Source organism: Durio zibethinus, chromosome 26 (genome assembly GCF_047325235.1).
Source record: "Durio zibethinus cultivar Kanyao isolate XHJ-2024 chromosome 26, ASM4732523v1, whole genome shotgun sequence".
Lineage (NCBI taxonomy): Eukaryota > Viridiplantae > Streptophyta > Magnoliopsida > Malvales > Malvaceae > Durio > Durio zibethinus.
Window position 1 is genome coordinate 10,411,503 of NC_143187.1, and position 117,642 is coordinate 10,529,144.

The 117,642-nt window shown below is 34.2% G+C and overlaps 13 protein-coding genes and 5 pseudogenes across 48 annotated transcripts; 11 read left to right on the top strand and 7 right to left on the bottom strand.

Moving 5' to 3' along the window:
* Positions 1-1,769: 1,769 nt before the first annotated feature.
* Positions 1,770-6,359, bottom strand: SCPL31 (serine carboxypeptidase-like 31). Of its 2 annotated transcripts, none has more exons than XM_022860187.2 (10): positions 5,794-6,359; positions 5,141-5,248; positions 4,791-4,886; positions 4,399-4,491; positions 4,242-4,324; positions 3,818-4,153; positions 3,472-3,602; positions 3,225-3,320; positions 3,035-3,140; positions 1,770-2,246 (listed from the first exon to the last, which is right to left on the bottom strand). In XM_022860187.2, exons 1-10 carry the CDS (start codon positions 6,086-6,088, stop codon positions 2,100-2,102), a joined length of 1,491 nt encoding a protein of 496 aa, XP_022715922.2. In that variant the 5' UTR covers positions 6,089-6,359; the 3' UTR covers positions 1,770-2,099. The 2 variants fall into 2 exon arrangements, with proteins under 2 accessions (XP_022715922.2, XP_022715923.2); XM_022860188.2 differs by having other exon boundaries at positions 3,818-4,108; positions 5,794-6,208.
* Positions 6,360-13,338: 6,979 nt separating this feature from the next.
* Positions 13,339-14,530, top strand: LOC111275078 (caffeoylshikimate esterase pseudogene; annotated as a pseudogene). Its single transcript, XR_016334032.1, has one exon. The product of XR_016334032.1 is annotated as a caffeoylshikimate esterase pseudogene (transcript).
* A 434-nt stretch (positions 14,531-14,964) lies between these two features.
* On the bottom strand, positions 14,965-24,078 carry LOC111275077 (helicase-like transcription factor CHR28). 9 transcript variants are annotated; one of them, XM_089755192.1, is made up of 13 exons: positions 23,672-24,078; positions 23,057-23,132; positions 22,258-22,361; positions 21,523-21,936; positions 21,094-21,423; positions 19,962-20,033; positions 19,251-19,328; positions 18,259-19,168; positions 17,971-18,101; positions 17,591-17,809; positions 16,614-17,213; positions 16,297-16,506; positions 14,965-15,667 (listed from the first exon to the last, which is right to left on the bottom strand). In XM_089755192.1, the coding sequence occupies exons 1-13, from the start codon at positions 23,831-23,833 to the stop codon at positions 15,563-15,565; spliced, it is 3,411 nt and encodes a 1,136-aa protein (XP_089611318.1). In that variant the 5' UTR covers positions 23,834-24,078; the 3' UTR covers positions 14,965-15,562. The 9 variants fall into 9 exon arrangements, with proteins under 9 accessions (XP_089611318.1, XP_022715930.2, XP_022715929.2 ...); XM_022860195.2 differs by lacking the exon at positions 21,523-21,936; XM_022860194.2 differs by having other exon boundaries at positions 21,094-21,936.
* Positions 24,079-27,902: 3,824 nt separating this feature from the next.
* On the top strand, positions 27,903-31,363 carry LOC111275079 (protein GID8 homolog). Of its 3 annotated transcripts, none has more exons than XM_022860199.2 (7): positions 27,903-28,054; positions 28,204-28,294; positions 28,646-28,805; positions 28,893-28,999; positions 29,624-29,755; positions 29,892-30,048; positions 30,923-31,363. In XM_022860199.2, the coding sequence occupies exons 2-7, from the start codon at positions 28,238-28,240 to the stop codon at positions 31,042-31,044; spliced, it is 735 nt and encodes a 244-aa protein (XP_022715934.2). In that variant the 5' UTR covers positions 27,903-28,054; positions 28,204-28,237; the 3' UTR covers positions 31,045-31,363. The 3 variants fall into 3 exon arrangements, with proteins under 3 accessions (XP_022715934.2, XP_022715935.2, XP_022715933.2); XM_022860200.2 differs by having other exon boundaries at positions 27,904-28,054; positions 28,201-28,294; XM_022860198.2 differs by having other exon boundaries at positions 27,909-28,294.
* LOC149511335 (uncharacterized) lies at positions 31,297-32,572 on the bottom strand. Its single transcript, XM_089755411.1, has one exon. The coding sequence runs from the start codon at positions 32,058-32,060 to the stop codon at positions 31,764-31,766; it is 297 nt and encodes a 98-aa protein (XP_089611537.1). The 5' UTR covers positions 32,061-32,572; the 3' UTR covers positions 31,297-31,763.
* Positions 32,573-35,631: 3,059 nt separating this feature from the next.
* LOC111318762 (uncharacterized) lies at positions 35,632-37,298 on the top strand. Its single transcript, XM_022921633.2, has one exon. The coding sequence runs from the start codon at positions 36,047-36,049 to the stop codon at positions 37,178-37,180; it is 1,134 nt and encodes a 377-aa protein (XP_022777368.2). The 5' UTR covers positions 35,632-36,046; the 3' UTR covers positions 37,181-37,298.
* A 3,914-nt stretch (positions 37,299-41,212) lies between these two features.
* Positions 41,213-45,452, top strand: LOC111274249 (uncharacterized; annotated as a pseudogene). The gene is made up of 2 exons (XR_016334166.1): positions 41,213-41,990; positions 44,839-45,452. The product of XR_016334166.1 is annotated as an uncharacterized LOC111274249 (transcript).
* A 1,597-nt stretch (positions 45,453-47,049) lies between these two features.
* LOC149511336 (uncharacterized) lies at positions 47,050-48,398 on the bottom strand. Its single transcript, XM_089755550.1, has one exon. It carries the CDS (start codon positions 48,156-48,158, stop codon positions 47,247-47,249), a length of 912 nt encoding a protein of 303 aa, XP_089611676.1. The 5' UTR covers positions 48,159-48,398; the 3' UTR covers positions 47,050-47,246.
* A 3,545-nt stretch (positions 48,399-51,943) lies between these two features.
* LOC111275082 (protein STRUBBELIG-RECEPTOR FAMILY 3-like) lies at positions 51,944-62,437 on the top strand. Of its 2 annotated transcripts, none has more exons than XM_022860208.2 (16): positions 51,944-52,287; positions 52,808-52,937; positions 53,028-53,099; positions 53,513-53,578; positions 53,710-53,781; positions 53,878-53,949; positions 54,024-54,095; positions 54,212-54,277; positions 54,398-54,463; positions 54,565-54,929; positions 55,026-55,447; positions 55,679-55,950; positions 56,208-56,346; positions 61,291-61,427; positions 61,531-61,687; positions 62,031-62,437. In XM_022860208.2, exons 1-16 carry the CDS (start codon positions 52,197-52,199, stop codon positions 62,091-62,093), a joined length of 2,262 nt encoding a protein of 753 aa, XP_022715943.2. In that variant the 5' UTR covers positions 51,944-52,196; the 3' UTR covers positions 62,094-62,437. The 2 variants fall into 2 exon arrangements, with proteins under 2 accessions (XP_022715943.2, XP_022715944.2); XM_022860209.2 differs by having other exon boundaries at positions 52,287-52,402.
* On the bottom strand, positions 57,215-59,051 carry LOC149511337 (uncharacterized; annotated as a pseudogene).
* A 2,367-nt stretch (positions 62,438-64,804) lies between the features above and the next one.
* On the top strand, positions 64,805-72,666 carry LOC111275081 (Transducin/WD40 repeat-like superfamily protein). 9 transcript variants are annotated; one of them, XR_016333984.1, is made up of 19 exons: positions 64,805-65,148; positions 65,618-65,748; positions 65,923-66,040; positions 66,323-66,549; positions 66,637-66,739; positions 67,104-67,174; positions 67,695-67,769; positions 67,853-67,996; positions 68,139-68,301; positions 68,522-69,046; positions 69,217-69,273; positions 69,353-69,489; positions 69,653-70,339; positions 70,695-70,794; positions 70,866-70,978; positions 71,238-71,354; positions 71,435-71,503; positions 71,710-72,034; positions 72,293-72,666. XR_016333984.1 is itself a non-coding variant. In XM_089755083.1 (19 exons), exons 3-19 carry the CDS (start codon positions 65,608-65,610, stop codon positions 71,765-71,767), a joined length of 2,880 nt encoding a protein of 959 aa, XP_089611209.1. In that variant the 5' UTR covers positions 65,100-65,244; positions 65,347-65,406; positions 65,557-65,607; the 3' UTR covers positions 71,768-72,250. The 9 variants fall into 9 exon arrangements, 3 of the variants coding, with proteins under 3 accessions (XP_089611210.1, XP_022715938.1, XP_089611209.1); XR_016333981.1 differs by having other exon boundaries at positions 70,695-70,769; XR_016333982.1 differs by having other exon boundaries at positions 65,100-65,406; positions 65,557-65,748; positions 70,695-70,769.
* Positions 72,667-73,466: 800 nt separating this feature from the next.
* Positions 73,467-77,483, top strand: LOC111275083 (uncharacterized). Its single transcript, XM_022860213.2, has 5 exons — positions 73,467-74,220; positions 75,206-75,255; positions 75,351-75,428; positions 75,976-76,588; positions 76,741-77,483. The coding sequence occupies exons 1-5, from the start codon at positions 74,083-74,085 to the stop codon at positions 77,272-77,274; spliced, it is 1,413 nt and encodes a 470-aa protein (XP_022715948.1). The 5' UTR covers positions 73,467-74,082; the 3' UTR covers positions 77,275-77,483.
* A 3,940-nt stretch (positions 77,484-81,423) lies between these two features.
* LOC111275084 (uncharacterized) lies at positions 81,424-88,287 on the top strand. Of its 12 annotated transcripts, XR_016334216.1 has the most exons (16): positions 81,824-82,390; positions 83,429-83,524; positions 83,625-83,732; positions 83,987-84,019; positions 84,242-84,349; positions 84,597-84,680; positions 84,754-84,872; positions 85,520-85,621; positions 85,864-85,980; positions 86,064-86,129; positions 86,498-86,564; positions 86,767-86,820; positions 86,957-87,064; positions 87,145-87,683; positions 87,793-87,828; positions 87,969-88,287. XR_016334216.1 is itself a non-coding variant. In XM_022860216.2 (15 exons), exons 2-15 carry the CDS (start codon positions 83,465-83,467, stop codon positions 88,101-88,103), a joined length of 1,206 nt encoding a protein of 401 aa, XP_022715951.2. In that variant the 5' UTR covers positions 81,425-81,709; positions 83,429-83,464; the 3' UTR covers positions 88,104-88,287. The 12 variants fall into 12 exon arrangements, 8 of the variants coding, with proteins under 8 accessions (XP_022715951.2, XP_022715953.1, XP_022715949.2 ...); XR_016334215.1 differs by lacking the exon at positions 81,824-82,390 and adding an exon at positions 81,424-81,709 and having other exon boundaries at positions 87,145-87,828; XM_022860216.2 differs by lacking the exons at positions 81,824-82,390; positions 87,145-87,683 and adding an exon at positions 81,425-81,709 and having other exon boundaries at positions 86,948-87,064.
* Positions 88,288-89,396: 1,109 nt separating this feature from the next.
* LOC111274250 (secretory carrier-associated membrane protein-like) lies at positions 89,397-92,767 on the top strand (annotated as a pseudogene). Its single transcript, XR_016334014.1, has 12 exons — positions 89,397-89,464; positions 90,139-90,246; positions 90,326-90,388; positions 90,686-90,719; positions 90,953-91,074; positions 91,234-91,296; positions 91,390-91,483; positions 91,577-91,622; positions 91,730-91,797; positions 91,873-92,037; positions 92,110-92,192; positions 92,281-92,767. The product of XR_016334014.1 is annotated as a secretory carrier-associated membrane protein-like (transcript).
* Positions 92,768-93,320: 553 nt separating this feature from the next.
* LOC111275086 (secretory carrier-associated membrane protein 5-like) lies at positions 93,321-98,366 on the top strand. Its single transcript, XM_022860221.2, has 13 exons — positions 93,321-93,839; positions 94,644-94,706; positions 95,300-95,434; positions 95,529-95,591; positions 95,972-96,005; positions 96,195-96,317; positions 96,575-96,637; positions 96,729-96,822; positions 96,992-97,037; positions 97,135-97,202; positions 97,504-97,552; positions 97,738-97,803; positions 97,894-98,366. The coding sequence occupies exons 1-13, from the start codon at positions 93,780-93,782 to the stop codon at positions 97,978-97,980; spliced, it is 951 nt and encodes a 316-aa protein (XP_022715956.1). The 5' UTR covers positions 93,321-93,779; the 3' UTR covers positions 97,981-98,366.
* A 288-nt stretch (positions 98,367-98,654) lies between these two features.
* On the bottom strand, positions 98,655-100,086 carry LOC111275087 (uncharacterized). Its single transcript, XM_089755562.1, has 2 exons — positions 99,416-100,086; positions 98,655-99,042 (listed from the first exon to the last, which is right to left on the bottom strand). The coding sequence occupies exon 1, from the start codon at positions 99,906-99,908 to the stop codon at positions 99,420-99,422; it is 489 nt and encodes a 162-aa protein (XP_089611688.1). The 5' UTR covers positions 99,909-100,086; the 3' UTR covers positions 98,655-99,042; positions 99,416-99,419.
* A 3,721-nt stretch (positions 100,087-103,807) lies between these two features.
* On the top strand, positions 103,808-106,077 carry LOC111318763 (pentatricopeptide repeat-containing protein At5g66500, mitochondrial-like; annotated as a pseudogene). The gene is made up of 2 exons (XR_016334392.1): positions 103,808-103,944; positions 104,273-106,077. The product of XR_016334392.1 is annotated as a pentatricopeptide repeat-containing protein At5g66500, mitochondrial-like (transcript).
* A 733-nt stretch (positions 106,078-106,810) lies between these two features.
* LOC111275088 (3',5'-bisphosphate nucleotidase AHL-like) lies at positions 106,811-109,655 on the bottom strand. Its single transcript, XM_022860223.2, has 3 exons — positions 109,303-109,655; positions 107,725-108,412; positions 106,811-107,421 (listed from the first exon to the last, which is right to left on the bottom strand). Exons 1-3 carry the CDS (start codon positions 109,487-109,489, stop codon positions 107,118-107,120), a joined length of 1,179 nt encoding a protein of 392 aa, XP_022715958.2. The 5' UTR covers positions 109,490-109,655; the 3' UTR covers positions 106,811-107,117.
* Positions 109,656-117,642: the final 7,987 nt, after the last annotated feature.

Here is a 117,642-nt window from a genome sequence, read left to right on the forward strand (position 1 = left end):
ATTTTCAAATAGTACAAAATTTATAATTTTTTTCTCCATTTACATTCAGTTCTTTTATATATAATTATTATAGTATAATTAATTAATTATAATTTGTTATTGTATAATATCCATTAAAAAATTACATGGAATTCATATTTTTAAGTGATGAATTTTTATATAATTTTTTATTATAATTAATTAATTGTAATATTTTAATAAAGAGAATTATAGATAAATTTATAGCAGGAGAATGTTGTCGGTTTCCGGTTAGTATTGTGGTGGTTGAAATTTTGCTATTCGGTTCTAGATTTAGGCTATTTTAGTTTGATTTCAAGAAAGCTGATTAGGTGTTGAGATTCAGGGGGAAGCCAAGTATAATTTTCAACCAAAAATTTTGGCAAGACAGGTTTACTTTTTTTTTATTTTTTTATTTGAGTGTTTGGGTTCACTAAAGAACAGAGGGAAAAAAAGGCAACAATTATACACAAACAATTCGAGAGGCGAGAAAGAGGAGAAGAAGAAACTGGAGAGGGAATCACGAGTGGCGGCTAAAGATTGAGAATGGTGACTGTGTTTTATAAACAAAGTAGCCTTTGGTATAGAGAGAGTGAGAGGCGAGAAAGAGGAGAAGAAAAAACTGGAGAGCGAAAGTCTGGCATTTGACCTGATTGAGACTAGGGCTAGGTCCATCCCACAATTTGCTTAGGCCCAAGCATTGAGTTAATCAAGTCCAATATTCATCCCATATAGATTCAAGTTGGTATTTTTCTTTCCTTTTTTATTTGTGTTTCACTTATTCTTTTTTCATTTATTTGTTCTGTTATATTCATTAATTTATGGAAATTTTGTAAGTATTGGATACAATAACGTAAAAATTTTAGAAAAAGGAATTTCATAGAATAATTTTGTAAATTAAATTTTTATATAACTTGAATATATAATTCATAAAAATTTTTTTTTTAAATCCAACTTTCTTATTTCCTTTTTTTCTTCATGGAAGCTAAAATCACAAAAAACTGCGTAGGAAAATAGAAGACGGAAAAATGATGTATCACTTTATATGAAAGAAAACCCCGGAGACAGACATTGATGATTCGATTGCCTTCGTTAGAGACTTAATTGACAAAAAGAGGAAAGAGTTGCTCAAACATGCTCTGATTGATGGATTCAGTGATTTGCCTATAGCATCTAGGCGTCTTCACTTAACATGCATCAAGGTATTTCAGATGTTCTACAACAAATATGATTCCAACCCACAGATGCTTCATCAAGACATCCAGAAGGCAATCTATATTCCTTTATATGTTGGGGCATCGAAGCCATAGATGCCCCTTCCTTATGACTCTGGATCAAAGAAGGAATTTGCAGCAATAAATTCTCTACTTTGTTCATCCTTTCAAATATCAGAGCAAGAGAATTATGGGATACAAAGCGTTTGTGCCCATTTCAAGGCGTGAATATGCTAATTTGTTTCTTTCGCCTAAATCAGTTCTACTTGGTCAACATGTCCTTTCCATACTGCAGTCTAAAAGTCTGTTAACCAATTGAATTGGAAAGATAAACTTTGAGCCAAATTGCAATATAGTTATAATATGTGGGTGCTATTATCGTAGACTATTCAAAGCAAAAGACCAATTGTATACATCAACCTTGTTGTCATCTTTTATTTGCTAGTCCAAGCATTGAATGAACATCTTGACTGCTTTGTGGAATAAGCCAGCTGGAAGAAAATATATGGTGGTTTGACTGGGCAAACCAGCTCAATCGGACAAAAGAAACCCATCACATACACAAAAAAAGATGGTAATTTGACAGCAATTCCTTTTCAGTTTTTATGAGATAAGCACCATCTAGGACAAATAGGGACACCTTATTATTAATTAATCAGCAAAAAAAAAAAAAAAAAGAAATGCCTTGTAACTGGTCGCACAAAAATCAGAAATAGGAATTCCTCTCCATCTGCCTTATTATGTATGGTAGTCTAGCTCATTTCCTATGCATAAAGCTGAAAGGAATATTTTAGTTGGTGAAGACACACCTAGAACTTGTTATTTTTCTACTGTTACTGTTTTCTGATACCTACAGAGTACTAATTAAGACCCAAATCTTCTAACTCTCTATCGGGAGGAAGATGGGGATTCCCCAAGGAGAAAAGCTGAGAAGAAAGCAAGTGAACTGCTTGGTTTGAAGCAGGGCACTGCATGGCCAGCTCCTCTAAATGTTGCAAAGGTAAGTCCTTTGTACTCTTGAAACCAACCGCTGACCTGACCAAATGAATGGCAAAACTTGAAGTTAGTAAAAGATGTATGCTTGTGCTATGCATTGTTCACGACCAAAATGCAGGATCTCGGTTTTATAAAGATGTTAAGACTTCGAATCTTCCATACATAACCCACAAGATTTAAATGCAAAACTTGATAGAGGGATAGAGAGAGCTTTTTAAATGAGAAACAACAATCATGTACAATAAGCAAATCATATAATTTAGACATTCTTACTCACCATTCTAAAATGTTTAAGTAGACCCTTAAAGTATTAGTATTAATCAACTAAAACCATCACATGGTAGGGCTTGACTAATCAGTTCTTTAGGACAAGATGGCATGATTTCGAGACATAATTAGAGCTGAGAGTTTTTGTCAGTTAAGCTCATAATTCCAAGGTTCAGAACTTCAGATACATTGCTGAATGAACCACAATAAAGAAATCATGGCATTTCAGCTCCCGTTTGAAAAGAGAATGGAGTTGTTCTTTATCTCTTTTTTTTTTTTTTTTTTCCAATGACAAATGCAAAAGAAATAGAGTAATGGTACGATCACACTACTAATACGCCCCCCCCCCCCCCCCCTTTACCTACCTATCTCTCTGTCTCAGAGAAATACTAAGGGGAAGGAGCTTTTGCAGTGGAGAAATATATTAAAATGTTTTTAGTAAGTTTAAGTTGTAAGGTTAATAGAATCAGATTGAAAATAAAATATTAATCAGAGTCATTAATAGTGAAACAAGTTAAACCATGTGTTTTTATTTTCATCTTGACTGTCATCATCAATACCTGTTTGTCATGATACCATGGTCTCCATGCCTTAGTGATGGGCAATCCCAAAGCACTTATGCTGTATCGCGTTGACAGAACAGGAACTCTTCCATCCGTGTCTCCACTATACCACTCAGAAGCTATTACCATGAGACAGAAAAACAATCGACTACAATATCTAGAAAACTGTTTGAAGCATGTGACTTACCTGTAGACCCAAATTCTAACTCCTACTGCAATAAGCTTTTTGTATATGGGAAGTACCGACGGCTTTGAATCTGACCAATCATCAAATATCTTTTGACTGCGTCATACAAGGGAATCCCAATGTTCAGTTGGCATTAGAAAACCTCAATCCTAATATGCTTCTTCTCATCATTACAGGCTTATAAGAATGATGGTTGAAGAAAGAATTATAAGGAATCATATATAACAAGATATCAACAAGACATTACTTGCAGATGCTCCAGTTCCTGAGATGATAACCATCACTAACGTGGAGAGCTTTTTGAACATCCAGTCTATTGTAGAAAGCTTTTGCATAATCATCAAGGCAGGGATCAAAGCCACCCAAAATCCTTGGCATCTGGTAAGGAAAATCCATGAAACCACCGTATCATAACTTTGCCACACAAGTTAATGGAAGTACTATAACATGGAATGAAGGAAATCCTACACCCCCCCCCCCAAAAAAAAAAAAGAAAAAAGAAAGAGGACAAGAATTAAGTCATGAGAAATTCCTCTGACAATGATATTGTATTATAGGTCAATGTAAGTTACAGAAATGAAACATGTGATCACCATGTTGGATGTTCGCTTCATCATGACTTGCAATATTGATTTGGTATTTGAACCAGCACTATCACCAATACACACAGGGGTGTATAGGCTGTAGATATCAATCTTCTTATACTGTTTGAGTACTTCATCTACAGCTTGACTACAATCTTCATTGCTCCATGTATCATTGCTTTTAAAATCACAGCTTTCACTGATTATTTTGTGAGTTTCATCAGATACCACAGCATGGCTCCAAGCATAATCCGTCATACCTCTCCAGTCCTCAGCATCATATGTTTCAGGATTTCCCAACTGTTGACAAGAAAATTTCAGCACGTCAACCAAGCATGCAATGGTCTAGCAGAAAAAACAGGACCAGGTTTACTATCACGCGTTTACAAATAGCCTAAATAATTTATTTTTTATAATTCACAAATGATCATACCAAAATACCCTTGAGCTCAATATGAAGTGAAGGATCCTTGTTGTTGTCATAAATGAGCTCAGCCAACTCTGGCACATATTTTCCTGTGAAAAACAAGTCATCAATTGAGAATCACTCCGTCGAGATAAAGACAAAATAAATTATTAAAGAGGAATACCTGCATAGCTTTCTCCAGCAATATAAAAGGTCCGTGTTCTGTATGATGGAAACTTCAGGAACCAGTTATGCAGAAAAGTATAAGCATCATTTGCTGGTGTCCGTGGTAGAAAAAAACACTAATTAGTTACAAGAATAATTTTATGATAATCTGATAATGATCAGAAGCTCCTATAATAGAATTTTTACGTAGAAGCTACACATTTTTTTTAAAAAAAATTTGAATGAAATCCCATCTTTGACAGTGGTATGACAGAAATTAGGTCATATTTTAGCCACAATTTACCAATAGTATTGGACAGACTACTTGTCTAAAAAAAATAATTTAATTGGCAATACCATGTTAAGATACAGTCGCAGCAATTTACAAGTGTAATTTTGTGTTAAACTCACCGGTAAACTCATCTCCTAGATTATCATAATCAGTGGAAGTATTAGAGTACGAAAATCCAACTCCAATAGGAGATTCCAGGAATAACATATTGGCTTCTGCATCACCGAAGACATTAAAAAATTCTTAGTAATGGTATTGGAATATGGAGAGAGCAACATACAGAGGTTGAAAAGAGCAACCATAAAAGTATATTGATTTTATGTGATGCAATAACAGATATTTTAATAATGATAACAATGATGACGTCCGTGACAAGAACAATGAACAACCAAGATGAATAGATAAGAAGAACATACTTGCAACTTACATATGCAAGTTGCTAGAAAACTACAAATTCCGAACTTTATACCTTTATTCCATGAGAAGTTGTTAAATTTAATTCCACGCCCACCAGTGTCCACTATGAATGGACCAATCTCTTGCGTTGCTCCATATCCCACAGAAGAGCACCCAGGACCTGAAACATAAAGAACTTGTCAGCTTATTAGAGAACATAGAAAAAAAAAACATATTGAATTGTGGAATGAGGCTTATTTCCACAAGTGTAAATGAAAAAAAGAGCAATGACCTCCTCTAAGAGAGGACATGTGACAATGATCATGTATCATATACCCTAGGATATTATAGCAATTATTTTATATATATGGCCCGTGGTCTGTCTAACAACCAGGCAACACTTGAAATGAAGGAATCTGTGATAGCTTTCTCTTTTTCTCTCTTTATGCGATATGTGCGAATAAAAGGATGTAAAGATAGAAATGTATAGGGAGAGATCTTTTGGTCAAAAGATTGGAATCTGAAAAGGCCTGGGGTAGGTTTTAAAAACTATGTAACTTTTGATAACAAATGTATTTCGAACACCAGGATCAAATTTGTTTTGGCCAGCATCTTCCATTAATACAATCTACCCGGAGGTGAACAAGACTGCGGATGTAGAACAAGATGCAATAGCTCAAGACCAAATTTGATCACTTTCCAGATAATTTAATCCATTATTCTTACCTCCATTAAGCCACAGCACCAGTGGTTTTTCATCAGGGTAAGACATAGCCTCATAGAACCAATAAAAAAGTGCTCTTCCATTCTTTTCATTCACAGTAACATAGCCAGCATAATGGCGGAAGTCTACTGATGGCTGGCCAGGCAAGTTGGTAACGGGGTCATCATTCCCCAGGGAACTTATTCCCTTCCTGTTATACCTTCGCCAATGTCTATCACCAGTGATAGGATGCACTGATGATATAGTTGAAACAAAAGCCAAAGTAAGGAAAGCTACCCCTTTCAGTCCCAAATCCATGTTGATACAGACAAACAAGTCAGACTGATTTCAACAGAAGGATTGATGATTACCAAGAAAGATCACATATCTATTTATAATGCCTCGATATAGGGACAATTAACAAAAGTGCCAAGATACAGAAGAAAATGTCCTACGTGGCATCGAAATTTTTATATGATTGGCTACTTTATGGCAATCTGACATGGTTTTTAGACAGTTTCTAGAGTGTTCAAGGGACAGTGGAATCTCTGTGTTGGATCGGTGAATCATGGTAATATGAACTACGTCGATCATTATCCCCAATAATTTGTGCCAAACACATTCCACATGATCTTCTTATTTGTCAAAGCAACGATGACTATCAGTTCTAAGAAAATTTTGGATTCTGATTAAGATATACTTGATTTTCAAAAGTATATGGTCACTCATTGCAATAGTGCTATTGATCCATGATTCAACGAAACGAGACTAAATATACAGTCAACATTTGGTGACCATCATGTATACAAAATTTCTTGTCATGAAGTGAAAAGCAAAGCTCAGTTTGGGGGATATGATTTCTGGCTTAATTGTGATCAAGAATATTTGACTAACTACAGATAAATAAGGGAACATATATTAAAATAGAAATAAAGATAAACAAGGAAAGACATTAAAAGAGAAAATATGGACAGGGAAAGGTGATAAGATTTATTTTTATCAATATGGAATGATTTTCCAAGCAATTAAGAGAGTCAAAGTTGCCATTTATATTTTTCTTTTTTGAAGATTTATTCTTAATTAAGAAAACATTTTAAACGATAGCAAAGATCGGATACATTGTAACGTGCTTGTTTATATCATGGTTAACTTCCATTTTTTTTATGTTATCCACCAATTATTTAATCAAGTTGTGATTTCCGATATATAGCATCAAATTTATCTTTCACTTCATCAGTTTATTGGAACAAATGATCCTAAAACAAGTAGGAAAGGGCCTTTAGCAGATTTAAGGTTAACAAAATATTGGTTTTTAGTAGAAAAGCATATAAATATGGTAATTCATAAATCTATCTTCATTCAGTTAAAGTCTCCATGGTTATTGAGAAAAAGATAAAGCAAATTTTTTTTTTATTGAACCTCTAGATTCTTTTACACTTCTGTCGACAATAATGTTCAAAATGATGGGAGCTCAACTGTGTAAACTTTGAACATAAAAGTTTGACTGGGAAAGGTTATCCAGAAATTTGTTCATTTTGCCATGTTTGTCAATGTTTTTTTTTTGTTTTTAGAAAAAGTGTTTGAATCTAGAATTGACCTACATTAGTGAAACTGTATGTATTAAATAATTAGGCCCCTTTGTTTCATGAACAGATAAATAACTGATAATAAATGATCATTTTGGTAAGCTATGTGGAGAAATGCGACCAATAGATTCAAAAATATCACCTGACACTACGTACCTGGTGATCCATCTTTCTTTCATCTCAAACCAATCGAAAAGATGAAGAAAATCAGTTATGTTTCCACTACAACGCTCAATGAGGGAATGACTGACCAAAAGAGCCAAGACCAACCAAGGGACAATTGTTAACATATAACGCACTTACGGATTCTTAACTATGGTGCTGAATTAGTTAGCTTCTTTGACAAATAAAAAGATAATTAATTATAAAAGAATGAAGTAACAGATGGATTTTTTTTCAGTTCTGCGTATGCAACAGATAAATCAAGTCTAATTGCGCTTTGGATTGATCCTGTATTAAAGAGATACTAGTTAAGGTATTTATTTGTATATCGACCTGTCTGATTGTCCTAAAACTGCATTGCAAGTACTAACAAGTCACAACAACCTAATTGGAGTGCCCTGAATGCAATGTACTATCTGCCCAGTGTTAGTTAAATCATTTAAAGGTCGGAGAGACTGTTCCAAAGTCTACAATGGTCCACTTCTATGATTATACGAAGACTAAAACATCACATGGCAGTATCTTCATAAGAATTGACTGGCTTATTGCCAGTGAATTATCTTATCAAAAAGTAGCCAGTATATATGAAAAGACATTGTGGCATATATTCGGAACTAGTGGTTCTTCTTAAATACAGAAAAAAGCTAACTGTTTCTAAGAATCTCATCATCACAAAGTTGAAAGATGGAATTTTGTGGCGAACCTTGTGCATCGTGACCCTTGAATCTGATGAACTCCAGGTGGTGAAAGGTATGAAAGGAACATCAATTAGGTTGTTGAGCAATGACCTGGATCCTAACTTTATTTCGTTGAATAATGAGATGGAAGACATCTCATAGATATTCAGTGAATGATTTATTCATGTTATTACTTCATTTTCTATTTGATGTACATTTATCAGAGGCTAACTGACCATATATATCATCATCACAAGCATCAAAGATATTCCTAAATAAAGTTTACCTCAAGAGTTTTTGCACTCTTTCTGAAAGCATTAATGAAGATAAACAAATATAGCCTTTAGCATTGTAATGCTGATCAATCCCACTGTAATATGACAAATACTCTCTTTAGCTAGTTAATAAATATGAGAAAAATTAGTGTACATTCTTCTGCTTCACTTATTTTAATGATTATATGTAAAACACAGCTAAATATCCATCCAACATATGCATCATTCTGTTTTTGCACAAAGAAATGGCACCCAAAAAGCAAACTGCCACTTGTAATTCTGACTCATATGCTGCAACCTAACTTTTTTTGGCCTCCAAATGGATGGCCACCTAATCCCTTGATTTAATTCTTATTTTCATTCTCTTTGGTATTGAGCCACTGCCACTAATCAGAAATGAGGACAATGTCAAGAAAGAAAAGTGCAGATCTATGCTTAAGCTCATTATAGAAAACATATTATTTTATCTAATTTATGTGTGTGTATCATGCATAAGCGCAAACATTTATATGATGCTCCACACAGTTATCTGGCAAAAAAATCTGACCAATGAGGAAACAAATTAGCAGACATGAAAAATCAGTGTATCGTTTTTCACTGGAGATAAACATCTGAACTACAATAAGCTCGAGGTCTTTCTTTTTTTTTTATTTAATCTTTTGTACTTTAGCGGTTTTGGGATAATCAAGTCAATGGGCTGAGCAAGTTGAGATAAAACGCACTAACAAATTAAGAGGCAAAGTGCATATGCTTTGGCGCAACTTTTAAAGCAACTTCTCTACTACAAAATGTTGAAGTTGGGAAAATCAAGTTTGACAAGTCAATCTTTGGCTCCTGTAAAAACTAACCAGGGACTAAAAGCTAAAACTCAAAGGGGAGCTTCTGAAAAGAGCTGAAATGAGAAGCTGATAATCACCTTTAATAAAGTTTTAAAATGAGCAAAATATTATAAATTATTTCAAATAATCTCAATCTGACGGAACCTTTTAAAAGCTCCACTTCAGTACTACTCTTTACTACAGCTCTAGCCCAAGTCAAATGTGTTCTACAGGATTAATATCAAGTTTGCAAAGTGAAGTAGCCAACCTACTCAAATTCATGAGCCCTGCAGAACGGGAGAGTAGGAGAGGAATCGCATCCACATTTTTATTTATATCTACATTCTCAAGATTCAGAAGATAATACAAAAACATAACTGATAGCTAATCAGTCATACTCTTTTCATGTTTATGTATTTTGAAATTTGGTTATCAATGAGAATAATCAGCTAATGCCTCTTAAACATACAATAATTTTATTTTGCTATTGTTTCTAGCATCTAGTTTACTGTCATAATTCCCAATCAGTATTGTTGTCGGTAAGATAAAATTTCTAAATACTTCCCTCAACAGTCAACATCCCATATTGAAAAAGTCATGCATCCAGAAAGTTCATCTAAAATGTATATTATACCAAGAACCTTGAGAAAGATTGCAGAAGGTTGTTCATTCTAAGTAAAACCAAGTTTGAAGCGTTTCTTCTATCATCTAAAAGACAAATGCAGCCAGAAATTAGAAGAGTAAACATGCTTTGGTACTTTTTCAATGATAAATCAATTAAAATGCACTTTGAATAGAGCAGTACATAGTAAAACCTCCTCTTCATGCCTAAATGGTAAAACTGTGCCAAAAAAATACTCTCAACAAATTAGCATATAAAAGATATGTATGACATTTTCTTTGTTTTCTTATGATAAACTCAATAAAGAGGTAATTTCCGCCTTTCTAGCTTTGAAGGTAAATAAATAGGCTTGCTTTTCTTTATCTGATCATCACCACCTTCCTATTTTTAAATTTCAAGCAGCAGAACCAGCACCCATTTGCCCAACACTGCTGCGTTATTCCTTTTCCACATGATGCAAATGTACTAAATTACTAACAGTTTCTCACTTAAGGACAAAGATTTTATGATTCTATTATGTAGAAAAAGTGCTTAAGCCATTCATATAAAGTATTTTTTTACCTATGTTCCAGGGTGTACATATACAAGAGCCTACAAATGGTGGACGACATTGAAAATCAATGGTTTTCTGACTATTCCGACGCATGAGAAGACACGTTTGGCATGTGGAATATGTTACGTATAAAATTCCAATTGAACGAAAATCGTATTCTGATAAGCCTCATCTTGAATCATTCTCTCAAATAACATCTTTAGAACAGCTATTGTGTAATTGATAATATTTTTATTCTTTAGACACAATTGTATGACCATAAAGTTGATGCAAAAGGGACAATTTTCTTTATCTGTTCTCATTTTAGTGGGCACGAGCATTATCGATTTCATGATGACCTAAGAACTTCAGTGTACTTAGTGAGAAGCAGATTAGATTTGTGGCAAGCTGCTGTGTACAATGCATTGACAACCAGATGATAAGAGTACATTATCTTGAAATGAGTTTTTGGATGAACTTATCCCATAACTGTTTGAAAGGTATCTGAATTACTTTGTAAATGTTGACTGTTTGAAATGCTTCTCATCAATGTAACAGCATAATCATTTATTAAATTGAATCAAGCAGACTGAATCTAATTTGCTTCAATAATCAAATTATATGCTACATTTCCTAGAAACCTTTTTTGGCTTGCATAGGCCCCCATTCTTGACCTAGTTCAATTGACCATCTTCTGCATTTATCATTAAAAATTTTAAATGTTACTGGGGGGCCAATACATTAGCCCAATACCTATCTCTGATCTTGGAATATAAATTTCTTTTGTATTTCTCCTTTGTGCTTTTAAAGGTTTCTACTACCACTAACAAAAGAATAGAACTTTTGCAACGCTTATTTGACCTACCTAACATGGGAAGCAATTGTGGATAAACCAAAAGCTCACGGAATCCTTACAAGCTAGCTTTTGGCAATGTTCCTTGAGCATCCAGCCAAGAAAGTGAAAGTGTTGTTATGAAATTACTCAAATCTTTTATAGACTGCAATTACAGCCTAACAGGACCATAGCAAACTAAGGAAGTTATAAGAGTTTTCACTTTCGGTGTTACACTTTTTGTTTAACTACCTTCTCCATTTCCGTTTCTCTGTTTCCAGCTAACCCAACAAACAGAACAGTCAAAATGAAAAAACCTACTTAACCATTTTGTCTTCCTAGGACTGGCCTTGGTTGATTTTTTTTTGCAAAGATAATAATTTGAGAAAAAATTTTAATTTGTAAGACATGTTTTTTGGATGTTTGGGTTTTGAAGCTTTAGTTATAGAGATGCATTGCCTTAGGGCCACTGGCCATATTGAGCTTCTTAGAGGGCATGTTTTCACTATCTCTGATCCTGTTGGATATGAACATTCAAAATTATGTCTTCACTTCTTGTTTGCTTTCACACAACAAATAAATTGGATATATAAATGCCCTGTGAAGTATCTAAATTCATCATGCAATTATCCACTAACATGGAGCTAATTGATACTAAATTATCATTAAGGTCGAGTACTCTCACCATGAAGTTTAACACCAAATTATACCCCAATAAGTTCAACTGCATAACTGCAAGGAATATATCAAAGAAACTACAAATAGAACTAAACTATTTAAATACTTAACAGTCCAGCATCCCCTTGGTCAACTGTCCAAAAAATGAAATATTCAACAGTTTCTTACCACTCCTATGACAAAGAGAGTGAGAATCATTATAACTTTGTGCACAGGACTTGTCCTACTGGATGCTCATAAAGAGTACCGGTAACTAGATGAAATGTAGCAATGTTTTTTAAAAAAGGACAAAATGCAAGAGAAGCAAAATGAAAACTTACCAAAATCAAGAACATCATGAAGTGAAGAGAAAGAAGGAACGGCCAAGGAATGTTGACTAAAGTCATACTATCAAACTATATTTACATACTTCCTTTTCTAGGTTAATTCTTTGACAAGTTTAAGCAACTAAATAGAAGTTGAATCACCTACCAACTTTTTTTTTGTTGGTTTTTTGTTTAACTTTCCCTTTGGGGTTTATGTTGAAACTGCCTTCCCTAAGAAACAGAATCTTTTCTAACTGTATCATTTGAGCCAGTAGCAGATATCTAATTAACACCAACCCCACTAAGCTATATGTTTAGATATCCTAGCTTGAGTGCCTCATTTAATAAATTAAGCCAATCAAATGCAATTATTATCGAAGCCTATGAGACCACTGGATAATCTACACTGGTGAGTGTGATCTGCATAGAGATCCTTGGTTCCAGCATTAATGCTCTCCTCTTTAAGGGAAAGAAAACTAATCCACTAAGTGTAGTAGAAAGACTAAAAGAAGAGCTAGACGTCGAGGGTAGATCGATGGGTACATTTTCAAGGTCAAGGAAGGTTTGTTCTATCATGTTATAACTTCGAAGGACCAAGAAGGCTAATTAATACAATCAGAACCCCAAAGTCCAATGTTCAAGGTCCCCCACTCCCCCCTCTGATCTACAAACAATAATCATCAACTAGGCAAAAGCAAGATGCATTAAATTTTTAGGGTCGGGGGAGGTTGATGCATGATCCAGTTTTAGTATGGTATAAAATTCATGGGCATAAAAAGCACTTCAATCCAGCGCCAGCATATGGCATATAAGTAGGACGAAAACTTTTTCAAGGTTACACATTTGCTTTTCTAGCCATCAGGAAAGGTTACTTGCAACATGTAATCAAATGCCAATAATTCCTACCAATTATATTAAAGTTAGCGTTCTTAAAATGCAAAACAATAAGACGAGTGCTAATGGAACATTATTACTTGTGCAGAAAGAAAGCAGAGCCTTATAACGAAACGAAAAAAAAAATGAAGGAAATGACCAACTGACCAAAACTCCAAAACGAACAGAAGCAGCGAGCAAGACCCGAAATCAACAGAGAACAAGCCCGAGTCTTCTAGCCCAACTCAACCAACACCACAGCCCAATACAAGAGTCAGCCTCACCAAATCCAAATCCAGTAACCATTAAAAAGCAAACCACAAAGTCTCTACCAATCAAATAGCAGACCCCCCAAAATTTGATCATTCTCTCTTCCTCTCAGAAAATGATGGAAAAAGAAGAAAATGTTAACTATTGGGGAAGCTTCTCAGAGGAAGAGTACTACAAGCAGCAAGGAATCAAGGGATCAAAATCATTCTACACCTCACCAAGAGGCCTCTCTCTCTTCACAAGATCATGGCTTCCCATCTCTGGGAGTGCACGTGGCATCATCTTTGGAATCCACGGGTATGGCAATGACATGAGTTGGACTTTCCAGTCCACAACAATCTTCCTTGCTCAGAAAGGTTTTGCTTGCTTTGGTCTTGACCTTGAAGGCCATGGTAGATCTCAAGGCCTAAAATGTTATGTCCCAAATGTTGATTTAGTTGTACAAGATTGTCTCTCTTACTTCAATCTCATCAAGCAAGATCCTAACTTTGATGGGTTACCTTGTTTTCTTTATGGAGAATCAATGGGTGGTGCTATTTCTTTGTTGGTTCATTTTGCTGATCCAAATGGGTTCCAAGGAGCAGTTTTGGTAGCACCCATGTGCAAAATCTCAGATAAGGTAAGACCCAGATGGCCATTTCCTCAATTTCTCACCTTTATCTCAAAATTCATGCCCACTTTACCAATTGTACCAACTAAAGATCTTTTACACAAATCAGTCAAACTAGAAGAAAAGAAGATTGTAGGAAACAAGAATCCTTTAAGATACAGGGGAAAGCCAAGATTGGGAACGGTTGTTGAACTCCTGAGGGTAACTGAGTATTTGAGTCAAAAACTATGTGATGTGAGTATCCCATTCCTTGTAGTACATGGCAGCGCAGATGTTGTTACGGATCCTGAAGTGAGTAGGACTTTGTACAAGGAAGCATCAAGCCAAGACAAGACGATAAGGATCTATGAAGGAATGTGGCATTCGTTGTTGTTTGGTGAACCTGATGACAACATCGAAATTGTTCGTAGTGATATTTTGTCTTGGTTGAATGATAGATGTAACACAATTTCTGTCTGAATGGGTTTAAATTATGCTGTATGATTCAAAGCACATTAATAAAAAAAAAATTTAAAAATCATGATCCAGGGTTTGATTTTCTTGTTTATGATTGAGGATTGGAAATTCAATATACAGAATATTTGGACTTGAGAATTGGGACGGCAATTTTGGAAGGAAAAATCAGATTCAACGAGGGTCACCTGATTTCAAGTCCATTCATGTGTTTCCTGTACCGTTTTAACCATGTCATTTACGTCGTTTTAGATATTCTTTGTGGCTCAAGTGTGCAGCAAACAAAGCCCTTTTATTGAGGGCAGGCAAAGAAACACGATACCAAAGAAAAAATGTGTCGCATTTGTGTAGCGATTGATTCCTTACGTTTCTAATCCGTCTGGTGACTGCCAGTTAGGCTTTGGACTGGTCTCTATTTATTGTTCTCATTTGCGCATGGAATGAATCAACAAGCAGTTCAAATTTAATACTCCGTTCACTCTTCGCTCTGAGAAACACCAATACACATAAAAGTAGAAGGTTCCAATTAGCCTTGAAATTAATGAATGAATACACTACAGGGAAATAGTATACTCAAAATTACCGATGAAGCTACAAACTTTCAATTTCTGTATCTTTGGAAGAGAAAAGAATAAGAAAACAAAAATTGGAGACCTATCATTTACAACTCTAACTAACAGAATCACTCGTTCAACTCTATTATGTTACGTGTTATGGCGCAATTGCCTTAAACCCTATACAATGTCACAGGTGATTAGAGGTTGAGAACTATCAATGGCCAGATAAAAAACCAATAAAGAAAAATAACTTTCCTTTTGTGACCAAGAGTAAGGGGATCATGAGGATTCTTTCGTGACTATTCACAGAGTGTCTCAGTAGAGCCTTACTCGCTCTCATGTCCAAAAGAACCTATAATCGGTATTTGGGTTAGCAAAATGGCATCCGCTAGGCCGGGAACATGGATCAGGAAATGGTTCTAAACGAAGAAGCTGGGATCCAATCATTCCACCACCAACAAGATGCACCGACCTTGGCATGCAAGTCTAGCACTACCAATTTAAGAATGCAAATCTACCATTGTTATCTTAAAAGTGAAATGTCATGCCATAAACAAGTACTCCAAGTCTTCTACTGTGAGCCGCGTCTGACGACCACCAGTTTCATCTTCCCCAAACGCGGATGCAACCATCTCCCTCTTCTTTTGCTGTTAATTTAAAAAGTAAAAACAAAGTTAAATTAAAATTCAAGGATAAACAAAAAAAAAAAGCAAATATTTATTGCATGAGCTAATATTTCAGGCTAAACAATTAAAGTTCTGGGTCTGGGTGAAAGTAAGCACAGAATTCGTATTGGTGCCAAGAAACCATTTCAACAGGGACATTTAACCAAGCACAATTTAATTTTAACTTAATATTCCTGACAGCTACCAGGTAGAGAGGTATCCACTGGCTGGAGCAAATTCAGGCCAGGGCTTTGAAGAGCAAGCTCCTGCCTGCCCATAGGCCTGAACTTATGATAAACAAATTTAAAACAGTTATATTGAATTATAATTATGTTACTTAGCTAATGATGAAATAAGCATTCAGAACAGGCATAGCCCAGGTACAGGCTAAAAATTCTGTTTAGCGTATGGACTGCTTTATCTATGTCTATAACACTGACAATTAACTTGTCAGAACAGTAACACTATCAGATACATCCAAGTTTTTCTAGACAGCTAAAAACCCTATCCATCATCACATATTGTCTTCAGCTCAATAAAAATTACAGCATTAACTACAAAAGAGAAAAGGAAAAAGGTGTTGTGCCTGCATAGGTGGGGGAAAAGCTTACCTGAAGAGATAAAATACGATCTTCAACTGTATCTTTTACAGTTAATCGTAAAACACTTACAGGGCGAGTCTGCCCAATACGATGTGCTCTATCAATTGCCTGGTCCTCAGTTGTAGGGTTCCACCAAAGATCCAGCAGAAGAACATGGCATGCAGCAACCATGTTCAGCCCAAGACTGGCAGCTTTCAAAGACATAATCATAACGGATACCTACACACAAAGGAACCAATTTCACAAGTAAATAAGCGGAATCGCTAAACACCAGAATCTCACACTCCTTCATGACATAGAGGTCAAATAATAGATATCATTAAAACCTCTGGTAGGGTGTTGAAATCTTTCACTGCTTTATCTCTAGCAGCAACTGACATAGTCCCATCAAGTCTTCTGTATTGGATGGAAGAACTTTTAAGACAGGCTTCAAATAAATCCAGCATCCTTGTCCACTGGGAAAACACTATGGCTTTCTCTCCAGGTACCTTACAGGAATCATTCAAACTTTCACCCGTAACCACATTTTTTTCATCAGGAAAACCATTTGGTGAATCCCCAGAATGGAGATCTGATGAACCTTCTGGACAGCCACTAGTCCTTAATCTATGATCTTGAGGTTTAGCTAGTGATTGCAGGACCTCAAGGGCAGCCTTAATTTTGGAAGAATCATTCAAACTATCCTCAGAACAAGGCCCAATTACCTCTACAACTTTAGAACCAGGACAATCAGGGGAGCTATCCTGACCATGCGGCTCAGAGAGAAAACTGTTTAAAGCAGCATTTGAAAACACAGAAGATGCACTGAGTCGAACTTTGCAATTTGTAGTGGGACACTGGTTGTCATCACCAGTAAGATGTTCAGAGATGCATTGGTTGCAGAAAACATGACCACAGACAGCGACAACAGCATCTTCCGGTGGATCCTACAAAACATAAGCAAGGATGTTGGAACGGAAATTAAGCTTTAAAAAGTTCAAGGATAACTAGAGGAATAGCTAAAATAATTATGCCAAAAGAGATGATTATGGTAGTTAGCCATGCAAGGCAAAACATGCCTCCATGACAGCACAATATGATCCTTCCGCATACCCCAAGCTGAAGCATCTAAATATACCCAAACAAGTATTTCATCTATCCACATTGAGTGAATCATTATTTGATCACTCAAATCCTTTCAAAACCATATCAACAGGAAGAAATGTGCCTAGGCAAGTGAAATCATCAGAAATATTGCAAAAAGGAAGCAGTTCTTAAAGTAGAAGGAAAGCAACTAAAGAAACAAGCTGAAAAAGCTACATACATTGCAGATGCCACAAAGAGCCAAAGATGATAAACGACTCAGAAGAAATGTTCGCTTCTCCTGAGGAAGCTTATTGGCATTCTCAATCGATGATCTCCATGAAGAGTTTGAATCAAATCCCCTGACAAGAAGAGGATGATCACAGGCTTGGCGAAGGCGCAAAAGCATCAACAAGATATTCACATAGTTTTGTTTGACAGTCCCAGCAGCTGCATACTCCTGAAAAACATTTCAAAATTAGAAAAGAAAAAACAGAATGTACCATAGCATAGTAATATAACCACATAAACTACTATTACTATTAGGAATATCCTATAAAGCAACAAGAACTGTAGAAGATCTGCAATGAAAATTTAAATTTAATTAGACTAAAACCATACTTTAAACTGAGCACGTGAATCACTCTCCAATCTGGAATAGAAGTCACGTTCATCCTTTGTGAATTCCACCTTTTTCAATTGTATCACTTTAGGTGGCAAGTTTATAATTGGTTTCCCATCAAGAAAAGTACCTGAAATGATTGCGAGTGATTGCAGTTAGTTGCATGCAAATAACAACCTCAAGGAAATTCTACAACCAGTGATATATATTGGATTTAGCACATCACAGTAGAACCACATTTCACTGCAAGGCCATCCAAAATTAATTAAAAATTGCATACTTAGTACCTTTGGTGCGACGTAACATTATTGTCTGCAAGATAGCTTGCAATTTTGGATACCCTTTCGCTGGATTTTTAGTAATCGGAATCTTTATGGAAGAACAGAATGACTTGTAAGCGGCATATGGGTCATATCTCAGAAATCTGAAGTAGCTATAAAGGTCATCAATGGCATTTTGAATTGGAGTTCCAGACAAGCACCATCTACGTTTAGCACGAAGGCCCCAACAGGCCCTAGCAACTTGTGTTCTATGGTTCTTTATGCTTTGGGCCTCATCCAGAACAATTCTAAACCATGCAACTTTTGCAAGAGGTCGAGAAGCAGAATCAAGAAGCAATTCATCCAATTGCTTCTTGTGCTTCACTCCTTTTTTATTAGAACTAGGAGGGTATTTCCTTTTCCTGCTTAGTGGAAAATCGAGAGATGAAGCATGTTCACCTTCCAACTTCCCTTTCTCATCATTTTCTCCACGAACAGGAGGCTGCTTGGGGACCTCCATGCTAACAATTGAATATGTAGTAAGGACAACATCATACTTTGCTAACTCAAAAGGATCCTTTGTTCTGTTGCTTCCATGGTATACTAGAACGGAGAGATTAGCTTTGCTCGTCACCTTATTGTGTAGCTCCTCTGCCCATTGCCTCAATACACTTGTGGGACATACAATGAGAGTTCCACCAGCTGGCCTTCCCTTTGCTTGCCCTGATGGAGAAGAGCTTTTCTTTGGAGCACCATTTGACATAACTTGACTGTTATCAGATTCTTGCTTCATCCCTTCATCATCATCATCATCCTCATCATCATCCAAATTTAGTGTTTCCATCTCACCCTTTCCCATATCTTGAGAAGATGCTGTAGAAGATGGGGGCCTCTCACTGAGAATAAGTGCAATTGTTGACACAGTTTTTCCTAATCCCTGCAAGAAAAAGATATATATGAAAACATAATTCACTAATGGTATAACTAGTGTAGGACAACCTCAGAATATGGCAACTGACCTGATCATCTGCAAGAATTCCTCCCAAACAGTGCGAGCCAGCTTTCTCCTTCTGGGTCATCCAAGACAAAGCAATTCTCTGTTCATGGATTATGTTAGAACAGAATTGGAACAGAATCATAACACTCACAAGTGAACATGTAAGAGAACTTTGGCACCCACCATGCAAACATACAGAAAATCAGAAAAGAAACATGGAAAAAGCTATTTTCAACTTAAAAATCAACAGTTACACCATAGTTCATAATAGCATAGAATCTTAAATCAAACTACAATAAAGAAAACAACATAATCTCTGCCTAAGGTTTCTTCTTTGACTGCATCCATAAATAGTAAGGAAATATCTAACCTTCCAAAAAACGAGCAAAAGACTCAAAAAATTAACATTGCACGTTGCAAAGAAAGAGGGTAGCAAACAATCACCATATATAACTACTTTTAAGTCCAATTTTATCCAACTTGATCAAGATAAGTATATTTTAGCTATGTTTATTCCTTCTTGTAGATAAGTCACGCCCATTTTAGGCATTCATAGATAACCAAACCATAAACCATATGCAAATGTCCTTTTCAAATCAATTCTTCAACTGGAGCTATTTTCACCTTAACGCAAATACCATTGCCCAATCTCTGAAAGTACAAAACTTCAGAGAACCTCAACATTCACAAACTGAAATACAAAGAAAAAAGTACAATATGGAACAATTCAAACCTGATGTCGTAGAAGAGGTACTGCCAAAACACCATCCGGAGTACTAGCTTCAGACTTTGGCTGAGAAAGACCCTGTGAAGCATACCACAATCTCATTAATCATGCCAATATACAGACATAAACATTAAATATAACATTGATTCCAACAGAAGGGGGCACCAATTTAAGCTTAGAAACAAGGCAACATCAATGCTTTATCCACACAGGAGTATCAAAGGAGCCTAAACATCCATCTTTGAAAACACTTTCACAGGATAATATCTCCACTGTGAGACCCAATTTGATTCAGAATCAAATTAACCTGAAAAATATTTTGAGAGAATCTAAACTCTAAAGATTTTTAGTTGAAATCTTTTATTACACATTATAACAGTTTATGCAGCAGAGTCTTAAGAAAGTGCTTCACTCAAGGTCACAGTTGCATTAAACAGGGTTTGATATTGGAAGGAATCACAATCATCTTTCAACAAGCCTTCAGTTTCCCCTCTTTCAAAGTTTTTTTTTTTTTTTTTTTTGCCTTTTGGCAAAACAAGCCAGAAAAGGACATCAAAAAGAACATTACAATGTTTTAGAAGTATTAATCCTAACAAGGTTCCAGCAAAGAGATAGCCAAATCATTAACAGCCCTATTTTATTTGACCACTCCATTACACATAATAATTAACTTTTTTTTTTTGTGGTGAGAGAAATTAAATTACTATGTTTTGGAAATAAAATTCTTCCAAAAAGATCAATGAACTATTAGGGGCACAATTTCATTCAACCACTTCCTAAAGGATGACATTTTTTGCGAAAGATAATGCATAACTAAATAAAGATGTAACTTAAAATGACTGGAAAACTGTTTCCTTCTAGCCATTTATGCCACAGTGCACTATAATGCAAGCAATCCCCAGAAATTCATCCAAATTCTTTTGATTCACCAGACATAGGATGCTAATTGCAGACCAATTCTCAATTTACAATTTTAAATATGTTCAGTATCTGCAAAACTTCGAAGATGTCAAGATCAAACATTATTTTAAACTTTGAAGAAATTTAAAATCAATATTGCAGCAATAATGCTAGCACATTACCAATCCATAACTGCTAAGAGCAAGAAACAATGCAATCTCAAAAGAACAGCACTTACCTGCAATGCAACCTGAAAAATTAACTGCTCATCATTTCCCTTGAGCCTGATACCCCCCATTCCTGAGTTATGAATTGGACTACTAAATGCAGTATTTGGACTACTAAACGCAGTATTCGGCAAACTAGAAGTCTTCTTTACAAGCACCAGGGATTGATTTGGGCGGGCAGGTTGACAGATATCTTCAAGAATACATATATCAGGGTCATCATCAAAATGAGATCTGCAATCTGATGAATTGCTGTGAATAGATTCGGGACTGACTTTTGAAAGACCCATACTCCTTGAAGGAATCAACTTACTCTCTCTTTCACCCCCAAAACAACCTATCTGCATCTTGGTTGAAGGAATTGGGTGAGCACTGGAAAAATATTGCTCTGAGGAAGTTAAATTCAAATGTCCACTACAGAGGGAAGATTGACTACTAACATTTAGATTAATGTCATGATAATAATGATGAGCACCCTTGCCATTAACCAAAAACTCCTGATTTGATATAGAAGGTGAAATATCAGACAACTGCTTCGAGTCTTCATCAACAGATAATGAGTCATCAACCCTGTTAGTAGACCTTCTACAGCTAGCCTCATCTAATGCTTCAGCAGAATGACATAAAATGTTGCCAGATGTAATCAATTTATTATCTTCATTCTTTACAGAAACCTCTTGCTTGTTTTTTGAAATGTAAGGTTGAGAATGAATGAATGGCAGCACCGATCCTTTGTCATCAAAAACGTCACCATTAGCAATGTATGACAAATTCTGGCAGGCCGGTAAAACATGCCCATTCCCTTCAACTTCCATATGCTGTTGCTTTACATCAGAGAAATCAGTCATTGAGAGCTGTGACACAGACCTATTATCAGTCCCACCCTGAGCATTGAAAATTATCCTACCACTTGAGCACGCACTCTCATTCAAATATTCCACTACTTCACCCTCCTTACTTTCTTCAAACATAAAATTTAAGAAACCAGGCCAATATTGCATTGAGGAATCAGCAAAATGTGCATCATCTCCGTTCATGTAATGAGGTATAACAGAACAAGGATCACTAACATCACTAACAATATCAGAACCATGACAGATGGTAGACTCATTAGAAGTAACATTGTGTGAAGTCATATCTGCATCGAAGGACAAAAAATCCATAGACCTATCTACCTTATTTTCAGGCGCTTCCAGGGTTTCCAAGGTATTAGTTGGAAAATCAACATAATGATCAAACATTAAGTTTGTATTCTCAACAGCAGGGCTGTGCAAAGCATCTGTAATATTCAGTAAACAAGAATCAGCATTTCCACTAAAAATTTCAAAACTGAGCTTTCAAGCAATGATACACAAAAATTTCAAAAATGCACAAGTGAATGACATTGTTTAAGTTTACTTAGGTAGTGGCTAACATACTTTTGTAGTCAAACTCTACTGTAGTATTCTTGAATTGTACACCAGTTTTATTATCCATAAGATCAAAATTCAAATTATCTCCATGATCCAACATATGGTTGCCATCTATCTAAGCAAAACTTGATGCTATACTACAGCTGGGCATCTCAAGCAGAGATATTCCAACCCTCTCTGTACAGGATGCCCCATAACCAATCGCAACCAACTCTTTAAAACTTGCAGAAGATGTTTGGACCCTGAGAACAACCATGCACAGGGGTCCTAATTTCCCATGATAATCAAATGAACCACCTACAGACCCTGTCCTAGCATTTGAAGCCTCAGAATTATGTCCTAAAAGATCTCCAAAGTAAACCTCGAGGATGATGATTCTTCAAATTTCAAGCAAGAAAATATATAAAAATTCATTATATCAAGAAAAAATTTTTGGCCTAACATGATTCCTTTTTTTGGCCTTTGATACAGCCAACCCAAAGTTATGGGATAAAGCTTAGTTTGTTTTTGTTGATGCATCAAGAAAAAATTTAGAAAAACACTTGTGTAAAGAAAATTTTACCACTCAGAAACTGGATGTCTTCAGGAGCCGAGTCCCCTTGAGACATATTTCTAAGTGATGGATCTTCTGGATTACTCTGCAATTTAACACAGAAAAGTTACACAACCCAATGAAAGAATAGAAAAGAAGATTGAAATTTAATTGACAAAAGGGAACACAAAAAGCTACGAGATATGAGTTCAATCTTTTATATCCATAAGTTTAAGACTAAAAGCACCGCAAAGTAAATTACAATTTCAGCAACTTAAATGAGATGACTTTGAATTCCAGAATCACAAATTAACGAAGTACTAGGATTTATTAAATTCACAAAAAAAGAAAAAGAGCAGTAGAATCCAGTGGTCCTCAAATAAAATAAATTCCGTTTCATTTGATTTCAATCAAACTATAAAAATCAATGTTCTCATAAAATCAGCTAAAATTAAGCTGTCATTGACTCGTTGCTTGTTACACTACGTGAAGATATAAACTTGTTAGGGTTTTCAATACAGAGTACTTGATCTACACAACAAAATCCTTTTCAAAATTTCACACTTGAGAGTAGGATTCCACCAGAATCTTCACGCACGAAACCCTAAAAAACGGCACCGAATCTAACCGAGAAAAAGTAACTACCTGCGGAGGATCAAAATTCTCTTCAAGAATGCTATTGAAGATGTCGAGATCGATGCATAGACCATCGGCAGCTAAGTCATCGAACTTATAATCAGCCGAGGGATCGCCACTTGGCAATAAACCGGATCTATCGTTATAGTCATCATCCCCCATCATCAACATCAGAAATAAAAGAACAAAACGGAAAACCCTAAATTGCTTTTTTTGGAAACCCTAACCAAAAGCTCTTATAAACCGCGGCCAATTTACCGGAAACAACAAAGACTTGCGCCCAAACAACCCAAATCGCATCACTTCAACGAAGAAAATAAAGAGAAGTTTCCTAGAAAGTTCGCGTTGGCGGTTTGGAATGAGTTGCGACTTTTTTTTTGTTTTGGAAAATTAAAAAAAAAGGGCAAGAGAGTCGTGAAGGATTTGATGGCTTTTTTGCGGTTTAAATAGGGATTGGGTTTTGGAGAAAGACTTTTTCGCAGACGATTTTTCCTTTTTAAAAATTATTTTTTTTTTTTTTTTAAATATTGTTTGTCTCGGTTTCTTCGATTGAGCGAGAGGGAAGGGAAAACGAAGAAGAAGAGGAAAGACTTAGTGATTCTACGTCGTATTGTCGTTTTCACATTCGATATTTTTTTGGGGTATTTCGGTGTTTTGAGAAAACAGGAGCTGGCCGAGTTGCTCAAGTCGGTGGGTAATTGAGAGGCGACTTTAACGCGCATGCCTAAAAAGGTCATGGAAAAAGCTTTGAATTTGCATGAAATATATTTCATTTTTATATGGGTTATTAATATTGAGCAAATTAGCTTGTCACAATGATATTTTGCTAAGAGTAATAATGTTTAATTTTTTATTTTCTAAATTAAATTATCAAATTTCTGGCCAAAATAATAAAATTATCGAAATGAATTTAATACATGTAAAAAGAATTAAAGATTAAAGGTTTTAATTTTTTTCTTTAAGCTTTGTATATTTAAAAAAATACACTAATAAGTATGTTCCGTAAATTCCATATATAATACATATTTATTAATAACTACGTAATTTATTTTAAAATTTTAATTTTAATGATTTCAAATGAAAAAATTGTATACATTCGCTTAATCATTCATGCAATCATTCTGATAAATCAAGACATGAAAATTTCATTTTTGTTTTCTCTACTCAACAAAGAAATGAGTGATAAGGAAGTTTCAAAAGATCATATATATTCCATCATTTTTTTTTCCAATCAAAAGAAAACGAGTTTTAATTGTTAAATATTATTATATCATAATAGATAAAGTTTAATAGTATGTTTAGATTGAACGAAAGGGAAGAAAAGGAAAAGAAAATAATAGAAACAGAAAATTTTTTTTTATTTGAATAAATTTTTAATTTAAAAAAATATATATATGAAAATTCAATAACTTTTGATTTTTCATATAATCTTCATTTTTTTAATACCCAATTTATGGGAAAAGCTAAAGAAATGAAAGCTAAAAAAATTTTATTTTTGTAAAAAAATTTTATTTTTTAAAAAAATTATTATATTCAATTTTTTATTAATACAAAAAATCTAGTAAAAAAAACTTAACCACATCATAATTTTTTTGTAATTTTTTTTAAGTCATTTTTTTTTTCAAATAAGTTTCACATATCTTTTCTAATATAAAATTTTTTTATAATTTTTTGGTGATTTAATTTTGATGAATGATTAAATATGAATAGACATAATTTTTTAAGTTTATGAGATATCAAACTAACTCAAAATTTTTTATTTTTATATGTAATATATTATAGTTTGAGATGTCGGTAATTTTATGAGATGTTTCATTGAAACACAATTAACTTGACTATGATTATAAACATATCAATACGCTTCCCACACAAATTTAATTGGTAAATATTAGTTTTATTTTTTTTATGATGAAAATATTTATTTTTTATTTTAGTAAAATAAATTTATGTTGAACAATTATATGGTGATATGTTATTACTTATTGTTTGGTACAAAAATGACATATAATTCACTCCTATGTAATATTTTTATGTGTTTGTATTTCTTATATTTAATAATTTTTATGTGAATATATCGTCAAAGTGATAATATACTGAAATTTTGATAATGACCAATAAATCCATCAATGCATATTTGTAAAACATCTTATTGTTTCACTTGATTAAAAATCATTGATATAGTAACAATTACGAGGCTAAACAAGATAACAAATATATTATAGTCCAGAAGTACTCTAAAATCACAAGTAATGAAATATTATAATTGAAAAAAATTATTATAATGAATCATTTCATTTCTTTTTCACTATTTTATCCAAACAATGATTATTAGAATTCATTTATTTTTTTTTATTAATTTTAATTATTCAAACAAATGGTACATATATCATTTTTTTTTCATTTAAAAAATTTTATTTTTCTTTTATTTTCTTTCTTTTATTAATATTTATCTAAACATAACGTATGATTCATAATTATCATACCATAATAGTTAAGACATAAAACTTAGAATAAAATTAAATTCCCGAGGTTTATTAATAATATTCACGTTACTAATATTTTGATTTGAATAATTTTCTCTCTTAGTTTGCTTCCTTTTTTCATGTAAATTACCTCATTACCAAGGTAATCAATTGCGTTCCGAAGGAGTTGAAAAGGCTTTTTACTGACTAAAATTTCATTGAATTTGCGTTTTGGAGGGGTTGGCAGCAAAGCAAAAAAAACAAAAACGTTGAAGTTGGGTTCCTTAATATGGAAGCAAATGGCAGCAATGAAATAAGTTGAGGCGCAAGCACGCGCCACCGAAAGGTAAGTGAGTTTCCGATTTTCCAAAAGAGGAGGAGGAAACTTCCTCCTGCCACACCCTCAATTTCTAATTTTACCTTGGGACGAATTTACTTAGCCTAGGATCACGTGTTTTGTATTCAGACACAAGTTGTTCCCTAGGAGCGACCAAGACTTAAATAAAAGTAGCAAATATTTAAAAAAAAAAAAAAAATAAACTAACCAAATTCTCGAATAAAAAATAAAGCACATTTGCACTTATCTCATGTGAACTTTACGTAAAGCTGTAAATCAGGAAATGCAGGCGATAAATTTCTCAATTTAAAATATGATATAATAAAATAATATAATATAAAATAAAAATATCAATATTTTATAAAATACATTATTACGATCCACTTTGAAAGCTTTTACTCGTGCTTTAATATACAAAATTTTAAAGTTAGATTCCGACGATTACATAAATAAATCATCGGAGATAAAAAAAAAAAAAAGGGGGGGGGGGGCAAAGATCTGCATGAATCTACTTACTGTTCTGTCCCTCTGGATTTCCATTTTCAACGGCTTAATTAAAGATTCTCGTGAAAAGCATGCATGCCACATCCTTTGAGAAACGTTTGTCAAAAACAATAACAAAGATAAAGCCTTTCCACATACCCTTTCTAATTTTTCGTTATAATTGATAAGCACTTTGCTTAAGATTTAATAATTCGTGAATATATTTAATTTTTATTTATTTATATTTTTAAAATTTATTAATTAAATATTTTTTTATTAATTTACATTTTACACCCCTAACTATCGCTGAAATTTCCGCAAAATCCAAGCACAAAAATTTCTCGGAAGGGGAAATTGAGAAACAAGCAACTTTTAGTGGTCCCCCATTTTTTAAATCTGGCAAGCAACTTATTCCAAAATTTGTTGAAAACTTTGCTTTCTCTTCGTGAGAACTTCTGGGTTTCAAGCAAGTTGTTTTGTGGTGAGAACAGAATAGTAGGTCATTGTTGACTTTCAAAAAAAAAAAAAGGACAAAAGAAAGTTAGAGCAAGTTGTGTTTTTAATGCAAACAATGAGGGGTTTGGTTACGTCGTGTGACTTTTTGGCAGCAATAATATCAAATGGTTGGTCCAAAAGCATTAACACAATTGTTTATTAATAAACCTTACTTTGATAGCTGCAGATTTAATCTAATCCAATTAGCTATGAGATGTACTGGAAAATATCTTGAACAAAGCATGGTAAGAAAGAATTATCTTATTAAGATGGGTATTGGGCTTAACAAAGGCCCATCGACCAAGAGATCCAGAGTTAACGGACTGAAAAGAACGAAAATATATGAAAGCCTAAAACTCATGTCTTAACAACGTAGGTTAAGGCCCATCAGCCTCCAACCAAAGCCAATCCGTTTAAACCGATTTTTTTTTCTTTTTCATTGAAAGAACCCGGCCGGAAGCAAGCCGGAAGCAATGATGAACCAGAGCAGCAAAACATAAAACGGGGATAGGGATCTTAGCAAGAACCCTTTAGAAACCTAAATAACCCTTTTTATTTTTTCATATAATACGTAATTCTTACAATTTCAGTTATTTCTAAATCCATCTCTCTACGGTATTTCCTTTTCCTAATTTCAGCAAGATTAGGGTTTTTCTTTTCTTGTTAACTAATTGTTCGGTGGAGTTTGGAGATGAAAAAGTTAAAATCTTTTTAATGTGAAAATTTAGGGTTTTTGTTTTTTCTGATATAATTTTCTTTAGAAGGTTTGGGTAAACAAATGGGAGTGAAGGTGGAGCAATGATGCCACTATTCTGGATTTTTAGTCGTCAGCTAGCTGAAATCGCAGAACAAATGGTATTTTTCTTTTGTTTTTTATAATTAATCTTGATTTGATAAATTGGGATAATTTGATCACTGGTTTTTATTCTTTTAAGAATTTGAAGTTGTTTAATTTTTAGCTGAAAAGTTAATTCAAAGTTAGCTATACATTTGGGTATTGTTGAAGCAATGAAATCTTTAATCTTGATAAAGAAAATTTTAACTTCAGCTAGTCGTGTTTTTCTGCTTTTAAATTGTCAGCATTTTATTTGTATTGAAATATGCATGAGAACCATGATAGATTGCCTTTAAACGGAATATTGAAGGCATTGGAGAAATAGTTTATGGGTTGGAGTGTATTTATGTTTCGAATTGTTTCCTTGACAGGCTACCTCAAAGAAAGTGATTACACGGGAAGAGTGGGAAAAGAGATTGAATGATGTTAAAATCAGAAAAGAAGACATGAATAAATTGGTGATGAATTTTCTTGTTACTGAGGGTTATGTTGAAGTTGCTGAAAAATTCCGGATGGAATCTGGAACCCAGCGTATCCTACAAAGAAAATAAATGCTTATTCTTGCGCTCCGTTATTGGTTTTCTTAAACTATGTTTTATTTTCCTTATCACGGAATAGCAGATATTGATCTTGCAACAATCACGGATCGCATGGCTGTTAAAAAGGCTGTACAATGTGGAAATGTTGAGGACGCGATTGAGAAAGTTAATGATTTAAATCCCGAGGTAGGATGTTTGATTACAATGTGATGAGCTCTCTAACTACTAAATTTTCTGTTTGATTACTTATAATGTTAAACTATTCAGTTACTTGTTCAAAGGATCACAGGATCTGTTTCCTATCATTGATTCATTGGTACTATACATCTTTACTTCCACTAGTCTCTATGAAAATCTAAATTTGTCTTATGAATGTAATGGAAGAAGTAATAATGTGCTGAAAGGGACATGTCACTGTTGTATTTTTTTCAATTTTGTACTAATGAAACTGAGATGATTTTATATTCCATGATATCTTGCTTTAGCCAGAGCTAGATCAACTATTAGGAAATCCTTTATTAGGACCTTGTTGTACTTCCAGGGAGAGTCGTGTTTCTTAGTTGTTTGTCATCAACCATGGTATTGATAGAAGTTGGGTGTTAAAAAGGGCCACTCTTATATTTAATTATTTTGATTGGAAATGACTAACTCCATATTTACTGGTGGCTAAGTGATGTTGGAAATCTTTCACCAGGGTGGAGGAACTCTTTTCAGATATGAATATATTTCTGATACTTGCTGTAAAGGAAAATAAACGTCATACTACTCTTTTGAAAATATCTTCACTTTTTGAAATTCATTTTGTTGCAGATATTGGATACAAACCCCCAAATCTTTTTCCATCTCCAACAGCAGAGACTGATAGAATTGATTAGGAATGGAAAAGTGGAAGAAGCCCTGGAGTTTGCCCAGGAGGAGCTTGCACCTAGGGGAGAAGAAAATGTAACTTTTCGTCATTAATGCATGAGAACTTTCTTATGCATACTCGTTTTGCTTCTTAACATTTTGTACATTTAACAAGCATTAATCAGTTGTTGCTAATACTTGGATCTAAGATCACAATTTTTTTTTTCTGCAGCAAAGCTTTTTAGAAGAGTTGGAGAGGACTGTTTCCCTCCTTGCTTTTGAAGATGTTTCAAACTGCCCAGTAGGAGAGCTTCTGGACATGTCACAGCGCCTTAAGACAGCAAGTGAGGTGAATGCAGCCATTCTTACCAGCCAGAGTCATGAAAAAGGTTTGTGTGCTGGTCTTTTTCATTTTATATTTATCTACTTTTGGGGAGCAGATGACCGATTGTTTGCAAGTTAGTATACCTAGTCATTAAAGAGGTTTGACCTTCCTGCCTTGGTACCGCAACAATGTTTTAGCAACTTACTTGGTACCAACTTTTCTAGGCTTTATCATAATGTTCTATGGGGTTGGAACTTTTAAATCTGATCGTGTATTTCTCTTCTAGATCACCTTCCAATTTTATGCACAACCCACTTAGTCCTTTACAAGTCTGGCCTTAATACCTTATTATTGATCAACAAATAAAGAAGAATGCAAATGTTTTCCGTGTAGCATCATCCTAGAAATACTTTACCAATCAATTGGCATTTTATTTGCCATCCTTTCTATAATTCTTGTGTCAGCAATAAAATATTAGTTTTCTTTTAGTGGTAAGTGGCAACATTCATGCAGCTACCATGTGACTTATTTATCTGTTTGTCCTTCAGCTGAATACTGTCATCATTAAATTGAATATAGTGCCTAGTATGTACAAAGTATACAAGAAATGGTCAAAGAAGCCTTTCTGTGCTCTTGTGTGATTTAGAAGGCATCAATAATCAGATCCTGACGTATTTTGGTTACAGAATTTCTTAAATTTGGAGGGTAAGTGTCAAAATTGTGCATCAAATCTCTACCTATTTTGGTCCAAATAACTTTTTGATGTTCAACAAGCAAAGAAGATTTCTGTGATTGCTGTGCTATGCCAATTTCTTTTTAAATTCCAACCGTTTACTTAAGTTGATACCCGCATGTCTGGGTTTGATTTAAAATTTGAGATTATTTCTTCCATCCTCGAGAATTAATAAGATTTGCTTAACCTGCTTGCTGGATTACAGACCCAAAGCTTCCAAGCTTGCTAAAGATCCTGATATGGGCTCAGAATCAACTGGATGAAAAGGCTGCTTATCCTCGCATAAATGACTTGTTAAACGCCACACTTGAAGATCCTGCAGTATGAAAGGTTTGCGAGTCATTGTGGGGGAATCAAGTTGTCTTGGATTGACCAGAGATAGAGCTGAACGGAATGAAGTGTTATGCTTGTATCCTCTTCACAGGGACTGTAGCTAGGAATTTGTTGGATGTCATTTGTTAATATGTGATTGGTGTTTATTTTCATTTTAGAAGAATTTAGTTGTCTTTGTGGTTGGTGATTACTTTGTTTTTAGGTGAAGCCAGTGCCCTTGTAAAATTGATGATCATGCATTCATCCCTTCAAAAGGGGATTCCATTCGACAATTTGAAGCAAAAAATAGAAAAAGCTCGAAGCTTTGTTGTTATTGCTATGTTTACCCTCCTTTCTAGTTCTTCCATATTCAAGCTCTCTCATCTCATTGGCATTGCCAATTGAAATCAAGCGTAACCAACAGATACGGTGCAAATAGCCGGTTCAGCGGCCATGCAACAAGTATAAATCAACACGTCCATTTATGTCTGCTAAACTGTCTTGCATGTGAATTCGTTACCATAAAATGAGTTTGAAAGATGGGAGGACGAAAATCTGCCATAGAGAGAGCAAAAGAACAAGAAGGATGAAAATGTAAATTATTGAAAGAGCAAATCTTCTTAACAAAATACTCGTTTAACGTCCAACCGAAAACAATAACGACAAGCTTTAACTCTTCTGCTTTCTACTGGACAGAATGAACAAAGAAAGAACATAAAAAACAAAATATTGATTTAGGATTTTATACAAAGAACATAAACCCACATGATATTCTTGCACTCTGAACCTGAACAATCCTGAAATCGAGCAAGTTCGATTGTATTTGCTCGTATACCCGAATCGTAAAAACCATCATCAAAATTGAGAGCATAACTGGAAGGATCATACTGGAACTTGAACTGTTGTTTGCTCCTACTCTTCACAGCTTTCTTCAATGCTGCTTTCACTCTCCAAAACAGACTTCTGCATTGCTTCTTACCATAGCTATTCACCCATTCCAACCTTCCCATGAAATCGACATATGCTCCCATTTTTCCTCTTATTAGAAGCAAAACTCAGTGACCCTTTAGGCTAAAATGTATAGAAAGATGAGGAGAAAGAGCAAGAGAGGAGGCTTTTTATAAAGGAGAAGCAGAATAGTTTGCAATCCAGTTATGATGCAGAAGAAAAATGAAAGAACAAAAAGACAACAAAGAAAGACTTCAAAAACTTTTGAATAGGAGAGCTGAGGTAAACAGGAACGGAAAAAGAAAAATGAAAGTGGGTGCTGACTACAGACTACAGACTACAACAGAGTGAAATTTTTTTGGTCTTTCAAATAAGCTGCGCAGCTTCACTTGCAATCTCAAAAGCAAAACTGCTTTCTTTGAAATTACATTGGGATGCTAAAATTCCATCCAAAAGCAAGAGAGAGAGAGGAAGAAAAAAAAAAAGGGGTTACAGTGGGCAGAGAGCCTTCCCTATAGTCGTAGTATCACCATCAGATACGTTTGCTTTCCATCGAGAGGCATCTTTGATTCAACAACCTCATTAGTTCTCAATCTTTTCACTTTTAAGCTCTGTCTAAGTTTCTTGAGGTCCCCTCTTTGTTTTTACTAAACCTTGCTATAGTAGATTTTTTTGGTAATATTTGTTTATATCTTCAAACTTAAATTTCTATTTTAATAGTTGATGTGATTCAATTTTGTAAACCATCTAATGAAAATGTCATTCACTTTCTTAAATTTTTACATATCCCTAACCAAAACTATGGTGGACACTGAATAGAATTGGGACCATTGGCCAGTTTTGCCAGCTGCTGTGCTGTATTGAAATGTCCAAGCTAACCTAATCGCTATCAGATTCTTCTTGGCCCTTAGTATAAACATCATTGAACAACCTGGTTAACCAACAAGCCAAGGACTACAATGAATGAAGCAAAATTCATTCCTCTTCCTTTCTTGTTCTCTTCTTGTACCATGTTTGAGTGAGCAAATAATAAAATTGATCAGTCTGGTTAACGGATGCCTATAAGCACTAGTTAAAGATAGTCAAAATTCTTTTTCCGAAAAAATTTTCTAGATTTAATACACTATTTTTTTATCAACTCAATATGAGACAATGTCATTAGACACCAATTAACATTACATAATTTTATCCATCCAATTTGAGAATTTTTCATAAGATGAAGTTAGTAAATTTTTTATATTTCTTTTGATCTAGAAATATTACATTTATCTTCCTGCTCATCAAATCCATTCCCCAAAATTTCTTTCATTGGCCCTGAAATGGTCATCGGTTAAAGATTGTTGCAGGCAGTTAAATTATAAATAGAATGCAACTTGGTTTAGTACCTTACAAAATCACTCAACGGACTTGGATCTGAATGGACCCCAAAGTCTAATGTCCAGTTACTTTCATATCAAGCACATATCAAATGCATCCAAAAACAATTCCAAGGCCAAAGGTGAACAAAGCTGCAATATAACTCGACAGTGATCGATCATAATCACAGTACCCTTTTATAGTTTTTTCGACCCTAGAAGCTTGAGGCAATGAGGCTCTTTTGCATGATCTTATTGGCTTCTTTTTGTCTTCATCTTCGAAGCCCTTTTATATATTCTCAGTAAATTCCCTTTTGTCTCATCAATGCTGTTTCCCGTTTTGGTTTTTTACTGTTGGCTCTTGTGGAAATTGCTGGTCCCCTGTAAGACTCAGATGAATGTCATTCTAAGCCAACAGGGCAATGTTGGTCCCAAGTTTTGGCACCAATCTCTCTATAAACTATTCTATTTCCTGGTTATGGGCTTAGCTTATGGCCATTCCTGTTGATTGGGGTTTTAAAGTGTCAGGTTTTCGTCATATGGCAATATCTTCAAGTTCGGTTCATGTTCTCAACTGGAAAGTTTGTGATTGGTAAATCCCCTTTTTTGATCAATGGACTCTTGGGGAGTTAGATTAGGAATGGAGTGTTAGAATTACCCTAAGGGAGCCAACTTTAGAAAGTAGAAACTATGAAACTATGTAATATAACAATATGCAAAGCCAAAACTATTCATTCAATGATAAGCTGTCAGCTCAGTCATTCCCATCTCTCAAAATTAGCTGGATTTTCTTGTAAGCGTGCTATCGCTTTCTTTTTTTGATGGTGCTTCCTCATGTGCCTTTTCAGGATTGCTCTGCAACAAACTAGTCCTAGTAGTATTTATGCTATGTATGAGCATCTCGAATAGATATTTCGTTATTTTTGGCCTCATATCAATTTCATTCTGTCTGGAAGGTCGTTGGGCACAATTATTGACTTGAAAGCTACCAAACTTGGTCTGTCATTGATACTTTTTTTTTTCATTGATTGTTTTGTTCGGAGTTGTGCACATTTACAACCACATAGCACCTCAGAGAAATTGGAACCCCATACATTGGCGTCATGCTGATGAAAAATATACGTATAAGCTTGCTCCCAAAGAAGTACCAGTTCAAACTTGGGAAAAAAGGGCTTTTCCCATGGACGAGGGCTTTTCCAATGGATGTGGTTACCCTTGCAGGATTTTCTTTTTCAAGATATGAATTTGGGTTTAGGACTTGTCTATGTCTGTTGTCAAAGTTCTAAATACTTAGTATTTCATATTCATATTTATCTGAAGAAATAGTAAGTTTCATTAAAAAAGAGAAAAAAAAAAATCATAAAACTGTTTTTTAATGAGCGTATATCAACAGGTATTGGCTCAGTAAGGAGCAGTCCATTGACTTTGACAAAACTGCATTGGTAGTTTGATTTGTCACAAGTCACATGCCATGGTTTCAGTCTGTTGCCTTAAAACAACAAAAAGATAAAACCAAAGCCTAATGTTCTCACTTCTCAAATCAATATACAGATAAAAGCAGATAAAAGATATTCCTCCTACTGGTATAGTAAAAGATATAAGATCAGATCCCAGGAGCATGCCATCAATATATAAAAGAAATTTTTAATCACTTCATTGGCATGAAGTGAAGGATATTTCTTGATAAGCAAACCTAAGGCCTAAAACAAAGTATATGCTGGCTTAATGAGAGCAAAAGTATGAGATTCCAGAAGTTGTATCTTGTAGCAGTATCTCATATGGATTTGCTCCCTACTCCTTTTTTTTCAGTTCTTTTTTTCCCAAATTTACTGTGGGTTCCAAAGCATATGCTTGGTCTTACTATTAGTCATATGTGTGTTCATTGTTGAAATGTTCAGATTTTTCAACAAAATCTTTTGTTGAAAAAACAAATGTTTAGATCTTGGTAGATCTGAGGATAATCCTGACAGTATTATAAAAAAATAATGCACTTGAAATAACTGCTTTATGCCTAAAATATACTGGGTGGCTGAAAGTAGAGATGGAAGAAAGGGAGAGTATATATGGACAGAATAGAAATCTAGGTTTGGTGATGGAAAAGAATGGGTTGGTGCCACTGATTCTTGTTTTATTCTTTCTGGTAAAGAAAAAATGTCGAGTAAGTCTGATAACTTTAAATCCCACTGTAGAATATGGACCTTCACTAAAATTATGACTAAATTCATTGATGTTCATAGTTTCAGAAATGGATTAACAAGCCTGAAATGGTTGACTCACTACTGAAACTTAGATGCCTAGAAACATTTGTTACACAACAGCCCCCAAGCTCCAAATTTGATTGATCATAGCTTAAACAAGGCTATAAGCCAATAACTATATTCAAGTATATTCAAGTCATAGAAAACTACGGAGATGTTCCGGCACATAACAAACGATGCAACAGACAACAGCCTACCAAAAACATTCAATCAAATATTTGATCAAAACATGAACAAGAAGAACTCTAGGTATTATCTCCCAATGCTTGGATGATACGCACCCTCCATCCTAAATTCTTAGTCGATGCCTACATACTCAAAATTCTTGTGTTATCCGCCATGCTTTTTTTTTTTCTTTCTATATCTTGCTCTAAGCTTTACATTAAATCTTCCCATTTGACATTGAAACAACCATAAGAACCCGTTTTAGGCCTATCACCTTCCCCTACTACTCCAATGGTTTCACTACCTTCTCCGCCACGACCCATAACACCACCGCCTTCACCTGAATACAACCATTCTGGCTATCGCGTTCTGGTGGCTTTTTGTCCTAAAGAGGCAGGGCCTGATGCTAACATTTTTAACTGTATACAGAGTTACAATCCCTCTAACAACACATGGAGTCATGTCAGCTTAATTCCAGACCTACTCGAAAACCATGTCTTGAAAGGTTTTGCTATGGTTTCTCTAGGAGAGTCGATTTACATTATTGGTGGGAGGTTATGGAACAAAGGGAGGCCTCAAAATTCAAGCGAATCCGTTGAATTTGTCGATGTTGGTGCCGAAGTGTCACCTTTAGTATTACGTTACAATGTTCGATTGGACCAATGGTCCAAATGTGCGCCATTAGGCACACCACGATACGATTTTGCTTGTACTGTTTGTGACAATAAAATTTATGTGGCAGGAGGGAAGTCCAATTTGGCTAGTACTAGAGGAATTTCATCGGCTGAGGTGTATGATCCTGCTCTTGATGAATGGACGCAATTGCCGAGCATGAGCACTTTGAGATACAAAGGTGTTGCGGTGACTTGGCAGGGGAAAATCTACGTGGTGGGTGGTTTTGCAGAAAGAGGAGATTCGGATCTAAACATGCTGACATTTTCTCCACAGCGTAGCTCTGCTGAGGTGTTCGACACACGAGCAGGAAGATGGGACCTCGTGGCAGGGATGTGGCAGCTGGATGTACCACCAAATCAAATCGTTGCAGTGGATGACAAGTTGTTTAGCTCTGGGGACTGCCTCAAGACCTGGAAAGGTCACATTGAGTTCTATGATGGAAAACTGAACATGTGGGATGAAGTGGATGGATCTCGTTTCCAAACTCTTAATCCACCACTCTCCACAATAGGTGCCAATAATGAAAATTGGCCTCCAATGGAACGGCTTTACTTAACAATGGCACCAATTGGAACCCATTTATATTTCTTGGCGGGGTATCGGATGGCAGGTGAATCATCCCGAACACTTTCAGTGGTCTTTATATTTGATACATCAGCAACGGTTGACGCGTGGAAGATCTTAGAACCAAAGGAGGAAGAAGGTGTAAAAGAGCTATGCAGTCATTGTTGTGTCGTTCAACTCCCGTAAGCAGTCCAACCATCGCAAAGATCTTACTTTGGTTAGGTTGGTTATACTGCATAAGGTATTTCTTAATTGATGATATGTACTACCTACCTTGGTTGCCTTGTTTGGATGGTGAACTAGTATGTCTGAGTAGCATATGTTATAACAAATAAGCAACTACTAGTTTCACCACTCATAAAAGAGAATTTTTGGATTCCTGAAAATTTTTTTATTTACAAGGTTTGCATTGATTGATTTATGTGAGATAAACAGAAGAAGGAAAAATATTGTGTGACAGCATTTTGATGATGTTTGTCCAAACTAGAAAGAAACCAATGAACCTTTCTCCCTTTCTGATTTACCAAAGTTGACAGGGGTTTAATCAAATCATATTTTAGAATTACATTAATCCTTATAAATATTGTTCTTTTTCATATATTTAAGCAATAAATGATGCTGCTTTCTAACTGGGCCCATATCAAATGAATAAAATTTTCAATTTTGCAAGCTTTTGCCAGACACCTCAGGTCGTGGAATGAAAAAGCCCAAATGGTCAAATATAAGATCTTGTTGAATGCAAAAAAAGGAGATGGGTCAATTTAAAATTAGCCATAGGCCTGCAAACCTCAAAAGAGGGAAGCCCAATCCCATGTCATCAAGTGCTCAAGATCCAAGAGCATCATTTCACTACAGCTTTTTCTCTCCTCAAAAGAAGAGACAGTACACCAATCAGGCCAACCAATAAACGAACGTAAAGGGTCCTTTCACGTGAGACTTGAGCTTAGCCAACTTAGCAAAAGACACCGTGCGCCTTCCTGATCCTGACCCTGACTTCATGACCCAGGGCATGCGGCGGGTACCCTTTGCTAATTATTTGGTCAATTTCTTCGCTTGAGCGCAGGAATAAGCGATCAGAATTTTTAATGAATCGTTAGATAATATATTCAGTTTTTCTTTATTTAAATTTATTTATTAAATATAATAAATAATTTTAAATATTATTTATATATTTATTTATTAAATAAATCAAACACAAATAATTATTTATTCATTCATTTATATTTACAAATAAATTTATTTAAGATTCATTTAAAATTTATTCATTTATTATTTATTTATAATAATATTAATAAAACTATTTTTTTATCTATTACTTTAATATTTTTTTAAAATTCATTTATATTCAATTAAAATGTATTTGTTAGTTTAAATTTATTTGATTATAATTTATTTATTATTTATGAATATATTTATTTATATATATTTATGAATATATTTATTTAATATTTAAAAATAAATTTATTTAATTTTATTTGAATATAAATAAATTATGAGTAATTTATTATTTAAATAAAAAAAATAAACTAATAAAATAATTTTATTAACAAACACAAATTAAACACAAAAATATTTAAAAATAATAAACTCATTTATTTGTATTCAATTTGTTTACAATCTTATTAATACGTTATCACACGTGTGATGGTACAGTGCACGCGTGAGAAATTTTTAAGTTTTAACAATGCTTGACCCATTTGACTTTGACCCCCTGCTAATACCAAAATCAACGGCCAAGATCAAACAGAGTGAACAAGTAATCTGAACCGTTAAAATAAGGGACAATCTCGAGAATTTGGATGTCCACATGTTGGTTAGAGCCTGTAAAGGCCGACAGATGCAGCCTGATGTGTCGGATTTGTTACGGGAAAGAGAGAGTGAGGCTTTGCTTAGGCAAAATTTATCCCCTTTATTAATCCCTTTTCCAAGTAGGAGCTTTTTCTTTTTAAGGGATGCACCTTGTGTGCCACGTGGCTGGAAGGGCGGGCGTGACACCTGGAAGGAAGGCCCATCTAGGACCAGGGTGAGTCCCACTTCAACTTCCAAGCCTTCAAGGAGGTTGGGGGGACAAGGGCGCAGAACCCGACACGATACATGTGAAGGGTTACTGAAAATTGGGTTCGTAAATGGGGGTTTCATGGGCTAACCATTTACCCTATGGTTGGACGGACATTAATAAATAAAAATATAATGAAAACAATAATAAAATAAAATTTTTAAAAGAAAAGAAGGGATATTTGTGTTTATTTTTTTTGCTTGTGTATTTCTTGTTTGAATAGTTAAAATGAATAAAAAATTTTAATAATTATTATTTGGTTGAAGAGTGAAAAAAAAATTTTATTTAAATTTTTTAGATTATATTCTTTTTAAATAAAATATTTTATTTATTACATGAATAATTTAAAAATTAATTGTTTAAGTAAAAAAAGAAAAGAATTCAATAAAAGAGAGATTTTTATTAATCCATATAAAAGAATGTATATTTGAAAATATATTTATATTTTCTAAAAATTAATTCTAATAAAAAATTCAAGAATTTAAATATGTATTAGTAAATAAAATTAATTATGAACTTGTATTAGTATTTTCTTGCAAATTTAACAAGTTTCATTCATTTAGATATAATTTCTCCAATTATATGTGTTTTTTTATATACATGTTTTTTTCTTGAATTTGTGAAATAGTAATAAAATATCAAAAAAAATAGAAGGTTCTAGCTTAAATTAAAAAAAAATAAAAGATATAAAAAAAATAAAGTAGTGAGACGGATTTAGGTGAATAAAAAAGAAATATTAATTTTCAATTATTTATCAACAAAATTTTTATTTAACATAAAATTGATTTAATATTTTTTTAATTATTTATTAATTTTATAAATATCAAATAAACTAAATTTTTATTATATATTAATTTTAATAATTAATTTTTCATTATATTTTATCTCACTAATACGATAATTAATCTTACCAATAATACTAAATGTTATTATTATAATAATTAATCTCATCTTTTCACTATTGTTTTTAATATCATTAAATTAATTTTACGGTTAAATCAAATGAACCTTTGGCAATGACCGTCCACCCACGGTGGGGTGAAGACGCCACTGCAACTTCCCTAATCAGTAGATTGTTTAACAGATGCTGCTGATTCCTCAATTATTTGATGGGGGCTTCATATTGTTGTTGGCTATTGGCTAATGGCTATGCCTTCTAATAAATTGGCATGTTTACAACATGAACTTACCTTTATGCAATTTTGCATCATCTCATCAACTAAAAAGCCAATTTTTTTTGGTTACGAAAAAGCATGAAAACAAGCAAATGATCATCTGATTGGATAAAACATGAAAGGCATTCAAATTCAATTGAAATTTAGTTTGGCTAGCCCAGCTATGATTCTTGTCCTAGGAGGATTCAACAAGAAGGAGCTGCGAACTAATGATGTGTAATGCCATGTTGGACCACAAAAACTGCAATGTCGGATGCACTATCGCCACAAAGCCTGGGGGTCTTCAGGGACCACTTTTCCGAGTTGCCCTTTTCAAGATTGAAGAAGAAAGAAGAGAAAAAGAGATGTTACTTTTGTTTTCATGATTTTATATCGGTTCTCATGTTGTAAGCTGTTGCGCTTCTCTCTCTCCCTCTCTCTTTCATTCTGTCTGTATCACTGCAATTCTTGCTTTGGACTCTAGCATTCTTCAACTTCTCACATCAATGCTTCCAATAATTTCATAAATACCCCTCTCCTGGAGAGTAATGACAACTTGAAGAAGATGTACTTTAGTAATTTAAATGGAAGTTTAAGGCAATAAACCAAGCAAACTAAGGTTTTCTTATGGGGGCCTTGGCCCCTGAAGTGAAACAAACTAAAAAAAAAAGAGAAAAAGGGAAAATTTTTTATACCTGGCAATGGCCCATGACATAACTCAGTGTTTTAATCTGTCTCCAAAACCTGTAATAATCATTTGATGGAGTGTACTGTTGAAAGGGAAAATGGAAAAGAAAGGATTATCATACTTATTTTCCTTTGGATCTGCTGGACATTTTTATGCTTTGATAGCAACTCTTGATGGGGGAAGCTCATATCTTTTAATCTTGCATGTTGGATGTCCTGTTGCAGTCTTTCTTTCCAATCAAAAAAGGTATTATATGGATAAAAAATGATAAAATGCTAGGCATGATGGCGAAGCTGGTCAAATTATTTGGATGGAAAGAATGCTCGATTGAACAGGATTTTGATCAAAGCATTTGTTTCTTCAACATGAAATTTTGTCATAAAATTAATCAAGAGAGAGAAAGAGAGGTCACTTTCGACACTTAAATTTGCCTCTCAGTCCAAAGAAAAAAGAAACTTGAATTTGCAAATGCCCAGAATTTTATTTGTTCTTCTACCAACAATTAAAAAGCATAAAAATTACAAGTAGTACCAGTAGCGGTAATAAGAAATAGAAAAGCCTCTCCAAATACTTTTTTTAACCCCCAGGTCACCTCCATGTAAAGATAGCCCACATGCTCCTCCCTTTTACTCTCTTCTCTCTGCTCTCTCTTGCAAAGCCCCTAACCTAACCAGTTTAAGTACTCCACGAAGCTTTGATTCCGGTGTAAAAGCCTAAGTACTGCCATAACTTTTAACACTATCAAAAACCATCTCTCTCTTACGAAGAGTTAAGTGATGCGAGCTGAGTGAGAGCTAAAACTTCTTTTTTTTTTTCACTGCTGAAAAAATGGGACAAGAAGAAAGCTACTTCTATAGTTGGCCACCGGTAGGAGCTCCATTGAATGCACAAAGAGAGGACCACTGGAGACATTTTGACAACTATGTCAATTCGGTGTCCTTTGGTTTTGTTGCTACTGCCATTTTCATCTCCATGTTCTTAGTCATGGGCATCTTTGAACGCTTTCTTAGACCCAACTCATCCCCTGATGGTCGTAACCGTGGTGACCTTGAATCTCAGCTTAGTTTCAATGGCAAGCTCAGCCAACCAGCACCAAAAGTGAGTCACCCTTTTGTTTCTACATCTGGGATTTCTTCAGTTTTGTTCAAAGTTTTCCTTTTTTTTTTTTTTTTGGAATTTGATTGTTTAGCATGATATCCTTGGGGGAGGGGGGGGGGGGTTAAAGGTGGTTACTTTGCCTTACATGGTTACCGTTGTTTAATCTGACGCTTAAAGGAACAATCTTTTTTCTTCATTTTTGAAGGTTTGGGTTGCTTTATTTTCTTTTCTGAAAACAGTAGTAATTCTTATCTGACCTGACGTAAAGCTTCTGTACATCATACATTTTGTATAGCAGAATAGCAGGCAAATCCTTCCTTTTGGCTAAGCTAAAACTTGTTTGCTTCGTCAGTGATATACATTTCTTGTAAATTGTACTTCTAGTACTTTTAATCATGTTATAGATACTTAATTAGCTATGAATATCTTCACATTCTTTTCTTTAGGCGAAAGAGAAATTGTCGACATTTTTTCTTCTTTCTGCTCGCTTGTCTGATCTCAATGTTTAAGCTTTCTCTTTGAAGTTTGTTCCTCTTTTCCTCCGTCCTCTTTTTCACTTCGCTTGATGCCCATTTTCTATGAATAGTATTTCTTATCAACTGTAGGCTGTGGCCCTTGGCTTCTCTTTTTGTCTTGGGGACCATCCCTTCTCCTTTTCAGCTAGTCATCTACTGAATCTACCTTTGGATTATGTGTTCTCTCTTTGGATTTTCTTTATGGGTTATTGCTAACTGCTTCAAACAATTATATTGGTCAGTTATTTCTTTTTTAACTATAAAGTTATCCAATGAGAGCTTAATTTTCTGTAAATTTGACGTCTCATGACATAAAGCATCTCATTTGCTTTAATTTTCTTTCTTCCTTGCAATTGCTAATTTGCTTCTTTTAGTCAAAAGTTTCATCATTTTTTGGAGCCTGTCAAAACTGTGGTGACGTTGTATTTATGATCGTTTAGGCAATGGTCCATCTAAGAAGTGAAGGATCAGCCGAAGTTGAATGGTTGGTCCCGGTCCAAAGAGTCTAACAAATAGATGTAATTGTTTGTGTTTGGACCCACCATTTTACATGTTGGTCATGGGACTTAACAGTGTCAATCTTTCTGTTGCCGCCCATGTCCGGTACCTCGGATTGGGAACAAATGGTCAACCTTAGTGGACAAGCTTCAGTTGATTGTCTTCTTATTTTCAGCTCTTAATGTGCTTTCTTTAAGCTTCATTATGATAATTGACCCATGGATTCTGTGGATAATGAGATTACGCGTGGTGCACTTTCATCATGGGAGATATAAGGCAACTTAGATTAACTATCTCAGTTTAGGTTAATTTTTTCCAAAGGTATCCTAGGAGTGATCCTGCATCTTGCGACACATCTGTAGTCTACTCTACTTTGTTCCATGGCTTTTGATGTAGAAGCTAGGCTCGCCTACTTACAGTTTCAAACCTATTTTTCCATTTTAGGATTATATTCTGTGGGATGATCATGTAAAGGGTGTTTTCCCTAAATTATGCAATGCTTATTTCTAATCTCTGTGATATTAAGTTGTGTTTAATTAGAAGCAGGTTCAAAACCTTCTAAATGGTTCAATCTAGCCAACTATGGCATGTTATAGAATGTCCATGGAATCCTGCTGGTGATAGGTCTAAATCAATTCACAGGATACACCTGATTTTGTGCTTAAGGATGCATGCTCGCACCCTGGTATCTTGAGACATAATGTCCCAACTAAAGTTTTGAGTAGCACCTGTTGGGGGAGATCGAAATTGTTTAGTTGAGAGTTGGAAATTAATAGTTAGTTGCATTTGAGAGCCAAATCTGCTAGGAGGCTACCTCTATTCAACAAACAAGATACATTATAGTTGATGTGAGCTACTTATCCTGCTCAATGGCAATTACGGAAAAGAATTAACTATAGAAACAGATGATTTGTAAGGCCATAACATAATGTGTAATTAATTATCAAAAATTTTGTCAAATTATGAACCAATTTGAGAAAACTTGAGGGGAAATTGATAAGCAACTTAGAAGGCTCCTCTAAGTTCTTGTAGTCTTATGTTTGATGCTGTCTGATTCAAATAACTAATTTTTGTAGTTCTACTATTTGTTAATATAATTAAAACATCACTTCTGCATTATTAGTAATTTTGAGTTTTGTCCATTTTTGCTTTTCCTAAGCCAGAGGTGATTTGCTATATTATGTCCATATCACGACAACCAGGTAGGTCGTCAGTCTGTGACTGTAAGGTAGTAAGGTCCATGTTTCATTACCAAGGATGCTTTCCTGGAAGCTGTCTACTAGGTGGTTTTATTCAGTATAAACTTCTTATGCAGCTCCTTTCCCCTTATTCTTTGTGCATGATTTTGAGGCTGAGGGTTCTTCTTGTTCTTATTCGTTTGTTTATGTTGTTGCAAGTACCTTCTTTTTTCTAATTCGCCTAAATTATTGTTCATCTCCTACACTAGAACTATCATATGAAAACTTTCAACTTCTAGAGAAATTTCAATGAGTATACATCAAGACTATGATTGATATGCTGGTGCACTGATCTGCAATGAGCCTCGGCAAGGTTTGGCATACAATTCACTCATCCCAGGTTGCATCCTTGACATTTGTTGTTTGTGTTGCTTTTGCATGAGAATCAGTTACTGCTTCTCTTATATATGATTTCTCGGTAGAACTATTATCAGAGCATTTCATTTGGTTTTGTTAATGTGACATGGATTTTGGTGTAATGTTTTTCTGTAAGTTTTTTAGTTGTAGGAATTATGGAACACAGTACTCTTTTATTGTCCTAGAAAACATTCTTAATCTCGATTGGAAAGTCATATAAAGGTAATTTACTTTGTGCAGATGACGACATACACCAGTGGAGTTTCAGTATTAATGCCGGGGGATGAGATTCCTACTTTCATTGCACACCCAGCTCCAGTCCCGTCCCCCAGAACGCCCTTCAATGCCTCAAACTCCCCCATAAACAACACAACTCATCAGTCAATCCTGCCTCAAGCTCCCCCATAAACATTAATGCTAGTTCAGTAGGAGAAAGCTAAAACTGAGAAATAGAACTGCATATGCTACACCAAACAATGATCATTACTACTCTCTAGCAGGAGGCTTTCTATGAACAAGCAAGACTGTATAATTTGGATCAGAGTTGCCCTTTTTTCGCTTCTCGGCCATTAGATCGTGATGTTGTGTATATAGAAATAGTTTTTGGCGGGCTGGCTGGCTTTGGCTTAAATTGCCTTTCTGTCAAGTCTCCACCATTTCATGTTTAAAATGTTTGGAGATAGTGCCTTGGATCTGAAGATGGTTTGGATTGGCCATCAAATGGATCATTTTACATGTAAAAATTTGATGCCTATTATATAATTGTTGTTTGAGAATATGGAAAATCTGTTTCAAGAGCAATTTGTTAGAGATGGTTAGAAATTAATATAAAACTGTGAATATGAACCTCTACATTTCCACTACACCCTGTGGTTCTGCGTAGAATATTGGTGATGAAAAAACAAGATGTGATTATTCATTTAGGACCCGAATCTGGCAAAAGAATCACTTCCATGGGCCATTACGTCCAGAATAGTAGATGGTTGAAGGTGAGCTTTAATGGAAAAACTTGGTCGAAGTTTTTTAAAAGAAAGTTTATGAAGTTCTTTTTATAAAAAATGATTAAATAAAAGTAAAATTAAAAAATTAAAATTTATAAATTAAAAAAGTTTTATTAAATAAATCAAGTGTACAAAATTTAATAAATTTTAATAAAAATTTTATATAGATATTTTTTAAAAAAATTTTAATATATTTTTTATCATTGAATAAATATTGATAAAATTTATATAATAAATTATATTTTTAATATTTTTCATATATTATTAATCTTTTCATAAATACTATAAATCTATCAATTTAAATTTTTTTATTAAAATTTTTATTAAATCATTTTTAATTAAAAATTTCATAAATTTCACTTAACAAGCTTCGTTAACAAAGTTCATTTAAAACACATCCAACTCTAGCTAGCAAGCAGAGGAGAAATCATGTCCCGTAGTCGAAAACGCCCAACTACCATACTCATCTTTTATAACGGAAACAAAAATGAAAGCCATTTGGTTGAAAATTTTTGAACTTCTGAACTTTGGGACATTCAATCATTGTCTTTACTTATGAAAGAGACGACTATAGAAAGCTAAAGAAACAATCCAAAATAACTGATATCTGATCTTCTCGCATTATTTCTTTCTGGAGGGAGTCCACCAACATATTCCATTAACGGGTTAATATCAAATATTGGACCACTCCCACTGTCTTGACTCCTTAATCTTCAACGGCTACAAATATGGATTTCCCTCTTTACATTCTCCGATTTTCAATTTTCACCTTCACATTTTCCTTTTTGTGTTTTTAATGTGGCGTTTAGGATCATAGAATATTTAATTTGAGCAATTCTCCATGTTTCCCTTTTGGTTGTACATTACTTTCCTCCATTTAATGTCTCTCATTTAGGCGTTATAAAGGGAAGTGTGGGACCAAGCATGGAGCCCTTTCTCTGTTTCTTTCTGGCAATGGGAAGTCAGCATGGGAACACATGCATCTTCCTCGTGCGCTTGTGAGTAAAAAGTTGGATCTTAAAAGGATTTCCAAACATTTTTATGCGCCAAAATTATTAACAGCCTGCTCAAGATCCCAGTTTCGTAGGCATAAGCATGTGCCTGATTTATCTAATCTAATCATGATTAATGTGTAAAGATCAACTTACGCTGTTAAAAGTTGACTCACCAGCACCAATAACTGCTTTAACCAAACCCAAAAAAACAATAGAAACAGGGATATTCTACTTTTATTTGAATGTTAGGATTCCGTGACGATTCAAGCCTTCATATTTTTTGGATAAAGAAACAAGGAAAAGGAGAAATGATTTTGTACCAGATTGTATAATTGTTTGCAGAGATGCAGATCTTTTTTCACAGCAGCAAAGAAGAGTAGAGTAGAAAATACAATAGGAAAATAAATAAATGATGATAATCAGTCACCGGTCAATTAAAGGCATCTCGTATCAAGTATCCAAAATTCCAATCCACCAGTGGCAGACAAGACAACGCAGTCCACACTCTCTCAATTCTGAATTCTGAAATACCAAGCTAACACACCAAATCTCTCCTTCCAGTCCAGATTTTCCTTTGACTTGATCAATATTCACAAACTAAACAAAAAGAAAAGAAATTATAATATGAACTTAAGGGTACATTTCCTCATCTTTAGAGAAAGATGAAACATTCAAGGGAGACAAGAGGATTTTCAAGTGATTCATTTGGAGCGCTTGGTGTAGCACCATTATTACTGCTACTTGGCCATTTCCCTTCCATGGTAGTTGTAGAACTATGTTGTTGCGGCTGCTGCTGCTGCTGCAGCTGCTCCACTTTTTTGCTATTACCACACTCTCCTGGGTCACGTCTGACCCTACCAGGAGATTGATTAGTCCTTCTTCCAGATGGGCTTCGACCCATCGCAGATCTATTCACAGCAGGTGACCTTGACCTCCTCCCTGAACTCTCACCCGGATCCTTCCTCGGCGGGTCGGGTCTTGATCCACATCTCGCAGGGAGTTCCCTGCTTTGAACCAGCCTCGCTGATGATCCCCCATTGACAACCCCATTTCTTCTGCCAGGTAATTGATCAAGTTTCCGGCCCGGCGACCGACCCACGACCCCGTTCCTTGTCCCGGATCTTGCTGGAGATCTGAACACTTTTTGCTGCCTCACTTCATCTTCTTCATCTATTCTATCAGTTATAGTTGAAAGGCTTTCAGTTAAACTTACGCTGCAAATCTCAGAAACATCTTCAGAAGCTGGCTCTTCAATGACAGGTGATTTTGGCTCAGTCTTGATGTTACAATCGACGCTTTCCTTTTCTTGGATCTTGACAAAGGCTGGTTTCTCTATCTGGGTTTTCTTGTTCTCTTCTTCTTGTGGGGTAAAGATGTGAGCTTTCGGAGGAACTTTGGGTTTTGGAGTTTCAGACAAAACTTCTTTCACTGTTTCTTCTTCAGTCGAAGGTGGTGGAGCTCTGCTTTCAAGACTTGGTTTTTGGTGAAAAGATTCAAGACCCCCTTGTAAATGTGCTTTCATTTCACGAGGGGAACCTCTGTTTGTGCTTACACAGCAACCCATTAGAGGAAATGGAAGCTACAGTTTGACTCAGAAACAAGTTGGCATTGTAGGGTTAAGGCCAAAAACGAAGCTTTCTTTCTTCACAAGGTTGGAACTTTGGCAGTCGGTCGATATTTCCCGGCTTAGGAAACAAAGAAGACGAGGAGACAATGAGCGGGTCGTTAAATGGGAAGTGAATGCGAAAGTCCTATAATTAAATGCATTTATTCTGGCATCGAGATAACTTCTTGCTATTTCTGTTAGTGACCTCCACATTTTGTTCTTTGCATTCAAGTCCTTTGAGCCTTTTCTTTTATTATGATTTTTCATTTTGTTGCTTTTAAGAAAACAGTACTCCGTCTCGTGATTTGTGCAATTTTTTAACAAGCGGCGCATGTGCTCGTTGAAGGGGATTTTTGTATGTTCACAGCCGTCGGTACATTTGAATTTGGTGTGAACTTTTGTTGTATGTGGTGTCTAAATATAATCAGATTGGGCAGATAATGGGGGCCACTATAAACAGTTTAACAGGAGACATATGTGGGTTAAAGGTGATCATCTGACGGTGATTATTGGCTTTATGGTTTGTGGTCGACCACTTAGACCTACAATTTTCATAGATTTACATGAACGCGATCTATTCTTTGATTTGCTATCTATATATAATCGATGGGGAATCAAACAGTGCTAGTTTTCAACTGGATGAGAACCATAATGAAAATCATGTTGGAATGTATGAATCAAACAGAATATATTTGTATAGTTCTTATTGTCTCAATATTTGGAACAAAACTAATAATGTGAGGATATAAATATATATATATGTAATGGAATCTATAGATTCAGCAGTTGTATGCAGATCTAATTAATGGGCTAGATTTTGTGATAATATTATATAATTATACAAAGTAACATGAGAAACACAAACAGAGCTCTCTTTATGTGCAGTAAGCCCATGTATTTATCAGGCTAAATGGGCGGAGCCAGAGTCAATAGGGGAACCAATCTAAGGCAAGAAAAGCATCAATGGATTGGGAGCAGATCCAGAGAATTTGCAAACAACAAACGTATTGAATTTATGCAATGGCAGGTAACAAGAGTGGTAAGTGAAACAATAAACAGGACATGATTGGAAAACAACCTTTCTCTTCTCCCACCCAATTGCAAGCTATTGAGTGTTGAAACATGGGCTGTCAAAAAATGTGAAACTGAAAAAGACCAGAAATGGAGACGTAGCTTATCTGCATTGCCAACTACCTCATATTATCAAGGAAGCTCCAAAGCATGTATGTTACTAAAACAACTTTTAATCAAGAAATGATGATGGTGGGATTTTGGTATAGATTCAAAGTTGGAGCAATACTACTTAAAGACCTTTATCAAGTAGTTGAAAAAAATTAATAAAGCATAAAAGTTGTTTGAAGATGATAGAGTTGTAGCACTAATGGCTATGGTAGGCTTATAAGTTAGTAGTACAATCACCAGCATAGGAGAGGAAAAAATTGTTGACAAGGATGAAAATTGGTGTGTGTGGCAGTTTGCAGGATTTGATTAGCAAGTTGACAGCCCATGAATCCAGCTTCTAATTTTTCAATTTCATGGTCAACAAAAATGTATGGCGCCGTAAATCAAAGCCTACACCGCAAACAAGCCGTTACAACTTACAACGACCAATGTAAGTAGACAACAGCTCAATGAGACAATGTCCCATTTGGGTTTATCTTATGAGCCCTTTTCTCCAAGGCCCCCATCTCTTTTGGGTTTGTCCGGAACCAGAACTGATCCATACTAATCCCAAATTTGCTGCCCAATATGTTATTATGTTTGTTTACCTTTGAATTCAATCAAAATATAGTTATTTGTCTAAAACCATGTTAAAATCTTCACGGGTCATTTGATTTAGAAGAATTTAAGAAATTTTTTTTATATTGTATTTGTGTAAATGTGATTTTTATGTTTGATTTACCAGTATTTGATTCTTAAAAAAAAAAATATTCTCAATACTATTTAAAAGTCCAAAAATTAAAAAAACATATCTCTTTCTGTGATTTTTTAATATTTAAAAAAATATATTTTGGTTTCACATTTAAACTGAATAATTTTTTTTTTTAAATAACAAATCACTTTTGACTAAATTACAAATATCATGTTTTTTAAATAAAAAATATGATATTTATAAAAAATAAATTTTAATCAAATAAATACTATATTTATAATGTTAAAAACATAATATTTAATTAAATAAATTCTACGTTGCTAACATTAATAGCAGTAATAGGTCAAATACAAAACAAAACAAAATTTGTTAAAATAAAACGTCAAAAATACAAAGCAAAGCAAAAGAGAAGGAGTGGTCTTAGATAATACCATGTGAGCGCCCAAGCCACCATTATTGTAAATTTTTTCTTTTACAACTGTGTAGTATAGGCTTTCATTGCATTTCTTTGTAAACAAACGCAGTATTTGAGGATCAAATGGTTTTTAATATAAATGTAGGACATGTAATTATTTATTATGTTTTTTTTTAACTAAATATAATATTTTTTGCCATGAAATTTTTTTTTTTGTCAGGTATATATATATTTTTAAATTATTTTTTAAATTTAAAATTTTATGAATCAAATACCTTTAACAGTATTTATAAATAAAAAAAAAATCAAATGACATATAATATAAAAGAAGAGGAGGTCAAAGACGTTTAATTCGTTTGAACAGGCGGTGGCAAACAACAAAGGTCAAAATCCAACCGTTGGATTAATACAGCTATATGTATATCATTTAGTTGACTATAATCTAAGCCCCTGTTGTTTTATTTTTGCTCAAGGAGTGCAACCTCCAAGTCCATGTCATATCACTTATCATTGCATTTTTCGAACGTTATGCCTCTCCATTTTTTAAACCAAAAGCTTCTTTTTTTTTTTTTTTTTTTTTTTTTTCTGCATTCGCAAGGGAGTCGGTAGGAATCCACCTCAAACTCTACTTGCTAATTGCTAAAAAAAAAAAAAAAAAAAAAATCAAATGAAAAGAAAAGAAAAAGAAGATAGGATTATTTATTACTGTATATAGTAATATATCATAATAAGGACTTGAATAAAAGAAAGTAATGACCCAAAAAAAAGTAATGAAAGGGAGCGTCATAGAAGGCGTAATGGGTGCAAATTATGTCCATTGTGGCAATCACATCATTGATAAAATGAATGAACGAATAAATTATTTTGGTCCCTAATTTCAAATGTTAATAGCAAAATTCACGTGGAATCCAAGCAAAACTATTTTAGTAGACATTTTATTTTTGATAAAAGTTAATGAGAAAAGAAAATTTTATATATAATTAATTTGAAATAATCCTCATTTTAAATATATTAAATTTTCAATTTTAATAATGAAGATTCCATTCTTAATAGATTTAAATAAAATAAACCTATAATTAACCTTTTACAAGATAAGATAAAACGATGGAAAGCTTTGCTTAAACATTCGTAATTTTGTAGGTGGACGGCTTGGATTAAAATGATATTTTTTTTTAGTATTTTTACCACTTATTTCTTTTAATGTAAAAAAATTTATATTTTTATCCAAAAATTAGTAAAATCTTTTCTTTTTTTTTTTTACTAAAAAAGTACTTAAAAACATTCTCGATATTTAAAAAGATAAAGTCGACACACAGGTTAGCGTGCCGTTGGTTGGTAATGGTTACTTTGAAGACAGAGATAGAGACAGAAGTGAGTGGGGTCGTTTCAGTTTGACACAAACAGAACCTCGAGAAAAAGCCAATACTAGGAAAAAACAAACTCTTTTTCTTCTCTGCCCTCACTCCTTTCTGTAGCTTACTCTCTTTGCTTTGCCACTAACTTTAGCTCTCTCCACCTAGAAGACCTTCATAGCTTATCTTTTTTCTAATAAAATAAATTTGGTCCATTTAATTTCTTTTCTTTTTTTAGAAAAAAACCCAGAAATTCAAATTTCTCTTTACATACATTGCTCGTTCTTTTTGTTGTTTGTTTGCTGGGAAAGGGAGAGAAGGTTGTGGTTTTTAAAAGGTATTTGTTAAGCAAGCAAATGGGTTTTGAGAGTTTGGGGATGGTATGTGTTGGGTTTTTGCTGGTTTTGACTGTGCCGTTTACTGGTGGAATTACTGACCCTCGTGATGGTAAACTGTCTTAGCTTAGTTTGCTTCGCTTTTTGGCAATATTTTTATTCTTAAACGATGATGCTGTGTTTGGTGTTGGGGAAAGTTCGAGGAAAGGGAAGGAAAATGCAAGAAAGTGAAGTCCATTAACTTGCATTTTGCTTTGTTAGCTTCGTTTCTTATAGAAAATCAAAATAAATGTGGTAGCTGGTGCTTCTAAAAATATGTTCATTAATGTTCAAAATTCTTTTTCGTTTACTCTCATTTTGGGTTAGATATATGCATTTTTTGAGCTGTTTCAACTTTCAAGTTCTGATAGAATTGCTGAGCCTAGATGATAGTATTTTCAAGTTTGAGCTTCTATTTACTATATTTATCCAGGCTACAGTCATTGGGTTCAAGCAAATGTCATTGGAGAATAGTTTTATTTCATTTTAAACATGTCCAAAATTTTAATTTAAATGTTGAAACTTGGAAGTTTCTCAAAGCAATTCATAGGAAGCCTGTAATAATTGTTTCTTTGTTTTCTGTTTGTCTCTAGTTTCAGCAATGAATAGCTTATATACTTCTCTGGGTTCCCCACCACTTCTTGGGTGGATTCCTGTTGGAGGAGATCCGTGTGGGGAAGAATGGCAGGGCGTTTCATGTGTTTTCTCGAATATTACAGAACTGTACGTGGATTTTTCTTCCCTTTTCCTTAATTTTCCTTATCCTCATCAATAAATTTTGTATCAATGTTTGTTGAGTTTATTGGTGTTCAGACGACTTAATGGCTTGAATCTGGGAGGAGTTTTGGATGAAGGCGTTGGAAGCTTCGAATCAATAATAGTAATGTAAGCATTTTTCTTTTTTAGTATATAATTTCTAGGTGATGTGCATATTAGCATTGATGACTAAGGTCCGGTCATATTCCCAACCATTTTAATCTCTCATAGATGCTGATGCTTCAAAACCAGCTATACTTGTTTCTTTCTCGAATCACTTGTGAATGTTGATGATATCCACTGAGCAAATGCATTTTCCCAAATGTTTCGTTTTGGCTGATTTTGAGCTTTGTGCTTCTTGGGCAATCAAAAAGTTGTCCAAATGGTTGAATCATAGGCAGATGAATGTATGTAATGGAAAGCAGGTTGAGTAGGAAACATCAAGTTTCAGTTTTCAAATATCGTATATTGTTTCATTCATTCTGGAATTATACCTTTTCTTTGTAGAGCCTTATGCTGCTTTTTGCTGTTTTACGAAGCAGGGATCTAAGTCACAATCAGATTGGAGGGAGTATTCCATCCGCCTTACCTCTTACCATCAGAAATTTGTATGTTTTGACTCCAATCTTTATATTTATCTGTAGAGCATACTTCATAAGCTAATATAAGCAAATAGTATGTTTTTTTCCTTTATTAAGCTTATCCATGATTGAATCAGCTTTGTTTTTCTTTTCTTTAGTTATCTTTCAGGTAATCAGTTCAATGGGAGCATCCCTGCTACTTTGTCTGCCTTAACTCAACTAACATATTTGTAAGTTTGAGTCAAACTTGCTTATCCTGAAATCATACTCTCAAGCTGTAATAATTTTCTCATTATCATTCAATATTCTATCTTTATTGTCTTCAGGTTTTTGGATGATAACCATTTAAGTGATTCAATTCCAGATTCCTTTCAACAGCTTAAGGGTTTGGTCAATTTGTAAGCTCGTTAATTATATAGCTTCTATTCTGTTTAGTTTTCTAGGTTTAGTTCTGACAATATGTATTATTCAGGGATCTATCAAGAAATAATTTGACTGGTCAGTTGCCTCCATCATTTGGGAACTTGTCATCTCTTACAACATTGTGAGTAATAATCTCATTGAAAGATGAGATCATTAGATTCATTTACACGAAAACTTTTCATGAATTGCATATATGCTTCTTAACATCAAGGATTATATATACTTTTTCTGCTGCAGGCACTTGCAGAACAATAAACTTTCTGGGATCCTTGATGTCGTACAGGATCTTCCCCTTTCAGATTTGTACTCTTTTTCCTCTGAAGTTTCTCCATTCAATTTTGTTTTACAAATTGATCACCTAATGATCTAGCATTAACCTGAAAGTTGCTAAGCATTACAAATTGTTACTTTCTTCTTGTGTAGGAATGTAGAGAATAACATACTTTCTGGCCCTATACCTGCGAAGTTGCTGAATATTCGAAATTTCAGGTGAATTCTCAGATTTTCTTTTGACATTTTCAAGATCTTGCATACTTCTGTTTTAAGTATATATGTGTGTGTTCTAATGATGTGTGACATCTTCTCTGCAGGAAAGATGGAAATCCCTTTAATACTACGATTCTTCCTTCACCACCACCAGCACTCCCTGCATATATAGCCTGGGCTCCATCTCCTTTAGAAGGATCTATGGTACCAGCTGGTGGACCTTCTAGCCTAGAATTTCCTCAGTGGGCAAAGTCAAGAAAGTTTTGGACGAATAAGATAGTTATTGGGATTGCTGTTGCAGGACTTATAGCACTTGTTGTTTTAGGAGTGTTGCTGCTTTTAGTGTGGAGATGCTGTAAAAGAAACAAAAGTTCTGACAGGCATGGTGTGAATGCATATAAGGGCTCTAGTGAGAAGCTCAGCCGAATTAATAAATCATCATCTCAACCAACTTATCAAATGGAGAAAGGTAACTTAATAATAGTCTATCCTTGTGGCCGGTCTTGTAAAATTCTCCACTTTCCTTCTAGACCCTTATCTAATTGGAAGGCACTATGTTCAACAGTTGCTAAAGAGGCAGCTATGAAGCCAGTGGATGGATGTGGAAAAGAAAGTGGAGGAATAGGAATAAGTTCAAAGTTACAAGAAGAACAGTTTCTTGATGAAACTACGATGCCTGCAAGTTCAAGGGCCAAGAAAAATCATGCAATAAACATCAGAGGTGTGGATGTGAAGTCCATGTCCTTGCGGCCTCCACTACCTCCTCCTTTATTTCCCTCTGTGGAGGAGGTCAATATAAGCCCAATCATTCTAGCAGAAGTAAATGGAGGTGGTCGCTCTTCTAGAGGTCAGGACTCATGTTCTTTGACCGTGAGTGCCTTCACCATTGCATCACTTCAGCAGTATACAAACAGCTTTGCAGAGGAAAATTTTATTGGAGAAGGCATGCTTGGTGGTGTGTACATGGCTGAGTTTCCAGATGGAAAGGTAAGATGATTTGAATGTAGGAGTACAATGTGATAGCAAAATTGAGTGTGTTTCTAGCTTAGGCCCCCTTCTTCTGGCATTTTTTGCCTGTAGGTACAAGTCCTTTATGTTACTTTCGTTGTTATTCCAGTTTTGTTAGAGAGAGACAAAAAATACTGTTGGCAGCTTTATTTTCCTTCCTCCCAACCTCTATTTGCTGTATGTTTGACATTCTTATCTATCCTTTTGTAGCTACTTGCCATCAAGAAACTGGATACTAGAGCTTCCAGGTGGAAGAATGATGCTGAATTTCTTGAATTAGTGTGTACTATCTCTAAACTTAGGCATCCGAACATTTTGGAGCTTGTGGGTTACTGTAATGAGCATGGGCAACGGTTACTTGTGTATGAATATTGCAAAAATGGGACACTGTATGATGCATTGCATGTTAATGATGGGATCCATAAGAAACTTTCATGGAATGCACGTGTCCGAGTGGCGCTAGGAGTTGCAAGAGCCATACAGTAAGTAAACGTATTGACAATACAAGGGCCCTTTATTTATGTAACCAAGGAAATTTGATGTGCTATCATGGGAGGAAAATCCTTTAGTTTGGATATTTGAGCAGGTTGTATCATCTTTTATATGATTTGTAGATGAAATCCTAAAAAGCCCATAATTCCTTGCTTGTGGCTTATATGTATGTCTTTAGTCTCTTAAGTTTTTAAGCCACCAATCAATCAAAAACTGAGTTTTTTTTTTTTTGGTTGTTGGTGGTAAGGTATCTGCATGAAGCCTGTCAGCCACCAATCGTGCACAAGAATATAAAGTCTGTGAATATTCTCCTTGATGACAAGCTTGCAGTTCGTGTCTCAGAATGTGGTTTGGCTCCTTTGTTCTCATCTGGCTCTGCAAGTGAGGTAATTTTGGATGCAAATCTGTGTATAGATGTGATATTTGATTCCTGCTTATTTGAGGTTCTACAAATACATTAGTTACTAACAATACAAAATGTTAGTTGGTGACTTCAGACCTTTTTTTATTTTGAATTATACTCTTTAGCTGTTTGCAGTGGACATTGATGGACTACAATTGAACAGTGAGAAAGCTTAAACCAATATGTAGCAGAAAAGTTAACAAACCATGAGATTCAAGGGATGTGTGACACTATAAAGGAATATCAGTTGGGAGATGAACGTGTAAAATTTAGAGTCTCAAAATGAAGGCATGAAGGATCCTTTTTTTTTTTTTTTGGGATAAGTAGCATTTTCATTATCCAAGAAGCAGGAACCCTACTACAGTGTTACAAGAAGCAGTAAACCTCCTACCAAGTTACAGATCAAACATATCTCTACTTAGCTTCCATCTCTTACAGAATTCTTGATTTATATTATCAAAAGCAATACTTTTTAAGTCCTACTAAGCGTAGCCTGAGCATATCTCTTATCTGTTACAGTATCATCTCCCCTGTTGTTTTCTCTTACTTGTAGTTCCTCCTATTCCGTTCTGCTCATATCCAATATATAATGCCCCCCATGCCAGCCAAAGGATTACAGAAATTAGTGCCTTCCCTTTGAGCCTAGTTACAGCCCAATGCATCTCATTGTCCCATCCAGCAACTGCTCTGTGCAGGTTACATTGATACAATACTTGCCTCCAAACCTTCATTTAAAAATTGCAGCTGAAAAACATATGATCCCTTGTTTCTTTCTCCTTCCTACATAGTACACAAACCTCATCTGTCTGGATCCCCCACTTCACTATCCTATCCGTAGTTGGAAGCCTATTTTGCATGGCCATCCAAGCAATTATAGCATGTTTTGGGATTTGTGGCTTGCACCAGACCAGCCAATGCCAATTGACTTTCATTTGCCTTGACCTTATTTCCTCCCATACATTGGCAGCTGAGTAAGTAGGCCCTTTGCTGCACTATTCCACCCCATTCGCTATTTGTACCAGAAATCTGGATGCAGTACTTCTCATCTGTGTTAGTTTTTTCACGCTCCAATTGCAGTTTTGTGTGATATGCACCTCCCACATACTTTTCCCTTTAAGCACATAGCTTTTTATCCATGCCATCCACAATGAACCAGATTGAGTTAAGATGGACCACAGAAGCCACAATATACAAGCCTTGTTCCATGATTTTGTGTGCTTCAGCCCCAACCTCCCCTCTGATTTAGGCTTACAAACTGCCTGCCAGCTCACCCGAGATCCTTTGGCCGCACTCGCTTGGCTCTTCCAAAAAAAAAACTGAGCGTAACTGGTTACTTTGTCTAATAACTTTCTTGGGAGAACAAAGTGCTTGCACCAATAGTTGTGAATATGACATTGTATTAGTTGCAGTCTGCCTGCATATGACAGATGTCTGGCTGCCCAACTATGAATTCTTTCAGTTATTTTCTCAATTAGAGGAGTGCAATTAGTCATAGAAAGTCTGCCTGTTATCAATGGCACACCAAGATATCCACAGGAAGATTTCCCAACTTAAAGCCTGATGCTTGTAGAATATCTTCTAGCTCCTACTGTGGCACCCCAGTGCAATAAACTTCACTCTTTGCACAGTTTAATTGAAGCCCTGATAAAGTGTAAAACATTTGCAAAATGTCTTGGATACCTATTACTGAGTCCAGCTTCCCTTTGGTGAATATAAGTAGGTCATGAGCAAAACACAAATGTGTCAATTGGACCCTCTTGCACTTTGAATGATAGGAGAAAATACCATGAGAGACTGCAATGTTTAATAGTCTGCGTAAGACATTCATAGCAATGACAAACAGGTATGGTGACATGGTCCCCCTGTCTCACTCCCCTATCTCCTTTAAAGTATCCCACCAAGCCTCCATTGATTGATATAGAGAAAATTGGTGATGTGAGACAGCTCTTAATCCAGCCAACATACCTCTCTAGAAACTTCATTGCCTCGAGCTGTGATTAAAAATTCCCAGTTTAAGGAGTCAAAGGCTTTTCTTAAGTCTACTTTGATGGCACATCTTGAGGACAAGGCTGCTCTACTATAACCTTTAACCAGTTCCTGTGTCATTAGCACATTATCATTGATGCTTCTTCTATTGATAAATGCACTCTGATTGGTGCTAATTAGAAATGGCAGATACTGTTGCATCCTGGTAACTAGTATTCTAGTGATGCATTTGTAGATAACTGAACAACAAGAGATTAGTCTGTAATCTGATATAGCTTGACATTTTGGCACAAGTTCTATTATAGTTGAGTTAAATGCAGGGAGCAAGTCTAGGCTCTTAAAGAAGTATAGGACTGCTGCAATGACATCTTCTCCCACAACACTCCAGGCTGCTTTGAAAAAAAGGGCATTAAATCCATCTGGGCCTTGTGCTTTGTCACTATACTGAGAATATGTGGCTGCTTTGATCTCCTCTCTTGTAACATCCTGAGATAAAACTACCTCTGCTTCTCAGTCAAGGACGTTTGGAGGATATTTTCAAGTAGCCCCTTTGAACAGCCTTCAACATTAGTATCAACTGTTCCCAATAGTTGCTTAAAAAACCCCACAGCCTCCTCTGATATTTTGGAAAATGTATCCAACATTTTTCCCCTCCTTATCATATAGCACCTTGATAGTGCCTCTTTTTTGCTTGGCTGTCATTGTTTTATGAAAGAAGTTTGTGTTCTAATCTCCCTTTTGTATCCATTTGATCTTGGACTTTTGTCTCCATAAGCTTTCCTCAACGTTTAACAACTCATTGAGCTCCAGCACAAGCCTTTTTTCCTTTTCAGTATCAGTAGGGGATGTTTCAAGCCTGCAATCTGTGCCGCTGCCAACTCTTCTCTCTTCTCCTTGACTTTCTCCATGAGAAATTGAACTTCTTCAGTACTAGCTTTAACCTCTTGAGTTTCTTGTGCAATATAGCCATAGGCTTCCTAGTAGTTGGTATCTTCCATGATTCCTCCACCAGCTTCATAAATTCAGGATGCTTGGCCCAGAAATTAAAGAATTTAAATGGCCTTGGCAAGATTGCCTTGGCACATTTAACTTGATCAAAGCTCGACAGTGGTCCAAGACTTCAGGATGTAGAAATTTTATTGTAGAATTTGGTATCTGAGTCAGCCACATGTCATTGATTAGCATTCCTATAGAGTGTGTGATTACTTCAAGTATATAGTGGCCCTAAGTAGGGGTGATCCATAACAGCTAACTTTTGTAAACATTCCTAGAAATCTCTTGTACTTGATTGTGAAATCTGGGAGCCATCATAGTCAGAATTCTCACCAGGATGAGCTACAACATTAAAATCCCCAACTAATATCCGTGGCCAATTATTAAATGTATTCTTAAGTGAGATTGGATGTTTCCATAGCCTCCTCCTTTCACCCTCACTATTGTATCCATCGATGGCAGTAAAGTAAATCTTTTGTGCACCATATAAAATGCTACAAGTAATGCTTTGATCATTATTAGCTACTAGTTCCACATGCAATTCAGATTTCCACAGCAGCCATATTCGACCATTGTAGGCAGCTGAGTAATTGTTATACATTGACCATCCAGCAAAATGCTTATTCGCATCATATTTTGCTGTTTTATTCTAGTTTCCAGTAAACATGCTACTTCTGCTTGCAATCTTCTAATCCTACCTACTACTTCTTTTTGTTTCAGAGGGTCATTAAGCCCTCTGACATTCCAGCTAAGCATGTTCAGGAAGCTGTGGGATTACCTCTTGAGGCAGAGTATTCTGCCCTGACTTGCTTATTCTTCCCTTTGTCAATAGGGCCTTTTTTCTTTCTCTTCAACTGCTTCATTAAGTCTGCAACTCCAACAGCAGCTACTCCTGCTTTCCTTGGCGAGCTAATTGCAAGCTCCTCTACCTTCCTCTCCTGCGCAGCACTCACTTCTGTTTCTGCCAGTACCACTTCATCCCTCCTATTATCCTCTTCCACTGTTTCCAAAATGAAAAATCTATTTGCTCAGCCAGACTTTGTAGCCTTAATCTGCTCAACCCTTGCTTCTGCCCTTTCAGAGAGAGTCACTTGTCCTTTCTCCCTTACTTCCTTTGCCAATCTTTCCCCCTCTTTTACTTCCTTGGCCATGACCTTCCCAGGTTCCACATTTGATTTCTTTGGCTGCCACACCTTTGTTGCTGCAGCCTCTGGTTTGTTTGCACAAGCTCTATCTATGCCCAAATATTTGCAATGCTGGCACCTAGGTGGCATCCATAACATCAATAAAACTAGGTATCTCGACAGTGGCACCTACCTCCACACAATTTTTGCATAAGCTAATATTTCACAATTAGCTGTAATCTTATCCATATACAATGGAACCCCAAGTGCACTGGCAATGTAGCTCAGCCCATTTTTGTGTACAATTCCAAAGGCACATTATTCAAATGTATCCACACAGGTAACTTGTTCATCTGAAACTCTAAAATTTTCATCCCTGGCTCCCATTTTCGAACTATGATTGGCTTATTGCTGTGCCATGGCCCCAATTCCAGCACTCTGTCTTGATCTTGTTCAGAGGAAAATTGTAGGATGAACAAATTATTTCCGGCAGGTTTGATCGGTACAGCATGAGGGATCCTTATCTCTATTTGAGAGGGCAGGAATTGCTTTCCCTACTATTGCTTATTTTTGCTGATCTTCTTTTGTATCTTGGCAGTTATCTAAAATTTTCCTGCCTCATTTATTTTGCCTCTAAGCTGGTCAATTCAAAATACTAATACACTCAATTCAACACAAATATGCTAACATAAGAATACGGGATTAAACTCATTAAAGCACATGACAGAGTCCAAGAAGAACATTGTTAACATGTGCATACTGTAGGTGTTTGTGTATTAATTATCTTACAGAATTGTGGCTGATATTGGTGCATGTATTCTCAGTTTTCTGGAAGCCTCTTCGTATCCTATGGTTATGCGGCACCAGAAATTGAGTTTGGAAGTTACACTTGTCAGAGTGATGTCTATAGCCTAGGAGTTGTAATGTTAGAACTTCTCACAGGGCGAGAACCCTTTGACAGGTTAGGCAAATCTCACATCCATATTAAAATTTGCATGTAGATAATTTGTCAATCATTTGAATCCTTTTACCTTGCACTAAGCTTATACTAAAAAAATGTCTAGGTCACGGCCTCTGGGGGAGCAATTTCTTGTTAGATGGGCGATTCCGCAGCTTCATGATATTGATGCATTAACTAGGATGGTTGATATCACTCTTAACGGAGCGTATCCGGTGAAGTCATTGTCACGCTTTGCTGATATAATATCTAGATGTGTACAGGTGAACTTCTTTATCCCTTGTTTTCATGTTTTTACTTGTGTGGTATGCTTTATGTGAGAATGAAGTTTTGCAATGACTTTGGTTGGAGCATTACGGTCGAGTAACATTCCTGGGATTTCATATAATCTATTAATGACTTTGTCTAAAGATTGAATGAAATATACTCTATTGTTGAAATGGAATTAAATTATAATTTAATTAAATCTAAAAATAGGAATAGGATAAGCAAAGTCCACAAAAAGCATGTTTCCGCATTTCTTCCATCTCAGGTTATCTAATGTTTGTCTTCCTAGTACTTCCGTATTTAGAGCTACAGGGCACCTAATATTTAATCTTCTTGCAGTGGGAGCCTGGATTCAGGCCTCCAATATCTGAAATTGTCCAGGATCTTTTGCGCATGATTTAGAGCTGAATCTTAAACAATTGGCTGTATAATTAATGTCTCACAAAAGGAAAATGAAGCAGAAGAGATGTCAGCTTGAGAAGAATGAGTGATTGCAAGATTAAGAAGTTGAATCCGATGAAACTTTCCTGGAAGGGTGCTTATTGCTTGAAGCGGCAGCCTAATTGTGTTAGAAAATCCCAATGGCGATCTAATAGCAAATTTGTTGCAGCCTCACCCATTTTGTTTCTTCTTTTTATTGGGGAGGTGCTAATATTATTGTTCATTAATTTACTATTATCTCTGCCAAAACTGTTTTCCAGTGTGGTCTGGTCATTTGAAATCTAACTAGATTATATTAACATTAATAGCCGTGTTCCCTCTATTTAACTTTTAATTACATTTACTGAAATCATTTTAAAAAAATTTTCTTTTCGACAGATTGTTCATTGGCCCTTCCATGGAAAAAAAAGATATGAAAATAACAAAAATATGGAAAGTTGAAGACGTAGATTCTTGGGTTTGATGGGTGTCTAAGATGTAAGCGTTAAGTCTTTCTAGTTTTGATCCAGACGAGGATGGGAGAGGCGATTTAAACAATAAGCAAGCATGTGAACCCACATGGATAACATGTAGACAACTGCAAAAAACACCAAAATCCAAGCAATAAATAAAAGGAAAATACCATACTTCTCCAGTTCTTTAGATTTCACAAAATTGAACCATGATTCCTGGTATAAATACAGGGGAGTTTGGTGCTACTAAACTCCAAATCACCATAGATTGGTGGAACAAGACAATCAGATTCACAGTAATCAGTTAGTAGGTGACAGATGACTTAAGACCAACATTTTTTTTTTTAATCCAGATTTATAGGTAAAAACTAATCTGATATTGCATTCAAATTGATTGGGACTTTCCACAGGTAGCAAATTGGTTAAATTTGAAGATGATGTTAACAACCCAAAGCCATAAAAGATAAGGACGCAATCTACTATGTTGGAAATGGGGTATCCATTTTATCCTTGGCACTGCACATTTTACTGCTGTCAGACACAGATAACCTGTCAAAAAATTGCATTTGATAACTCTTTTTCTTTGACACTTATTTTTAGAAATAATTTAGATCTTCTTTCTAGATTGGATCAGAGTTTCAACGATTTAAAAAAATTAACAATAAGAATTAAATCTAAATTTTATAAGTAAAATATTTAATCTTTATTAGCTAAATTCATTATGATTACTTACATTATCACGTGATAATAACTTATATTAATTTAAGAAAAAAAAAAAGCACAGAAAATATTAATACAAAATTTTTTAAGTGAAATTTATGAAATTTTTTATTAAAAATGAGTAATTAAAAATTAAAATCAATAAATTAAAAAATTTTATCGTAAAAATTAATTGTATAAAATTTAAAAAAATTTTAATAAAATTTGATATATTTATTAAATTAAATTTTTTAATAAAAATATTAATTAAAATTTTATTAATAAATAAATATTGATCAAATTTTAATTATAAATAAATTTTTTAATATTTTTTTTACATATTATTAATTTTTACATTAAACTAGATCAATTTATTAATTTAAATTTTTTATTAAAATTTTTATTGACTCATTTTTAATAAAAAAAATTTTAGTAATTTCACCTAAGGTAAATTTTGTCGTGATCATGATATTCGGAAGACAGCAATGTTTTGATCCTAGTGTTTTCTAGGAAAATTCCTTCCTGCCTTCATAATCCAAATTACCCCCACACAACAATTAAGTTTAGCTTTGATAAAATTGACATTTGACCTACTTTTGCATAATTTTTAGGTACAAGGTGGTTAAAACAAACCTTTTTTGATGAGTGCTATTATTTATAGTAGATTTTTTTGTATAATACCAACTGCATTAGGATCCTAAATAAATTAAATTTAATGGTTGATGTGGTCACACATAAAAACTTTATATTATATCACATACTATTGATAAATATAGATAACAATTTTTAATTCATTTGGCAACCATTTCCCTCCTATGACCCAAAAGAAGCACCCATTATGGCAACTCAACAATCTAATCATTACATTTTTCTTCTTTATTTAAATTCACTGCAAAAATCTTAGCTGTTGGGATCGATAATTACCCATGCATTCATCATCTTTGTCATTACTAATAATCATAACTTGGAAAGCACATCTTATAGCCATGAACCATGAATTTCAATGTAATAATTAAATAAGTTCAGAGAGAATATTTTTATTTGTTGTAATAAAATAATAGATAGTTTCATAAACTATGTGTTTGTGAAGTTTTCTTTTTTTAAATAACAAATTTAACTGAGCAAAATGCATTGAAAAAGAAATATCTATCAATGTGAATATGTGTTGGCCTTAAGAAATAAGAAGATAAGGCAAGTTGACAAATTCCTTCGTTTGATATTAATTTTCTTTTATTTCTCGAAAAATACAAATATAAAAAAGAAAATAAATAAAAATTCATCAAATTTAACAAATTTAATTTTCTCCACAAAAATAAAAAAAAGGAAAAAGACAAGAAAACCTAAACCACGAGAGCTAAATAGAGGATCCAACCGAACCGACGCGTCAACGGGACGAAGACAATGGATAATTAAGTAATTTAACTATTCCAACAGATAAAGACCAAGGGTATTTTGGTCAGAATAATAAACAGTAAAAAATTGTGTTCAATCATGTCTGCGAAAATCTGAATTCAACAGTTTGTAGTCTTTTCCCATCACAAGAAAAAAAAAAAAAAAGGCAATCCTTTTTTTTTTATTATTATTTTTCCTTTTTAGTTTTCGTTTGAATTTTTTTTTTTATTTATTTTTTAAGGGGGCTGTCAAGTTCTAACCGGAATTTGATTCCTAGCTTTTCTTGGTGGATTTGCATTCCAAAAAAAGTAAACTTTTTTTTTTCTTTCATGTTTTCGAATTTTTGCCTTTTTTAGCTGAATGTTGAAGAACAGTTTCGAGTGAAGTTGATTTTAATCACGGTTCAAGTTTCGATTCCGATCTCGTTTTGGATTTAATTTCGTGGAAAATGGCGAAGCGTGGATATAAGCTGCGTATCCTTGGGCTTAAATTATTGTTCTTGAATTCCTTTTGTTATTATTATTGAAATGCTTATCTTGAATTAGCCGCTGTCTCGGAAATTTATTTAAGTTCTGGAGTGAATTCTTAGCTTATTTTGCGTTTTTATTATGAATTTCAGCTCAAATTTGTTTTTCTTTTTTAAAACTTTAATTTTTTATTGATTAATTCAGGTCGCGTTTGATACTTTGGCTTTGCTAGCCAAGAAAATAGAGGAAAAGCGAAAAATTGAAGTAATAATTCTTGGTTCTAGTGAAAATTTTGAAGCTTTGATACAGATTTATTATTTAACAGATAATACTAGTCTGAGCTCAACTAATCTCAAGTTGAAGAGAAAATTCAAAAAATGTTTGCTTCATTTATCCAAATATGGAAATTTGCAGGCTTTTGGGGCTTTTTCTGGTTTTGTTTACTATAGTTGCTTCCTTGACGAAATGAATGTAGAGGAATTTGTGGCTCATACATCAAATGTGAATTGTCTAAGTATGGGAAAAAAGACGTGTAGGCTTCTTATCACAGGCGGAGATGATCATAAAGTCAATGTTTGGGCAATTGGGAAACCCACTTCTTTAATGGTAAGTTTTATGTTCTTCTCTCTTGCCAAGTTTAGCTTTCAGGTGGTATCTCTTACGAATTAATTTCTTTCGTTGCTTGAATTCACCCTTTGGATCAATAGATGCCACTAGGAATAAGGGTGATGTTGTATCTTGAATAAAAGTGTAAGGGTATCCATACGTGTTAATGTGCAGAGTCTCTGTGGTCATACTAGTCCGGTGGAATCTTTAGCCTTTGATTCAGCAGAAGTCTTGGTGCTTGCTGGAGCATCTACAGGTGTGATAAAGCTTTGGGATCTGGAAGAAACAAAGAGTAAGTCTTTCATTTTTACTATTGAAATCATGTTAAGTGCCCCATTGAAACAGCTTGTTATAATGTTCTCTATCAGTTAGATATCAGTTGATAACAGTATTGTGATAGGAGCTCGTTGGACACACAGAACTTTGTTGGATAAAGATATTCCAAAACTTCAATTCTTACTTTTGAACTTTCACCCGTTTAACAATTGGAACATGTGGATCATCAGCTTTTTACCAAATTGTAATTTGGTGATAATTAACTTGTAAAGTGCTCGATGTTGTTCTTGAAGTGTAGTGGTTCGCGGACTTACTGGACACAGATCTAATTGCACCGCCATGGAATTCCATCCATTTGGTGAGTTCTTCGCATCTGGTTCCATGGACACAAATCTAAAGATCTGGGATATCAGAAAAAAAGGATGCATTCACACATACAAGGGCCATGCTCGAGGCATTAGTACAATTAGATTCACTCCTGATGGCCGCTGGGTAGTTTCTGGTGGATTTGATAATGTTGTAAAGGTAATTAGGGATCACACCATCAATTGCATTGAATGAGTCATCAATTCTATTTATTTAAATCATTTGTATCTTATCACTGCTGCATAGGTTTGGGATCTTACTGCTGGAAAACTCTTGAATGAGTTTAAGTTTCACGAAGGACATATTCGCTCCATAGACTTCCATCCTCTTGAGTTTCTCCTGGCTACAGGTGAATCTGTGATTTCAGTAGGAGTCAATGAGTTTATAATAGTTGCATTTACTTTTTCTGTATTGCTTGTCAATGCCAGCTTGATATATTTTTTTTTTCCAGGTTAAGGTGGTGTATGTGATAGACTTCCTTGTCTGTTTGCAAAGATTTAATCATTAATTTAGGAAAATGATTTGTTAGTCCATGTCTCATGCATTTTCTTTTGTAAATATATAGAAAATTCACTGCCTTGGAAGTTGTTCCTTTTATCATATTGTATCTTGAACATGTACTCAATATTTCCGATTTGTTTTCTCTCATTATGCCTCTTGAAACCAGCATTTTCTTGGGCATAACGTAATTGATGTGTGACCAAAATTTTCAGGTTCCGCTGACAGAACAGTAAAATTCTGGGATTTAGAAACTTTTGAACTGATTGGATCGTCCAGACCTGAGGTATATAAGCTTATGTGTCTCCAAACTACAGCCATGGAAGTTTGCTCTACTGCTTCCTCTTCCCCTTCCCTGTGCTGGAGATACTCATTTTATGTAACAGCCAGTCATTTACTTTATTTATTCATTTGGAGGGAGGAATTGAAAGAAGTCATAGAATGGTTTTGACTTTTCCTTTTTCTTTTAAAAGGAAATTTTTTTTTTTTTTTTTGCTTTGCCCGACAATTAGTGCTGTGTAGAATGGCTGGAAAATTATGTTACTCTACTCTTCGCTTAACCTAGTGTTTCGATATTGAAGGCATATATAACTTAATGAAATGGTTACTTTGTCATGATCCTGCAAATTTCCTATGAAAAATTTGACACAGCTGTACATGTAGAAGTGTCCTGTTTTGGTACCCATATTTGAAAAACATATTCTCTCACTTTAAAGGAAAAGAAAATTTTAAACCAAAACTTTCATTATTGATAATAAACCTTTTTCATCATATTTCTATAAAATGTTTAAATCCCTTCATTTCAGGCTACAGGGGTTCGCTCAATCGCTTTTCATCCTGATGGGAGAACCCTGTTCTGTGGATCAGATGATGCTTTGAAGGTTTGAACCTTTCATTGTAAATCCAGTTTGATCCTATCTGAATTCAAAAGCAAACATCCGAATTTTCATTGTCGTAATTGTAGGTTTATTCATGGGAGCCAGTAGTTTGTCATGACTCTGTTGATATGGGATGGTCAACACTTGGTGACCTCTGCATCAATGAAGGCAAACTTTTGGGTTGCTCATACTATCGAAATTCTGTTGGAGTTTGGGTATCTGATGTAGCGGTATCTACAATCATCCTTTTCTTATATTGAATTCCCTTTATGTTGGATCAATTTTGTACTGTTGCTCTTTAAGTCTGAACCTGAGTGAAAACTTGTCGGTCTTAACTTTTCTTCTTAAAAGCCTTGTTTGTACATGTCTCAGCAAATTGAGCCATATGGTCAAAATGACTGCACAGAGAAGAAATTTAACCTTGACGGGAGTTATTCTTCAGAGAAAGCAGGGAGGGGCATTAGGTCAACTTTGGGATCACGGCCCCTCTCTCCTGATTATGAGACAAAACAAATAAAGAACATATATGTTGACAGTAAGTTCACTTTTCGGTTGTTTTTAATCTTTGAACTGGTTCATCTACCTTGTGTTTCTTTGTTAGCATGGTAAATATTATGTCTGTGGAGCTTGACTGCTACACTGATGACACAAATAAATGTGCTAGGTACTTAACTTTTTCAAATGTAAAAGTTTTTCCCCTTCTAATTTCTTAAGCTATATATTCTCTGACATGATATTCTCATTTCTGTGAAAAGCTGCTGGCAGTAATACTATTGCTACACAGAAAGTTGGCTCTTTGAATTCTCCAAAAGTGGTACTCCCATTGGATGCCAATGAAAAAAGTAATCTGGCAGCTGAGAAGCAGAGTCCTGGAACAGGAGTTAATGCTAAATCTAATGGACAATTGGGTAACAAGTCTTTCATCACACCTAGTGTTGTTCCACGGGACAACCATGTTGGGAAAGACTCTACCAATTCAGGAAAAGAATCTATCACCTTTTCAAGGACAAAACCAGGCATGTTGCTCAAACCAGCTCATCTTAGAAGACCATCTGTCAACAAGTTTGAGGTTGAAAAGCTGTCAGCTGCAGTTGAATCAGGAACTCTTAGCAGTATAAAAAGCGGGTTAGACAGTGCAACGGATCTGAATTCTCAAACTAGGCTTACATCAGAGAATGGAGCTAGAAAATCCTGTGAGGAAAAGGATTCAAACATTAAGAGTGTTATAGAGAAACCTGAAAAGATGTTATCACCACAGACACCCCCTAATGAAGAAACTTGTAAGTTCTATCGTACACCATGTTATCATTTTTTTTCGTAGGTCAGTAATGGTCATACATTTGTATGTTGTTATGTTTCTTTCTTGTCTTTCTTGTAATAACTTGTGTGATATTTATTTATTCTATAGTTGTTAACGATTAGTGATTAGTTTTTTCTTTATCATTTTTAGGTAATGAATATCTCAATAGCAACAAAGACACAAACTCTGTCAAATTTGTGAATGGAGGTTTGCTCTTTCTTTCCATCTAAGTCTTCTAAGGTATAAAACTGGACATTTTGATCCTTAGAAATTTCTCTCTTGGCAGTGGCTGTTGTTCCAGGAAGAACACGCACTCTGGTTGAGAGGTTTGAACAAAGAGAGAGATTAAACAGCAGTGGTGATCCAGCAACTAACACTGCACCTCATGCAGTACCTGAAACAGATAAAACACCAACCATAGTGGTAAGCTTAAGTGTCTTTTCTCCATGTTTGAAATTTCAGTTTTTGCATGATTTAGTTATTAGAAAGAAGCTGTCTAAAACCAAGTTGGACAGACTTAAATGTGCATGCACTTTCACATTTTTGTGACTGAATCAAATTTATTTCTCATGTTTTAACCTGACAGAAAGGAGAGACACAAATCTCCAAGACACAATCAGTCTCTGTCAATGATGGGTATAATGCCAGAAGTCAGAATTCTAGAACCGAACCAACTTCTCAGTGTGAGGGAAGCATTACTGGAAGTCAGATTCCTAGAAGGGAATCAACCCCAACTTCTGAAGGGATCATTACTGGAGATCAAATTTCTACAAGGGAATTAACCTTCACCCCTGATAGGATCATTACTGGAAATCAAACTTTGAGAAAGGAATCAACCTTCACCCCTGATAGGATCATTACTGGAAATCAAATTTCTAGAAGGGAATCAAGCTTTGCTTCTAGTGGCGTCATTACTGGAGATCAAATTTCTAGAAGGGAATCAACTTCTGCTTCTGATGGGATCATTACTGGAAACGTAATTACTAGAAGGGAATCAACTGCCATTTCTGATGGGATCGTTTCTAGAAATCAACTTTCTAGAAGGGAAATAACCTCTGCTAATGATAGGAGTGGACCAAGTGCTACAATTACTGAAAATCAAATTTCTAGAAGGGGATTGAGTTCTGCTAATGATGGGAATGTTACTATTACTGGAAGCCAAATTTCAAAGGGCGAATCATTCTTCGTTAATGATGGAAACTTAATTGAAAGTCTGATGCAAACGCATGACATATTCTTAAGCACTCTTCGGTCACGCTTGACAAAGTTACAGGTAAAATTTAGCTCTCTACTTGTGGATGTAATTGGTCGCATTGTAGCTGTTGCTTTTTTTTCCATTTTTTTCTGGAATTACTATAGCTTTAGGCAAAGATATATTGATACTTACATAATCAATGGAGTGCAGAATATTATACTAGAATTATGGTTCAGAACATGTCCACGTACATCTAAACATCTGTGACAGGTGGCAAACTTTTGTTCTAGTGAAAAGAAAGTTATTTAAGTTTTGTAAAAAGAACATAAGAAAAGAAATTTCCATCACTTATGCTTCAGTTTGCCTCTCAAATGATATTTTTCTTCTATTTTTTTGGTTGGATTTCTTAATTGATTTTCTGATGAACTTGTAGGTGGTGCGGCATTTTTGGGAAAAGAATGACATTAAAGGTGCAATTGGTGCCCTGCGGAAGCTGCCAGATCATTCTGTGGGTATTTATGGGAAGATTTCATGTGTGTAGTGGTAACTAGAGGCTTTGTCATGCATATCTCTCTTTGGTTAGACTGATTTACTTCTGGTGCAGGTGCAAGCAGATGTGATCAGTGTTCTCATGGAAAAAATGGAGATTCTCAACTTAGATCTGTTTTCTGGCCTGCTTCCTGTACTTATGGGCTTATTGGATAGCAAAATGGAAAGGTAATTTTCAAAACAAAGTTTTAGTTCTTGGTATCGTAAGATATGTTCTAGAGATTTACTCTATCCATTGCTTTCAAAAACAAAACGTACCATTTCTTGAAAAGTAAAATACTGAAGGTTGTATCTTTACATAAATTCCGTTTGGCCATGTGGGTGCAAATTTGATTTATGTTATGTCTCATTTTTCAACATTTAAACAATAGGCCTTTCCACCTATAATGCTCATACTGGTTTTTGTGCTTGTGATATGAATATACAGGCATGTAAATGTCTCATTGGAGATGCTCCTGAAGCTTGTAGCAGTTTTTGGTCCAATGATACGCTCAACTGTTTCAGCCCCACATGGGGTTGGTGTTGATCTTCACGCTGAGCAGAGGTCTGCCTTTCAGTATCTTAACTATTATGGGTTTGATGAAAGCCAGTATGAACTAATTGTTTTTCAAAATTTGAACACAGGCGAGAATGTTGCAATCAGTGTTTTTTGCAGCTGCAGAAGATTCAGAAACTTCTTCCACCACTTGTAAGGTGAGATGTTGTTTGAGTGATTGCAGCTGACATTGTGTAAAAAGATTTTGGAACATAATACATTTCTTAATTGCAACTGAAATTGTAATGTAACTCAATGTCTTTAAGATGGAAGTTTGCATATCAGGATGTTTATATGCTTAATTGGTTTCCTAGTTGGGTGAACAACAAGCATGATAAATTCCTTTTCCTTTATGTTACTACAGGAGAGGTGGTGTGATAGCAAGATGTGCACAGGAATTGAATCTAGTTCTTCAAGAATGATGATGAATGCTGCCATCTAAAATCATCTGCTGCTGAAGAATATAAAAAGTAGCTGGGCGGACACCGCTTAACAGAGATTCACTTGTGATAGAAGGCCATTTCGTATCTTGTATCTTGGATACACAATTTTGTCTTGCCACCTTACTGTATCTTGCTCTGCCCGCTTTTGTTGGTACTGGACTGCTTGCTTGAGTAAGTATCATCGCTTGCAACCGTTACATCTTGAAGATGGACGACGAAGCCAGCCTGTGAATCTCAATGTTTCTGGTACTCCACGAAAAATTACTTGTCATTCATTGATTTAAGTATAGTGCTGTCTGTAATGATTTTGTTCAAAAATATATGTATGCATGATTTAAGAATTGGCAGTTGCGAGGCTAGCCTCGGCAAAACCAAAGAGCCAAAAAAAAGGCAACAACTTGTCCAGTCATGGCGGTGACAAGTGGCATGATTTTTTGTCTAATTCCATATTTTTTTTCCTAATATCATCCATTACTATTAGGCATTAATTCTCTCTACGCGCAGGTTACACGTAATGAGTTCGTATGTCTTATCGATGGGTCCGCTCGCTTTGGGATAACAAACAAACATTATCAACAATTTTCCCATACATTCCATTCAGGAACATGTTCCCTTTGGCTAACCGATATGATTAAGACAGCCCACGATCCTCTAATCAGATATTTGTAGTTTGTCTGAAACAAATGCATGAAAATGTACAAAGAAAATTCATTGATCATTGGGACAGTGAAGAAAGTCAACCAAGGTGATGCCTTTGGTGCCTTTGGTACAGTCAGAACTCAAAACATCAATTTCACATTGTTTCAAAGAAGATTTCCATCAGAATTTTCTTTTTACCTAATTTAAAGTAGTATAAAAAATCCAAGTGCTTTAAAACATCTATTAAAGATAGTTATGATATTATTTTATGAATTTTTTTTTACATTTAATACATTATTTTAGAAAAAATGACATGAAATTTGATAAAATGATGGTAAAGATTAAAAAAAAAAAAACAAATTTAATCTAGGGTTTCACGTGGGAAGTTTTACTAACTTTAGATTTTGATGATATCTTTTTCATTATGTTGTAAGTGAATTAAAATCAGAAATTACAGTTACTTAACAAAGAAGAAGAAGATAACAATACAGTTACTTAACAAAGAAGAAGAAGATAACAATTTAAAAATAATTTTTAATTACAGATCCAAAAAGCATCACAATTCCTTGAAAAGAAAAAAAGCTGATATGGTATGATGGTTTAGTGCAATTTAAAGACATTCCTGTCCTTCCATACTACATATTAAGATAACTATTAAAGTAAAGCTACTTTTAAATTTCTTAGTTGTTGGTTTTTGATACAAATGTAATTTTTTAATTTTACAAATAAAATTAAAATGTGGTCACTTGTTTTATATTTTTAATTTTTTGTTTATTTTTTATTATATGGTATATATTATTTCATTAATCTTAACAGTAAATTTACTAAATACTTCATTGTTAGTGAATATAATAATTTTTTTAAAATTTTAATTAATTGAGAAAAAAGAAAAAATTTGTAATTAATATGTAAATAAATATTTTATAATCTATTTTTTTCCTTCTCCCCAATTATATTCTAAAACTATTAATAAAATTATTTTATTCACTAACTTTTACACTTACTATTTTTATAAACATGAAATTTGTACTAATTATCTAGTAATAAATCCTAATTAAGAAAGGAGTTAATTGTAATTTAAAAAAAACAGTGGATACAGACAACAATCTGCAAACAGACAAGCCAGACTCGGAAAAACAAAACCAAAATTTCCATCCCCCCTTTGTTTTTTTTTTTTTTTTTTTAAAGTCTTCTCGTTGTCCCATGTTTTTCTCACTGAAAAAATTTAGTACTACTACAACGATCATTTAAATTCTTCCCTCAAGAAAAAAAAATCCATCTTTGATAACTTTGATATCTCTTTCTCTCTCTTCAATTCTTCTACATTATCCCACAAAATCTCTTTCATTTCTCCAATGATTTCTTTTCTTTTCTTTTCTCTTTTTTTGGCTAGTTTCAGTTACCATTAAAAATTCAAAAATTTTATACCCTTTTTAAATGAATTTCAAATTTCATTAAAAAACCTAAAAAACCGCCTTTTGTTTTTGTTTCTGGGAAATTTTTTTTAGGGTGGTTTTGGTTAACGTTCGCCGGAGGTGCTAGAGGGAAGAGCTAGGTGGTGGCTTTCTTGATTTAATTTAATTTTCCGTTGGTGGGTCGTCGTCGTTGTTTTTATTGAAATAATCGTGGCCGTACACGTGGACATCGGAACGGAGATGATAACGGAGAGGTGGGGTACGTGGGAGGAGCTGTTGTTAGGAGGGGCAATTCTCCGCCACGGTACCCGAGATTGGAACCTCGTCGCTTCGGAGCTCCGAACCCGAACTGTTTCTCCTTTTGCTTTCACTCCCGAGGTTATTATCCAATTAATACTTTAATTCAATTAATGAAATCTTAATTGATTTGATCATTTTTTTAGAATTTATTTGTAATTTTTTCTTTTTTTTATTTTTAGTGTTAAAGAAATGAGAGTGTAGAGTTGGTTACATTTTATGTGGCAGACACGTCTTGACTTTGACTAACCTGATGTTCTATTTGCATGATTTCGAATCTTATTATTATACTTAATTGTTATTACTATTTTTTTTAAATGAAGATATGGCCATTGGTCAATGTCAATGATGGCTTGCTTGGCTAATGGGTAGGGGATTGTCACGTGAACGTTGGTGGCTGTAAGATCTTCACTTCTGAGTGGTCTTTTAGTCTTACTGTTTTTTAGGACACAGAGAGTTGGAAAGTGGAGATTTTAGGAAATGAGGGTGAATAGGATTCAATTAAAAGAAAATTATGGCAGCTATTTGTATCCACTAGTGTTACTTAATTAGCTTCATCTAATGCGTGACTTTGTTGGATTTATTACAAGCTACTACCTCTCAAAACCATGGAGCTTTAAGGTTTGCCTTTGCTACAAACTAGGCTTGGCCTAATGTTTGATATTTGAATCTGGTCTCGCTCTTTTACTTCATCATATATACAAAAGAAAAAAGAAACTTAAAAAGTTTTTGGGTTGAATTAGTTAAGGAATGTAGTTTGGTTCACGGGATGTTTAAATCTTGATATACTCTTTAGCCTTTATCATTTCTCCAACAATTTATAGTGAATGCGTGAAGTTGCTATGAATGATATTGCAAATGCACTGGTATGAATCAATGCTAATATAATTCAACTCTATGATTAAGGATATGTCTTTTATTGAATTAAGTTGAACTCTTCCTTGTTTGTTCGGGAAGGAGTAATAGAACAGTACTCCAGCTGTAATATAGTCTATTAAATTATTTGTCAAAATGCTTAATTTTAATTATGTAAATTTCATCTGATGAAGCTGGTATCTGAATGCAGGTTTGTAAAGCTAAGTATGAGGATTTGCAGTGCCGTTACTCAGGTTGCAAGTGAGTAATCCTGTCCAGAGTTTGTTACATATTTGCATAACAAGATTCTGAAATATGGTGCTTTATTAACATTTGTATTACATTTTCATTCTTAGAGCTTGGTTTGAGGAGTTACGTAAACAACGAATGGCAGAGCTGAGGCAAGCTTTAGAGCAATCTGAAGATTCAATTGGGTAAGTAATTTGCCTCTATTGCCAACCAATCGGTAGTTAATCAGATAGTTCAGCGCATTTATTCCTCTCAGGCTAAAGCATTATGCTAGTAGCAGTATGTCTTGTTCCTACGTTCTTCTATGTAATCTGGCAATGGATTTAACGGTTGGAGTTCCAAAATTCCAAATTCCTTAAGAAGATTCTCTGGTTTTAAACTATATACAAAGCACAGATTCTCAATTACCCTTCAATGGGTGCTTGCCAAAGTAGTAAAAGAGAAAGCTATGACTTGTTTAATAGTCCTGGAAGAGCTTTTCTGGATGGTCCTAACTTCATTAGTTTGCATAATGGTTTGAACTTTACTTAGTGAATATATACTTAAAGTGAGTTTAAGAATTTAATTGAGTTTTTAATTTCAGATGTCTCCAAGTGTAGGGACCTGCATTTTGTTTTTAACAAGGACACATGCAAACTTATGTATTTGATCTTGGTTTCTTCAGATTTTTTACATCCTAAAACTTGCATTCTTGTGTTTATATTACACCGTACTCATTATTGTCCTTCTCAGATCGCTGGAATCAAAGCTTGAAAGCTTAAAGGCTGAGAAAACAGATTATTCGAGGGTTGATTATGATTCCAGTCAGACAGAATCAGCACTACCATGTCATAAATCTGAGGGAGTTGAATTTTCCAGTAAGAACACATATAAGGATGGCCTCTCTGCTGGTAGTTTCACACAGGAAGCTGAGACAATCTGGGCACCAGATTTTCAGATTCCAGCTGCAGTGCCTACTGAGATGGATTCCAAGCCAGGAGGAGATTCACTGACCTCCGAGGGGGAGAAAATTTCAAGCATTGATAAGTTGGCATATACTTTCTCTGGAGGACAGTTGCAGAGTATAAGAAAGAGGAGGGGAAAGAGAAAGAGAAAAGATTGCAGTAAGGATGCCAAAGAAGGGAGTGTTGGAGAAAGTGTGTTTCTAGGCCCATCTGATGTTGCAAGTGCCTCACGTTGCAAAGAAACTTCAACTAGCAACTCTGCTCAGATTGCCAGATCTTCAGGTGTTGAGGATCAGTGCAGAGGTTCAGGCAAGGAAGTGACTGATGATATAATAGGAATATTCAGTTCTGTAGCAGAGAATGACTGTGCTTCTGTCTTTCGACGAAGGCTTGATAGCCAGGTAAGGACAATATTTTCAGTTTAGGTCGTTAATGATGTCAATAATTTTTTTAATCTGCTCCTCAGTGACACCAAGCATTGGCTTCCTTCAGTTGTACCAGGGCTTAATGTTGATATATGTATAATCTCAAAGATTGTTCTTTTCTCATGCAGAAAAGAGGAAGATACAAGAAAATGATCCTACGGCATATGGATTTTGACACCATAAGATCAAGAATAGCCAGTAATTCCATCATGTCTGTTAGAGAACTCTTTCGTGATATGTTATTAGTTGCCAACAATGCCTTGGTTTTTTATTCCAAGAATACACGTGAATATAAATCTGCACTACTTCTGAGACATATTGTCACTGCAACATTGCGGCAACATTTTAAGGAGTATGGAGGTAAGGTTCCTATCACCACCTTTAACTCCGGCAGACCTATGCATAAGCCTACTGCCAAGCCCCGAAGCATTCGCCATGATAATCAGAAACTGCCAGGAAACGCATCCAACAATAAGAATCCAGTAGTCGGGTATTCTCATGGGAGTAAAAAGAGAACTAATGCAGAATCTACTCCATCAGTGGAGTCCGTAGCTGTGACAAAGAAAGGTTCAGCTCCTCGGCCAAGAAAAGTGGACCAGGGACGCTCTGGTCAAAAGTCCGAAAGTCCAACAAAAGGAAGAAAGACAACTCGAGCTCGGTGATCATGTAGTATAATGTATATTGATCTTTTTGTTTTTAATTATAAAACCAGTTGTAGCTCCATGTTCTAAATGTAGGAAAATGTCTATAGTCATCCTGTGTAAAAGTTTTCTCCGTTTGGATGTACATTTGTAGAACTGCACTGTAACTTGTAACACTAACACATGAAACCAAAAAAAAAAAAAAAAAGGAAACCCTTCTTGATGTACAAGTTTTCTTCTTGTGGATGAAAAATGGCAGAACATACTAATCGCTGATTCCTAATATTCAACTATTTCTCTTTTTCCTCAGACTAATTTCCCTCCAAGTTTACAGCAATGGTTATTGTCCATGTCTAAAAAAAAGATTAAATGGCTATTGCTACCCTTGAATTGTAGGACTGCAATGTATAAGAAGATCTAGAACATTGATCCTTTTGGATTCACAAACTTGTCGGCCAGCTTCGGCTTATTCCAATGGGCCTTGGCTCACTGGGACTACCCACCCAAATGTTAGCCTGAAGTTAAATAGGTCTCTTTTGCAAATTTTTTTATGAAAGACGTAGACGTGAGAATTTTTTTTAGAAAGAATTAGAAAAGAAAAATTTACAAATATTGAAGATTAAATTTTAATTATGCGATAATTTATCTTTTAAAGAGATAAGTAAAACATTTGAATTAAATTTCAAATTCGTACTCTATTACTATCAACTTAGTGAGAACTCACCTTCTAAAGAAAAAAAAAAAAAACAAAAAGAGGGGGAATTTGTTTTCTTAATGCTACTATCACACGATTGAGGATTGTAGTCAAAAAACAATGATAAGCAGACGCACCTCAAGAAGCACTTACTACATGGGTGATGTCCACAGATCATTAGATAGCACTTAAAATTGGAGATAATGGCCACAATAATGGCCCAACTTCATAGAAACAAAAGAAGGGTTTTTGAAATTATTACAGTATCATAAAGTTTTAGGTCAGAAGCATTTCCAATGAATTTATCTTTAAGTGGTCGCCCATGCTAAACTTGCTCGGTTGTTGGTTAACCATTTTTGCAAGGATAAGCAATGACCTTAACCACTTTGGTGAACAAAGTTACTTATTTTTCAAGCTAACTTCATCCCCCAAATGGATGTTTCCCCGCCAAACTCAACTCAAGGTCATTACTCAAAGCCAAATCATGCCACATATTCATGAGGTAAGCAGCACCAACCATATCCAATATAGGCTAGTAAATATTGTTGCAACCCCTAAGTCTTTACTTTTTGACGTTTGCATCAAAGTGTATATTTATAGTCCGTATAACCATAATTCGTTGACTAACAATTCATTTAAAAGCTCGATCAGAGAACTCTTACCTTGAAATTCTTCGAATCGAACTTCTAAACAAGTTTTAAAATAAAAAATCTAATTATTCAATAAATTTTTTTGTACTTGAGCATTGTTCGAGATTGAACCTTTTTATAACATTTTACTTGCACTTTAAGCATGTGCATGACCCAAAGCACACTATACTTATTATGGATCAAGAGGGGCATTAACTTTGTTTCGGCTGAATTAAATACAATGCTTTGATGTTTCTTGTGACAGCGGCTAGGGTTTTTCATTTTATGTACTCTCTCTTCGTTATTACTCCACCTCTCTTCCATATTTGATCACCTTGAAAGCCATTTTTTTTTCTGTTCTTGTTGATTTTAAATATGTTACCGTTTAGATGGAAAACAAAAACGATATTTCCCTATCTATGGCAAGCATTCAAGTATTTAACTTAATAATTGATACCTGATTTTTTGCTCAAACATCAAACAGCAACCCAAAATTAGACTAGCCTTTAGGAGAGTACTTGGATAGAGTGTACTAGTTAATAGTTTTTGACTAGGTTAAATTATAGAGATTGACTTTTTTTTTTTTTGTATCAGATACAAGGTAATTAATTGCTGCAAAACCTGAGGCTGGGAAGAGACCTATGGCTTTGGAGAAAAACTTTAGTGAGTGATGATAAACAGTCGAGTTCTTGCCTGCAGGTTGGCACGTGTTGGACCAAAGCCCCGGTCTTCGGTCGCCCAAATCTGACCCATGCTTTGTTTTTTTCCTAGCTTCTCTCTTTCGTCAAACTCAACGTGTTTTAGGTGACTAAAAAAGCTAAGCCTTATCAAACTTAGGATTAACCACTCTTCACCTTCCCCACCAATACATTAAACCAAAACCATTCATTAAAATATAGATTTATCAATGTCTTTTGCACCCTTTATTTTATTTATTTATTTTTTATTGTTGCCATCATTTCATCAAGGAGTGCTAGGCAGCTTGAAACCATAAATGGGTGGTTTTGATCAAGTGAACCTAACCCATTTTGCAATTTTGATAATAAAGATATTATGATCAATTTGTGGCATGACACGATTATTTGATCTAAATCATTTTAATTTACTCGATATCTTATTCTCACATGTATATTCATTATTGTTTTCTTTTTTAATTCGAGTCATGTTTGATTTGTTTTATAATCCTAGGAATACAAAGTGTAAATCTTTATTAATTGATACATATATTGAAATCTCTGCCACGGCATTGGATTAGATACTTGATATTCAACTAATTAATATGGTGTAGTGGTGGTGTCCAATGCATATATATTTTTTTTAATATTTGAATTTGTCAGTGATTAAATTCTTACTATTAAAATAAAAAATTTATTAGTGATTGAATTTTAATTATTAAAATTAAAATTTTAATATTTTATTAATAAATTACATGACTGTTGATTTAATATACAATTTCGTATATTATTATATTTAATTAATTAAACCCTCACTTAAATATTATTTGTGATTCACATAATTATATATGTTCATTTAGCCATTGAATAATAATAATAAATGTGACATTGTTTAGTTAATGCTAAATCACACCTTCACCCAACTATCAATTTTCTATTTTAAAGCTATTTTTAATTAGCTTAATGATTAATTTAAGAAAATAGTCAACACCATTTCCACTAAGAACATTGCAAAGATACCTAAACTTTGATTATGTTATTTTTGCAATTGCTTATTTAAAAACTAGTGCAAAACTCAAATTAATTCCATGGCTTTATAGTAATGAATTAAAGACTAATTGGATTTTGGCTCCTAATAAGCACTCCATCATCAGTCAACTCTCATGAAATATGTGATCATCAAACTTAATTGGGTTCATAGCGATTCACATGAAAGATATGATCTTCAACCATAGGTTCATAGCAGTTTAATATTAACCTTTTGACTGTTAATAGATCAATAAAATTCCTTGGAAAAGCTGATTTACAAATATCAACCTTAGATCGTTTGAATAAGATAGATTTTGGCGGGGTTATGGACTCACCATCTTTGGCTGTCATCACCTTATTGCAAATGAACTTTGCATGGGGGAACTCCTTTTCATGTCTAGCTTGGAAAATATTCGTAATTTAGTTGTGTTTATAGCGTGTTGTTAAGAAAGACCGGTGATGCATGTTAGGTTTGATTTGATTTTATGACGTTCTGAGTTTCAACATTTGTAAAAAAATGATCATGGCTTAAGGATCCAAATATGTTAAGATTGCCAAAAAAAAATTAAAAACAAAAATAGAAAATAGGGTTACTTGTTTGCTAACATTTTCAGAGTAATAATATTTATTTATTAACCTAAAGTAATAAATGGAGGAGAGGGGGGGGTGCGGGGAACACTTTGTTTTTGGTAAGTGTGGGGGAACAGTCTTTGTCTATTGGGCAAATTAATTTGGAAATTTGTGTAATTAAAGATGCAATTAAGGTAATATATTTGTATTAAGTAAACCTTATACCATTGAAATTGACATCACTTTAGTTAGAGAGTTTTAAAACAAATACAAATTGGACCCATTTATTTTCACATTAATTGGTTTGTTTTAATAGTCTATAAATGTCATTCGAACATATATAATTAAATTTATCGTATTATTAATTAAATTTAAATATTTATTTTAATAAAATTAAGTTAATATAAAATTTTTATTAAAATTATTTTTAATTATAATTATAATAAATTTTTTATCTTTGATCATAATTATATTATTTTTTATTTTTATTTTTAGTTCGCTTCAATCAATTTCATTACCTATTCAAATGAAATCTTAATCAAACTGATTTTGCTCATTTTCTTCGTCTCTGTCTTGCCTGCTAGTCTCATTAAGCCTTTTATTCGCTAACAACTAATTTGAAACATCAAACGACGAAAAAAGAAAAAAAAAGAAAAAAAGTATTCATTCATCGTTATAAAGGCATTGGGGGAAATGCTAAACTGAAGAAGGATGGCATATCTCGAGAACATAGAAAAACCCACACCGTAGCAGAAAAGGCACTCTGTTTCCAGCTTCTCTTAGTAATTTATTACTAGCCAAAAATTAGATTAATTAGATAGATTATTACCTTACAGTTTGACATCAAAGGAATCAATCAGGTAAACCCCATTTTTTCTTTTTACAACGGAAGTTACATTTCAAGATAGCTGAGGAAATTACAGAGGTTGGGTTCATGTTTTTAAGTTGAATTGCTACTTATTTACTATCATAATTTATTTATTTTTTTAAATGAAAATGAAAAATCCATGTGAGAGGGAGAGACGGTGAAGTGATGTTTGAGTGTAAAAAAACAATAGGAAAGGGATTGAGTGAGACAGACGACGAAATGTCTGTTTGCAGCTGTTGTTACATGGGGAAAAAAAAGAAAATAGAGAAAAAACCTTTTTTTTTTTGGTTCTGTATTAAAAAAAGAAGTGTGTAATTGGAGGTTGGGGAGCTGTCGCGAGTAGAGTCGACGGCGATCCACTGCTCGACGACTCATATAAACCAAACCAAACCCTGAAACCCCAAAACCCCATGTAAAAGCAAAAGAACATAGGTCCCCTTAACCTTCTTCCTTTGTTCTTCTTCATGCTCCTTTGAAACGTGGCGTTGCTTCCTCTTCTTTCGTTTTCTTTTTCGACCCTTTCCTCCCTTTCTCTCTGTTTCTTTTGCTGAGTGATTTGCTCATTCATTCAATTTGGTTGTTCTTGAATCAGACGACCCACGTTTTCCCAAAGCTTTAATCTTTTTCCAGCCTTGGCTTTGATCAATCAATTCGCCTCCATTTCATCTCCAAGGTCCCTCTTGCATTCTATTATCTCTCCTCATTTTATGTTATTTACTTTTTGACAATGGTGGATGGATCAAGATCCGGTTTTTAAGAGATTTTTGTTTTTAGTTTCTCTTATTCTTTAGTTCTTTCCTTTGTTTTTTTTAAAAATTTTTTTTTTCTTCTTTTGAATAATAATAATACTATTATTAGACAGTCTCTCAGTAGAAGGCCAAGCATTTTCAAATTTTCGTTTCTTTTCTTCTTTGAATTGAAGAAATTTGGGGAGTTCAAGCTTATAGAGATTGTTTTAGCTTTCATTACTTTTCGATTTTCTCGCTCTATTTTTCCAATCTAAAATCGAAACTTTGCTCTTAAAACTTTTTTTTTTCTTTCTCTTAATATCCTTTTGTTTTTAAATCTGGATCAGGAGCTTAAAATAGTAATAGCTACAGTCTTAGATCTAACAAATACCCAAAAACTCAATTTTTTTTTCTGTTTTTGGCAAAAAAATTGTCTCTTTCTTCTTATTATCCAAACAACCCTTTAATCTCAGGGGCCATTTATAATTATTTTATTGAGTTATTTTCTAAAGTGAAATTTTGGTGACTGAAGGAAAAGTGCTGGTTAATGTTAAATCTTTGTAACTGGGATTCTGTTCTGTTCTGTTTTGTTCTTGGTTTTGTGGGTGTCGGTCTAATTTCCAAATTTAGAATGGCAACGTGAAGCTTTTGAGATTTGGCCATTTTGATAACCGCGCATGAACATGCATGTTCTTCAAATTATTTAAACACATTCTTAAATTTCATTATTTAATGGCTCCATCCATTTCATCTCTTCTCCTCCATCTTAGTTTCTCAGGTTTTTATTTGTTTCATCTTCTTTTTGCAATTTCCAATTCCTTATGTCAGTTGCTGAGGGGAAAAAAAAGGAAAAAAAAACTGGGTGTTTTTGTTATTTTGATTATAGTCTTCCAGTAGAAAATTAAGTTAGTAGCTTATTCATTACTAAATTTACCTTGTTTTGATGTAACTTTTGTTTTTTCTTCACATGCAATTTCCTGCAGTTTGTTACGAGGGTAATATAAAAGCTTTCATTGTCTATGAAGACATTTAAATCATGGAATGCGCTTGTCAATAAAAGAAATGCTTTATCTGACGGGGTATGCTCTTCCTTTTCCTTCAAGTTTGAAGGTCTTGGAAAATAGTAGTTTCAGTAGCATTTTACTTTTAAAGCTTATAAATGTTTGATGCTGTTTGTAGGGAAACTGCGGATTTAAAATGAAGCAGCTTCCATTTATGGGAGTTATTTGTACAGTAATGTTGTTCATTGTATATAGGACCACAAATTATCAATACCATGAGACAGAGGTATGAACTCCCCCTCATTCTCTAGATTTCACTGGTTTTGATTTGCAATTAGGAGATAAATGGAATTTGTTATTCCTGGCCTTCTAGTGGTCAATCTGGCATCTTTTGTTACCTTTTAGTCCACTGATGTCATGATGGCATTGATTTATTGGAATAAGGTGTCTGATTATTCAAGAAGAAAAGATGGCCTCACCTTGTGAAGCTTGCTAAAGCCATATTCTGATATCTTTTAATCGCTTTTCTCTTATTGTCAGATGGAAAAATTGCACCCCTTTGAAACATTTAAGGTAAGCATGTTAATACTAGAATATACCATACCAAGTCAGTTTTTAGTTCCTTTCAATGCTTGTGCTTGTAGAACTTGAAACTTTTTGCCATGGTTTTTCTTCAGACTATGTTTTAATATAACTTAATATGTATTCTTAATTCATTAAGTGCTCTGTTTGGATGCTTTTCCTTCATTTCATTGTTTTCTCAACTCCTTAGTTGCATATTATGTTTGTTGCTAGGATTATCAATTGCCTTATGGGAAATTAAAAAGTTTGCCTCATGGCATTATGCACGCTAGCTCGGATTTGGAACTAAGGCCTCTATGGTCAAGAAGTTCACGGTCAAAGGTGAGATTCTAATCTTTTTGTATGCTCGCATGAATTTGTATGCTAAGATATGAATATAGCCCACTTTCTTTGTTGTTTTTTGCCTTTTCTTTCCCTTTACTTTCTCTTTGCATGGATAAAGTAACTGATGATCTCGATAGGCTTAATAGGTCTAATACTATTGCTATCTGCTAGATTTTTGTTATTCTTGCAAAAAGATCAGATTGTTTACAATTGTTCATGACATTGGGTGGCTATCCCATTACAGGTTAATCTTACCATGAATAAGAACTTGCTGGCAATGCCAGTTGGTATCAAGCAAAAAGAAAATGTTGATGATGTTGTGCAAAAGGTATTGCATCTTGTCCCGTGAACTTTCAAATTTGGTGAACTGCACATTCTCTGCCTAATTTTGTTGATTTCAGTTTCTTGCAGCGAATTTTACCATTATTTTATTCCATTATGACGGCAATGTGGATGGATGGTGGGATCTTGATTGGGGTGACAAAGCCATTCACATAGTAGCTCATAACCAAACAAAGTGGTAAGAATCACTGTTGGTGAAGGGATTTCTTTTATTCTATATCTTGTGAAACATGTTGGTGGATATGTATGCTCATTGCAATTGAAGTGTATCTAAGCACAGACTGCACATATTGTAGGTTATCCCACTGAAGCAGTTTCTGATGAGTTGAACTTATGTTATGTCTTTGATTCAAAATATAACCCATTTCATAGTTCAAGCAATAGGGATAGTTGGGAAATAATGGTTTTGAGTCATTTTAAGTTGGAGTCTTCTGACTTGGGATTTGCTTTAAAAAACAAGGCTGTAATCGAGAGTTCTATGGTTCTTACATTTGCATACTAACACTGTGAATTTGTATTTTTCAATCTACAGATTGTGCTGCTGTCAAGTGCACATATAACATTATGAATTAATGTTTGTATGTGCGACTTTAGGAGTTTGTTCTGCTATAGAATAGGGTCATGGACTTTGTACTGCTTGAGAAATAAGCCAATGTCTTGGATGAATGTTATTGATCGTTTTATTGTATTCATACTCTGTCTCCTGGAAAATCCTGATTGATTTGCCAAATGATCATTGTCCTTATTATTACTTCAGTATGGTGTTTCTTAGGTTTACATTTTTCTTTTAATTGGATAAGCTTAGCAATCTCTTCCCTCTTTCAGGTGGTTTGCAAAGCGCTTTCTACATCCAGATATTGTGTCTAATTATGACTACATATTTCTTTGGGATGAAGATTTGGGGGTGGAGCATTTTGATCCAAGAAGGTAAATGGCTTTTATGACATTTCTGTTACCTGCAATATCTTGATGTTATCTTGCCTTTGCAAAATATTATGTGTTGCGATGATAACATAATCCTGTCTGGTTTTCTCAGCATTTAGTTCAATCTTTCACCTGGTCGCTATTTGTGCTTTTTGAGGCTTCTGTTGTTGCTTAATGACAGGAGCATACTTTCATTTGGGGAAAACCCAAACAATTTGATTAATAGGTAAGTCTTCCTTCTCCAGGTACCTGGAAATTGTAAAGTCAGAAGGTTTAGAGATTTCTCAGCCAGCTTTAGACCCAAATTCAACAGAAATACACCACAGAATCACTATACGCGCAAGAATGAAGAAGTTTCATAGGTGAATGGATGATCTGTGACTATTCATAAAAAGCTTACATATGATTATTTGTATACTTATATGAAAAGTTTTGGCAAGCACAGGAGAGTCTATGACCTCAGAGGTAAAACGAAATGTTCAAATGCAAGTGAGGGGCCACCATGCACTGGGTGAGTTATTTTATCATCACATTGCTTGGTAGCATGATAGAATGTTTCTAAGCAATCTAATGACAATAATTTCTTCATGTCAATGTATTTTAAAAAATTCAATCTAAATTTCCTATCCTATGTCTTTAATACTTGATAACTTAAAAAGTGTCATGGACAACTACTTGGGTTCAAGACCTGAAAAGGATTTGCCCCCATTTTCATCTTCCAAACTCCATCTGAGATCCTCTGCTGTGAGCTGGTAAAGGCATCTGACTGTCCAGTAGATAAGACTGAGGATAAACGGATTGATGAAAATCTTGAAGAATATCTAGTTTCATTATCTGGTTAGTCAGTACTAATTTTAGTCATCCATATTGCCCTTGTAGATTTGTGGAGGGAATGGCTCCTGTGTTTTCAAGATCTGCCTGGTATTGTGCATGGCATCTCATACAGGTAATCTTGCATGTCCTTGTCTACATGTAACTTTAACTATAGCACTGTTGATTCTTTACTTCATTCCCTGGCTTGCTTTTTCATGTGATCCACTCTTTCTTTTTCTATTAATTTGCAGCATACGCATGTAGCACAACACGTATCATTTTCTCATTTTCTGTTTATTTTTGCCATTAATCTCTTTTTTTTTTTTTCCGTTCAGAATGATCTTGTTCATGGATGGGGGATGGATATGAAACTTGGGTATTGTGCGCGGGTAAGATTCACTTGATGCAATTTTGGACCTGCTTAGCCGTTGTTGACTGCTCATTCTTTATAGTTCATTTCCCTTTTCATTATATATTTCGTCAGACTGCTGAGTAAGATAATATTTATCATGGAAGCATATTCAGGGTGATCGCTCAAAGAAGGTGGGCGTGATTGATAGTGAGTACATTGTACATAAGGGCATACAAAGTTTGGGCGGGAGTGGGCATCCCACAACAAGGACAACCATAAAGGTTCTGCCTTGCCTCCTTTTGTTCTTGTATGTTCTGTTTGATGGCGACTTAATTTGTTTCTATCATTTTATTGATTGCAGTTTGGTGCTTCTATTTGACACCAACAAAAAGGCATCTCGTCCTTGGCCAGAGAAAAAAAGAAGCATATCTTTCATCTTAATTTGCTCGTATTCCTCACAAGGCTAATGTTAATCATTAACAAGCATAGAGAATATATTCCTTTAAGGAGTTTCTGTTAATTGTGTTGAACACCAAGCGAATATACTTTTACCTGGTCTCTTGTTTTTAAATTTTTTACCTATTTATCCAATATCTAAACCTGAAAGCCAAAATCCTTGGCCCTATATATTTCATTCGTCTTTACAAATTTCTTGGACCATCCAAATATGACCTAATTTTGTAAAGTAGCAGATCATTGGCTTTCAAAGTTCATCCTAATTTGTTTCTGAATTGCTGGAAGCCTTCATTATTTCATCTCAATTATGACCTAATTTTGTAAGTAGCAGATCATTGGCTTTCAAAGTTCATCCTAATTTGTTTCTGAATTGTTGGAAACCTTCATTATTTCATCTCAAGTATTGTTGTTCTACACTGAGTCATTTCTTATCTTATCATCAAGGTAAAACTATTTAAGGACAGATTTCCTGTCAGATTCATCCAGTCAGTCATGGTGCTCTAGATATTGTAGTTCACTTGGTTTCTTAATGGATTTTCCTGTTTATATGCAGAGCAATGGGGCTTCAGGTTTTGATCTACGAACTGAGGTGAGATTTGTAATTCCTCATTTCACCTTTATCCCTTATCAATTATCCCAAAAGAAAGAGATGTATCATGGCCTTGTGGGACATATAGATTCTTCTATAAGCCTGTTCAATGATTTTAATAAAGTTGCATACTTTTGCAGATTCGGAGACAATCCACTTGGGAACTTGAAGTCTTTAAAGAGCGATGGAATCAAGCTGTGGAAGAGGACAAGAGCTGGGTGGATCCATTTCTAAGATATCAAAGGCGCAGAGAACATAAACGTCAACACATTTAAGTTTTTAACTCATGACCCAACCAAAGCTGGTTGGATATGTTAGTTCAGCTTCCTCACAGATCCATACTTGTATTTTAGCTTCCTCTAGCCTTTCTTGGATTCTCGTAATTATTTCATTATTTGAATATTCATAATTTTCGAATCTTTGTCGGGTATGTATCGAGCTCTACATCTCTTCCATCTTTCCCTTTTTTGCAATTAATTACTATTGAGTTAATTCATGCAAGTGAGTAGTCTACCCCTTGCTCTAGGATATTTGTCATTCTATACAAGAAGAAATGCCAAAGCAATATTTCATTTATCAGCTCTGGCTAAGTTTTTACATGATTATGAGAATAAAACACATTCTTTGCCTCACCAAATAACTTCAAAACTTTTAGATTACAATTTACAACCAAAACTTTTAGTTTGTGTGAGATGTAGTCTTGTTTGGATGTTCACATTTGTTTCCAGGATACATTACAATGTACAATGTAGATTTCCAGGATAAATGAAAGTCGCTTTCAGTTGTACTTGTCGCACGACAATGTACAAGAGAACAATCAAGGCCTTCTATACATACATACGTATATAAATATATATATATATATATTTCTTAAACATGAGCTGTATTAATGCTACAATTTCATGCAAATTAACCAGATGTTACATTACAATACCTTTTGAGGTTTTTTTCATAACATATGTAAGTCTTGATTGCCACTCGACAATGTACAAGAGAAAGATGCCCAAAACAATGTTCTACCCTCTCTAGTTTGACTTGCTTGTTTGGCATATATTAGTTTGCATCCCTTTCATTATAAGAACATTTCATTTTCTATTAAGATAAAATTTCACATAAGTATTGTCGAAGAGGCATAGATTTGTCAATCGACAGGCATAAAAATTGTCTCTATATGAAAACATAATATCAAAATTATAATTGATCAGGGTAGACCATGTGTTTTGTTTTGAAATAACATTGTTATATGTTTCCAAGTCACTCTCCAACAGTAACAATGAAACAAGCTATAAAACAAAGAATTTCTTCGATCAATCCACTTATTTCAAACAAGCCAAGAATATACACCGTGTCATCTACTTTCTTGCCGTCTTTCCCTTTTCGCTTTTGCTTCAACGGAATGCTACATCTGAATGAAGACGAAGTTTCCAATTTCTTTCTTTCTATCTATATAAGAGCACTTCGCTCCGTCAAGAAAATGTTGCCTTCACAACATTGCTTCTTATATACAGATTAACCTTGCATTTCCCTTCATCTATATGTTTCTTTCTTTCTATCGAAACACTTAACCCCTACTCGTGGCTGGTCACCGCGATAAGAACCCTTTGATGAGCTGGAAGAAGAAATCAATCCTTTTTCTGTGAGTTTCATATCTCTCAGACTTTATATATTTATATATGCTAGCTAAAGCATGTAGGCTACGTTTAATATGTAAAGACTAACAAAAACAAGTAGCTAGAATTATACCTCCGATGTCTATATATTATGCATCTTTACATGCAATGTTGCTAAAGCTGACTTATGATTTGCACGTAACTCAAGCATCGAAATAAAAGCTATACCCTGTGTTTATGTATATATAATCTAGTAAGTTTATGAAATGTTAAAATCAATATATAAGGTTGAACGGAGTTAATTGAGTTGGTAAAAATTGAATACTTCACTTGTAAGGTTTCTGTTCGATTTCTGCTGCTAATAATGGTGATCTGCAAATCTAAGTTTTTGCTGAAACCAACGGTAAGTCCTAAATGAAATGGGATAGCCTCGCTCACTATATAACAGTTTTGACATTTGTTCACTGAAGAGACCATGTTGGTGGAGGTTACTATTGACCATCATTAGGTTATTGTCTTATAATCACTAATTATTACTGTGTATTGATAAAAGTTGAGTTGAATTTAATTTTGATTTTCATTAAAGAATTGCCATCTATACTATATATACGTTGTAAACTTTGAATCTGTTGTTTGTTATTTTGGGTCTTCCAATAAAAAATTTTACACTAATAAAATAGGATAATTGGTAAACTTCCAGAATCCTTCACATTATTCACACTCAGGACTTCCAGCTCTTCCTTCTGAGCCTGCCAGCTACAATTATGATCGCCATCCAGCCAATGACATGAGTCTTGATAGAGCAACGGTAATTAATGACCCAATTTTCTGGTTCTTGTGGAACTGAACATCAGTTTTCTCTGAATATTATCCTGTCTGAAATGTAGAATTTGAAGCAGAAAGAGAGAGAACTCCAGGCCAAGGAAGCTGAACTCAGAAGAAGGGAGGAGGTAATACCTTTATATAGACATGAAAAAAACTTTGAATTAATGCCGATTTTAAACTATCATAATTCATAGGCTAATGATACTGAAGTACTATGCTAAAACTTTGAATTATCTTATTTAGACTTTAGTCATGTGGATGGTTCAGTTCAAAGTTGTATGCTAACAAATTAATCAACATCAAATTCATGGTCATATTTCTAAGAGGCAAGATATATATTTTATAAAATGGTCTTCAGCACTCGGTGAGGCAATGCCATTGCTCAAAATGTTCACTCATCATATTCTTTTTGGGGCATGCAGGAAGTTAGAAGGAAAGAAGAAGCTTTAGCACGAGGTAACCAATATTTGCTATTACATTTTGATTAGTCTTGCAGGTCTTTCTCTTCTGGGTATTTGATTAGTCTGACTGATTTTATTCTTAAATTTGATATGCCAAGTTCATGGTTGAAAAAAGAAATGTGATTATTCCTGAAAAAAGCCCTGGCTGTTGGTCTTGGCACCAATTATTAACTATCAGAAGGGACTCATAAACCTTAATAAAGGAGTTTTGACTTCTTTTTGTTGCAGCTAGAGTTTTTCTCGATGTAAAAAATTGGCCGCCATTTTTCCAATCATTTACCAAGATATTGCAAATGAGATACCAAATTATCTACAACGAATGCTATATGTAGCTTTCTCCACATTCTTAGGTACGTAAGCTTCTTGTCAAATGCATAGCTTAGATTTGATTATTACAGGTTTTTACTTGAACATAAATTTTGAATTGTAAATATCTAAAGAACTACTGATCCTTTATAGCATTATGATACCTGGGATCCCAAACAAGATATGAATGGCAATTTTTGCAGGATTGATCCTGTGCCTTCTCTGGAATCTCATAGTTGTTTCCGCAGCAAGCATCAAAGTGTCAGGTTGGATTAGAAATTTGTTGCAACTTCTTTTTTTTCCTTTTCGATTATAATTTTTAGACTCTGACTCTTGAATCTTAAAACTTTTACATTTAGGCATAAGGATATGGTTCCTTGCTACCATCTATTTCATTATAAAGGTACCGGGATCCTATATACTATGGTATCGTTCACTTTATCGCGCTTGCAGGTACTAATTGAAACCTGTTTGTTCATTTTGGTTTTATAACTTTGCACAATGTTTTTCATTCTGTTGAATTATCATTTTATGAACATGTTGCAGGAAAGACGGTGGGTCTAAGTTTGGATGGTTTTTCATGTTTTACATGGTAATGTATTCTACGTATCTGGTGACCCTTTTTTACCGGTCCCAAGAGTTGGCATGGCAGCTTCCTAACTAGCTATTTCATACGAATTTTTTTTTTTCTGGTTGCAGATACATATCTGCTTCTGCATCTATGCTTTGGTTGCTCCTCCTATATTTTATCAAGGGTTATCACTCCCGTAAGTTCTTAAATTGATATAATATGCTAGGCTTCTGTCTTTATTTATGACAAACATCCCTGGTTTGTACTACAGGATTTGATGCCTTTGTCTTTGGTAGATGCAAATGAACTAGAAGCCAGGTTTCGGGGTTCATTTTCCAATTACCCTACATCTTAATTATGACTTATTTTCTGTTATGGGCTGCAGCAAGGGAATCATGAGTGCATTATATGTTATGAGCCGCAATGCTTTATCGGGGTAAAGTAAAGATAGCTAAGCTTCTTGAATTCTTTGATTGAAAGCATAAATCAAGCCCTGACCACCGTACAGATCTTTGCTTTGTACAGATCTTCTACTTCATTGGATTTGGGTTATTCTGTGTTGGGCCGTTGTTAAGCATCTGGGTCGTTCAGGTGTGATCAACACTTTTTTTACTCTTTGCTGCATTCATTATTTGATTTCTTTGGGATCCTCAAATCATTGTTTATCCATCCTTTACAGAAAGTCTACAGGTATTTCCGTGGCATTGGTAAGGCAGCAGAGGCAAAAAGCAATGCTGCAAGAGGAACAGCAATGGCAGCAATGAGTTAAGCTAGCAGAGAATCAAGTAAGATAGCAATCTCAACCTCATCATCTACCCCTTCTTGCTTAGCCATCTATTAGAAACAAACAGCACATTAAGCCTCTTTGTAAATTGGTATTACCGACAGCTTCATATATATTTTGATGTAAACATTTGGAAATGTCACAAGTATTCAAGAATGAAGAAGGAATTGGCAAAAGTTCTTCTCTGTAGGGTCAACTCGATTAGGTAGCAAAGAAGAAGGAATATTAAGCTTGATAGTACTCCATATATAAATTCTATTCAGACAAGACACTGTTTCAGTTGATAGTAACCAACCACATTACATTAGTTTAGGTAGAAAGAATGCAAACAAATCCCTGAATTCTATATTTAATAACATAGTAATCAAAGGAGTTTTGGTTTTTTGGATTATGATTTTTATTATTATCTTGCATTAAACGTGTTTTTTTTTTCTCTCTGAAAATTAGATTTTCCTAAAAAGACAAATTTATGGAAGAAATATTGAAGCAACTTGAACATTGGGGCCACCCAATGGGAAAGGGACATGATTCTAGAACAAAAAAGAAATACCAACGTTACGGATCAACGATGCTGTTTTCTTTTTTTTTTTTTTTTTTTGGGTGTTGTAGCCAATTCAAAATTCAATTTCAATGTTCATAACTTTAATTGTAATTAATTCATTTTGATTTTTTCAAACAAACTTTTCTCGATGTTCAAAATTTTACCAAAAATATTATTTTAAGAAAAAATTTCATTTAATATTATTCATATCAAAAATTAAAAAAAAAAATACATTAATCATATTTTTAATTATCATTTATAACTGATAAATGTCTCTTGTAATAATGTTTCTTTCGTCATCGTTTAATTGTTAAAGTGGCATTTTATTCTTCAAAAACAATTAATTTAATTCATGTAAAATTAAAAGTTAGGTTGGCTGATGTGAATTTGGAAGCGAAAAAAAAAATCTTTCACCGCAAACAAGGCGAAAGAAAATCGGGCAGTCACATTCTCCGTTCCAAAATTCAAAAATAAATTAAGGGAAAAAGTGACAAAAAGGAAAAGTTGGTAGTAATCTCAAGGGAAATTATTCTATTTTCCCGCTGTTTCGTCTTAATTTCTTTTTCGTCAAACTTCAATAAATTCGTACAAGCTGACTGCAACCGAAAAGTCCAATTTCTCTCTCTCTCTCTCTCTCTCTCGTCCACAGCAAGTTTCCCTCTCTAGAAAATTGGCCTTTCCTTTGCGAGAACAGAAAATTTTTCCTTTCGAAAATTCTTAACTTGAGTGTTTCAATTTGCTTCTTCCGAAAGTTTCTTCTTTTTTCTCTCTAGTTTAGATCTTCCTTATATATATTTATCATATTTTCAGTTGCTTTTTTCAAGTTTTTGCAGATAATAAAAACCCTACACTGATGGCTGGCCGTTACGATAGAAATCCTTTTGATGAAGAAGAAGAAGTTAATCCTTTCGCTGTCAGTTCCTCTCTGTCTCTTTTTCATTTACCTCTTTTTTTTTAGTTGATTTGATGTTGTACATTGGAGTTGAATTTTTGAAGTTCAATTATGGTAGCTCTGTTGCTTTTTATTGAAGAATTTTGAAATGCTAGGGCCTTGCTTGAAGGTTTAGTAACAAAAAATTATCCGTTGACTTGCTTTTATTTTGTGATCGCTTCAACATTTTAGTTTGATCTGAAATTTTGATTGAATTTGGGTTTGGAAAGTGTTTTAATTGGTTGTTGTAGTTGATGTGATCATTCAAGTGACTGCGGTTTCTTGTTAATAAAGATGCATTAAATACAGTACAAAATTTATTTAAAGCTTGTTCAATTATTAAATCTATCATCAATTTGACAATTTGTTTCAAAATAATCATTTTCCTAGTGCAAAAGTTCATGCTTTTTTTTTTTTCTTAGTATTGTTATTGATTTTGAGAAAGTGATTTTGATAATGTTTTATTTAACCATATATCTATGATACCCAAGAGAGAAATGATTTCTTTTCTTTAGTATTAACTCTTTTGATAATCTAATTTCTATATCAGTACATTTTAGTAACCTATATATACAATTCAAAATGTGTAATTCCTGCTATGGCAATTAAGCAGAAGGGGGAATTTTTATGGTTTCGTTTTTGCACTTAGATAAATCTTTGTCCATGAATTGCAGGCTATGACACATTATCGGGCTTTATAACTTGATTTATCTGTCAACAAGTTGGTATAGGGATGCTAGCCAACTTCTATTTTAATATGATTCTTTTTTTAATAATTTCTAACAGGATCCAGCAGTGAGAGGGAAGGCATCTGGCCAGTCTAAATTTGGTGGAGGTCTATTTTCAACGGTAAACTAAATCCTTGTTTATAAGGTTTCAATGAATATTTAATTCAAAAATTATTGTTGAGGTTAAAGCGAGAGCAGTTTTAGGAAATATTTCTGATTAGATAATGGGTGAAAGCTGTGGAATTTAGCATATGGCTTTGGTTGTTTTCATCTTCTTGATATATGTGTTATCAACTCTGTTTTGGATGGTTAGGTTTTAAGTTTATCCTTTAGGCATGATCACATGGATACTTAGTCAACAATGCTATGTAAAGCTATAGCTTCAGGTGATGTGCTAAACTGCCACTTTTTAATCCCTTGGGCACGCTGAAATTCCATATTTTTTGCTAATTTGCAAGGAATTCCGTAGTAAAATTTTTATTGATTAATCCGGAGCCTGAGTTCTTTTTGTAATGCTGATAGGTTTAGGAGTTAGCTTGCATTTGATCAAAGGCTCAGGATGATTTAGTTCAGAAAAAATAGGTTGCTTTCTATATTTTTTGTGATTTGGTCGTGTCTAATTTGGCCTTTTGGTATTGTTTCTATACATCTGTATACCAGAAAATTTGCTTATAATACTTGCTTCTTGAATGCATACTATCAATTAATTTTCAGAATACTCCAAGCGCTCCACCTCCATCAAACTCAAGACTTTCACCACTACCTCCTGAACCTGCTGGTTTCAATTATGATCATGAGGCAACAATTGACATTCCTCTTGATACAGCTTCAGGAGGATCACATTATCAGGTTGGTGAAGAGTGAAGACCTGTCTCTAAATGCCATTTCCATGATTTGCTTAAGCGTTTGATCTCACTGTTCTGGGTCTACTGTTTAAATCTAGGATTTGAAGAAGAAGGAGAAGGAACTCCAGGCTAAGGAGGCTGAACTGAGAAGGAGGGAGCAGGTATGTCGTGGAAGAAATTTTATAACTTTGAAATCATTTTTATTCTAGAGAATTATAGATTTATTTTGTTCTTAATTTGCTCCCAAAGACATGTTATCAACACATTTAGAATCTAATGTAATTAAAGCCAAATATATCTTACTAATTTGTCATACAAATTACTATTAAGACACTATTAGGCTGTTGCTGGGATATCATATGTGTTATCTCATTGTATTTTAGCGTACTAAGTTATTTGGATGGTTTTAAGATGCAAGTTTTCACTCATGCATGTTTGTTTCATAAATAAATAGCAAGAACTTAATGTTGTTTTCTGCCCTTTGGCACCTCGTAAATTATTGCATCCCTCAAGTCTTCACTAATCAGCTTATTCCATGCAGGAAGTGAGACGGAAAGAAGAGGCAGCAGCTAGAGGTACCTTTCATTTTCTTTTTGTAATTTGATTATTCACACTGATCAAATATAGTTTTGCTCATAGTTTCAATATTTGTTCTAGATCACATTTCTTTTGCAAAATATTTTGATCTGATTCTATTTCCTTTCTATGGTCAATTACATTTACATTTCTGGCATGAGCTAGAGTTTAACTTGTCTGCTTTGCAGCTGGAATTATGCTGGAAGAGAAAAATTGGCCACCATTTTTTCCGATCATTCATCATGATATTGCAAATGACATACCAATTCATCTACAAAGACTGCAGTATGTTGCATTTTCAACATTTTTAGGTATGTAAGTTTTTTTTGCTGGCTTATTGCTACCTTTTGTTCTATGCATGGTGTATCTAAACATCGCTTAATATGTGATATTTTTGGCTAAAAAGGAAATATTTGCTGTATTCATATCTGTTTGTATTCTCTTATAGATTGCATTGGATGATTATTTGTACCATGCTTTTATTTTGTTTAACTTTTTGGCTGGAAAAGGCTTTGGTGTAAGCCAAAGGCTGGTGGACTGTTGGGTGATATATGGTGATTCTATGCAGGATTGGTTCTGTGCCTTCTATGGAACATCATAGCTGTTACTACAGCATGGATCAAAGGGGAAGGTTAGTTTAGAAATGTACTTCCATATTTCTTGTTTTCTTTTGAATATAATGTTACGATTATGTTGTGTTTTACCTATTTATTGTTGTTTAGGTGTGAGGATCTGGTTCTTGTCTATCATCTACTTCATAGCAGGGGTCCCAGGAGCCTATGTTTTGTGGTATCGCCCACTGTATCGTGCTTTTAGGTATGTAATATGCTCCATGCTTTTTCTTTTTAAATGCTGGCTTGCCTTCAATGCCAACTTCCATTGCCAGTTTCTTAAATCCGGCTGTTCATGTACCTTGCACTTGCTAGTCACTAATCAGCCCTTATTTTAATTTGAATTATTTTCTCACCTTATGGCTATCATGCAGGAAAGAAAGTGCTTTGAGGTTTGGATGGTTCTTCCTGTTTAATTTGGTAATATATCATGTTTCTCCTGACAGATATGTTTCTTTTTTTTTAGGAGTTGTTAGATACTGATTCTTTTATTCCTTTTTTTTTTTCCTATTTATAGCTTCACATCGGCTTTTGCATCTTTGCTGCGGTGGCTCCCCCTATAGTTTTTAGAGGGAAATCACTGACGTATGTTCCTAAACTATTTTTTTAACTTATCTTTGGCAATCTCTATTTAAGTTGGACTGATGACTTGCATCATCTGTCTTTATTTACAACTACATCAGTGCATTCAAGTTGACATGATGCACTTATCCTCCAAAAAAGTGCATTTTTGTTTCTTGGATTCTTCTATTTCAAATATGAGATAATTGATCTACTATTATCTCAGTAGGATGCAAATGTACTGCAAGTATTTGCGATGCAAAATTGGTATTCTAGTTCAAGCTTTTCTTCCTATATCTTACTAATGTTGTTTTGTCTCATACAGTGGGATCCTACCTGCAGTAGATCTTATTGGTGACAATGCTTTGGTTGGGGTAAGTATATCCTTAAGCCTGAGCAAAAGTTCTATACCCATTGTGAGGACTCGTCATTAAAACGGTGAAACAGTTGCCAAGTCTGCAGCATAAATTTATTACATTGTGGTGTTAAAGTGGGATATAGTCAAAAAAATTTTTTTTTTATCTTGACCATTTTGATGAATATTCTTTCGTTTACGTAGATCTTCTACTTCATTGGTTTTGGATTATTCTGTGTTGAATCAGTTGTAAGCATCTGGGTTATCCAGGTTTGTTCAGTCCCCAAACTGATTCATTGGAAATATCACATTCACATGCACATATGAGATTTCTAATATCGTTGGCTGTTGCCTTTGCAGCAAGTATACATGTATTTCCGTGGCAGCGGCAACGCTGCTGAATTGAAGCGTGAGGCTGCAAGAGGAGCAATGAGGGCTGCCATGTAATGGCACAGGCTAGCAGCAACGAGATATACAGTAACCGCATATGTGGGTTCTGCTTATATGCGCTTTGACCGGGAAGGAGCAGATAGAGCTTGTTATTTCTCCCATCCTGGCTTTTGATGCACATATCTCTGTAACTTGTTCCGAGTGCTACTTTCTGTAAAGTTTTTTTCAGTCGGGAGTTTGATTAGCAGACACCTTACACTAGACTTTAAATGATTTTCGTTTCTATAAATAGAGGGAGAGTTTCATTTTGCGATTGGTTAATGGTGTAATATCTAGTTAAGACCATCAGTTCTAAGATGAGAGAGATGTATAATATTTACTGGTCTTGTATCACTTTTCCTATCATATACATCTATAGAATTGACCTTTGGGGTCTTACCAAATATGCAAGAGACAACGATGGAGGTGAACCTGGTGATGGGTAGTTAGGGGCCGATTGTGAATCTTAAAGGTCATTGTCTACTAAACGAAAACTGAAATGGAATCATAGGGACGGTAATTTTATTTAGGTTTAGTGCATCAAATTTAGCGTAGCCGACTGTTGATCCCTGACTAAGAATATTGTAGCCATACTAGGATTCGGAACTATGAAACAGCCAGAAATTAAGTGCTTCTAGGTTTGGAACAACACAAAAAACAGTGATAACGAGTCACGAGACTCACGACCATAACAGAAACGGAAGCAAACCCATTGATTTCAGGAAGCAGTTTCCTACGAAAGAACGAAACGTTAAAAGAGAGTTATTACGGAAATGCAGAATTAAACTCACCACAACTACCCCTGATAGCCAACAGTTCTGTTAATAAATGTCTTTAAAGCATAAACAGAAGATGGTATGGCAATTCCCAGCTTTCCCTCCCTTGCTCCCAAGAAGGAAAACACTGAAGGAACTGCCATCTAAAGCCGGCAGAAGATGGTCAATCCTCGGTCCGTTTTGCTTACACATACCGTTATCCAGTCACTGCTATCATGAATTCCTTTTTCAAAGTGTCGAAATGAAAGCAGGAAGCAGAAATTGTTGAACATTTTCTATCTTTTACAGTACTTCTGGATATACCCTGAGTTTTCAATCATGCAGAAGAAGATCACCGGTGTAACTTCAGTACAATTATGTAAACCAAACACAGATGAAATGGACCTCGTGACATCAACAACACCATAGCAATCACATTAAAATATAAACAAGAAAGTAACTATAAGCATATTCTCTCGTTTTTATTCATTTAAATTAATATGATAGTTTATCCCACTAGTAAAAGAGAACTCTTAGTCCATCAAATATACTCCATAGATATATATATTAATAATTTAATATGATTTTTAATTGAAAACTCCATGCATCTGATCATATATATATATATATAAAATCATACATGGTTTAGTTGCTAGCTATACGAATAATATAGCAAGTACTATATGATATATTATTACCCTCTTAACAATAAGCAACGCATTTTTTCTTACAATCCATGGTGCAGCCACCGCCACCGCCGCCGCTACCGTACCCTTTCCCTGATCGGCTAAAAGAGGTGAAACACTTAGCAGGGCAGGTCAAATTCTTGTTGTAACAAGGACCCTTTTCTTTGCAAACAACAGTAGGCCTAATTACACCACCTTTTGAATAACCTCCAGTAGGACCTCCGTAGCCAGCTCCATAGCCACCACCTATGATCCCGTTTCCCCACCCTTTTTCAAACCCTGGAACCCCAAACCCAGGTCCTGGACCAAAGAAACCGCCAATCCCACCATTGTTTCCACCACCACCTTCACCTTTGTTATTGTTGTTTTGGTTGCTTGGTTTGCTGCCTTTGTTGTGCTTTTGCTGGGATGAAAAAGGCTCGAAAAAGTCAGGCCTGGTTGCTGCAGATAGTGAAGCTATGATGACCAGAATAGCCAAGATGAAGGTGCTTTTGGGGTTGATCATTTTTACTTTTCTTATCTCTGTTTTGAGAGGATTTCACTTGGAGATGTCGTTTTTTTCAAGATTACGGTGATAAGGAGAGAAGCGAGTGCTACCGTGTAGGGATATTTAAGTGGGTAAGTGGGGATGACAAGAAGTCATTTATGCAGGAAAGAGAGAGAGAGAGAGTTGGTGACAGTTGAGGAGGAGGGTCCTCCATGAATGAGTGGGTTGGGCGCAATCATGACCCTATCTTAAGTTTAGTGCTCCAACTTATTTTGCTCTTAATACCTTTATCACCATTTCAATCAACAGATAATTTTTTCTCAAAATTCGGGAAAAGAATGTAAAGCTTATAATAGGAGATTATTATTTATCATTTTTGCTGAAGATAGAGTAAAATTTTCTATGAATAATTTCTTGAAATTACTTGCTTAAGAAAAAAATTAGTATTAACATAATATTTAAAATTATCAAAAATTAAACTTAGTTATTAAAATTAAAAATTTTAAATATTTTATAAAAAAATCATGCAATCGTGTTGTCACTATCACTAGTTTTATTTTGCATTGTGTGATATTTTTTCACTCGTACACTCGGTATAAAATCTTAAAATGATACCAATTATTTTTTCTTATTATGAAAATGATAAAAAGTTATAAAACAACTTGCGATAAAAATTGATGGTTTCATAAAAGTGTGGAAACAAGATTTGGGCATGTGATTAAGGCAAAGTGGGCACTATTGGTTTTGTACTTAAAAGGAAGCATAAGATACTGATGGATGTAGAAAGGCTTACCATAGCTTTAAAAAGGGACATAGAAAATGAAGGACTATGCCACATATTAAACTGAAGATATTGATATCTAACTTTATATATATATATATGTATATATACATACTTAATGATATTTGGACCTCAAAACTGGAGCATTAATGAAAATAAGTGAACAAATGTGGAAATTCGATTGAACTCTATTGGTATTTGAATAAGACCGATAATTCAATGTGTAGGTCCCTACAGCGGTGGAAACCTAATTTAAAAGGATAAATACAACTCAAAGTCAATTATTAATTAATTTAAAGTTTGATTAACGGGTAAACAATCACTTGTTGAGAGTGATTAAGATTTTATCTTATGAAAATTTTAAACAATTTATCTTAAGAAGTGTTTTTTCATTAATACACTATTTTATCAAAAATTTTTAAAAATATAATATATTAATTACACAATTAACTCCAGAATTATAAAATATAAAATTTAATTTATTGTTGTATAATATATAGTATATATTAATTTATAAATGGACGGTTAAGATTACAAATTTCAACACATTAAAATTGGTTAGCAAAATCAATCAATGTGGACAATAGTTTTTAATCATTAATTATCTTAATAATCACCGAAAAAGTATAATTTATTTATTCAAAATTGGAAGGAGATTATATGGAACTACCAAGTACCCTTACCCACCCATTGCCTGTCTGCGGTTAAAGAAATTTAGGGGATTGTAGCTGAGAAAAGGAAAAGAAGCAAATTTATTGCAATGTCCCAAACATGGCATAAATGCTTCCAACGGCCAATCTATGGAGCTCATTAAAGATGAAGGAGATTTCTGGTGAATGTTTGCATAAACGAAAATATTGCCTTTATTCTGTGCCGATTCCATGATTTTTCTGCTTGAATAAATGCAATGCACTGTACGTTTTGCATGATCTACCCTCTTGCTTTCTCCATTCGGCTTACTTGGCTTTGTATCTTTTCCATAACACACCATGGATTTAGCATGTTTATAGATGTCTAAGCACCATGGATTTCTGAATTCACCGTGAATATGATCTGAGGTGAAGCTAGTTATAAGAAAAAAGAGGGTAAATTTAGCAGGAAAATAAGGTTAAATAGTAACTTTCATGAGAAAAAGTACTATACATATAAAATGTTTAAAATTTTTTTAGAGGGTCATGGCCCATGCCTGCCCCTAGCTACGCCCCTGACTATGATGGATTTTTCTTTTTTTTTTTTTAGTGATAGTTTCTAAAATGAGTTTGGCAGTTCAGTCTTAGAACAGTACTCCTCTCTTGGAAGATGGCAAAGGGTTTATTAGGGAAGTTGAGCTAGTAATTGCTGAACAGGAATGGCAGCTCATTGGAGACAAGTATGTATGTATGTATATACTTGCAGCATTGAAATCTGATTTGTTAATGATATTTTAACATATAGTAATCGACAAGTTGTTAGAATCATTGAATACCACAGCACCGATTTGTTAGAACTCGACAAGGGAAGCAAGGGAATTCTGAAAGGGAGGAGCCGGCCATGAATCCAATATTTGACATTTGATCAATTAAATATTTATATATATATATACACGTCATCAGTATCTCCATATTCGTTGATCATCCAACATTTATTTTCCTCAGCTACTTAAGTATAGCTAGTGTCTAGGACATTACCCCTTCGTAGCAAGGGAACCATCCCATCTTAATTACAAGTTTTCACAAGCCAGAATTGTCTCTGATCCCTGCTGTATAATGGAAATGTTTGGCTTCCTCAATTTGACCAAGTAACTTTGGTCTGTTTCCAATGGTTTTTAGATGTTCTTTGAATGTGCTCAATGGCCTTAATTGAAATATCATCTGGCTATATCTATCTATCACAATTCTTTGTGCCTGCAAGCTGTTACCTCGACACATATTCAACGAAATTAGGTGGGGAGATGCATGCAAAACTCCAAAAACCTAAAGTTAATTTCCATGAAATATCTTTTTCACAAATTTCGGGTTTCCCTCTAGAGGGAACCATCCATTGCATGCCGTCGCATAAATGAATTAGTGATTATTTTAGACATCATCACAAAGAGCACATGGATGTATTCGATGGATCTTGAGTGTATACATAGATAATTTGAATTGAACAGTAAAAAAAATAATTGCAGCCATTAATCTTGGATATTTCATGTTGCGCGTGGGAATCCTTGCACCTCTTAAGCGAATATACCTCGGTAGACCAATATTTAACAGGTTTCTGGTTGATTGTAGCTGGAATGGACCCAAAACCTTTAACGACTTGAATCCAGTCCAGTGGTTCTGCGGCTCACTATAGATGGATTTATCAGGCTTGTATGGGCCACCATTCCCAGTTCTTTTCTCTCTATTTTCTTACTTTTTAATTGGTTTTTTTTTTTTTTTTTTTTTTTGAGGCTTTGCTTGCTGCTGTTTCTGTCCTTCTTCTCTTAATTGCTTTTGTTAAATAAATGTGTAAATGATATATTAGTATTTATAAATTATTTAAATTTAATTTGAATAAAATTTAAATTCGATTAAATTATTGTCAAATTAAATTCAAGTTCGAGTAATTTGATTCATCGATTAAATTGAATTTGAGTATTTTTATACCCGATTCAAGTAATTCACAAGCTTAATTAAATTTTTATATTTAAATATATTTTTATTATTTTAATTAATAAAATATCTTAAATTCGAGTTTGAGTTTGAGCACAAATAATTAAATTTTTATTAAGTATACGAATTGAGCTTATTTTTATATATTAATCAAGCTTAATAAAGTGAACTCGAATAACTCGATTTCGATCATGAATCGAGTTCGAGTTAAAAAAATAAAATTCGATCAAATTCTAATCGAGTATCAAGTCACGAGTTGAGAGTCGAGTTTAAATTTGAACTTAAATTTTTCATTGTATCGATTCGACTCGATTCGATTATACTTCTATTATTTCTTAGAGATAAAAAAAAAAAAAAAAACAAAAAAAGATGGGGAGCTCAGGCCATAATACGTGTAACTTGGAGGGTCGCCCCAAACTTCCAAAGGGTATGACCATAACCTTGGTTGTTCTTGACGACTGGGCTGAGAATAAGCCCCATCACTACAACTGCATTCATGTTGCCCAAGCATCCGTCTTTATCCCCTCTCCCACCTCCTTCTTCAATTGAGTTGCCTTTGCCATCCAACGACAGTGTTCAGACAACTCCGTCCTCTATAACCCGATTCAACCATTTGTCAGTGCAGAGGAAAACAGAATTGTAATGCTGATTTTATATGGTAAGACTATCCATTTTCACCTTTTATTGTTTCGTAATATTTAGACGCTGTATTTTGTTTTTGGTTCATAAGAAAGAAGGGAAATTTCTCATATTTGATGTTGAGTCCTGTCTTTTGTATTTGATCGTTGGGTTTGCTTTAGAATAAACATTTTCCTGTGAAATTAAAGCTTTTATCTTTGGGTTGATGTGTTTTAACTTTTTGGTGGCTGTAACTACAATTGTGTGTGGAATGAAAGTTCATTGGTTCTTGAGTTTCAAGTTTTATACTTTTATTGGCTGTTATATCTTCTTAAAGGCTGAGGTTGATATTTTCTCCTTAATTGCAGCTTCATAGACAAAGCGGTGTTTGGTCTAACCGATTTATGTCCGTATCTCATTCTTGCATTCGTTATCTGAGTTATCAAACCAGAAACCTTCAAGCCATTGCTTCAATTGAAGTCTTGATAATAAAGCTTCAGAAACGATATGCCCACATCTGCCACTCCATTGAAGAATTGCCCCTTCGAGATACCTATTCCTTTAATAGTCAACTTGCCTCATATGTTCGCAAAGGGGACATTCAAGGAACATGGGCTCTCTTTTGTCACATACATTTTTCATGCTGTGACCTTAGTGCATATACTTTTACACCAGTTTTGAGTGCCTGCTCTGCTTTACCGGGCACAAAACATGGAAAGCAAGTCCATGGGCTAATGGTTAAAACAGGTTCGGATGTAGGAACAGTAGCCAAAACTGCATTAATGAACCTGTATTCGAAGTATAGATGCTTAGGTGATGCTTAGGTGACTCAGTTATAGAGTGTTTGAAGACATTGAACTGAAGGATGTTGTGACTTGGAATGCTTTAATCTCGAGCTTTCTGAGGCATGGTCTTGCTAAAAAAGCACTTGATGTTTTTGCGACAATGAGAAGGGAAAGAGTATGGCTTAGTGAGTTTACGTTGTGTTCTGTGCTAAAAGCTTGTGCTTCTTTGAAGCCTTTTGGACTAGGAAAGCAGGTTCATGGTTTGGTAGTTGTATTGGGCCATGATTTAGTGATTTGGGGACGGCTCTCATCCACTTTTACTTAGATATGGAGCGTATCAGTGAAGCTTTGAAAGTTTAGTATAAACAATATGATGGACCATGTAATGCGTAATTCTATGATCAGAGGCTGCATTAAAAATCGAAAGTACAAAGAGGCATTTTCAGTTATGAGTAAAATGAGACCCAATGTAGATGCACTTACTAGTGCTCTTGGAACTTGCTATGAAAACTCAAATTTGTGGATTGGAAAGCAAATTCACTCTGTGGCATTACGATTTGGGTTTACTGATGATACTCAATTATGTAATGTTATATTGGATATATATGCAAAGTGCGGGATGATCTTGAATGCAAGATCATTGTTTGATGGGATTTCACATAAATGCGTGGTTTCATGGATGAGCATGATAGATGCATATGGGAGTCATGGGTATGGGCTTCAAGCTCTTGAGCTGTTCAAGCTGATGGAGTTATGCCCAATTCTGTACCATTTCTTGCTGTTTTATCTGCTTGCAGGCATTCAGGGCTGGTTGCAGAAGGCCTAAAGTGTTTTGCTTTAATGAGGGAAAAGTTTGGTGTTCACCGCATCAAGAATATTATGCTTGCTTCATTGATGTTTTAGGTCGGGCTGGTCAAACAGATGAGACATGGTGTCCTTTTGATGATATAATTAAGAATGGTCAAGGCCTACAGCAGTAATTCGGATAACATTGCTAAACGCTTGTGGTCTTAATCAAGATATTGCTAGAGGTGAGTTTGGTGTGAAGCATCTATAGGAATTAGGACCAGATAAGCCTGCGAATTATGCGCCTTTCAAATTTCTATGCCACTGTTGGAGGGTGCGAATCTGTTGATAACTTGAGAGATATAGTGCGGAAGAAAGGGCTCATTAAAGAAGCAGGAAGCCAGGAAATAGCCGACTCACTGTTAAATGCTATAATGAAACTGATATCACTAGAGAAAGTCCTATTGCTAAGACATTCCTTTGAAAAGTTACAATCAGTTTTCTTTCATTTACTTTCAGTACCTTTTCTTGAATAGAGTAAACATTGTTTTTGTTGAATTAGACTTTTGGAAAGTCTATGATAAAATTTTCCATTCATCCAATTTTGGTTAACTTGATATATTTTCCTCTGTCCTTTCCAAGGTTCTATATGAAAATAGAGAGCAAGCTTAGTGAATATGGATTTGATTCAGGCGTTTGTTGGTTGTAGAAAAAGATTGTTATTTTATATTGATGAGCTCTTGCAACAGCTATTCTACATAGGACTTTTTGCTCTCAAATTGGAATTGAGAAATGGTGGCTTTAACTTTTGGTGCAAACCTTACCGCATAGGCGAGCTCTGCTAAGCCATGAGTATTTGCTCCATAGTTGGTAAATATATATATATATATATATATATATATTTATATATAAGTTTACAATCTAGGGAAAAGGTAAGGGATTAGGTTATCAGTGTTAAGATTTAAATCCTAAACTTATTGAATGTAGTTTCTTAGAAATAACTGCAAGAAATAACTTAGCTAAACTCCATGGGACAGATAAATTCCATAGCTAGCTAAACTCCATAGCTTCTTTGATTTGAATATTATTGGGCCGTAGCGTGAACATGTAAATGTAATAGGCACAAGCAGAGGCATGATTCTGAAATAACAATGGACTTTATCAGCTTAAAGTTCATGAGCCCTCGAAGAAATTTACCAGTCTTGTCAATATTCCACTCTCTCAAATCTCTCGCTCAGGTTTTTTTTCTTCATTTAAGACTTAAAAAATACTCTGTGCTGCCGGTACTGTCACCAGACTCATTACCCCTGCAACTTCTATGGGAGTCTAAAATACTTTTTGAACATTAATTATTAGCAAAATGCTAGATTGAACTTGTTGAAAAATATTTACAATGGCATTAATACAAGAGAGAGGAACAGCCCACTCTCTACAGAGTACCTAGGACAACTGAAAAAAAAAAAATAATAAATAAAACTTTTGGTTGATGCTGAAGCAACCTTATATCTTGAGCTTTACAAACAGAAATATCCATAAAGTACCAAAATATATAAATATATATATATCCATAAAGACTATGTCATAGCATCCTCACTCTACCACGCATTTTGCTTTGTAGTAATCAATGTGCAATGTGAAATGATTATAGACTGGAGGAGTTCCAGCTAGCATCAACAGCTCTGATGATTTTTTCATGTAGTTTAGCTCCAGCACAAGCAATTATACCTCGATCAAGACCTTCCAAGAATATTCCCTTTGAAAAGTCCAGAGGAGATCCTCCTGCATCTGTTACAACACCACCCGCCTCCTGTATGATAATAACACCAGCTGCATGATCCCATATCTTTTCCTTGTACCCAGTCCTCGCAAACTTCATAAAGATTTCAGCATCCCCTCGAGCTATGGCTGCATACTTCACCATGCTGTACACACGTAGCGGTTGCTTCCTGCATTTGAAAAAAAAATGACACATTTTGTTATACAGCTGAAGCATATCATGTTTATGAACTAGTGAAAAATTCTTTCTTTGCTTTCCATCATCCATTTGAATGTTGTCTTTTCTATAACCCAAGCTAGCCATGGCTTATAACTCAGGATCCTAGATCCATTTGGTGACAAGTCATGGAACCAGGGATATAATCAATTTTAAATATTTGTCAAAGGAGAATGCATAAAATGGGGATCTCTTCTCTTCAAGAGTCAATATATAGTTTGGAAATGAGAGAGAGAGAGAGAGAGAATATATGCACCTAAGCCCAACACTGTGAGCTAATCCTGCTGTGAAGGAATGGCTTGAATTTGACTTCTCAAATGGTTCACAGAACGTAGCCAATGCTGGATTATCAATTGAGGATACTCGAACTGGTTTTTTAGAGTTTGGCCATGCTAGCAGCTTATTCTTCTGGTGTAAAGGTTGCATCCAAGCCTCACCACTACCTTTCCTTGCATAAATCACACAACCTTTATCCCATGATTCAGATGATGGTGGGGTCAGTTTGGATATGATTCTATGATAGCGGTGATGATAACTTAGCCATTCCTTCTTCATGGGATAATTTGGGCAACCAAGAACACCAAGCACAACTTCTCCATCCTCTATTAATGCTAAAGCAACAGCATATTGATCACCACGTACAAACCCCAACGTACCATCAACAGGGTCCAGTGCCCAAAATCTTCCAGTAGGACCTCCCGTTGAATTGCATCGACTAATGGCTTCTAGAACATCTGAAGTCCCAAGTGGCACTTGGGGACCCTTAAGCCCAAAATGAGGTGCCTCAATTAGACAGTCATTGACAGTTTTCACCACAGCATCTAACGGGCCAGTTGCATCAGCCGTAGAGAGGCTTTGAACATCTTCTTCAGCAAGAATAGACACATTTCTACAACCAAAGGATTCAGAAAGTATCCAGCTTACCATTGCTTGAACACTCCAATCTGATTGCATAGCATAACCAAAATGATTAGATAATCTAGAATGTTGTGATGAGTAGAGAACCACTCAAATCAAACATGAAACTTAATTCATTTATCCAGGAATGGCAAGTTATTAACAAAAAGGTTCATCTAAATTAAAACAACTAAAATAAAATAAAGTGGCTTGATTTACTCGGATTTACAGCACATTTGCTTTACTCTGATTCTTCATAAATCAATAACAATATGCAACCTGGTAATATAATCCTCAAACATTAGAAAAGTCCCCAGGAGTTTGGCATAATAGCAGCATTATAGAACAATGTGACCCTTGCTACTTAGGTAATTTTCTGAAAAAGAATCATTAGTCAATCACCATCAATTTATTGTAGGGTTGCAGTTGGTTTATGCTGATAGGCCTACTTATCTTTCCTTTCCAAGCAACCAGAAAAAATAGTCACCATCAAGCATGAATGGAGAGTTGTCCGAATGTTCCAGCAACATTGACTGTTAAAAATGCAGCACTGCTGCCCACATAATTGGTGACCTGCTATGGTTCCTCCCACTTAAAATTATTTGAAGAACAATTAGATGAGAAATGTGATCATCATTAGCTGTAGGTATCTAATCCTTTTCAAGATTCATAATCTAAAGTGCCAATAGATTGTTAACAAAAGATTAACAAAGCAACAATATCAAACATTTTCATAAAACAATTTGAACTAAATTGACTACCAAATACGCAGAATTAGCAGGAAAGAAGCATTAGACTATAGGAACTAAATATAACCATAAAAAATAATAATAATAATAATATAAGCCAACAAAAAGAAATTAAAAAAGAAAACAGCATTATTGTCAAGAAACCAATTTAGAAAAAGAATTAAACAGTACAAAGGTCATTGATATACCTGCCACGGTGACAGGAGAATTGTCATCTTTGGAGTGAACTGGACTGTTGGTTTTAGAAATCAAACTGTCCTGAACTTTCTGACAGAGTGAACATGCCATCTGAACAACCCTGACAGCAACATCCAATTCCTTGGAATATTTTTCTGGTTCCATAGATGAAAGAACAAGGTTTCTCTTGTCTTCCATTACTGAAGAAGAAGAGTTGTTTTGGTTAAAATTTAATTGAGAAAAAATGTGGAAGGAATTGTTTTGGTGGGTTTTTTTCCTATGCGTTGAGAAGCAACTTCCTACATAGCTTGTCGACGTTAACTTCGTGGTGTTGGCTCTTCTTGGTTGTCCCAGGATACACGGCACTCTGAAAACCAAGCTTGCGCAATTTAAAGACATCAGGGAGTGATTAAATACACTCAATCTCTCTCTGTGTGGCTTTCCTGTGGTTTGGATTACTCTTGGCTTTTGGTGGGCGTTACGACCTTAAAAAAGGGTGTATAAATATAAAAATGAAAGAAAAAGGACAAATTGTAAGTGACAAACTACTTGGTCAATTCAAAGAGAAATGCAGCCCGAGAAAATTGACCTTATTTTTGTTGGCAGGGTAGGGGAGGGAAGGGGAGCGGAGGCGGATTGTGCGTCGGTTGGAGGGTGTTACCCTTTTTTTCCCATGTTTTGTATCAAACTAATAGTGTCCTGGTTCATAAAAAAAAAAACTGATGCAAAGCCTGCTTGGACAAATTGGGCCAGCGAGGGAGAGTAGCTTTGATTTTTTGGATGTCAATCGCTAGGAAACGGGGAGGGTTGAGGATTTTTTATTTTTATCTTTTAATTTTTATATTATATTCGTATTCATATTTATACTTAATAAATATTTTAAATTTATTTTTATTTTTATTTTATAAATATTTAATAGATATGAATATTTTTAATATCCATAACTTTTAAAAATAAAAATAAAAATTATTTTTTTTAATTTTTTTTTATAAATTTAAATAAATTTTTTATAAATATATATTAATATATATATTTTTTAATAAATATATATTAATTTTAATTAATTTAAAATAATAATTTATATTATTTAATAAAAATATATATAAAATATGAACACAAAATAAGTATTATATTATTTATTCTCGTTCGTATATTTAATAAAAATTTAAAATCATATTTATTTTTATTTTTACGTTCATAATGTAATATTTATTTTTAATTTAAGATAAAAATTTAAATTTTTTATTAAATATAGATAAAATTGACATCTCTAATTACTTATTAAATATAATTTTTTCAATTATAAATAAAATTTTTTATTAATGATTTATTAATACTAAATGTACATAAAGTCTTTCATATTCACTTTTCCCCCAATAATTGAAGGACATTAAATCATTATAAAGAAAGCTTTGAAAACCCCTTATGGTCATTAACTTCATTGGTGGTTAAGCACAATTAAGGAAGGAAAAAACTCAACTTTGCACGCTTCTCTTCGTATTCGGCATCATCCCCATCGTAAACCTTCTCAGGCTTTCATTAGGTTTTAGAAGCAGTTTCAGTGAGGCAGTTACAGCCGCAAATCGCACAATTACTTTGTTTGGATGACAAATTTTCAGTGCTTCATTGCGCTGTAACGTCCGTTATACATTGAATCTTTATGGATCCAGTAAAAAAAATTTACAAAGTTCGATTATTGATTTTTTTATTTTTAATCTTTCTTTTGTTTTATTATTTTATTTTATTTTTATTTAAAAGTTTGAAAATGATATTTTACAAGATAAAATTATTAATTATTTATTAATAAAATATTATTTAATATATAATTAATTTAATAAACATTAAATAATTTAAACTTTTCATTATTTAAAATTTTTAATTTAATATTTTAAATATTTTTTTATTATAATTCACTCTTTATGATTATTTTTATATCCAAATATATATTTTATTATTAATTTTAATCTCATTATTATAATTAATAATTTTATCTTCACCCTGATTTTTAATTTTAGTTAAATTAATCTTTGAAAGCTTAATATCACTAACCATCACATCACCCATGGCTAGCTGGCTAAGGCATGATAACTTGAAGGTTTAAACCTTCTACATTAAAAGCTAAATTCCATTTGCAATAATTCTTGGATACTCCACAGCTTTATGGCAGTAACATTCTTTCTTAGTTTTTTAATGCAAGTTTGGGGTATTGGGTCATCATGATTTCATCAATGCGTTATGTTTGAATGTAAGTGCAGCCTTCCTTTTCAGGTAAGAGAGGCTTAGCCTTAAGCATTAACAACATTTTCATATCCAAGTGGGTCAAGCAATGGAATCTGTATCTTCATTAGGAAACAGAGGATAGAATTTTTCTGTTTCTGATATGTTGCACGACATTGAAAAAGAGGCCTTCAATAACCGAGTTGAGGGTCTTGATTGATCTCGGTTTTTGATACAGGCAAGTGATTAAAATATTTGGAATCATCATGCAGTTGAAAATAGGATGGATGATCACCAAGTTCATAATTGAAGAAAACTTGTAGTACTAGTCTTTTGCATCAATGTCTAGTCATCATTCAAGCAATCACTTTGATGTTTATAACGCTTAACAGAGTCTTTGAAGCCATAAATCTATCACCCATCTTTCCTTTTCGAATTCAAACCCTAATCTTTTGTAGATGATTTACATTCACATTCATGTCCAACGTGTAAGATTGAGACAATTATCTCCAATATGTGAAAGTAGAGACTGGAGAGTCCGATCAGATGATGATGTTACGTGCAAAAGGAGAGTAACATTGATCTGTCAAGCAAAGATAAACTTCCAATCGCCCACTAATCTCAGTTGCCTTCCACAGATTGATGATCTTATAGCGATTATGCCATTTAGATGCCGCAGTACTCAAGTGGAGCAGTGGAAAAAGGGTAAACTCCTATAAGAAATAACTTTATGGAGAACCGTCCTGCACTGTGCTTGGATTTATCCTGCCATTTTCATCAGGAACTTGGTTTTTTTTTTTACATATTAGATAAAAAAAAAAAAAAAAAAAAACTACTCAAGTTTCAATCATAACTTGCCCTTTGAAATCCTTGAATAATATATAATTCAGTGGATTCATTTAAGCCTACTTCACCATTCGTTATCATGACGTGAGCGCATCATAGTTCATAAGTATTGATAATGTTCATATTAATTTGGAACAAAAAGCTGGATAAACGTGTAATTATTTTTTTTTTCTTTGATTCTTTCAATGTATCTGATTGTGAATTATTCCCTCATCTCAATTTGTTTTGACGGTATTAACTTTCACGAAGTTTAAATATTAAAATTAAAATATTTTTATAAAATTAAAGTTATATAATTTTTAATGTTAAAAAATAAAAAAATTATAAAAATAATTTTAAAATATAAAAAAATACGAATTTTAAATATGCAAAGAAAAAATTAGTTTTGACACATAAAAAAAAGAGATGGGTAAGAAAATACAACAAAGGAGTAGAAAATTTTAGACATCACACATCATCATCGTATCATCCTCTTAAGAATAACAAAAAAAGTTTTACATTATCCTTTTTATTGTAAAATACATATAATATTCAAATAAATTTTCAAACTTGGTTATAAAATACAAATAATTTTTTAATTTTTTATTATATAAAAGTAAGATTATAAACTTTTAATTTACTGTAATTAAAACTTTGACGATATAAAATATTTAAATTTTTGTTTAAATTTTTTAATTAAATGATTTAATTTGTAAAAAATATTTACTATTCATTTAGATGAGTTAAAGCATAACTTTCCCTTTGAAATTCATGAATAATAATTCAATTAATCCATTTAAGCCTACTTCACCATTCGTTATCATGACGTGAGTGCATCATAGTTCATAATATTGATAATGTTCATGTCAATTTGGAACAAAAAGCTGAATGAACGTGTAGTTTTTTATTTTTTGTTCCTTTGATTTCTTCTTCATATTTACCTTTCCTTGGATGAAAAAGCTGAATTAAATTCAACGCATTTGAATGTGAATTAGACATTTTTAGACATCATCTGATTGTGAATGAAAAAGCTGAATGAGACATATCATCATCTTCGTCTTAAGAATAATAAATAAAGTTCTACAAATAGTACTACTTTTTCTGATGTATAAAAGCCTTCATTTTTCCTTGGTCGGCGAGCTGATGTTAATATGGTAATCAAGGATTCATTTTGAAAAGGCGATAAGATTGGTGTCGGAAATATTGAAATTAATGGTAAAAATAAAATTAATTAATATAAAATTAAAATTAAAATTATTGGTGAGAATATACATTTGAAAATAAATGTAACAAAGACGATAAAGTGAATTTTAGTGACAAAAAAAATCATCATAACATTAAATTAAAATTTGTGTGTAATAAAAAATTTAAATTATAAAATAATAATATTTTTAATTTTTATTGTAATAATAAATTTTATTTAATTATTAATTTATTATATAATAAATTTTATTTAGAAAATGGTTCATTTTCCATGATGTAAAACTAAAAAAATTTGTACATTTTTTAATCATTAATTTTAATATATCTAATGAATAATATTAAATCATTTTTTTTTACTTGTTTTTTACATCTTTTGATATTTTGAAATCCATGGTCATAATGTAAACTTTTGTAATTTTACATTAATTTTATATTATGTAAGTAAATATATCTTCATTTATTTAGTGTATTAAATAAAAAAAATTATTTTATAATTTCTTAAATTAAAATAATTTTAAAAACAAAGAGGCAGTTGCCTGTCCCGTGAGAGGAGTCGATTTCCTTATGGATAAAAAGGAAAAAAAAACGTCAACCAACCACTAATGAGTTTCCTTTCGGGCCCTCTAGTCGCCAACTGGGGGTGTGGGCCGATGGTATGCAATTGTGCCGTGTTGAAGAAGAAACAGGCGATTAATGCCAAAAGTGCCGCACCATGGCTTCCAGACGAAGCCTAAATCTTCTAAAGCTCTTAACACATTTTTCAAATCATTGAAGTCCATGAAGATGGAGCTTGGTTGCAATCTGAGCCCATATGCTAGTCTTTTTCATTATCAAATGGGTTACACATCTAGGCTTTCAATAACCTAGAAAAGCATCCATCAATCCATTTGCATTGGCCCCTCATCCAACCCAAAGTTGGCGAAAATGGCTACAGCAAACCTGCATGCATCCAGTATTTTTGGAATCTCTTGGTCATTTTTGTTTTCTTCGATTCTAGGCAGCAGCAATTAAAATAGTTACTAAACATTATCAGGTTGTTGGACTTGGTGGATGACGCCCTTATCCCTTTCAAATCTTGAATTCATATCGTGCCGAGCACAGAGACTTCCCCCAAGTCGTAAAAATTTTTCAAATCTCCGTCAGTTCATCACCCTTATCGCTCTTAACACGGAGATGGATGTGACCTTCCAACACTAGCAGTTATCAGTTAGTATCCACCCAACCCTTAATGATACAAAACAACAAAGTCTTGATTCAATGTACCTCTCTCACCCCTTATGTAAGACAAGGTCCCCTGTGTTGTCAGCCGCCGGTGTCACGAGGTCACTTCAAACTATTGAATGGAAAGTGAGATTTTATTTATTTATACATTGAATCAGTTGTATGTAATTTTCATTACTTTGTTTTGTACTCAATTGTGGATTATGGGGGTGGGATTTGGGAAGAGAAAAATGGTGGTTCTCTGCTGCGGAAAGCAATACTGGAACAACGAAAGTAGGGCCTGCTATTATGATTCCTTGCATTAATACAAAATGTGAAAATGAAAAGCCACATGTGATCAATATGCAACTTGGCCACTAAAAATATAATAAAATAATAACATAATCATCAAGAACTTTACCTTTTGGCAACATTTAGTTAAAGCATATTCTTCATTTGATTCCACTCGTCAATTACTTAACTGCCCTTGCTTTAGACCAATCAATTCACTAAAATAAATGAAATTATGAGGTCAAATCCGACAGAAAATAATGTACTCCTAACCGCAGCCCTTAATTTGGTGAGTTTATCAAAGGGAATTTTCAGTAGCGACCTCTATATAAAAGGAACCTTCCTGCTGCCTAATCTAACATAAACAAACTTCACTACTTACTTCACAACTCCAAGGTTAAAACTCTGCGAAGAGGATAGTTAAATCAGCAAACAGAAGAAGCTATGGGTGGTACCAGGAGGGCAATGATCAACGGTGGGATTTACCCTCGGAGAATTGCTAGCCGTCCGATTCCCAGGAGGGGTCAAGTAAAGCTGGCTATAGTGTTGGGCCTGGCCCATTCTTTTGCTTCCATCTTCTCTCGGAGTAGCAGCCGATGCGCAGTTGCTTCGTCCCGTCGATGATAAAAAAAAAAAAAAAACAGAGTTCGGCCTCGAAAAGCCCAATTTTCGATACGATTGATATGGGCATTTATGCCATTTTGGAAAATATTAACAGATTTTCTTTTTAAATTTGTTCTTTTGATTTTTGTGCAAAGAAATGTTTGATTGTAATGAAATTTTATTGTTTTCTTTTCTTTCTTTATAGAAAGGTATTTATTGTTTCTTCAATTGTTTAGTACTTCACTCCATTTCACATTTTTTCCATGAAAAAGGAGTGGCCAAATTTGATAGAAGCTGCCTTTCACAGACACAAATTGATTTTTTAAATCAAATATTGCTTGTATAAATGAAAATGAAAAAAAAAAAAGATTATTAATTAGTATTATTTTTCCAGGGAAGCCAATAGTTTACTTCATTGGATCAATGCAATTATCCTTTAAAAAATAGCTTGCTTCTGTTTCTGTCTTTGTGAAGCGAAGCTGAAGGAATTCAAATTACAGTTCAAACTCCAGTACCCCACTACGCTCAGGAATATCTACTTTGAACAGAACAAAAATTATAACCTTTCTTTTCGTGCCTTTTTTTCATAAAAAGAAAAAGATGCGTGTTACAAATACACGTGCATCAGAGTCCACATGAGAAGAAAACGAATATCCCATAGCAGGGAGATGAAAAAAAAAATAAAGAAAAAAATTAAACCAAACATAATGGAGATTTTCAATTTCCTTCAAGCAAAATTAATAAAATTATTAATAATAACATGATAATTCGTATCTAATTTATAAGATATTATTTATTTTAATTAAATAATTTTATAATTTTATATCATAAAAAAAATTTATAAATTTGAATTTAAATCTCAACATATAAATTATATTATATTTACACATTTTTTTAGTGTGAGATAAAAAATATTATAATCTTTTTATTTTTAAAGTTTGAAATTTTTTTTAAATCGAGTCCAATTATAAGATTAAAATTATATTTTAACTCATACTCAATCATTGATTGGTGATCGTTTTAATATTATTTGTAAAAATTTATATTTAATGTATGAAGTATTATTTATTTTAATCTAAAAATTTAATGATTTTATTTTATAAAAAATATTTTATAAATTTAAATTTATATATATTAATAATATTTATATATTCTTTTAATATGAAATTGAAACATTACAAGTAATAAATAATAATAATTAATTAAAATTGTTTGAATAGATAATAATCAAATATTTTTTATTTGAAAGGTTTAAAATTTATTTTTTTCAACCAAATAAAATTAATAATAGTAGAAATGGAGTATGGTTAGATACTGACATAGCAGTGGAGATGCATGCAAATTGTCCTACATAACGCTCCATTAATTTGGAACCCCAACCAATTCGTACACGTAATTAATTAAAAGGTACTTTGGCCGTGACATTATCAAATTAAGAAACCTGATTTAGCGATCTAAAATAACAGATAAAGTCGAATCAATTCCCTCTTTCAGACGCAATCCAGCTTCCATTAAACTAATATGTCCAAGCACTTCAGGAAGTGCACTGAATCAAGCCAACAAGCCATATCCTCTTTTCATTATTAAATTCAGTGAATGGCTAAAAAAATTGTCAATTCTTCAATAGCCACCGCAAATTATTATAATTTACTACTTGATTCGGTAATAATTAGTAATTAAGTAATGATTAATTAGCTGTTCAACTCAGCCACATGGCAAGAAAAAGAAAGAAGATGGCTTTAATCTTGTGACGACTTCGAACAATTTTCTTTCAAAATCTCACTTGGAATTGAACAAAAGATTTGGGAATGAAATTGTGACTCCCCACTAATCCCAAAATTAAGGTAAGATGAACGAAGATGATAAGCTTGATGTGGCACCATATTAAAAGGTCCATTTATAAAGTTTTGTTTGGAAGTGGGATGTGCAAGTAGAGGAGCCAAACAGATGGAATTTAAATTTGATTTGTGTTTGTCTTGTATGAAATTAGAGTTATTTTTATTTTAGATATT

Bases quoted from the DNA above. Each gene is read 5' to 3' on its own strand.
- SCPL31 (XM_022860187.2), bottom strand. From the start codon at position 6,088: ATGGATTTGGGACTGAAAGGGGTAGCTTTCCTTACTTTGGCTTTTGTT. The intron at 4,887-5,140 runs GTATAAAGTTCG...TCGGTGATGCAG, and splicing joins CAACTTCTCATGGAATAAAG to AAGCCAATATGTTATTCCTG. The intron at 3,321-3,471 runs GTAATGTCTTGT...TGTATGACGCAG, and splicing joins AGGAACTGGAGCATCTGCAA to TCAAAAGATATTTGATGATT.
- LOC111275077 (XM_022860189.2), bottom strand. From the start codon at position 23,833: ATGTTGATGATGGGGGATGATGACTATAACGATAGATCCGGTTTATTG. The intron at 22,362-23,056 runs GTAAAATTTTCT...TGAATATTACAG, and splicing joins AGACATCCAGTTTCTGAGTG to ATGCTTTGCACAGCCCTGCT. The intron at 20,034-21,093 runs GTAAGTGCTGTT...TATGCTTCACAG, and splicing joins TTTTTCAGGTTGCATTGCAG to GGTCTTTCTCAGCCAAAGTC.
- LOC111275079 (XM_022860199.2), top strand. From the start codon at position 28,238: ATGATGCCACTATTCTGGATTTTTAGTCGTCAGCTAGCTGAAATCGCA. The intron at 29,756-29,891 runs GTAACTTTTCGT...TTTTTTCTGCAG, and splicing joins CACCTAGGGGAGAAGAAAAT to CAAAGCTTTTTAGAAGAGTT. The intron at 30,049-30,922 runs GTTTGTGTGCTG...GCTGGATTACAG, and splicing joins CAGCCAGAGTCATGAAAAAG to ACCCAAAGCTTCCAAGCTTG.
- LOC149511335 (XM_089755411.1), bottom strand. From the start codon at position 32,060: ATGGGAGCATATGTCGATTTCATGGGAAGGTTGGAATGGGTGAATAGC.
- LOC111318762 (XM_022921633.2), top strand. From the start codon at position 36,047: ATGGTTTCACTACCTTCTCCGCCACGACCCATAACACCACCGCCTTCA.
- LOC149511336 (XM_089755550.1), bottom strand. From the start codon at position 48,158: ATGGGTTGCTGTGTAAGCACAAACAGAGGTTCCCCTCGTGAAATGAAA.
- LOC111275082 (XM_022860208.2), top strand. From the start codon at position 52,197: ATGGGTTTTGAGAGTTTGGGGATGGTATGTGTTGGGTTTTTGCTGGTT. The intron at 54,096-54,211 runs GTGAGTAATAAT...TTTCTGCTGCAG, and splicing joins TTGTCATCTCTTACAACATT to GCACTTGCAGAACAATAAAC. The intron at 54,930-55,025 runs GTAACTTAATAA...TATGTTCAACAG, and splicing joins AACTTATCAAATGGAGAAAG to TTGCTAAAGAGGCAGCTATG.
- LOC111275081 (XM_022860203.2), top strand. From the start codon at position 65,124: ATGGCGAAGCGTGGATATAAGCTGC. The intron at 67,175-67,694 runs GTATATAAGCTT...CCTTCATTTCAG, and splicing joins TTGGATCGTCCAGACCTGAG to GCTACAGGGGTTCGCTCAAT. The intron at 69,047-69,216 runs GTAAGTTCTATC...TATCATTTTTAG, and splicing joins ACCCCCTAATGAAGAAACTT to GTAATGAATATCTCAATAGC.
- LOC111275083 (XM_022860213.2), top strand. From the start codon at position 74,083: ATGATAACGGAGAGGTGGGGTACGTGGGAGGAGCTGTTGTTAGGAGGG. The intron at 74,221-75,205 runs GTTATTATCCAA...ATCTGAATGCAG, and splicing joins CTTTTGCTTTCACTCCCGAG to GTTTGTAAAGCTAAGTATGA. The intron at 75,429-75,975 runs GTAAGTAATTTG...TGTCCTTCTCAG, and splicing joins CAATCTGAAGATTCAATTGG to ATCGCTGGAATCAAAGCTTG.
- LOC111275084 (XM_022860216.2), top strand. From the start codon at position 83,465: ATGAAGACATTTAAATCATGGAATGCGCTTGTCAATAAAAGAAATGCT. The intron at 87,065-87,792 runs GTTCTGCCTTGC...GTTTATATGCAG, and splicing joins CAACAAGGACAACCATAAAG to AGCAATGGGGCTTCAGGTTT. The intron at 87,829-87,968 runs GTGAGATTTGTA...ATACTTTTGCAG, and splicing joins GTTTTGATCTACGAACTGAG to ATTCGGAGACAATCCACTTG.
- LOC111275086 (XM_022860221.2), top strand. From the start codon at position 93,780: ATGGCTGGCCGTTACGATAGAAATCCTTTTGATGAAGAAGAAGAAGTT. The intron at 96,638-96,728 runs GTTAGTTTAGAA...ATTGTTGTTTAG, and splicing joins AGCATGGATCAAAGGGGAAG to GTGTGAGGATCTGGTTCTTG. The intron at 96,823-96,991 runs GTATGTAATATG...GCTATCATGCAG, and splicing joins CCACTGTATCGTGCTTTTAG to GAAAGAAAGTGCTTTGAGGT.
- LOC111275087 (XM_089755562.1), bottom strand. From the start codon at position 99,908: ATGATCAACCCCAAAAGCACCTTCATCTTGGCTATTCTGGTCATCATA.
- LOC111275088 (XM_022860223.2), bottom strand. From the start codon at position 109,489: ATGGAAGACAAGAGAAACCTTGTTCTTTCATCTATGGAACCAGAAAAA. The intron at 108,413-109,302 runs GTATATCAATGA...CTATGCAATCAG, and splicing joins TTCTCCTGTCACCGTGGCAG to ATTGGAGTGTTCAAGCAATG. The intron at 107,422-107,724 runs GTGCATATATTC...TTTCAAATGCAG, and splicing joins GCTCACAGTGTTGGGCTTAG to GAAGCAACCGCTACGTGTGT.